The 144,179-nt window shown below is 38.3% G+C and overlaps 5 protein-coding genes and 1 long non-coding RNA gene across 7 annotated transcripts in view; 4 read left to right on the top strand and 2 right to left on the bottom strand.

Annotated features, from left to right (window-relative positions):
• The first annotated feature begins 10,817 nt into the window (after positions 1-10,817).
• On the top strand, positions 10,818-14,038 carry LOC135260368 (uncharacterized). 2 transcript variants are annotated; one of them, XR_010331553.1, is made up of 3 exons: positions 10,818-11,047; positions 13,058-13,228; positions 13,553-14,038. It is a non-coding gene; the product is annotated as an uncharacterized LOC135260368 (long non-coding RNA). The 2 variants fall into 2 exon arrangements; XR_010331552.1 differs by having other exon boundaries at positions 13,058-13,224.
• Positions 14,039-27,428: 13,390 nt separating this feature from the next.
• On the top strand, positions 27,429-30,842 carry bet1 (Bet1 golgi vesicular membrane trafficking protein). The gene is made up of 4 exons (XM_064348272.1): positions 27,429-27,619; positions 28,211-28,320; positions 28,423-28,479; positions 29,612-30,842. Exons 1-4 carry the CDS (start codon positions 27,601-27,603, stop codon positions 29,765-29,767), a joined length of 342 nt encoding a protein of 113 aa, XP_064204342.1. The 5' UTR covers positions 27,429-27,600; the 3' UTR covers positions 29,768-30,842.
• zgc:85777 (uncharacterized protein LOC405871 homolog) lies at positions 30,402-57,047 on the bottom strand. Its single transcript, XM_064348271.1, has 9 exons — positions 56,808-57,047; positions 47,696-47,816; positions 39,690-39,819; positions 39,356-39,462; positions 37,515-37,682; positions 36,103-36,276; positions 35,085-35,246; positions 32,900-33,050; positions 30,402-31,791 (listed from the first exon to the last, which is right to left on the bottom strand). Exons 1-9 carry the CDS (start codon positions 57,000-57,002, stop codon positions 31,701-31,703), a joined length of 1,299 nt encoding a protein of 432 aa, XP_064204341.1. The 5' UTR covers positions 57,003-57,047; the 3' UTR covers positions 30,402-31,700.
• A 1,993-nt stretch (positions 57,048-59,040) lies between these two features.
• On the bottom strand, positions 59,041-61,168 carry gngt1 (guanine nucleotide binding protein (G protein), gamma transducing activity polypeptide 1). Its single transcript, XM_064348275.1, has 3 exons — positions 61,067-61,168; positions 60,160-60,258; positions 59,041-59,377 (listed from the first exon to the last, which is right to left on the bottom strand). The coding sequence occupies exons 2-3, from the start codon at positions 60,253-60,255 to the stop codon at positions 59,252-59,254; spliced, it is 222 nt and encodes a 73-aa protein (XP_064204345.1). The 5' UTR covers positions 60,256-60,258; positions 61,067-61,168; the 3' UTR covers positions 59,041-59,251.
• A 2,469-nt stretch (positions 61,169-63,637) lies between these two features.
• On the top strand, positions 63,638-66,247 carry tfpi2 (tissue factor pathway inhibitor 2). Its single transcript, XM_064348273.1, has 5 exons — positions 63,638-63,822; positions 64,090-64,260; positions 64,802-64,981; positions 65,192-65,365; positions 65,635-66,247. Exons 1-5 carry the CDS (start codon positions 63,756-63,758, stop codon positions 65,724-65,726), a joined length of 684 nt encoding a protein of 227 aa, XP_064204343.1. The 5' UTR covers positions 63,638-63,755; the 3' UTR covers positions 65,727-66,247.
• A 16,170-nt stretch (positions 66,248-82,417) lies between these two features.
• Positions 82,418-144,179, top strand: part of calcr (calcitonin receptor) — a 74,768-nt gene continuing 13,006 nt past the window's right edge. The window contains exons 1-10 of the mRNA XM_064348276.1: positions 82,418-82,929; positions 117,703-117,768; positions 121,684-121,846; positions 122,280-122,387; positions 124,231-124,334; positions 124,645-124,804; positions 127,350-127,460; positions 127,730-127,842; positions 129,448-129,539; positions 133,020-133,146. Of these exons, the coding sequence (XP_064204346.1) occupies positions 82,900-82,929; positions 117,703-117,768; positions 121,684-121,846; positions 122,280-122,387; positions 124,231-124,334; positions 124,645-124,804; positions 127,350-127,460; positions 127,730-127,842; positions 129,448-129,539; positions 133,020-133,146 (1,074 nt within the window). The 5' untranslated portion in view covers positions 82,418-82,899. The remainder of the gene's footprint in view (positions 82,930-117,702; positions 117,769-121,683; positions 121,847-122,279; positions 122,388-124,230; positions 124,335-124,644; positions 124,805-127,349; positions 127,461-127,729; positions 127,843-129,447; positions 129,540-133,019; positions 133,147-144,179) is intronic.

Consider the following 144,179-nt stretch of genomic DNA (forward strand, 5'->3'; position numbering starts at 1 on the left):
TTGACAGTGTCATGAAGCTTGTGGAGGCACTCACTGATTACATTGGCTTTCTCTTGCCCACTCAAGCCATCAATCAGGAAGTATGCCACAAGAATTTTCCAAGAGCCATCGATAGCTACAACCATAAGAACCAGGGCATCCTTTGCCATTGGAAAAGTTTTTTATAAATATAAACGTATAGAAAACGACTTCAATTCTTCAGAGACCATCGCAGATTTTCTCCTGTCTCTTACCCCGGTCAGGATTTCCTTTGACACTCCACTAAAAGATTACTCCAGCATATCAGCACAGGTTGTGGAAAAAAACATCTCCCTAAGGTCTTTTAGAAGTGAAGACAAATTTGTTTCCCGTATCTGGTTCTGTTCTTCTCCATTTTCAATTTCTTCTTGCAGTGATTATCACATATGGGGCAGTATTTATGCCCCAGCGTCCTTGGAGTACCCTTTGCACCATAATGATGGCCCATTTCTTTATCAACCCTAACTACATCTTGAATGACATGAGAGACCTCTGAGGTATCCTCTTGTACATGATTCAACCCCACAGTACCCTCCTTTTCAAGCTGTTCTAAGCAAACAACATGATTTGGAGCGCAGACGTAATCATGTGCAGCTGCATTTACCTCAGTGGTGCAACTCACAGTTTCTGTGATGGTTTCTTCACATGGCCACAAAGGGAGAAGGTGGTGGGCACAACCTGTTTTGGTAAGGCACAATTTATTGCCTCTGAGGTTAAAGCAGTCCTCTTCAAAGTGATGGGTACACAAGTAAGAATGGTGAGTTGGCTCCCAGTTCTGCCGCCTGACATTCACAGTCCATTGCTTCAGCCTCACCACATCGTCCATGAGGAAGCTGTAAGGAAAATGCTGTTCGTTTTCCTTTGCAAAACGTAAGCAGGGAACAACTATAGAACACTGGTACACATCAAATACTTTCAATGGCTATATTTAAAAATATATTGTTATCCAGTATTTAATGCTTAACTGAAGTGGTAGAAGTCCAAAGTGAAATATTCATAATCTTTACCATTCATATTAAACAAGTAAAAGCATATCTTAATTTACAGCACTAATGCAAATCAGTGATGTGATATTGGTGCCAGTGTGTAATTATATATTTAAAAAATTACAACAAAAGAATTGCTACATTATAAATTAATTGTATTAGTTTAACAGTTTAGCAGCAGTCTTACAACTGATGCATAAAAATGGGGCAAAGCAAGGTCATACATCACTTATAGCAACCGCTGTCAAATTAGTCTGGTTGCAAGTAGGTACATGAACTACACAATGAAAATTTTTGTTTAATGAACTAGGACTACTTCAAACAAAAGTTGCGCAAGACATATTTTGAGGCTTATTTGCCCTACATTTGCCTATAGTATTTGGCAGTAATTTATTTCTGTGAGTGGCCTAGGTATTTCAGCCCAATTTGGATTTAGTCATACTGTATGCATCCCCTTTCATATGAATATTACATTCATAATTATCACAGCAATAGTTTAACTGAACATGGTAAACATACAGTACTTAAGATAGCAACTTTGTGAGTAGCAGTGGCTAATTAGATGCCTATTAACATATAATACAGTGCATCAGCGAGCCCATTTTACTGTAGGCTATGTCTACAGTATAATACTACAGCTTGACACTCTGTGCTTGATTTACCTGAAAAAGAACACTGGAGTTCCAGACTGAACGATTGTAAGCATCACAAACTGGAATTTTGTCTACGTATCTTACAAATCGATTGACACTGAACAAAGCCAATGTAACTCTGACTACAGTTGGCTGATGCAATTAGTAGCCAATCAGGGGTTTCAATAACATCAGAATAAGCCATAAGCTCTTTCAAAGTGGTCAACATAATAGATTGATACTAAGAAAGAAAATTGCACTCTTCTTTGATGGAAAGTTTTTTTTAATGCTTTTATTAATAGGCTATAGTATATCCATAGGAGGTTAAAAATGTGTACCTAGCTTTTCAAGTCTTGGCTAGCCTCCGTTAGGGTGTTATTCGATGTCTTATAAGTCTATTAGAGATGGGCTCCATGTCGGCAGAACAAGTTAATAAAAATGCATTAATTAATTCAACACCAGTGATCTCTGAACATGTTGTAATTATGACAGCAAACAACACAAAAGCAATATGTTAATGGTCTGTTTCTTTCTGCAGATTTGCTCATGTGTTATCGAAGATGATGCAGGTGTATTCTGTGCCATACTTATAGTAACTGACTGCATGCAGTATTTTCCTTAGACATATTAGTTATCTCAGAATTATTCCACCATTTTCAACATTATTATCATTTTTGTTTTGTATTATTATTTGAAATATAATGAATCTGTCCCAAATGTGTAGCTTGTCCAAAAGTTTTTTAACTGAAGACTCATTCATAATAAAAATCTATGAAATAATATTACTGTCCAAATGTTAGTTTTATGGCAATTAAAAAAGCCTTAGTAAACAGCCCTGAAAGCCCAGCATTCCTCATTCAACACACATTTGCTCATTAGAGTGCAAAGATATGACATCAGAGCCTTATTTTGGGAAATAAAAACATCTATGACTTTATCTGTGTGATAGGAAAAAAAATCTGACCGCAGGAAAAATATGCATTTTTTAAATTATTTAAAAATATGTACCATTGATTGAATCTCAATATATGGGTGGAAATATTTTTAATTTTCTGTCAAACTTGAATGGAGTTCAATTGGAACATTTCATATATGATGGCAAACCTGAGAGCTGGAGAACTGGCCCCTTGACTCAGAAGGCAGGCAGCGTGTGTGCATATGTTCGGAGGGAGGGGCTTTTGAGAGAGAGCTGAGGGGAGGGGGTGGGAGGTGGTGGAATGTTTTATTCAAAATCTAGATCTCTCTTGCTTGTTTTTCCAAACTTACATACTGCACCTTTAAAGCAACTTAGAATCCCAGCTGGCCTTAGCTGGAATTTTCAGCGAGTATGTGGTGCGACTTGGGGTACAGTAAAAAAAGAAATAAGTGGGTTTATGCGATTAGAGGTCAAACACCCTGGTAAAATAATAAGGTGTGTAGTCAAGGGTATACACACGTATATGCCTAAACTTATCATTATAAGCCAGTATATGCAAACACCCTGGTAGAATAAGTAACATGACATAACATAATGATGAGAACAGGCCATTCAGCCCAACGATGCTCACCATTTTCCTGACTCAATTGTACCTAGTGCTCTGATTACCTACAGACTGAATAGTATCAAACACCTTATCAAGCCTGGTCTTGAAAAGTGAGTATACCCTCAACTACACCCCTGGTTAGCAAGTTAAACTTTGCTGTTTGCCCATTACATAAGCATATCAAGGTTTCTGGGATTCCATAAATACATTTTCTGGTAACGGATATATTTATGCCTAAAAAGAATTGCAAGTGCATTCCGCATCAGCGCAGGGCATCAACATATTCACTTAGAGATAATCAGTAACACCATTGCCATCTTCTAGAAAATATGGGTAGTTTTAACTGTCACGCTAGTCTCCTGACAGGTAAGCTGATATTACATGTGTAGCCTTCAATTCACTTATAACAGGCTAAATGACAATATTGCTACTCTGTTTTTCTGAGCTCAGTTGGTGATGGGTAGTTCAGTTGACTAATTGAGCTTCTGGTGCTATGTCTTATAGAGAGCTCTTCTCATTCTTTGTTTCCATGGAAATGCTTGTGGAGTGCTGATGTGCGCCCATGCACTGCCCTTTAAGGCCCTTCACACAGGGTATATGGGAAACACCGTGGAGCGGGGAGGCGACTCTGCAAGCAATTTTCGTCCCCCGTGTTAAAGCCTTTTATGTTAGGTTTGCTCCCACTCATGTAACTTAGTATTAAAATTAAATTTGTTATTGGGTCAAAATAGTTTCATAGTATGTTTTCCATCTACTTCACTTGATTCTACACTGTAGCTGTATGGTCGTAGCAAAATCATAGCAAAGCTATCTTCATTCAGTTGAGTGCTGGTGATGAGATAGGAGCCAACATGGCCTAATAATACAGGGTAACATACTACGTGGACCCTTGCTAAATTTAATAAACCAAGCTGCTTCACTATCTCAGTGTTGATAACCAAGATATTCAATATAAAATGAGTGTTCATACATACATGTTGATTATCTGTTTATTTTTTGAATATTGAATATGCTGCCTCAGGGTTGCGTGAAACCAATCTATACTATTTTTATTTAAAGTGGACATATCGTGAAATTCACATATTTCAGTGTTTTACATGAGTTTACTTTGTAGACTCTTATGGCAATGTAATCTGAGATTTGTGAATTTGAATTTTAGCAATTTCCCTCAAAATTGTGCAGTGGGTAGCACTGTCGCCTCACAGAAAGAAGGTCCTGGGTTTGAATCCCAGCCTAGGCCTTTCTATGGAGTTTTCTATGGATGTTCTCCCCGTGCCCTCATGGGTTTCCTTCGTGTACTTCAGTTTCCGCCCACAGTTCAGGTAGGCTAATTGGAGACTCTAAATTGGCCATAGGCATGAGTGGGTGAGTGAATGGTGCAGTGAGTGAATAGTGTCTATTCCCTGCGATAGATTGGCGGCCTGTCCAGGGTGCATTCTTGCCTCCTGCCGAATGCATGCTGGGATAGGCTCCAGCACCCCCCGCGACCCTGACCAGGAATAAGCGGGCATAGATAAAGGATGCATGCATGGAAAACTAATGGGGCTACTTGGCCCATGAAATAAATAATGGCAGCACCCATGATATCCATCCATTTCAGATTCCTTTAACTCCAAATATAGCTCCTCTCTCTGGCTCAGACTTTTCATGCATTCATCATCTACCACTAGGTGGACCCAGATGATGCTAATTCTGTATTTTGCTGGCTGTCCACTTTGTTGGTAGCCCAACTTACACCTGAAGTCTCAATTTGATATATATATATAATTTATGACCTGCATCTCCTTCATGCTTCATATCAAGACATTGCTGATGTCAGTTTAATGCTGTGGTTAAGCAAATCTGGATATTACTTCACCACACAAAAGCAGTAAAAGTAATACACATTTTGAGTAATTGTTTTACAGCAACATTATATTTCTTCATTTTCAATTATAAACTATGAGTCATCAAAATCCTGAAAGCTTTGTTGATTGGGGCCTTGTGTACATGCCGAACAGAGAAAGTAAAGTGATAGCGTATGTAGCCAGGTGGTGAATGGAATACATTTCCCAGAAGAGAGGATTCAATTTAAATTATACCAATTTCAGTAAAAAGAGTTTGAAAAAACTGTTCTTGAGTTAAAACTGGTGAAATGTGTTGATATCTGGCAAAAAAGGTTGAAAAATAGTTGAAAAGAATTAATGTTTTTCATTTTTGGATGAAAAATGTTTCAAGAGCAATGTAAATATTATTATTTCAAATAAAATGTACATTTTATGGTAATTTTTTGTGAAGGTGAATTTGTCTTATCCATGTATTTAGGTGAATGCCATGTGACATGCTGCAGAAGTAAAGTTTCTATCTTGTGTTAAGTGTCATTCTTATACTTACAACAGTACAGTAGGTATGTCTAATGTGGCCCTAGTCTGTGGCTCTTAACTCCAGTTCTCTGAGCTCAGATGAGTTTTTCCATCCACACTAGGTAGTTCACTGTGTGATGTGATGGCTAGAATGAAAAAAGTAGTGCTCCAGTTCCTGAATTCTGGGGTTGGGAAACACCGACCTATGTGACACAAAATTCAACTGGCATGTGGTATGACACAACATTAAAGACTAAATATTAATTTATTATGAGGTTAGTAAGTAAGTCTGATTTAGCTTACACATAGTCAACATTTCTGAGAATACACACTTTTTTTCCCCATTTATTAATTACACATTCAAAATTTTCTCCACAAGGCCACTGGCAAAGTAAATGACCAGCCCAAAACACTCAGATTCCAGAGGGTCAATAGTTTCCCTCAAATGTGCTAGGTGCTGGTCATCCATTTAGCACTGGCACACGCACTCCCTCTCATGGCTGAAAGTCAGCAGCACTGGCCTCGCAGTCAATGGAGGAATGTTGAGGTCCTGAGGGAAAACATCAATAGAACATCATGAACAGAACATTCTCAATTTACTCCAGCAAATGAAAGTGGTGGTGGCTTCAGCAATCAGGAATATCAGTCTTTAAAGGATGTTCATGTCAAGTATGAAATAAAAGCAGTTACTTGTCAGTACTCATGAGGCTTGGTGTTGCCACCAGATGGTACACTAACCACAACCACAATCACTAAGGTTCAATTTTAACGAACATTACGTGAAATTACAAGAGGAATTACATTACATAAAGATTTTCTGGTGCTTCCACAAGTAACTGCATCTGCCCTAACTCCCGAAACTGGTTTGGAGTCAAATTTGGCTCTATTCTGAGTGGATGATTGTCTCACCCTTGACAGAACATGTCAAGGTGTGCCTATATAATTTCAGTTAATCAAAAAGTTATATCTTTGTGAAATTACCATTTGATTAACTGAGGACTAAAGGTGAGCTATATCCCTCCATAAAAAAGCAGGAGCTGGAATGTGCTAAATAATTTCCAATTTCCTGTACCTGTCAATTTCCTTCTGAGGGTCAATGGTTTGAAAAAATAATTTTTCCCCACTTTGTGTGAAGATTATACAGCAACCCCTTCTCACTTTCCCTTACTTTTTTGGTTCCTCTTTCTCCCCTCCAGAATTACATCAGTGAGGATGTTTTTCCCTGTTCATAGTCGTAATTCAGGTTGTTTTAGACACATTAACTTTGATGCAGTTGCCAAGGTTCTGATGGGAACCAGAAAAATAGAACACACTACTCCTGTTTTGAGGTTCCTCCACTGGTTGCCAGTTTAAAACAAATTCATTTTTTTCAAGGTTCTATTGTTGGTTTATAAATCCATCCATGGCCGAGCACCTGAATACACATGTGACCTGCTGCCAAAATGTATTCCAGGCAGGGCCTTCCACTGAACCACTGAATCCCACCTGCTACTTTTTTCCTAAAATTAAGACTACAGCTTATGGATAAAGCCATTCCCCACAGCAAATAAGTACTGCCGATTTAGGTCGCCTTTGACTAAGTACTTTAACTCATGTGGAACCTAGTGTGCGCCCAGGGCTGCATTAGCTGACCGCATGAAACTGTGGCAAAACAAACTTTTCAATGAAGAAAAGGCACATCTTCAGAGGACCTGTCAATACAGCAGGGCAAAAGGTAAAGGACCCCAGCCTGCGTTTATCCCTGCTGGAAGATCTCAACAACTGAATTCTCCCGAACGATCCAGCAGCGACCACCGGAGGCAACAACACACATGGAAGGACCTCTGAAGTAAGACTGACTAAACAACCCAGGCAGTAGCTACTGTTCAGATTAGTCTTAACTAAAATTAATGAATGAAGTGGTATCTACAAAAAGTGCTGTAATTTATTCATGGTGTAACTGAACTGTATAAAAGTTTCCTTGAATAAAACCTGAGGACTTTAACCACATGTGAATTGATTGCAAATCTGAAATTATGGAATATAACCAAATCAAGAAAAAAAGTATTTGTCCCAAACATTATGGAGCTTGCTGTATTTATTGCATTTCTGGATGTGTGCTCTGTTTGTGCATATGCTTCCTCCCTGCCAGAACAAATGTTAAATTTGTTTTAGCTTTTTAATCACTTGTAAATCTTTATTGAGTTATTTTCTGATGAAATGTGCTAGAAATAAAGTTTTTACAATTAAAGCTTATTATAATATTTCCCTATAATTTTTTTAAACATGCATTTATTTATATCACCGCACCTGTAGTCTCGGGAGAAAAACAAAGTGCGAAGAGACCAGAGACACAGGTTGGTAACTAACTAGTTCTACACAGCTAACAGCTGTCAGGTGAGGCAAACTCGCTAGTTAGCTGATGTACCCAGCTAACAACCTGCAGTTCACAATATCCTTATTGTTGCTCTTTCATAAAAATAATGGATTTGTGTTGATCATATAAGAACGGTCATTTTAATGTATTAATCTTTTATTGCCCTCTTCAGACATCTATCTGCCCCTCTGGCCTCTTCCTGCTGCCAAGACTAAAGCAGTCCCCTCTGTACAGGAGTACATTCCATTGTGTGACTTCCCCTAAGTGGTGTGGAGCACTTCCATTGCATCAACTGGTTTTGCAGCGGTTCTGCTTTTTGCATTGTTTATTGATTTGGAGGGTGTTTCCTTTTTGTTTATGCTCTTGCCTGTGAAGCGTGATCGTCCATTTGCATTGTTTTTTTATTTGAATTGTGCGTCCCTTTATGCTTGTGCTTTTGTTTTTGAAGCATGATTGTCCATTTGCATCATTTTTAGAGTTGGAGCACTTTTCCCTTTCTGTTTGTGCTTTTGTTTTTCAAGCATGGTTGTCCATTTTTATTGTTTCTTTTTCTGGAGTGCACTTACCTGCATGATTGTGCTTTCGTTTTTGAAGCACGATCGGCCTTGCGGGCCCCCATACGGCATGTAAAAGCCGTAACTTGGAGGATGGCATACCTGCCATCCCAATAAACAAGTACTGCAGCACATGTAGCATCCTGTGGCACCAAGCAAGATGCAGATTAATGACAGGAAGTTCATTTAAAAAAGGAAAAACTGCACACTATTCTCTCACACAATTTATCTCACACAAATTTAGCTAAAAAGGCTTTAGCTGGGAAACAACCGTATCTAAGTTAGATGTTAGATAAGGTCCCATTTTTTCAGGAAGGATAAAATGATTCCTCTGATTCTGCTCACTGTTTCCTGCAGTGAAGTTTCCCCACTCCTGAGACTGAAACAGAAGGCAGGCAACACTCACATTCACTGCACCTTGATCGCCTCTTACTCGGTGATAGCTGCCGCCTAAATCACTGAAGTCTGAAGTCATTCAACCAAAATCCTAATTTTGTTTGTCCCACCCGCAAAGTCCCTAGACACACTATAAACTCAAATTTGAAAACAAATCCATTCATTATTTTTTGGCTTTGGTTAACTGGTTACCCAAATTACCCACAGCAACATAAAAAAATAATAATAAAAAAAAAAATATATATATATATATATATATTATTTATTTATTTATTTATTTATTTTTTAAATTCCAGTTGAGTTTTTTTTTGTTCATTTTTAGCAGCGTAACAGAAATGAATAAGCGAGTGTTACTTGGACCAATCTGCTGGTGAGTACTCATTTACTTGAGTAAACAGTATCACCTCTAATTATGATTGTTCAAACTTCATCAGTTCCATCATTTTGTGCTAGAACAGATTTTAACACAATGCAGGGTTGGCTCATTACCATTTGCTACTCTTAATTCTCCACAAATGGCATTTTCAATGGCCAAGTGTGCAAACTTTGCATTTAGGATTTCACTGATTTCAGTTGTAAGTCTGTTGATCAATTAATGAATGCAAAATGCCCTTTCAAGAGATTATTTCCCTGGCACAGTAGAGAAAAAAGGAAGCATTAGTTATCAGAGAAGTAATTAATTTATTTCTCAATTTATTCATTTAGACATTTAAAGTATCTCATTAAAAACTAACAGCTGCACTTCAGGAATAGCAATTTATGTTGCAACTAAAACCAACATACACTTTTAATTATGACACGATTACCATCTTATTTTGTTGTTGTAACTAGTAGTTTGGCTCTCCTGAGCTCAGCATTGACACTATAACTTTAAATGCCTCCAAGGAGCTGAATAAGAACTTTTTTATAACTGGCTTGCTGCACACCCACTACGATGGAATATTTCAGTCTGGGATACAGCTAAAGAAACCATATTTTCACTTCAGATTTCAAAGGTTACTTGTACAGTGCATATCATTTTCTTAAATCCAAACAAATCTCTATATTTTACATTATTTCTCTATACATAATTTTATTTTTGTCCAGAAAAAGCAACCATTAAAAATGGGTGCATTTAAAATTCAGTGGCACGAGCGCTAGACTAGAGATTTAATTCATTTCAATCAAAATTCCTTCATGGGAATTGAAGCTGTACTCTGGAATAATGAATAATGCATTTGGATTTGTTAGCTGAAGCCTGCCCAGACTCAGAGAAGTTATTCTAGCTTGAAGAATTACCTGGCTTATTAGGATGGACTGAATTCCAGACTTAAACTGGCTTAAAATCATTAGAGCTGCACACAAGTGAAACATTTAAAGTGAGTGTGTGATGTCAGGATGGAAAAAAAAAACATTTAAAATGCAAAGAAAGAAATGAAAGAAATGTAAAGTACAAGAAATGAAAAGAGCCAGACAAAGGAGAATAGTTACTTTTTGAGAAAAATATATTATAAAATAATCTACATTTTTTAATTCCTAAGAATTATATTACTGACTCAGTTTTTTTCCTTTGCAGAATCATTTGTATGCTGAACACTGCTTTAGCTTTGAGTAATGTCCAAGTTGTAATAAACAGTGGTTTCTTATGCAATGTTATGTTGCCAAAATTGATTTTTAAAAGCTATGGAACAGGGGTGTCAACCTCCAGTCTTGGAGGGCTGCAGTGTCTGCAGGTGTTTTTGGTTTCCTTTTGATCAGCAGCCAATTAAGGCTTGGAGTACAAGGCCTGTGGACTCTTTAGCCAATCAATGATTTTAATTAATTACTCATGCTGAAACACACCAACAACCAGCCGACAGTGCGGCCCACCAGGACTGAGTTTGACACCCCTGCTATAGAACAACGTTCCTGGGTGATATACCCAGCTGATACTTGCCCTTAGTGGGGGGGCCGGGCCACACCTAATGGTTAAGAAGGCACACACACCTGGTTTGTGTGAATAAATCCGCCCAAGTCTTAAAAGTGTGCTTCTTCCCACAGCAGGTGGCCGAGAGCTGGATCTACAGGAGTCTGAGACAACGAGAGGGAGTAGGGAGAAAAGGCATACAGAGCTGAAAGGCTAACGCCTGAAAATATTTATGTTGTTTGATTTATTTCGCTTTGTTATTTTAGCTCATTGCTTTTACCCAGATCGCCGGAAATCCGGAATTATCAAATTTCCCTGTGTCCAGCTGTTCTGTCCCTCTCAGGGATGTCATGTGGTGAGTGACCAGATCAAATCAGATCCTCAATATGAGTGAGGAACCCCAGCCAATGCTCAATGCTCCAGTTTTTTTCTGCTGTTATTTTCCTGTGCTATGTGAAGAGTGCTGTCCTTGTGCACAATAATGCAATAATGGCATGGCGCAGATCAGAGAAAAACAGCGGCTAGTTTTAACACCTTTCAGAAACTAGCACAAGCAGTAGGTCTGCTTATAATGGAGAATATTTCCAACATGGAACAGGGCTAGAATTACTACTGGGCTTTTCATATTTAGAGAGAAAAATAAGGACTGAGCAGCAGGTAAAAAGTACTATTCAGAAAATATTACAATTTTCACAAAGTGTTCAAAATGAAGGACAACATTGTACTTAAATGGCACGTAAGCTATACAAATGATTTTAATAATGACAAAAGCAGACTTATTTCTTTTAGACCCATAATAGAAAGATAATTTGCAGCAATGTGAGGCACTGAAAAGGAAAATTGAGACATTATTATTAGTCCACTAAATCCCCATAATGCACCTTGCACACACTTCTCCCTCTAACTTATATGCATAGAATTTAGCTACCCAGTACCTACTGTATGGATGATGAATTATTGTTTCACAATAGCAGTCACTTTTATTCAGGCAGCTCTACACAGCCATAAATACAGACAGCTATGAACAGAGTGCTATCAGAAAAAAAATTGACCGGGTGTGGTCAAATATTGGAATTGTTATTGCTTTGTATCGGGAAAATCATGTTCTCAGATAAAATATATTAACTGGTTGGTCAGTGAATACTGTGCTTTCACATCTGTTTAGTGTCCATGTGTAATAAAGAAAGTTCACCCTTCCTTTCCCCACTAGAAAACTACAACACATTACTATAAAATGTGATCATAAAAACTGCTCAAGGCAAGTACAGTGCCTGAGTCAATCCAGCCTGACCATATTAAAAGTCAAAAGCATTTCCTCCCCCTTCGAAGGGGAACTTGTCCCCCTTCAAAAGGTACGTTTATTTTCTACTGCAGCATTTTTGTAGCCTTAGAGAGCATCCCATCCCATCCCAACTGCTATCACAGTCCCATGAAGAAGAGTATGCTTTTCCTTGGCCTGGTTGCAATTAATCTGTCCTCATTTTTCATTTTGCAATTAAATGCAAGTGTTATTTTTTACTGATTTATTTTTTTACAAACACAGATTATAAGTCCATCAGTCACCAGTACTGACGTGCTGAAATTTATTTGAGAAGAAAACTGTTTTCTTATAAGTCAGATAAGGGTAAATGCTGATTTAATGCAGCTCTTGTCTCAGTTTAGAAAATGAAACTGTAGGATGATCTGTCTCTGCAGTGCTAAGTTTCAGCTAGTCCACTTGCTATAAGCATTCCTGACAGTGAAGCAAACTGTAAAGGCTTAATGAATGCTTCAAAAGTTAAGTCATGCATTTCACCTTCCTTTCGACTGATTTTTAGATAAATAGACTTAAAATGTAGCCATGGGCCACATTTATCTTTTTTAGTTCAAAGCAGTCATGAGTGGGAGAGCGGCGCCATCCTCCCATTAAAAATAGTAACACTGAATACCTTTCTCCCCTGGGTCTTTCCTTTTTTTCTTCTCTCCCTCCCTCATCTGTGAGTGACTCATTCATGGGAGATTAGTGCATTTCCCAGAGAAAGTAATTAAATGTGGAAGACCCAGCAGCTCTGACCACAAAACCTGAGCTGAGAGAGATCAATGAAATGCAGCTAATGAATTTCTCCATTCTAACAGCTCTCTCGATTCTTAAAATGCTCAGGATTGCTGGCAGCGTTTCTCTGGGACCTGAAGCTGCTGAAACAATGGCAAAGACTCTAACAGACATGTTAACTCAGTCAACAAATGTGCATCCTTACTATATAAAACAGGTCGAAATGTGTTTTTTCTGCAGGAGGGAAAGTATAAATAAACAATGGTCATGTTAGAGGCCATTAGTTTCCCTATTCCTCATTGACTCATGCCTATGGTTCTCTTTGGTCCACAGGATTCCATCCAGCCAACCAAACAGTGTAAAGGAATTTTAGAAAGAATTTCTAGAAACTTTTATAAGAACATTCTGGTGAATGAAGATTGAAGCGGGTAACACAACTTCTGCCTTCTTTCTCTATCTCCAATGGATCGCCTGCCTTGTAACGACAAGTCTCCCTACAGGCAGGTATACTGCACAGCATACTACAGTACATAAATGCACTGCATATGTTAGAGTTACACGCTGTCCTGTCCACCTGTCCACCACTGTAATGCTCTGCTTGAGTACACTCCCACATGCCATTTTGCAGCTAATTCCCCTACTGCAACCTCTGGGAAGGGGCAAATAATCAATGAGTAGACATGCACAGATATACATCAAACAAATCACAAGATGAAGTGGGATGGAATCTTGGGCAATGGAACTTCGCTTATTCTGGGATAGTTCACACGTACCCCAAAATCGGTCCGGTCCCTTAAACACCTGATAGCCCATGTTCTTTCTTTCTAGCTGGGAAGATGGGTTTGTTTGTATTATCAGTGCTCCTGAAGCCTTCAATCAATTCCAAATGACCAACTCCAGATGTTGTTGTACAACCCCAGACTTGCACTGATCCTCAATCATCCTTGACTGATGATTGTAAAAATGGAGAGATAAGATCCATAGCATTGAGTTGTCTTCGCACAGTGGAAAGACTGAGAGAAACACCTGTGGATTCCATTAGATCCGAAGCAAGAGTGAGACTTGTTTTTTTTTTCTATCTCACAAAGATGCAATCCATTAGTACCATCTTTGTGATAGTGATAGTTTTGATGGTCTACCAGCCCTTGCATGGTTGTTAGGAGTACAATTTTCTCTGTCTCTTGCAATAATCTTTTGAAATCTGTTTTTTGAGTGCCTGTTTTCTCTCTTACAGTGCTATGAAAAAGTATTTCCTGATTTCCGCTATTATTGCATATTTGTCAAACTGAATGGTTTCAGATCTTTAGACAAAATGTAACAAAAATGTTTTTTTTAATTATAATTTATTTCTTGAAAAAAGTTATCAAACCCCCATATATCACCCATGTGAAAAAGTTATTTTAAAAGAAAGGGTTGGATTTGACTTTTGCACAGTAAAGGTCCAGTACTGTACATCAAATGTAAACATGCACAAATCAATACAATGCAAAAATGCTAAGCAAACAAACCAGGAAGTGCCCACGGCCACGATGGCCTGCACGTATCGTGGACAGTCACTATGAAATGAGTTCCTTGAGTTGTGGCTGTTAGTACTGGTCAGCTTCAGATGACTGGAACCAGGCTACAACCACTGCCCAGTTGGGTGCTGTGTATTGGGGGATTGAGGTGAACAACCTATTTTGTGGTAGATGAAAAGAAATTAGATGAAAAAGCACTATATAAATGCAATTACTTTTATGTATGTGTTTATTGTTGTTATTATTATTATTTGCTAATGTTCTTTGAAAATTTGTGTTTGAATGGGTTCACGAAATCAACGGACGCTTATAGGCTTTGTTTGCATTTTTTAAAAATCTAAATTTTATATTATGCCACATCCAGGTGCATCTTTTCATATAAAATGAAAGAAATCTGCTTTGAGATGAAAAGGGCCTTCCCTTGATCATCATAAAAATAGGGTCATATGGGCCTGAACTCTTTTTGTTTCTGCCGTTTAGAAGATTCAGTGTGGGAGGAAATGTGCTCTTTTCATCTAGAATTCATTTAAAGATATCCGATTCCCCAGGACTGGAACATATATAACGTTTTTATGTGGGTTCTTTCCTGGTCACTGGGCTTCTTGGATTACCATTGTAGATCCAGAGAACCAAACAATACCTTATGTTTCACTGTTGGACACCAACCACAGTCCCGTTCTCCAGCTATTAGATATGTGATAGGTAATATCAGTGATACTCACCCGGGAAGCAGTTTGCTGTACACAGAGTAAGCCCCCTGGCTTTACACGGAGTTAGCACGCTATATATACCTTTAATTCTGAAATTCATCTACCTGCTAACATAAAAAAGTACGCATTGCAATGTCTAACAATGTCAGACAACACTAACTCCATGCGGTATCTGTGCTACAATTGCTGTTAACTGATTTTCTCTGTGTGCCTTGGGAAGAAATCCTGCAGGCACCCCTGCCAGAGAGTATCCTGCTCTCCTATTTCCTGGTAGTCTTTAGCAGCCATGGAGCTGAAACAGCTTTGTGAGATTTGATCTGATCAGATTCATGAAGACGGCTGTAGCTCACAGAGGTAAATCAATGCATTAAACAGGCTGTTCCTCTGATGCAGGCACACTCCTGCATGCAAATTCCTTTGTGAGAAATGAGGATAAGTGAGTGAATTGGCCGACAAGGTGTTTCAGTCTATCAAAGTGCCCTTCGTGAGTGCAGAATGGGTCCTATAGCAGATACTTCCAAGTTTCTAGAACTAGCACTTATTAAGCAGCCATGAGGCAATTGTGTTTTCAGCAACTGTTATCTTCATCCCGCCGAGTGCTGCATGGGTTCAATTCAGTCTGGGCTCCTTAGTTTACCCCCATTTCAGCATTATTGGTCCTCCAACAATCTGTCAGGCTGCATCCCACAGGCCACAGGCTAGCAGGTGTCATCAGTGGAAATTAGCACTCCCCTAAATGGTGCTGTCTTTCTGTTGTACTGCGTGAAATGCAGTCACTGGCCCACAGACGAGTGCATAAGATGAATGCGCCCACGTAAGATGCAGGGCTCCATACATGGGTGTATGCGGCACAGTGCTGGCTATTTAAATATTGATGAAAAACTATGATAATGAAGAACAGAGCTCAGTGTCAGAAGTGCATCAGGAAGCAGCATTCAAATTAGGAGCATGCCTCAAGCTGGATGATTCATCCAACCAAACTCATATGAATTTAGAAGTCAGTTTGGTGTTCACACTTTGTGACTATAGACACACTGTGCAATGGCCAAATAGATCCAATTGTCCTACAATTGTCAGTTTGGAATATGGATTCAGAAAAAAGCCATAATCCGTTTTGAGCACAAGGGAAGAGGAAAAATACACGACTGGTTTGCAGACAGGGACAGTATGGATTGTAATTTTGAAGTCATAGATAAAGAAATTAGAAATCAGAAAAAAAGGGTCCGGTGCTGAAGAACAATTAATGACAAAAATATCTATGATCTAAATATAATAATTAATTAATGGTTGCTGTCAATGCCAGCATACACATATACACAAAGACGAATATCTGTTAACTGCACAACAATGCCAGCATCTATTGTGCTGCTATTATTTATGTATTTTGTCCACCGATAAAGCTACTTAAACATAGTTATATAGAATTACATTTTAATCTAGGCCGACTTGATGCACCTGCTTGTGATGTTGGCAAGCTTTTTCTTTTGATGACTGCCTGTGAAATATATATATAGAATATTGAAAACCATTTGTTGGGACAATGTCCTACATTGTTAAACAGTATATTCAGTAATGTACATTATTTCTACATGAAAGTGTCTATTCTGTATTAGCTAGAGTTTGAAAATGAAAGGCTACTTTTAAAGTCTTTTGTGACAAATAAAGTGTTTTTCAATGGTATCTGCGTATTGGTTTCAATTCTGGATTCAATTCGTATAATAGCCTTGGACTTTGAACACCAAGACAACCCATTCCCTCTAAGCTGATGAAGTATAAATCTAAGCAAAGTATATATTTATCACAAGTACCCTAAGTGAACAATGTACATGGAATGCATAGAGCAGATTTCTGTCAGGAAACTCTTGCTGCACCAACCAATGTTCGGCCTCAGCATTAACAAACTCACGCATTTCCATAATCAACCAATCACATACAAACATTTTCTCATACCCATCCAATCACGTGAGCACACAAACAATGGGACGCCAATTTAAAAAACAGTCAGATACCTCCAGTGCTGCTTATTGGCTGTGCTGCTTTTTACTACTGCACAGAATTGCACTGACCCTCCACCACTCCAGGTGACACCTGTTGTTTAGATCTGCTTCTAGATACTGGGGGGGGGGTTCTGGTATTACCGTTTAGTAGGGAGAGTATCATGCGCCCTGTTTGATAGGTGAGTGCATGCTGGTGTGAGGGAGTGGGAGTTTTGGGAGACCAACCGCAACTGAACAGGGGGTTCTTTAAGCTATTAACCAGAGGTAAAATAGCCACAAAGTCTCAAGGGAAAGGAAAACAATACTCCTTAGGGAGAGTATCCCAAAGAAAAGCTCTACACAACCCACGTACTGGGTAAAAAAAAAAAACTAAAGCTTAAGGAGTATGAAAATAAAACAAAACTGCCGGAGCAGAAAACGGGGCAACTCAAAGAAAACAGACCTCGAACCGAGGCTGAAAAAGTAACACCCTAAAGAAAGAATACTGAGCTTAGATTGTGGCACTACTTGTTGCCAACAATCTAAAAAAGCTAAAGACTGTTGTGCTAATTTTATAGCCACAACAATCCAATATCGCAACTCAATCTTTTACCTTTTACCTTTTACCTTTTACCTTTTACCTTTTACCTTTTACCTTTTACCTTTTACCTTTTACCTTTTACCTTTTACCTTTTACCTTTTACCTTTTACCTTTTACCTCGCTTGACAGAATACCGGCTCTCGTGCAACATAAGTGACACTGAAGCAAAGCTTATCAGCTTGCTTGGGGTTTAAATAGAACGCCAACAGGTGCAAATTGTAAAAAGAAAATTTGCACGTGTATAATTCAATCAACTCAATGGCCGTAATAACTGAAGAAAAGGCGCATGAAAAAACCAATGGCCGTAATAACTGAAGAAAAGGCGCAGGAAGGAAAAGAAATGGTGGCATCAGCCAAAACCATGACAGCTGGTGCATGCACTATAATACCTGAAGCAGACTATTCGGCTTCAAACCAAAAAATTAACTACTTAACTACAAAACCAACTGTGGTTAAAATAATGTGTTGATTATTTACAGTATAGATGTGAGGGTTACTATAAATTACAAGGCAGCAATTAACCTAAGATGTCACGGTGATCTTGAAAATTGTTCAGGTTGCCGTCAGCCCTGTAAAACCCAGTGACAAAATCTCAGTGTGCACATGCATACATGACTGAAACAAATAAAAGCAACATGGTGCTAAAGCTAAAAGCCAAATGATATTGGATTACAACCTTGTCTACGACCATATTGTTATGTCTATGTATTTTTCGTGACCTCTTGTTTTGTTATAATAACCTCCAAATATCTCAAAGCTGCCAACAAACAGCGTGATACAGAAAATAAGCACTGCGCTTGTAATTAATAGTGTTTGTTTGAGTTGGGCTTTGTAATTTGCCAACCTTTATTATCTGGTCTGCCACAGTTTGAGCTCCTGATAATCATCGTGAAGTCAAGGTGATTGTGCGGTCATGTACTGTCTGTTTCTCATCAATATACTCACTTTGTCTGCTGCTCCATCTTCCACGGTGATTGCCATTTGCTGGAGGAGGCATCGGAGTACAGAGTTTCTACCTGGGATCAATTACAGTTGTGTTTTCTTTCCTTATGTGCATCAAAGGCACATCAGACAGCACATTTCAATAAGATTTCTGAGCCATGCAATCTATACAGGGAAATACATTGAGAGACATAAAAGGGATCATTTCTGTATGTATATTATGGTCTATGTCATAATATGAGTTGTGGTTTCTGGTTTTGTGTTATCCCTTTGATACATATAACAGTTTTCCATGTATTGCATGACATGAACTAGAGAGAGAGAAAGGGGTTCGCCTCCATTTATCCAAGCCTAGCTTTGTATAAACTCCTTAGATTCTGCTATACATTCTTATTGCTATTTATATTGCTATGCTGGTGATACCCACCTGCAAACAAAATAATCTGAACATGTAACACTGCCTGCTGCAATCTCAAATCAAACCCTCCTAGCCCTTGAGATGGCTGTCCATATTTTAAATCTTTAAAACCCATCAAACACATATAGGTTTATTAGCTCATTCTATAACAGCTGTATTCTTGATACTGCTAGTGTCTGTACCTCGGGCTGCCAAGAGCTTTGAGGTGACACAAGACAAGGTGCTGTCCTTCATTAATATCGGTTAGCTTCAGTGATGTGAGCTGTGAATTTGTTCTCTTCAACTTCTTAAGGATCTGTCCATTCCTTACTTCCTGCGGGAGCCAGCTCTATTTCAAGGCTCTTGTGCCGTCCTACTTGAACTATTGTACTTGATTATCACTCGATGGCTGTGCAGAGAAGTTGAGCAGAATCCTGCGGCTTATCTACAGCCATAAAAATATTCCCACACTTATCTCCCTGAGTTGGCTCTCAGTTATAGTTCACATGAAATTCAAAACTTTATCAGTGGCTAACCAGGCTTCTACAGGGACATGTTCCTTTTTTAAAATATATTTTCACAACCCTGATAGCCCTGTCTTTGATTATCTAGCAGTTCCTTCCTTAGGGATTCACAGCCCAGCCATGGGTTTTCTGTTCCTCCCCTTCTTGCTTACCAGTGGTGGAACAAATTGCGTACATCTGTCAGTACCACAGAGTATTGCACACTGAAGTAGATGAAAATGTCTCAGTAGACCACAACGCATTTTAAGAAACGTGGATCGATAGTTGAAAATGCAGGGTCATTTCAGTAAAAGGAAAAGAGTCAATTATTAAAAATGATGAACTATTAAATGAGTGAACTGGTAATTATATTTATTAGTACATATCATTTAAATTGACAGCTTAGTCTTAGTAGCCTAGGAGGCTTGATTCCATCTTCCTTGTAAAAGTGGTTGCTAATAAAGTGCTCTGGCTCTGGTTTTTTTTTTTTTTTTTTTTGCACTGATGTGGTTCTTCCTGAAAATAACCTCATGGGTGGGTTTACAGGCTTTTTTGTGAAGAGTGTGATAAGCTGCAGCTTTCAAATTCTTCTTTCATCAGCCCTCAGTCTGTTCATTTTCCCTCTGTCTTCAAGTTACATGCATGTTCAGCTGTTGGAGAAGAAAAAAAACCCAGAAAAGAAATGGCACGCAAATGAGTAAATTAAAAAAAAGGATTAAAAGTAAGTTGGCAACGAAGCGATGAATCACTCATTTCTATTGCCTCCCACCCCTCACAGATATGATTAAGAGCACACTGCCATTACAGTCTCTCTAGAGAGGTGTGCCCAGATTTAAAAATAAAATTTAATTTTTACTTTTTTTTATTTCACTCTTTATCAATTTATGTTGCACCAGAAACTTGGGTACATCAGCTCAAATTCTGCAGTAGTTATTTTAGTGTATGCTAAGAAATAGCAAGATAGTGCGAACCAGCGTCTGAAATTCAGATGGCTTTAGCACTGTACAAAGAAATGTGTGATTTCCCACACCTTTGTGCAAATAAAAATAGTTGTTGTGCCTTCCCAAATGATTCTTGCATATTTTATTTTTGAAAAATACACAGTATGCTGGCAGGAAATATATCGGGATGGTACCCTTGTATGAGATCCAAACATTTGCAGTGTCACACAACAGTCTAAAAAGGTAATACAACAGCCAAACATATTTCTTGTTATTTGTATGATTGTGATAGCACAAAAATGTTGTGAGAGTTACAACTGATGTAGTACAAGTTTTATGGAGACTTCTGATTGCTAAAATGCAATCAAAAGTCTCTTCTCTAGAACACTGAGAATCAGTTCTTTTTTTTTTTTTTTACTAAAGAATGCTAAAATAATAATTGTACTAGTTATTATTTTGTGTTAAACATATAATGCTAATACTATAAGTAATTATGAAAAATATACAAGAAGGGAGAAAACTTGTTACACATTTCATGTTTGAATTTTGGATACTGTACACTGTATGGAAAAGTTTAAATCCAAATAAAAGGAGTTATCTTACCAATGATAGCTTAGTTTAGCTCGATCTTCAGAATTTTTTATAAGAAGTTACAGACCCCGCAGTGCAGTGCATTTGTCAGGCAGGTTACTAGTGAACTTCAAGCTGGGGGTTATTTCAGGTGACCACCATTAAGATGATATAAAAATATCTTTTTATCTGTTTTATATTATTTAAAATATATTATCTAAACATACAATAAATAGTTGTATGTTTTATTTGGAATGTTATTTGGAACACGTGTTGTTCAGTTTGTAAGTGCTAATAGAGGAATTAGAGAGGTATTCTTTAAAAAGCAACGCTACACAGGTTTATTATCCATCCATCCATCCATTATCTATACCCGCTTATCCTGGGCAGGGGAGTGCTGGAGCCTATCCCAGAGTGCATTGGGCAAGAGGCAGGAATGCACCCTGGATAGGCCGCCAATCTAATGCAGGGAGGTTTATTATTCTTTATCTTATCTGCATGGCCCATCATACTGACTCGGTACAATACATCTGTAGAATCAAAGGAAAGCAAGGAACATGATTAATGAACGCCCAGTTGAGAGTACAAAAACAGAACTGTGCACCATCCATATAAAAATTATTTCTTCTTGAAAAGATTTTCTGTGCAAACTGGATGGCTACTGGCAATTACCATACTAATGAAACCTTTATAGAAAGCAAGGAAATGAATCGATTACTGTTATGGGATACTTCAAAATTCCCGGTGAATTTGATGTCAAGTTCACCAGTACATCCTTTCTATAATTTCCACTTTGATAATTCAATAATTCGATTCGATTTAATTCGATTGTGTGTTATGTTGGAACCCCCAATTTCCTCGGTCAGCCTAATATGAAAGTGGTGTAGAAAATAAAATATTTAGAATTTCTAAAGGGTCTATTTATTCAGTTTTTAAAAAAAGATTTTTTGCTGTTACATCTAAATGTAAATATAAAGATGGGAGACAAATTAAAGGAAAACCCATCATGAAGTGTCTTAGTAAGGTGTTGGGTCTCCATGAACTGCCAGAAGAGCTTCAATGCACCTTGGCATACATTCTACAAGTCTGTGGAATGCTACTGGAGGGATGGAACACCATTCTTCCAAAAGATACTCCCTCATTTGGTATTTTGATGATGGTGGTGGAGAATGCTGTCTAACACGTCCATCCAAAATCTCCCATAGGTTTTCAACTGGGTTGAGATCTGGTGACTGTAAAGGCCATAGCATATGATTCACATTCATTTTCATACTCATCAAACCATTCAGTGACCCCTCGTGCCCTGTGGATGGGGGCATTGTCATCCTGGAAGAGACCACTCCCATCAGGATAGAAATATTTCATCATAGGATAAAGGCAATCACTCAGAATAACTTTGTAATGATTTGCAGTGACCCTTCCCTCTAAGGGAACAAAGTGGACCCAAACCATGCCAGGAAAACGTCCCCCACAGCATAACAGAACCACTGGACCCCCTCGGTGTAGGGGTCATGCATTCAGGGCTTTACCGTTCTCTTTGTGTACGCCACACATGCACTAGCCCACTTGTCAAGAATATGGTGAAGGATGACTCATCTGACCATATCACTTTTTTCCACATCTATGTAGTTCAGTGCTTTTTGTTTTTGCACCACTGAACTCTCAAATGCACTTGGTAATGAGGGATTTATGCAAGGCAACCCTACTAAAGTATGATATCCCTCTCTGTGTAGTTTTCGACAGAGATCAAATGAGCTGGCTCAGAATTTTTATACATGTCACAGAGCATGATAGGATGTTCATTGGTTAATTGTATAAAGCAGTGCACCTGTATGGAATCATCTGCATGTGTTTCTCCACTCATTTACACAGGTTTTTCCTGTCACTTGTCTAAATGTATGATTATATGACAGTTTTTTTGTGTGAAGAGCTTTTTGATATACAAGCTTTTTTATCTAGCTTATATATTATTATTATTATTATTATTATTATTATTATTATTATTATTAGCATCATATTCAATGCTGAAAATATCTGCCAGGTAAAGTTCTGATCTAGCTTTATAATAATAATAATAATAATAATAATAATATTATTATTTTTATTATTATTATTATTATTAGCATCGCAAAAAAATCATCATATTCAATGCTGAAAATATCTTCCAGGTAAAGTTCTTCACCTCTTTCAAAGATTTTTAGAGTTCAAAGCATTCCTGTAACATTACAGTATAATACTGATTCACAGTTGGCTTGCATTGCACCTTTTATCCCCTAAAAACCTCTCGGAACTTAAACTAATGAATAAACACATCTGATTTAAAAAAATTACTAACAAACGTGGAACTCAATAAAATAGACCAACAAAACACATTCCATTACTTCCCAAGTTTTTATCTTGTTTTTTTAGCTTTATCAACTCCAAATTGGATTGCTCAATCATATTCATAGGCCCATTCCATCAATCCACCAGTCTAGTAGGCAATTTCTCTGTTGACTGCACCCTGAAACCTGGATCTGAGACACGAGACAGCCTTTCTAACTGGATGATACTACATTCTGTTGCTGTCAGCCACAGTTAGGACTGGCACAGTCACTAGGAGTCAGAACTAGACCACGGGAAGCATCACTGCACAAAAAACCAGTAACTCAAAAGAAGTAAGCACCCAGCGCCCCTAATTCTCCATATCTTAATTCGGGACATTACTATTCCTCAAGAAATCAAGATGATTCCTGTCCCACCACCATGCCGTTGCACACAGCCTTGGCAAACACCACACTCATGCTAAATATCTCTGTTCAACAGATCTGTCATCAATGTCCATTCCACATGATGTGCCCTGAACCATCTCCAATTGTATAATCAAACTGCTGGCCTCCCAAACTTTTTAAACATCTACAGCTTGTGTTTTACTGATCTTCTCCCATCTATTTTTGTGCCCATTTTTTAAACCCTGTGCAATCACTTTTTTTGGATTCAAAGCATTTTTATCAAAATGTATGTAATTTTTGTATGCCATTTAATGGAGACGAGGAGATCTAACTTGGCATGTGTTTTGACACTGCAAGTTCACCTCTGATTGGCAGCCAACTGATCAAGACACCCTGCTGATGAAAATATAAATCATTCTGCTACTTGTTGTAAGCAGCATTATCTCCAAAAGACCAAAACTGAATCATACTGCCCACTACAGAACTACCGATTAAAAAGAATCTTCATAATTTAACCCTCCTATTATGTTTGGGGTCAATTTGACCCAATTCAATGTTTACTGTCTCTAAAAATATGGTTACCATACTTTTTTCAGCTAGATATTTCATGACTCTTCCTAACTTTATGGGGAAAACATGGCAAACATTAAATTAACTGAAAAAAATATTTTCAATGTCCTGTACACATGTTGTACGCATCGGTGTTGTTGGGGTCATTTTGACCCCAAGCTCTATTGTTATATAAAACCATCATTTTGATCTTGTTTTTGTTGTGTTGTCTGAGGGCACTCTCACATTAATTTGTTTGTGTGTGTGTGTGTGTGAGAGAGAGAGAGAGAGAGAGAGAGAGAGAGAGAGCATGTGTGTGTGTGTGTGTGTGTGTGTGAGGAGAAAACATAGTTCCCACGAGATCTCTGATCATTCTCGCAACATGGGGGCGGGGGCAAACTTATAATAAGGGCTGCACACACAGCCCTCTAAACCATTTCTCTTTGCATTTATGCCTCAACTAAAGATTTTAAAAATGACCACCAGACAGAGGCGTATATTTTCTGCCACTGAGGTTCTGTCACAGATCTTGGAGGGTGAAAGTGATTTAGATGAGGATATGTCTGAGACTGAGGATAATGTTGAGGAGGACCCTGATTATGCGGCATCCTCCTCTGGTGATGAGAATGAAGCCTTTGAGATAGCACATTCAGACCCTCCTGTTGTTTCTCAACCACCAATAAACCGTCCCGTCATCTCTCAACCACCAAGAAACCCCCCTGTCATCTCTCAACCACCAATAAACCGTTTTGTCATCTCTCAATCACCAATAAACCTTCCTGTCATCTCTCAACCCCCAAGAAACCCCCCTGTCATCTCTCAACCACCAATAACTGACATGTTCACTTCCAAAAATGGAAAACGACTATGGTCCAGATCCACAGTTGAAAGACAGGGTAGACTTAGCGCTGCTAATGTCATCTAAATGGTTCCAGGCCCCACCAGATATGCTAGCAGTCATGTACAAGACATAAAGTCTGCATTTGAACTCTTCATAACACCATCAATGCAAAAAGTATATTCTTGAGATGACAAACTTAGAGGGGAGGCATGTGTATGGTGACAATTGGAAAGAGCTGGATGTGACCCACTAGCAATCCTATATTGGGTTGCTTATTTTGGCAGGAGTGTACAAGTCAAAAGGTGAAGCAACAGCAAGCCTTTGGAATGCTGACATTGATAGGGCAATTTTTCCAGCCACAATGTCTCTGGAGACATTTCATGTTTCCTCCCACATTATATGCTTTGATGACAGGGAAACAAGGCAGGGTCGACAGGAGTGTAACAAACTTGCACCTATCTCGTCTGAATGAAGATTTGATACCCACGGGTACCTAGTTGAGCTGTTATGTTCATTTTTTATCAAAACTCAATTCTGGTGACTAATTTATTTTTATTGGTACTTCTTCATTATTGAATAACTGTCATGTGTTACTTATTTATGTTCTGAAGTGTTTTCTGAACCTAAACATTTGAAATGTTTGACATTTTTTATATTTTTTCCTGGGGTCAAATTGACCCCAAACATAAAATGTTACTATGCTTGATAACAAAAGTTGTGTTTCTTTCCAAATGTTATTTTTCTTTTTTAATGAGCACTTAATTCCAACATAAAGCCCTGCAAACACCAAAACATACTTGTTTTCCATTTTAGGTCAATGAATGAGATTGTACAGTCATTTGCATATTTCGCAATAGTCATATAAAATCAATACTTGATGTATAAGGGGAGGATGGGGGGAGTCATGTTTTATTTACTGGGCTATTAAGATGGTCAGTAGAAAGGCCTAAAGTAGCTGAGAGAGAAACTTGGGTAACACTTTCAGTTATAATTATTTTCTGCAGGTTTATATTGCTGGGGTCAAATTGACCCCAAACATAAAAGTTGTTAGTTATAATAGGAGGGTTAAACAGAAAGATAATGAAGAGGCAGTCTTAACATCATAGTAGTTGCATATATTATAATTACATTACATTACAGGCATTTAGCAGACGCTCTTATCCAGAGCGACTTACACAACTATTTTACATAGCATTTTACATTGTATCCATTTATACAGCTGGATATATACTGAAGCAATGCAGGTTAAGTACCTTGCTCAAGGGTACAACGGCAGTGTCCTTACCCGGGAATCGAACCTGCGACCTTTCGGTTACAAGTCTAGTTCCTTACCCACTGTGCTACACTCCGTCCTATAATGTCACAAACACACACACACACATGCACCCACACACCATTTGTACAGTACATGCCAAAAGCATTAGCCCACCTGTGGTTATTTTGAAAAAACTTTAAGCAGAGTAGAATGAATATATGCACAGTTTTTTTTTTAAACCACGGGTAGCCTAATACCATTGGTCTGTAGAGTAAGTAAAACAGGCGCTCCCTCTCTCTACACGTCCCTCTCATCCCGTAACCTCCTACTTTGCAAAATGATTGAATAGACTTCCAATAATTAAGTCAATTGTAATGAAAGCCAAAGGAGGCTATTTCAAGGAAAGTTGTGTCTAAGATTATTTTTAAGTAAAAGTCATTTTTAAGTCATCTTTTTGTTGTATTGTAGGTAGAAATTGAAAAAAAAAAAAAAAAAAGTTGTACTTCGGTTACTCAATAAATGTCCATGTAGGCTATTAACTGAATTCTTCATCTAAAGTTTCTTAAAATCTCTGGTGGCCTAATACTTTTGGCCTATACTGCATACAAGTGAAATTTATGTTTGAAGATTTCACTGTAGGATTCTACCAGTTTGTAAACTGTGTGAGTCACTGTGACGCTGAAAAGTAAGAACATTCCCCAAGGCAAATTGGTGTCATCCCTACGCTTTAGGGAAATACAAACATTAGCGCAGTAAAAACAATTCAGAATGAACGCACAAAACTCCAAAAGAAAAAAAAAATGAAACTAAAAACTTCAAACAGATACTTCACAAAAATGTACACGTAGCGAATTCACTTTCACTTCTGCTTATGCACCGACCAACTCCCATAGATTCGTAATTGAATTGTGAAACATTCGGCAAACCGCTCGGGTTAACGCAAATCGGCAAGGTGAAGGCTTGCGAAGATTTCTGGGTATTGTAGTTTCCGTTTCGTACATAGCTTGTATAACATATGGAGTTCTATAATAAAAAACGCATTTACTCTTATGTTTACACGCCGTTACGCTGTATACGCTAAACACGCTTTTGGTAACGGTTCTGCATTCAACTAGTCACCCGAGTTCGTTCCTCCCCCCCAAACTGGAAATGTTAGTCGAACTACTCTACCCAGATGCCAAAGCAGCAAAGTAGGCGTCCCGATTTCCGTATGATGTCGTGGCGTTGCGCAAAGGCTTTAGCTACGTTAACATAACAAGGGAAGGCAGACGCTACATGTAGAACATTTTGCTTAAATTCCATCACATATTACAAACGCAAACCTTACCATCACATATATTACCTGCATTTTCAAGAGATCAAAATGAGGCGCGCTGGGTTAGGTAAGAGAAATGGCTCAGCCCATGTAGCTGCCATCCTGTAAGAGCTAGCTAGCTAGCAAATTAGACACCAGAATGGACGGCTAACCTTAGCGGTTTTGCAAAAATGAATGCAGGAGCTTTTTAATTTTGCTAGCTAACTGTTGATCGGCTTCAGAATTGTCCTACCTGTGTTGTTTTTCTATTATTCATTTTGGGTTATTGCCAGTTTTAATGTAGAATCCCCACTAGTTGTGTTTCACTGTGTGTGTTGTGTGTAACGTTAGTTAGTGTTCGAAGTTGAGGGAGCCAACTAGGATTTCTGCTTCAAGTAGTCTGCACGAAGTTATCACAAATATACAAATGCCAAAAATGGTTTCAGATCAGTCCAACGTTTGTAAATTATTGTTATTACCATTTGAGATAAGTTGTGAAGGACATCTTGACAAAGATGTCAAGATGTCATTTTACCATGCAAAAACTGAATGAATGTAAATAGGTAAGAATGGAATTTCAAATAGGAAAATTCATAAAAACCTGTTTAAACGCCTGGTTAGACCATTATATAACGCAGTGACCATTTAAAGTGTTTGTTTACTTCCTGGTCATCAATAGGTGAAGGGGGACAAACAGGAAATTATGTGGCAAGTGGATACAGTGTTTATGAGGAAGAAAACGAACATTTACAAGAGGGTTTAAGAGCCAAAGTCAGTGCTTTGAAACATGTAAGTATGTGATACTGGAAGTGTAGAATTCAGCTAATTATTTCTAAAGGAAAATATGTAAATTGAAGCAATTCAAAACTAATTCCATACCCTTTTTTTCAGCTATCAATTGATATTGGAACTGAAGTTAAACACCATAATAATATGTTGCAAGATATGGTAAGATTTTTCTTTGACAGTTAAAAATATCTTTGTCTTAGAAGGCTTTTCATGTATTTAATTTATATATATATATATATATATATATATATATATATATAATTGTAACCCAGTTTAAAAAAATCATATCACATAACTGATTAAATTGAAAATCACAAATGAATCCAACTCAAACCCCAAAATGCAAATTACAACTGAATATTTTTTTTGCTTTTTCACTTTTTCCATGTATAGTTTTGAAATGTACATCCAGCTATTCACTAAAAAGATACTCAGTTTGTGGGAACTGTATGCAGGTTTCTATTTATTATTCCTCATTGATACCTTGGTCCATGGCATTACCTGGACCTGGGCATGTTCTGATGTTTTTTTTTTTATTTTTTAGAAGTAATGTATACATTTACAATTCCCAAACTACTTCCCTGTAAAGCTAATGTGAAAAAACATGCGTAGAAAAAGTGTCATTTATGTAAGTTAATGATGTTTGCTGTTTTATGTTGATCTAAACTTTTAAGTCCTACTCTCTTTTAACTTTAGACACAATTTTACGGGGTCATTTCCAAAAATTGTTTGGATGCATGCTGCCACAGTCCAATGCATAGCTGGGAAGTTGTACAACAGGGCTATAACAATACACTGGGAGGGTGGGGTTTCTGGTGGGCATGGTATCCCTACCTCCCTTGATTACAAATCCTGTGCATGCATTACATAGAACGAACATACTAGTGTATTTTGTTTACTGGTCTGTAGATAGGGTGAGCAGACGTCCTGTTTTTCCTGGGACAGCCCCATAATTTCATCCCCTTTTTACATGCCCCCCTTCATAGAAAATCTTAATTTGTCCCGTATTGCAGTCGTAACAAATTTCAATGAGTTTCCTGACTAACTGCCGTTATTGTTGAATCTCATCGCATTACGTACAAGATCTTTCAGGTAATCTGGTCACCCTATCTGCAGATGACGGGACATTGAACAAAAAAAAGTGAGAGTGCCTAAAGATGTGGTGCTCTTCTTGGCATTTTATTTTTAGTTGAACATAACTGATAAAATGGGTTTATAAATAAATTATATTAATTGGTGGCTGAACTGGACTCCCCCTCCATGAGAGTTCTCCTGGTTTGTTTCAACACAGGACACAGATTTTGAGTCTACTGGTGGTCTTTTGGGGGCCACTATGGGTAGAGTGAAGCTGTTGGCCAGGGGCAGCCAAACCCGGATCTTCTGCTACCTGTTTCTGTTTGCGCTTTTTGTATTCTTTGTCCTCTATTGGGTAATTAAACTTAGGTGATGGCGATACCAAAAGACACATCTCTCCAACGTGTGCCATGCTTTTTCTGGACCGCATACTCAGGATGAAAAGAGCGCCGCTTTTTGTATTAATGTGAATCCTTACATGTCGCCCCACATTAATTGAAGACTGTGCAGTACAGTTGTTGATGCACTATAGCAAACTGGGGAGGAAAAAACACTGCCATGGATCATCACCATTCCCAATCACAGATTTGTCAGTGTAAAAGGGTCTGATGTGGTATTTTCTCGATCCTGTTGGAGTGGGTAAAACGACATTGCTTCTCATTCATAGAAAGGTTTTCATGTAGTAGTTCTGCAAGATGTTGTCTCTGCATGTAAATTATTTCAGTACTTCAAGTTGCGTGAAGACGAAACCGTTATCAACTAATTTTTGATAATTCAAGGAATAGTGAATAAAAGAGCAGCAGGAGTGCCTGAAGAATAGTTGATATTCTTAGGTCTACCTGTTCAGAGTAACTGTATTGATACTGTTTGACTAGGATTAAATTATTCCACAGGAAAGCTGCATTGTTTTTTCTATCTATATATAGGCCAATCTATTTTTGTGAAGGTGCAATGGAAAACATCAAAGACTGTTGCATATTGGGAAGAAACTTGTAAAACACTGCATCTTGTAATTAATACCAACATTACTTTTATTAACAGCTGACATTTGGGTCAATGTATCATTGTTGAAGCAAAATAAGTCTATTAGACTGTACAGTTCTCATCTCTGTCACCCCCAAAATGATACTTTTTCATCCAAGAATAAGGACATTTATGTTATTTTGTTGTTCACCAGGGGTGTTTAACTGAATATTAACATGTACAGTAAGATAAATTGAGCTTTTCAAAATTGCCTGGATTGCAACCAGTCATTCATCTGAAAGGAACTGGAGCACTGATCATGACACGTTTCTGGCTCGTGAATTTTGACCCAGAAACATTTTCACATTGACACAGCAGTTCTTGCACATCAAGCTAGATGTCCAGTATAATGTACTTCTTTGCTGTTAAAGATCTCTAAATTACCTGTACAGAATAACACAAATAAAATGCATTTTGGTGTATCACATTTGTGTCGTCTTGAATTGAGGGATTTAATAAGAACTCACTTTCACACGCTGTGCTTTATTTTCTATACACAAATGAATTGCAACCGTCATCTACTACTGAAACCCACTGACTGTTTAATATACAGTTGAAGCCAAAAGTTTACATACACCTAGGCTATGTTTAGAAGTATTGTGAGACGCTTGTGGAAGGCTACCCCATGCGTTTGATTCAAGCTAAGCAATTATAAGGCAATGCCACCAAATACTAAAAATAAGTGTTTGTAAACTTTTGACCCACTTAAAATCTGATATAGTGCATAAAAGCTGAAATAAATCTGTCTCTTAGCAATTATTGTGAAATGACCTCTTATGGAAATAAAGTAGATACCCTAATTGGCTTAACACGGGAAATGTGTGGAGTTGTGAATATTTGAGTTTGAATGTCCTTAGCCTAGGTGTATGTAAACTTTTGGCCTCAACTGTAGTAGATTCAGGCTTGATTTTTATTTTTTGCATTTTTCTTCAAGACTTTGAATTTCCTCTACATCAGTGGTAACCAACCCTGTTCCTGGTGATCTGCCATCCTGTAGGATTTCCTTTCAACCCTAATTATGCACCGCAGACTACTAATTCGCAGCTAAACAAGATCTCTAGCTGTTGAGCGAGGTGTGCTTTGTTAAGGTTGGAGTGAAAACCTACAGGACAGTTGATCTCCAGGAACAGGGTTTGTTACCACTGCCCTACATCAACCTGATTACAAAATATACATTTAAATATTTCAAATATCATTTTACATGTTAGCTTTGCAGAAAACCAGTATCAATGAAAAAGAAGTGCACTTATTGTTACAGTTCTGAGTCGTAATGTGATACGACATCATTTCCTGGGCAAGGTGTCCATGTACTTGCATATAATGGACAGCATGACTTCATCAGCTCCAGCGCCAATTGACATCAGTCTGGCATCCCTGAATTGTGGACAATGAAATTATTTTGGTCCAATGATAGTGACATTTCACAATTCCACAAATTCTCAGTTGAACGTCTTTACACCTTCCAGAGTTGAGCTGTATTTAACATAATTGGAACCAATTTATCATCTAAAGTGGCACACTGGGTCATTTTATGAACACTTTCTTGTTTAATGTTTTAATTTTCCTCAGTATGATACAGCAGGATAGCGAGTAGAGTAGAATTAAAATGAAAATGTTCAATGAATGAGAACCCCTGAGTACTTAAGTTACAACAAGCATTCTGTGGGAAAGAAAACATGAACAGTATGGAACCAACAGAACCCTTCAATATCGAAACACATATCCCCACCCATATCTTAGAAATCAAAATTTACAATATAATAGTAGACGAGTGAATCTCAGGATTGGTAATGACCAAATAAATAAAAAAAAACTCCATGTATCCTGGTTGAATAAACATGGTCCATGGTCCATCTGGTGCTGTTTCTTAATGTGCCACATCACTAGGTGTCACCACTGTGCAACCTGCATACTGCCAGATGCATGATTTGATTACAGGGAAGGAAGCTGCAAAACAGACTCTGGTCTGTAAGCACTGATCCTGGATCAGCTTTAGATGTATTCATATAGTGACTGGGGTAACGATTAGGGTTGGATATGCTATATGATTGTGAATTTGTTACTGGACAAATAAGCAAAGATCTCATGTTACATATGTAATATGATGGGCCCTTGGCTCCCGCACTGGAGCACAATTGCTTTGTTTTTATCCATTTTTGCCTACATTTTCTAAATGTGTAATCAGCCAGCTGGTGATTTTTATTCACTGCTAAGCACACCTGCTGAGCTGCACAGCTATTGCCCCAGAGGCCTGCGTTTCTTAAGGGGTTGGGGCGGGCAGACCTCAGCCACCTACACTGTCAAGGACCCACCACTGGGCACCAAGGCAGGTAATATTGTCTTACCCCTGAGCAGCGCTATGGCAGTCACACCCAGCCACAGGTGGAGCTGGAAGGATTTGGTTCGGGACCGCGTGGAATGCATCGACTGCTATCGATAACTTTTAGCCTTGTGCATCCCTTCCTTGGGGCGCTGGACTCACCTGTAAAACCGACTGACCAGAACTTCACTGGTGTAACCCATCCCACCCCAGTACTGCAGGCAGCTGTCCCCAACCTCCCGAGCCAGGCGTCCCCCTTTCAGCTTGGCCATGGAAGCCAGCTTGGTCACATCGTTACCTTTAATATACAGAGCTGAGAGGGGGGGGGGATAAGAGAAAGACAACATCACTTACATTTACTCTGTAAACCAGCTGAACGGGTGAGTCATCAAATGATCTGAAATTTAAATGCTTCCAGGTTTGAATCCAATGTGTACAATTCCACTATACCACTGAACAAAGCCCTCGACCTGAATCTAGGACATAGTCAGTTGTTTCAAATGGATACTACATAAGCTATTGATAAAGGTGTCTGGGGAAACTAACTGCATAAAGTGCTCTGAGAAAGTATTTTCTGCCTTCCTGATTTCTCTATTGTTACATTTTTGTCACACTGAGTAGTTTCAGATCTTTAGACAAATGGAGACCGAGTAAACACAAAAAACATTTTATTTTATTTTAAAAAATGATCAGACTCCCATATGTGAAAAAGTAATTGCCCCCTTAGTTAACTCAATTAACAAAATTTAATTGATAATTAGATTCAACTGATCGAACACAGCCATGCTTGATGTGGCAGGAAAGCAACACTGTTGTACCACTCCATCTCTGGTGAAGTCAGGTTTTGGACAGATAGGCAGCGTTTTTAAAAATCCTTTTAAAACACGATTCCTTCATCTTTAGGAACAGTTTCCTGTTGGGAGATGGTGACACTTTAAATGTAAACATGTCTCAACAGTAAAAACTTCAGAACACAGTTTCAGTATTTCAAGTTATTTAATTTCATACCCAAGAGCCAACCATCCCCAGAGTCACCATCCCTCAACAGGCAACTGTTTCTAAAGTATAAGGAGGCACGTTTAAAAGGATTTTAAAAGATTCTCTTTCGCAAACTTAGGGGAGAGTCGCCATAAATGTAACACTTGATAAATGTAACACAGTCAGTAACTTAATGTACAATGCGGCTGCCACATTGTAGGCATCACATTTGCAAAAAAGCTGGAAGATCCCGAAGCGACATAGTTCAGGAGGTAAGAGCGGTTGTCTGGCAGTCGGAGGGTTGCTGGTTCGATCCTCGCCCTGGGCGTGTCTAAGTGTCCCTGAGCAAGACACCTAACCCCTAACTGCTCTGGTGAATGAGAGGCATCAATTGTAAAGCACTTTGGATAAAAGTGCTATATAAATGCAGTCCATTAACCATTTTACCATTACCGTAGCCTTTTGGGATGTTCTCTGACCAGTTGAGTGAAAAGTGGAACTTTTTGGACGACACAGGTCTCATTATATCTGGCGTAAAGCAAACACAGCATTTCACAATAAGAACATCATCCCAACAGCCAAAAGTGGTGGTGGTAGTGTGAGGGTGTGGAGATGCTGTGCAGCTTCGGGACCTGGACAATTTCTTATTACTGAAGGAACCATGTACCAGAAAACGCTTAAGGAAAATTACAAATGATGCATGCAAAATGATCCAAAACATAAAAGTAAGTCCACATCTGAATGGCTGAAAATAAACAAAATTAAAGTTGCCTAGTCAAAGTCCTGACTTGAACCCAACAGACATGGCAGGTCCTGAACTGACCTGTTAATTCTCAAAAACCGACAAATTTGTCTGAATTAAAGCAGTTCTGCCGAGAAGAGTGGGCTAAATTTCTTCACAGCTATGTGATATCAAATTATAGGAAGTATTTGGTCACAGCTGTTAAATTTATGGGGGGAATTCCTTTTTCACATAGGTGTTTCATAACTTTTTTCATTCCATACTCCTACTAATGATAATAATTTTGTGTTTACTCAGGTTCCCTCTGACTAATATTACATTTTGTCTAAAGATCACAAACCATTCAGTGTGACAAACATGCAATAATAGAGGAAATCAGGAAGAGGGCAAATACTTTTACGCAGCACATTAACGAGACCACAGAATATATCGTAGATGTCAGGAAAACAGTTTTTGGTTTTTGTATCACGTGGAAATCCCCCATCCAACAGCAAATACAGTATTTCCAGACAGAAGATTTTTAAACCAATGCTATGCTCTCTTTCACACGGCCAGAACGCACAAGGATAACTCATAGGAAAATTCTGGGAATGGTGAAACGTTCGGAGACGGACTTGGCCAGGTCACCTGTGGCGCGGTAGAGGAGGGAGCGCAGTAGCTCCAGCTCCGTCTCCAACTCTGCCAGGCGGAAGTGGACGGACTGGTGGTAGAGAACTGGCTGCTTGAAGATCTTGCGTTGTCTGGTGTATTGGATGGTGTCCCGGATAACATTATCCATCATAGTCAATACTTAAAAAAACAAAAAAAACAATGGCATACAGACATTCTAAATGAACAATAATTAAAATAATATTCAACTAAACTCAAACGATTTGTATGTTGGCATTAGGGAACAGGGAGAGGTGCAAAAAAAAGTATGAAAAAGTAAGTAAGTTCAGTACATGAAAAATATATAAATAAATAAATATAAATATATATATATATATATCCATCCCCATAATTACTATGGTATATGAGTCTGTAATTGGTGAGTAAACTCGGCAGAATAGAAACAATTGGAAAATAACACTAAAAAGAAAGAGCCCCCATACATAAAAGAACACTGACATATCTCAGGTACACTGCCGGGTCAAAAAAAAGTTGGCGTTTGGATTTTTTTGGACAGTGCCCACTGTACAAGCCTCTGGAGGCAGTGTTATGGGGTTGCTTCAATTGGTTCACGGATCCCAGGCTCAAGCAAGTTCTCGGCTAATAAAATGCAAGGTATCAGCATGAATACAATCCTGAACATGGTGGATCTGAAGACCAGTGGTATAGTGATAGATATTAGATGTTTTACTTTTTTTGAGCTATGGCAGTAAGTCATAAATCAATACTTATACCTGAGATGAGGGAACCTTGTTCTCATAGTAGACTGTTATCAAAGCCAATCGAAATTTTTCAAGTAAAAAATACTCGTCATCCAGTGTGTCTGAACCGGTAGCAAAATGTCTGTTACTCACAAAATCTCAGAAATCATACTGCTACTCACAGGAACCCTGTTCAGCTTCCATTTAAGTATGACAATATTAATGTTTCCCCATAGACGCAAAGCAAACAATGGTTCTTCCAAAGGGTTTTGAGGGGGCACTTTGTCGGAACTCACTGTTGGCCACTCCCCAAAGCCTCTCTTCTTGGAACTGGAGCATCTGGTACGTGAAGCCCATGCCTTCCTGCCCGATGATGTTTTTGCAGGGCACCCGCACGTCATCGAAGAAAACCTCGACGGTGTCTGATGACCACATTCCAATTTTATTGATTTTCCGTGCGATGTGAATCCCTATGGAGGAGAATAATGCATTGGCCTGCTTTCAGAATCACATCATTTGTGAAATCATAATTAGAAAAAATAAAGCTCAAAAGGGTAAGCACCATATATTATTAAAAAAATGAAATACACCAGCCAAATGGAAGTTGTTTTATGATTCACAATGTTAAAAAACTAAATTGTATTGAAACAAAGCCCTAAAATATCAAATCTTATTGAAACTAAAATATCAAATCACTTGCTCGTTTTGCCCCACCTCCCTTTTTAAACAATCTTTGGAGTGATAACCTACATCATATTTTGTGATGTGATAGAATGAGGAAGTGAGATCCTGTTAAATTAGCTATAACTAGCCCTTTTTCCATCTAAAAATTAGCCTATACTTTATGTGCATAAGAAAGATATGGCAACAACACTAATGGAAAACAAGTTAAACTGATTCGTTCACTAAAGCTGGATTAGAGTAGATCCTAAGGTAGGAGCTAAGCAGCTTGCTAGTGCCATCCACATGCATCCATTAATAGAGCCAAAACTGTTAGCAGGCAGCCCATATTGTCTAATATCGTTGTACTAGATGCACAGGGACGCTCACAATTGCTATTGGTCTTCTCATATGAATTTGGGCAAGACAGCTAAATAGCAAATTTCTCAGAAAGTGCTCTGGTTGTTGGCTTTGGGAAGAATCCTCAGACTCCAAACACCTCTGGTTCAAACCTGAACAGCTGTATTGCGGCATCAGAATCAGCATGTCTTCAAGGTCATCTGAGTGACTGATAATGCGCTTTGATTCAGAATAAAATATTTCAATGCTGTCCATTTCTATCACCTTTGCAACCAAATTCTGTCAATTTCTTTCATCTTTTCAGACTAAAAGTAATATAGCAGAGCTGTTTGTCTTCCATGTATTATGTCACGCGTCACAAGTAATTTTCCAGGGTAACTACAGGTGTTTCCATCAGGAGTGATCAAATTTGAAGCCATACTAACAATTTCAGTTAATTTAATGAAAAACCTCTAAACTAAAATGAATTGGTCTAATATCTTTGGGGAAGCCATTATGTGGTGCTTACCCTGTAATGAGGATTTTCATTGAATACAAAAACAAGACAATGAAAAATGAAAATTACCCTGTGTAATAAGCATATTGTTTAGTTACGTTATTACAACACTGTAGCACAGGACAGCCATAGCCTATTTACAGAACAGACATTGCTATGCATGATTATTTCCTGTCCAATTTACAGTCTCACCAGGTAGGTTCATTGGCAGGCATATGAGGCTTTTGTTCTTGTGAGGCGGCCCGTCGCTGGTGTTGGCCAGAAGACACATCCAGTCTGCCTGTCCCCCGCTTGTGGTCCACATCTTCCCACCATTGATGACAAACTCATCACCTTTCCGCACTGCTTTAGTCATGATGCCTGCAAGAAAGCCAATTTATGTTACCCATTACTGGATTAGGAAGTGATAAATATGGAATGCATAGTCTATTTAAGGGGCAACCTACTGTAATTAAGCCACAGCGGGAAAATGTGAATGTTAGCCACACCCTGCACATTTCTAAACAATGGATTTCCTTTTCAGCAACATAGTTGCTAGGTGTGGAGTAAACTAATCCTATAATTTGGAACTACAGTATGTGACTAATCCATAACAGCCTTTTAATAATTTAACTTCCAAAACCCATTATTACAGATAATCACTGTTGGCCTTTTCCTCACGGGGTTGTAGGAACTAAAAGAGGGCAGGAACTATAAACAGTGTGGACTACATGGTTCCTGAAGTGTGTTTGCGTTTGCTCTTCCACCGCACCTCGAAAATCGTGAAGATGAGGCAAAGTAGGTGGTGGTGACAAACAAAAAGCGGCAGTCACGGTAAATCGGTTATGTTTGGTTAAGGGTATCTGTGTGCGTGTGATGCCTCCAAACAAGGCATCTAGACATGTTACCTACTGTGAAATATGTGGAATATTTTTATTTATCTGTGTTTATACTGGCTCTTTCTTAATTTTTAACAGTTTAAAATAAAACTTACCTGTATGAGCACAACGCTCAGATTATGTGATATGATGAAACAGCCTACACGCCAGAGAGGTGACACATTTTATAAGTGGCTGATGATGGAAATTATATATATATTTTTTTAAAAAAGCCTAATCATAGTCATCTGAACTTCTTTAATTATACATTTTTATTAAAAACAAATAATTGCTTGCTTATTCTCTACCTGCTGCTAAATGTTCTTCTGTTGCGGATATTTAAAAATGGCGCTTTGTCTGCTCGGCAAGTCTTGCGAACATTGCATTTGACCATACAGCAACGTTCAGGACTGCACCCACCACCTCAATAGCTTGCGGACCACCAAAAAGTACTACGTCATGAGTAGGGACTAAAAAAGGGATAGGAACATGTCCCAGGAAGTGGGAAAACCCAGCGGCGTCAGTAGGGGGGTGTGGGGGGTGCACCGGGTGACACCATCAGAGGGGAGTGACACTGAAATGACTGGCAAGAAATAATTTGTGCAGTGTTTTGTGTAGCGACGGGTTGAAACAGCTAATTTCTCCGATGCAGTTTACTGGCGGTTGATTTAACTAGCGGTATTAATGTGATGAGAAGTGCTTTGACGTTTGAATGCATAACCCCAGTCGACAAGATCCAACAGTACCCCCCAGCCTTCCCCTTCCCAGGTCAACAACATCCAACAGCACCCACCCCCCCCCCCCAGTTAACAACATCGGGTGACACATGGTCGACTGCACTGAGTTCCGGAAAAGTTCCCCCTGGTGAAAAATAATCTTGTCTTTACTAAAGGGAGGCTCCTGGAGTTGCGAATAAATTTTAAATTGTCTGTAGAAAATGCTCTGCACAATACAGGAAATAAAATGATAACATAGACAATCACATTTTACCACTTATTTTTTTGGCATATGGCCCACAAGTCTATAGATCCTTTTAGTGACAAGTTACATTTTTCAAAGAAAGCATTCATATATAAGGCAGAATATATAAATTCTTCACATTCAAAATCATCCACTGTTTTTCTTATGCTTTTTTTCCCTCATCATTTTTAAAACCAGGCCATTTACAAAACTTACTTGCAACGTCAGATCCTGCTCCAACTTCACTTACACCAAGACAGCACACTTTGTCTCCCAATATTGTGGGAACCAGAAACTCCTTCTTCAACTCAGGGGAGCCAAACCTATAATTTCACATGAACACCATATTATACTCACCAACCCATTGAAAACAGGTGAAAACTTATCCAAGAATTCTAAAATGTATCGAGTTACAGTAATTAGTGTACAGACGTCAGTTCTATTACACAATTAACCATCAACAGCTTGATTGAAGAATGATTCCATGGTAATGCACTTTAAACAGTTCCACTCGCCCTATCCCAATCCCCACACACCCAGTGTACAGTACCTGGCCAGCGCAGGTGTAGCCATGTCAGTCTGCACCCCTACGGCCATTGGGACCCCACCACAGCGAATGTTGCCAAGCTCTTCTGACACAGCAACACTGTAACTGAAGTCCAGGCCCAAGCCACCATACTCTGACAAAGACACAGAGAAGGCACTTAGACGGGCATGTTCGCACACGTTTTCAATCAGTTGAAATTGTAATAGAAAAGAATACATTTTGCTAACATTTTAGTCACCATTCAGTACAAATAATGCTTGTTTATTTTTATGGAAACTGAAAAACAATCATCAGCTATCAGAGAATATTCCCTGCCTTGACTTGTCTTCTAAACCTCTGACAAGAAACATTCTCTGCTTTCATCTCAACGGGAGGGTTGGGCGTGGGGAAGAAGCAACCATTTGAGCGGGTTATATTTTCACATGTTATATGACCCCTTGCTGTCATGTGTTTTTCTCCATTTCATCTGTTCTAGAATACCCTGGCATGTGGGAGCAACCTTCAGCAGAGACAGGACACAAAAAGGCCAGCAAGGCTGCATATCAGATGGCGGCTTCATGCACATTGGCAAGACCAATTATCCGTCTCCCTTCGGTCGAAATAAACAATAAAAAAAAAAAAATTAAATAAGAGTCTCACTGCCGTTCAATGGAGGTGGTCCTGGCCTGGCCTTTAGGGGTGAATAAGAAATGCTGTTCAAGTCAGACTAAAGATATTGTCTCAGCTAACAAAATGTTTGCACAATATTACTGCCATGTAGTGGCAATGTTATAACGTTCAAAAAACATTCCAGTAACATTGTCTGAACATTTTGTGATAGCTGGTGCATACTCAGCCATTGCTAGTACAGCCATTAATTCCTCAAAAGCCCACAATTCCTCTGAATCATCAGCGATTGCTCCTACTGATGCGATTTCCCAATCATAGCAGGTGAGTGAAAGAGAGAAAATGGAAGCATATACTGCAGAGTACTATAAAGCAGCCTGCGTGTTCGAACCCCACCCGAGAAGTCTCCCCATTTTAGGTAACTGTCAGAAATGTGGCAGCATACTAAATAAGACTGTCATTGACCTCTTCGAAACAAGGACATTGTTGTCAACACAGGAGATGTGCTCGAGAGCGTGCCATTTTGGCAAGTGGTGACATTCAATTCTGAGAGACTGAAGACTTCGGCTGTTACAGCGAGTGGCGCATGCTGTCCTTAAAAGAACCGTCAAGTAAGTGCAATCGAGAACTTGTCTTGAAAGCAACTTGCATGAAATATGATGTTTAATATCACACAGTCTAAAACATCCACAAAGCTTTGGCAATGGTTTCATATTGTTTCATCGTACATAATTGTAAATGTCTGCAAGAAAACCGGAGAAAATATATTCTAGATTTTACTTATAGAATAGTATTTCTTACATTATTATTATTATTATTAGCAATGGCACCACAACAAAAAACTACCACTGAGCCAAGCTATGTTTTTTCCGACAGTTGATCATGCCAATGCATTTGGCAAAATGATACTAACACAACAGTTATGTATTAACACGTTTAAGACTCTGTAGTATCTATTACAATATGTTATTTGTTGTTCTATTGAAGATCAATACTCTCATCAAAGGGTTATATAGATGGTTCCAAAACTAAAACACCTCTGTGAACTACATTTCAACAAAAATAATATTTTCAACGTACAAAATGTTACTCGTGCATACAAATCACTGTCTTATAAGTCATTCATTTTCTTAGTGACAACGATGAACTACTTTTTATCTAGGCTACTGTAGCTACCTTGCAAATATCTCCTTTTTAAATTAATGTTAGCTAGTCCTATAGATCATCTACCAACATACAAACAATTAGTAGGTGTATCATATGTACAATAACCCATTAAAAATCAATTTCAAAATATGACAATTTATTTGAATCTTATGGTTCATACATTTACATGCATTCTTATTAGTTGCAAAAAGAAATGATCCCATCAAAAAGACGTTTTCAACGTACAAAAATGCCAAGTTACTCACGGACACAAAGCACTGTCTAAGTCATTAATTGAAATGTGAAAAATCTAGGCCTGCTGTTAAAAGTACTGATATCAAAATAAGGCCAAGTTACAATAAACAAGAGTGGCTCTTAACTCTTAAACAAGCTCTATTCCGAAGCAATGCTACCCAATGTTTCCTAAATTATTTAATGTAACTTGGCCTTGTGTTTTTTCATCTTACCATCTGAAGCAACTGTGGTCATTCAAACTTTGTGTCACATGAAATGTTATAAACACTTATGTGCTTACTTAAATGGCCACGGACAGTGAAAACAGTGACATATCTTGTCTGTATGCTTGATCATTTTTATCACTGCATGTAACGCTGTTGCAAAATGACTCAAATAGTACAGTGCTGTAAAAAAACGTATATGCCAACTTCCTGATTTTTCTCTATTACTGCATATTTGTCGCACGGAATGGTTTCAGATATTTATACAAAATGTAATATCAGACAAAGAGAAATGGAGTAAACACAAAACACATTTTTAAATTATTTCATTTAATGAATTAAAGAAGTTATCAAACACCCACATCACCCATGTGAATAATAATTTGAAAATGTGTTTCGAGTTTACTTTTTCACATGGGTGATATGGGTACTTGATAACTTTTTTCATTACATAAATGAAATCATTTTTAAAATGTGTCTTGTTTTTTCTCAGTTTCCTTTTGTCTAATATTATATCTGAAATCTGAAACTTCAGTTTGACAAATATGCAATAATAAAGCAAATCACAAAGGGAGAAATGTTTCAACTATTCCAACAATGGGACATACCCTTTCAAGTTGTTCATTTAAACATGTTCCTTTTTACCTTGGTAAAGAACAAATACACATTTGCTGAAACAAGTTGAATATTTTGTCCCAGTTCTAAATGTTTTTTGGATCTTAATCACACTGCTAATGAAATAGTAGATAACAGAATGTTAAATGAGATTTATTTTTAAATTTATACAACTATTTTTACACTTATACATGCAAGCAACAATTGCACTTCAATTTCACTGCATTTTTACTTCGATTTCAACCTTTGGAGATAATTAAGTGGACAAAAGGAACTGACTGTGGAAAGCATAGCATTAAGCAAGGCACTAATGGAAAAATGTCATAAAAACTGAAAAGATGTACGGAAATTCTTGACATGAAGGACACCATTACGGTAAGACTCGATACCCCAAACTCCCCTCCACATCACGACATTCATGAACCAATCTTTTTTTGAAAGAGTATTAATAGAGAAGAATCTTAGCGTTAATGGCTTTTGAAACTACATTATAAACTTGGACGCCATGACTACAAAAGGGACCTCCTGACCTGCCTTCAGCTTTTTTTGTATTCATTTGTCAAAGTGAGCACCCCATCATAAAGAAAGTAAAAAGAGCTATTCAGATATCTTCTTGCGTGGCATACAGAAGTCACAAAAAATAAATAAATTATGGAGAAACAGATCAAATCGTTGTATTGAAAAATGGCTGTTTACTAGGCACCAATCTGTGGATCCCAACCAGCTGGTGAAAATGATTCCAAAAAAGTTCCTCAAGGTTGAGCATAAAATGAAGTGCACATGACTGATACGGGGGATTTAAAGGCTGTCAGAGAACAGAGCGTGGCATGTGGCTTCCTGCCCACCTATCTTCACCTTTCACCCAGTGGAGTTCATCTGTGGAACGCTCAGGATGGCCGTGAGACGGGGTCAGGCGAGCAGCTGAAGCAAACACGGAAAGCCGACGGCCAGAGCTGAGGAAGCAGAGCCGCGGCTGCAGCTGCAGATACCGAGCGGCGGCGGGAGCGGCGGGAGCGGAGGGCCACGGGACAGAGGGGAAGCACATGTGCATTCTTCACGCCTTGTGAAAACAGCTGGGAGAAGAACTTTGGGGGCGGAGAGGAGAACGGAGACGTTCGCTGATACACCGAGCGGCGTCTCACGATCGTAGCTACACCAATTCGGTACAAAATTCCAAAACAGGATTTATACACATACGCAGACACACACACCCAACAATACTATATACTTTGAAAGTTATACACCACTTGCATACTCTTATTTATTTCTGTGTCCAATGTCTAGTCAGAAATTAGAATTAATAATAAATAACTTTCAAAAATATACATACATAAAATATATATTTTCAACAGTAGTATATAAATAAAATATGTTCCATATTCTAAATACTTTTTTCACATGGAAATAGACCTCTAAAAACCCTTAATATAGCTATATACAGTATAGGTGACAAATAATGACAAAAAAAGATGACAAAAAGTAAAAATTCTAATCAGTACCTTTACTAAATGTCTAAATGGCTTTAAAATAGACTAGACAGTGGCAAAAAAAACTAAATATAACAAACTGCTGCAGCAAAAGGGTGGGGTCACAGAGAGTTTTCTAATCAGGTTCAGATGTTCGAAACCTGTAATGGATTCATGGGTACTGAGTCACTAACGGATAAAACATTCCCATGCACAGGAGATGGACCAGGGTTTTAAAAACGGGTTGAAACACACTGTGACACACCCAAGAACAGGTGCTGAACCATAACTAAACTACCTCTTAATAGCTGTAGCATGTTTGAGGAAGAAGGCCATCATAAGGAAAAAAATTAAACCCATTTCTGTACCATAGATCAGAAAAGATATTGTACAAATTATCCTCCATATGACTGCATCTGTTCAGCATTCTCAAGATCTGCAGAATCAAGAACATCAACACTCGATATGCTGAGCATGAACCAGCGCAGTAAGAACTAGATCAATATATTACACCAATGAACGCGATTTCCTTGCGTTGGCAAAAATTTTAACAAGCACTTCAACGAAAAACATGCCAAGCTGCCAGATGCCAGTGTCAGCCATGAGGGGAAGACAAGTCATGATCCTTACTGAAATAAGACCATTTACTGCCAGTTCTCCAAATGATGTAATAAGATATTTGAGCGGCGAGGTCAATGTAATTACGTCTGACTTTGACAAGCAATGAATGGAAGCTTCCCCTTCGTGTTTGCCAATACCTACAAACCAACAGAGTATTTCAAATGTACCTCAGTAATCACTGTGCCATTTCCTTTGACTTATTTGGTGGTGACGTCCATTGTCCTTGCCAGAAACCGATGACGTCCTACGTGTTGAAATTCAAGCGCAAAAGTACAAAATGATCTGAGGTGGTTTTCCAGAAGGTACGGCACAAGCACATAATTCATCATTCTCCTGATATGTCTCGTAGCAGGACTACCAGTTTCATCCATCCCACGCTGGCATTCGGCCTGACTGGATAGCTCAGGCCCTATCTGCAAAGCTCTGGATGCAGCCGGATGTATGAGAGTGGTCCTAGATAACCACTGCCCAACACATCAGCTCTCTTTAAATACCAATCCTTCTCAAAACTGTGAAAGAACATTTCATCATCAACTATCAAACCCTGTTCACGTTATGCATCCAAAGTTAAACACCACAAGGTAGGCAGATGATTTATTTTGCATCGATACCAATCTGACAATAACGGATTCATTCGGCCAAATGGTTCAATTCTCCATTTCTACAAAAATGTGAGAACAGCGATCTTGGATTAAGTTTGTTCCTGGCAAAAGTGGCCAGGCCCAATTCCTTTGTCAGCATTAGTAGAGGGGTTGAATTCTCTGCTGTTTTACAGGATGCAGACTGCTCAGTGCAGCAAGAATAAATCAGAAGTTTTGCTTTCCTATGTGTTCTCTGAGATTGATCGGCCATAAAAATATCATTTTATGCTTCAGTCTGAGCTGGCACTGAACTCTACTTCTATAAACAGCTGCAAGCGAAACACTTCAATGATCTATTGTCTTCATAATATTTTTTATATAATAAACCATTTCTTTTTAGGATGAAGCCATTTCACTCCATGTTTTTCATATATTATAATGAAGTCTCAATCAGTTGTCCACTGGTAAAAATATTCCTCAATACAAGTGTCTACTGCACCTCCTCATTATCCCATAAATATGTGAATGCCAATTAGATCCATTGAGCAGAAAATTGATTTATTTCATGAATCTCCTGAATCCCAGAAGAAAAGGCAGCACTGATGTGTCTCACAGCAATATAAAAATTAATTTCCCCCTCTGTATATGAAAATCAAAGAAGGTCATATCTTTGGGCTCCTACTGATATTCAAACTACTTGAAATAGCAATAATGTAACTTGAATAAAACAAGAAATTTTCCCTAAAAGACTGAAAACACTCAGTGGAGTCTTGAAAGAGATAGGTAATGACAGCTGACATAAGACAGACATATCTCTTCATTTTTTCTCCACGTTCTTGCTTCTTGTAAGTGAAAAATGGAAACCACATTTGAGTTCCTTTGGAAAGTGCAAGCTGTTGTTATTATAAAAGCTTCACGCAGAACAGCTTCCAAATTCCCCATTATTTATACTTTTTTTGAATCCAGCCCTACGTTAGCCCTTTAATCCCTTCAGTTAAACAAAAAGCATTACTTTTGTTGGTAGGAATGAAATAGTGTTTATCATTTCTCTTCTCCTGGGCCCAGTGTGCATGAAGCCTACAACAACATCGCACCAAAGCAACAATTCTCTGGCAAGATTAGCACGGGCCGATGTCCAACGGCAGGGTTTCTTCCAAAAATAATTCTGACAGTGTTTTAAAACAGCACACGGTCCAACCGTGTCTTACCAACACTCGCTGCACAAATCAGCCGCTATCCAACACAGAACAGGTGACATTAAACAATCTGTATCCAGGACAGCCTGTGTTCCTCCCTTTAATCCTCCGTGCAAATCTATCCCTCTCACAGTCAGCACTTTTTCCTAATGCACAGCTTGCTCCCATCTGACCTGCGGAGTGAAGAGCCAGTTCTTTCACCCATAGCATGACTGTGTTCATGTTGTCCTGCTTTTAAATTCCAAAAGAAAAAAAAAAAAAAAACCTATGCAAATTTGAAAATGTAATCCAAGAGCCTCGGTATCAGCCTCGTCTTTTCTCCAGCACGACGCGAGCGTCGGTGCGGCGGCATTGAGAACAGGGCTCTGCAGATGATTCGAGAGATGCTACGGGCAGCACAAAGGGAAATCCCGGCCTTAAGAGAATGTGCTCGTGCACATTTTAGTACGCAGGGATATGGTTGAAGCTGTTCACATTTTAAGTTCCTCACCGAATTGCATATTTATCACCTTACAATTGCATGACAAAATTGAAATACCCTATTGTTCCTCTATATTAATTACTGTTAATATAGAGTATTTTAATTCAATTAAATATCCTGAAATACAACACAATATACTAGAACACAGCCCATATTACATTAAAATGGGTTTTGGCTACCCTTTAGTCTACCTCTAGTAGACTACCACTTTAGTCGACAATTTTCACATTTCTTATGTTCTGTAAATAACTATACAGATTGTTTTCCCCGTTTGAAAAACTCCCTATCCTCCAAGACCTGCCGTAAGGTAACTCCATGGTTCATAAATCTAATGGTCAGCCAGGTCTTATAGAAGGAATAACCCTTCTTGAATACAGGCGGTTCAGTTCAATTGAGGGGATATTTCTGTAGCAGGCTGATTTCAGAGAGCAAGAGGCCTGCAATGGGAGACTATATGGTTCTGGATAAAACCCATTTTCAAGTCCATTTTTGTAAATAAAAATAAAAGTCCTACTTTTTTTCAATAGTAAGTGATAGATGTGTCTGTACTAAGGCAATACATAATCATCAATTACATTTTTGTATAAATGTCCTACATTTCTTCAACAGCAAGCAATTGCTGTGCTTGTACTAAAGGCTATACTTTTACAAGGTAACACAAGCTTTGATGTTATTCTTTGTCACTTGAAGGGCTTTTCAAGTAATATGACAATTTTTTTTAAAAAGGAAGAGAATATTCATAACAATTAGACTCACTATATTCAGATTAAAAGTTTAAACAATTGTGTGGTTGTAATTTCTAATAATAGGATGAGAGAATGGCGGAGAATGATAGATACCTATTGGCTTGGTGACCCCCAGGAACCCCGCGTTTCCAAGGATCTTAAAAATCTTGTGGGCTGGAAACTGTCCTGCTTCTTCCCATTGGTCAACATATGGATTTATCTCTTGCTCGATTATCTGCAACAAAGAAGACACCAAAACCAGAGACTTCCATGAGATAGCATGTTCATGATATTGGCTGTTGGACCATTCTGTCGGCAGTATACAGTCTCAGAGACAGTAATGGTGCTCTCATTCTTATCACCCTACCATCTTATCTCATCCAGCCAGTCTACTTGGACATTTGCAGGCACATCTTGAGTACTATACAGTCCTGGGAGTTGCCAGCCACTCTAAAGGCACCAGTACACTCAAAAACAAACCGTTTTTGTTGGAAACGACCAATTTTGAACAAGAGACGAACAAAATGATGCACTTCAGTTTGTACGGTGCGGTGTGCGCAAGCAGTTAGCAGAACTCCCGTCCCATTTGTTAGCCAAATAAGGATAAATTGTTTGGACAGAAAGGTAGCCTAATAAAAGATGGGGAAACTAGTAGGCTAAGGCTAGGTAGGCAGGTCACTACCTTGTTACTAGTTTACCAATATTTTATATGCAGTTTCCTCATCTTTCATTTGGCTATTTTTATGCCCAAATAATTTATCCTTAGTTTGGCTAAAAAATGAGGTCAAACTCTCCTCAATTAAGTTCTTCTATTGTGGCAAACCTACTGGATAGGACACCACTTCCTAAGACCTCCTGTATCCCTTCTAGACACGACTGTGGTAGCATCTTTGTTGTAACTGGAATACTTTTGAGATGAATGCTTTTGAACAAAGAGTTGCTAAACTCGTGCAAGGATATCGTAAACTTTAACACTGATCACACAGATTTTAAAGACAACGAAATGTGCTCAAATTCCAGACCCAAAATTTCCATGAAATTGGTTGTCAATGATCTTGAAGTTTGTGCAATCCTCAATGGCGTGGAGTGACATAAAACGAAGTACAAAGCACATAATACGAACACAGAGTTTGCATTGCATATAGCCTACTGACAGTGGTGTTCGACAAGAAGTTTGCTGGTGGTTCTTCTCATTTGAAGCATACTGCCTACTGAAAGCTGGCAACATATTCTGCAAAAGAAAATGTGGGAATGTGTGGACTTCCCGAGTCACTTAGTCATGACCACAGTCTGGGGAACTTCCCTTCTCCAGAGAAGATTTTCATTGGAATAAATAAAAAAAGTGAGTAGAGATCCATGTGGATACGCAAGGATACTGAGAGGGACACTGTTACAACATGGCAGACCCTTCAGTTTAAAAAAATGAACAAAGATAAAGAAACATCTCCTTCACACTCCAGTCAAATGTGTCCTTCGAGGACAACAATATAGATTTTTTCCTTTAAAGCCTGACTGCTTGCCCCAGCTCAGCATTAGACTACTCGTTTGAGAGCTACAACCTTGACATTGTAATATCCCATGTGCTTACGAAAAATGATCAACGCTAGATACTTTGATTGTTAATCGTACCACATTCATTGCTTTCTTTTACATACCCCCCTTTCAGATTCCTATGGCTTGTTGTTTTACTCAGCCAGAATTGGCATCACCAGATTTGTAATGGCAATTTAAATCATTAACATATCAATCACTGGCAACATCTCACAGTGCAAATGGATCAACTAATATCTGACCAACCTGCAGCCCCAGAGGTACAAGCCCCGACACATAACTAAAAATCAGTGTAAATAACTTTACGCCATATGATTCACACCAACTCAAAGAGTGCAAAGAGCCAGCAATCACACTACTGCTGAAGCCCTCCCTCCCAAGGCAAGGCTATTGCTAATTATGCTCATCCCGTGTGTCACAAGCCACATCACATACAATTTATAAGATGAGTGATTCTGGGCTCTGTAACAGCACCAGACAGATGCTACGAGCATGGCTCGTTGTCTTGTTCATGTAGAGGAGACTGGCATAAGACAAGCCATTTTTCTAACTATTACAGTGGTGAGTGTGCCTTTTGACAATGTCCTTGTGGTATTCCTTGTGCATTTGTTATGTTTCTAACACATTTATCACTGAAGGCCAAAGACCAATGCAGATTACAAAATGATACATGCTGGCTTGAACTGCAAAAGGCAACTTGATATGCAAAATGTTCAGATCAGAGGGTTAATTTTTTTATTGTATATGTTTTAGACAGAGCAGTTCACTTTTGTCTATTCTGGAATATAAAGACTGATTTAATTTGTCTTGCAGCAATTTTCTCCACAAAGAAATTTTAATTATTATACTGATAATCTTTAGATTTCACAGTCAATTCAATCATCAATAGATAATCAGATCAGATTCCAAATATGTTACACATTACATTGCATTACAATAACTTGGCATATGCTCTTATCCAGAGTGATTAACAAAAGTTAACACTAGCCGTGACTAGCCTCAGCTAACAGACCACAGCACTACATTGTTAACACTGCTTTTGCAATCAAACGTTCAAAGTGAAACCATTTGATTATGGTATGCTAGTCTACATTTCCATGTTCCAAAGATTCAGTAAGTCAGGGAATGATGCCTCAGGCCGCCGAGTTGGATCATTTAAGGACCGCACTTGAGTCCTGTCCCGGTTTATTTAGCAAAATTGTGTTTGCTGGTCTTCAGGAAACAATGATCCAATGCAATTTGCTGACATTACAATAGAACAGCAATGATGGCTAGTTCGATCTACTATAAGTCGCTATTCATAACAGTGACATACATGGGATTGTTCTCCCCCTCACTGGCTACAACTACAAGCCTATTACACGGTACAGACTGCATCCATTGCTGCCAGTACCCAGGTGTAGATATCCAAACCTATCTCAGTAGGTTAAAACATGCAGCTTCATCTGGTAAAATTTGGAGACAACATAAATAATGAATAATTATTTCATGATTATTAATAGTAATAAATAATTAATTAGGTGACCCAAAATAAAATAAATATTTTTAATCGTTAAGCTTGATTGACGTGAATGTGCAATGAAGCCTAATCGATCATCATTAACGTCTCTACTCTATACATATCTGAAATCATCCTTCTGCTTTGGTCAGCAGTCACATTTCAGTGAAAAATTGAGCCAGGTCCGGTGGCAGCCATGCATGCCCAAGCCATAATACTACTTACACCGTGTTTCACAAATGAGGGGGTATGCTTTGGATCATGAGCCACACTTTTCCCTTTCCATCACTTCGGTACAGTTTAATACTCATCTGTCTATACGACTTTGCTCCAAAAGTATAGTTTTCTTGAATGCTCTTTTTAGCAAACTCTACCGTGGCCTTTCTGTTCTTGAGTCTTACCAGTGGTTAGCATCTTGTGGTGAATTATCAGAATATATTCTGGTGCAGTCTTCTCTTTATGGTAGTTTTTGCCACATCTACACCTACATCCTGGTGAGTGTTCTTGATCTATTCAGCAGTTGAAAATGCGTTTTGGTTCACAGTTGAAAGTATTCCTCAGTCATCCAATACTGTGGTCTTCCATGGACTGCTAGGTTGTTTGCTATTGAGCTCAGTGCGTACTTGCCTCTAAACAATGTATCAAACAGCTGATTTTAACATACCCAGTGTTTTGACATTACAATGTTTTGGCCATGCCTCTCGTCAATTAATTCAGATTTTTCAGCCTCACACACTTATTTGGTCCTCAAGTTCACAGACAACAGCAATTGACTCACAATGCAAATTCCACACCTGGAATCAACTCTAGCCCTTTTGTTAGCTTTCTTGTGCATGCAACTAATAGTGAAAAGACACACAGCTGGCCAAGAAACAGTTTGGCATCCAATAGTCCAATTACTTTCAGTCCTCTAAAATGGGGGCACTTCATATAAAAAGAGGTGTAATTCCTACTGATCACGTATGATATAAATACCATCACATTAAAGCTGACAGTCTGCACTCTAACCTCATATTCATGGTTTCATTTAAAATGGAATGTGCTGGAGTAGAGACAAAATAACAAAAATTGTGTCACTACCCCAACGCTTTTACAATGGTGCTATTTGTTTTCTACATTCCTTTATCAAGAATTCCAATGATTCTGGACTTGACTGTAGACAAATACTTTGCAGATGCAGACCTGGACCACAGTCACATTTTTTGGAAATATCCAAAAACTTAAGATATTTTTATATTACTTTAAAAAAAATATTACTTTTCCAATCAATGACTAAAAGGCCAAGAGTACATCTATGGTGGGAGGCAGGCTGTAGATTGATAAACATTCCTGAGAGAGGCCTTCATCTAATGCTAGCTACCCATTGAAAAAAAACAGTAGGAAACCGCAATGCCAATGAATGTGACATAAGTTAAATTGTTGCACAAAGTTACATTGAGACCTAAGGTTGTCCTAAGGTTAGAAGACTGGTCTGGTAACATTTACTATGGTATTAATTTTATTAATAAACAACATTATGCCGTGCAATAACTCCACATTTAATAAGAATTTCTTTGGAACACCACACAAGTAATTGTAAATAATTATCTGCATTTCAAACAAAGTTTTGGGATATCTACTGCGCCAAATAAACAACTTAAATTATTTTAACGTGACAATCACAGCTAACACAATGCTTAAACTGGGCGGAGCTTACGTAATTTATTTCACTTCCACTAGATTTCATTTAAGTAGTTACAGACAAAATGTTTCATGCACTGATACTTTTCATGACTGTCAGAAGCAATAGCCCTTTTAAAAAAGGGTACAAATTCACTCTTAATGGCTGTAGAGGCATTCATCTCGTGCACTGTGAGGTTTTGAAGAGCGGATGAGAAAATTAAAAGCAATCATTAGCACAATGTAAGCTACTAAGCACATCCTGTAACTTTAGTCAGTTGCAACCATTCACTCTTCTATATTTGAAACGTAACCTACAGCAGTGTGTCCAGACAACAATTACTGGCATTGGTATGTGTCTATGCTGTTGAAAACTTTTTCAAAAACACTCATTGGACGTGTGAGCAAGAGAAGCCATTAACATTGCAAAACAAAGTTAATGCAACAATATCCATGTGTGAAAGCAGCTCGAAAAAGCACATAGAAACTCAAAGCTTTTCTCCCTGAAGTCAAACACATTTTGCAGCAGATTAGAATGCCTTTCTTTCAAAAAAAAAAGTGATGGATAAGTACTAAGAAAACTATTGTTTTGACCCAAAGGGTAAAAAGAATACAAAATGTAATGACTGACCAGTATGACTGACCGGTAGACACAGCGGACTTCTAAACACAAGGGACATGAGTCAGAGTTCGTATTAACCATGCAGACGTATTAAGCCCGACTATACATGCCTCGATTCCAAGGTTCATTTGGGGAACAAAGGAAGGAAGGCTCCATTTAAATTTGGGAGGGGAAATGGAGAAATCAGGTGGGACTATAAATCCTTGAAACCTCATTGTGAAGAATTCAATGCTTCACGTGTGAACAATTTGACTTTTCAAGCCAAAATTCTGATGTGGCATACCAGCAGGGCACAATCAAACTGAGGAACACTGAGCTGCCACAGCAGGAGTCTCTCAGTAGAATAATTTCTATTCATTCATCAGTTTACAGTATACTACCGGCAGATCATAACACTTTCAATGACTTATTTATAGCCCTTCTTGTGGACACTTTTCTAAGCCACAAAAGGTCAGGCCCCCAAGTGGCTCAGACAGTAAAAGCTACAAACACAGGCTGAGGCATATAACTCATTCCAAATGAGAGGGAAATGGGGGGCTATTGTTCAAAATAAGAATCCATGTAGATAAGTATTCATTTGGAAATTCAATTAAAATGAGTATTAAACTGCAGAACAGTTTACAGCCAACAGTTCAGCTTGCAACCATCTAAAACCTGACCATGGTCATGTTTGTTGAGGAAACGGGTGACACGGACATGATTTTCTACGGTCAGCATTAGTTTCGGTTTTTCAGATTTCCTTGTAATTTATTTTCTTAGGCTATATGAAATCAAATCCCACAGCCCCTTCAGTACTACTACTTGTTTTTCACTTCCCATTTATAGTTTTTTGTGCAATGGCTATTATAACCTACTAAATCCTGCTTTAACATGCTTTTTATGACCGGAACAAACATATTTTACCCTGTTCAAGTTTCAGCCCCTGAAGGATGCTTCAAGACAGAGGGCCTAACTCTGGAAAACATTGGTCTAATGCCAGGCTGTGTGTCAGAGATTATTTTCTAGAACAACGATTCAAGAACTGCCCTGATTGCCTGGTATGCATTGTAACTTATTTTCAATTAATTCATAAATGTTTTCACAATAATAAATATTTTCACATATATCCCTTTGTGCATGTTCTATGCGAATGTTTGGCCACCCCTGGTCAAAGGGTGTGAAACAATGGATCTCCAAGTTGACAGAAGTTGCTATTTGCATTTTACAGAGTCAAGAGAATAACGTAAACTTGCAGTTTGGGTACCCTGACAGTAAGTATTTAGTAACACTTATCTCTTGACAGATCTAGAAGCTCTCGATTTACCAGTTTATCTTCGTCCCTACACTCACCTATGGTCAGGAGCTATGGGTAGTGACCGAAAGAGTGAGATCGCAAATATAAGCGGCTGAAATGGGGTTCCTCCGTAGGGTGGCAGGGCTTACTCTCCTTGACAGGGTGTGGAGCTCAGTTGTCTAAGAAGACCTCAAAGTACAACCGCTGCTCTTTCACACTGAGAGGAGTCAGTTGAGGTGGTTTGGGCACCTGGGCACCTCCCTCTAGAGGTGTCTGGGCACGGCCACCGGAAGGAGACCCAGGGGCAGACCTAGGACTTGCTGGAGAGATTATATCCTTATAGCCTGGAATCGCCTTGAGTTGGTGGAAGTCCCTGGGGAGAGGGATGTCACTGCGACCCTTACTTAGATTAAGAGGTTAGAAAATGGATGGATGGATGGATGAGCAGCCTGACCCCTGGCGACCCCCCATCATTTAAAAAAAAAAATGTTGACCCCTTGATATTTGACAGTGATCTCTTAAAAATAGTAGGGGGCCAGTTGGGCCCCCACTAAATTAATGAATGAGTCAAACAGCATATTTCAATAATTTTTTGTTCCAAGTTCAGTGTTAGGTTGGTGTTTAAATAATTAAGTTAGTTCAATTATTTGAATTGTCTTAATTCGATGGGTAAACAGTGCTTTTCTACAAACTCGGTGTGGTAGTGTTCTTAGTTGTAGTTTTAAAAAGGCACCTACTCAACACAGTTCGCACAGAATATACAATAACTATATACTAGAATATCCAATAAATAAAATGACCATAATCAATTGCACCTACAGACACACAAGTTACTTGTCAGTTTGGAAAAAGACCAAAGTAAACACAGACATGAATGATAGAGCTGGACCGAGAGATATATGCAGACCTACTGTGCAACTGTAACCAATAACACACATAGGCTATATCCCATAACAGCACTTCCAACAGACTGGTAGTTTTTACTCGTCAGAATGATACATCTGCCTTGAAATTGGTCTAATGATTTAGTCAACATTGCATTCACATATATTTTTAAAAACCAAAGTGATAATAATTTATGCAAGTGATTTGCTGTAACAGCCTATGCAGTCACATCGAAGACCGAAATCCATAATAAAAACTTTTGAAAATTTAACTCAAAAATCAAAGATTGACTAATTGATTTGTTTAATGTTTGAACAAAAATCCTGGCTATAAGAATAAAAACAGGCTCAAAATTGCACAGATTTATTCTATACTGGCACTATACAAAAATAGGCAACTTGCCAAGCGCAAGCATGTATCACAACTAATCACCCAGGTGGGTGCTACACATTGGTGGTGGGTGAGGTGAGTTCCCGATCATCACTGTAAAGCACTTTGAGTGTTCAGAAAAGTGCTATATGAATGCAATGATTCATTCATTCATTCATAATATAACAAAAATGCTAATAGCCATTAGGTTTATAGCAGACAGACACATTCGATAAGGAAATGGAATACTATGATAATGACTAAAGAATGCAAAAAGGCCATTCCACTTAGGACTTTGTTCTTTACTATAAAATAAAGACACTGATACTCAAGACTCTGTGACTTTAAAGAGGATTACATTTATGCACCACTGCAACGCAACTAGACCACCTACCATAGTGTCCTTGGCTGATTAGGTGTCTAATTTGCATAAATGCAGCGCCGTAATTGCTTTGCCGTTTCGAAACAAAAATTGAAAAAATATTGAGGATCTTAAGTTTTGTTTAACACAATCCGGCATTTCCCTGTAAAAATGGAACTGCATTCGTTTTCTTGTTTTGTATTTAGTGGCTAAATTTTCATAAATGTGCAAACTGATTTTTTACGCTGAAATACTGCATAAAGTGGCCTTTTATGAAATTGTCATGCCTTTTTTACATTTTTTCGATCCCGCTATAATTTCGCGTAGAAAGGAATACGTTCTGCGGTAGTATACATTTAGAACAGCAGGGACAATAATTATCCTCCCTGCGTGCGGTACTTTGAAGCAATAATGTAGGAAGTACATCAGTCACGTGACAATGGAGGCGTCCATGTCGGCTTCAAAACACTACTTGTCTACGAGCATCAACTTCGACCTGGGTTCACCTGTATATTTTGTATAACGTTATACATTATGAAATATATAATCTGCCTCCACAATCAGTCAGTCATAATACTGAAATAAACAGGCGTGGATCTGTACAACGCCAGCTCTTCCGCGAGGAGCGGCAAGACTGTGAAACAGATAACTTGCTATAGGTCTAATGTTAGACTAATATGCTTATAACATTTTCCCTTGCATGCAACAGTGAATAACAAATGTTAGACATACTGGCAATGGTGCTGGAAAACGTGTCACGTTGTACAGAAATAACTGCTCCCGGTGTCATTGCAAATCTGCCAAGCATTACTGCTGCACCGCGATCCTGACCTATCACCTACATTAACCCTGTGTTTGTTAATGTTAAATGACACATCCATAGTACTATTGCTATTTAACACGCGCTTTGGTTTCGCCATCATCTTTATGTGCGCTGAAAAGTCACACATCTGAAATAAACTCGTTATAATAATTCTAGCTAACCATGTTATCTTCAAAACTTCGTACCTTATTGAGGGATTCCTTCAATGCGAAATGTTCAGGCGTATAAATCGGGTGATCTGTCGTCGAGTCGGCACTAGCACTTGCTTTAGATTTAGAAGAAACATTTTCTGATATCTTCCTGCTGATACACACGAATGATGACGGGTAAAAATGACGGCAAGTTAAGTTAAGAAGCCGAACTCTTTTGCAAAAAGCCATTGTGACCGTCTGATTCTGATGTGTTTTTGCGCATGCGTCAAAGTTGTATATAAAACGAATAGTTCCCGTTCAGTTTTCTAATTGGTCAAACGACCTTTGTTAAAGTAGCCAGCCTACAGCACAACACAGACTCACCCCAGCTGGCCCAGCTGTGGACACTGGTCCTCCTTGTAGTTCTCCTTGAAGGGCATGAAGTTTTTACATTTTCTTAATAATTATTTACTACTTATTAATGTTCTTAATAAATAATCATGGACATTAATAGGTGTACCACTGCCATTGGTATTTTTGTATGCACATTTGTTTATGCACATTGCTGACCCCTGGTCAAGTCACTGCACACGTGTTCACCTTGCTTTATAAAACATCATTGCACTTTAACAAATTATTGAACTGACGACCTTAGCCAGCTATATAGCCTATTGCCTGTCTTAGCTAGCAATCTAGCTATAACATCAATCAAAATCACATTGTTTAAAGTGACTTTTGATCTGTTCTATGAACACCAGACAGCTGATGTGAGTGAATAACCTTGTATCTATATTAAAGATGATTTGTAAAGGAGCAGGCACTGTCAGGGGATGCAGTAAGGTGAGTCACTGCCTGCGTAGCTCCCTGGTGTAAGTGGTCAGATACAGGAGCCGTAAGAAAATCATGTCTGTGAATGGACATGAAAGATTCACTAAGGAACAACAGTAGGCCAAACTTAGGAAAAGGAACAGTTCACTTTCTGGTGCTTTTTTTTTTTTGGTAATATTGTTTCAGTTTTAATGTATATTTTCAGTTATCCCAGACAGTTTTTGTGTGTAAAGAAGGATATGTTAGATACTTATAGAATTTTCAGATTACGTGCAGGGTTTATCATGGCTCGTACAGAGCTATTTGCAACTTTGTGGTTTAAAGCAAGGAAATACATTTGAAGTAACTCCAAAATGACTTGTTATGCCTCCAGAGGTTGTCTAATACCTGATTATTAAAAATACTCTTAATTATAAAGGGCATTGCTTCTATGAGCATAATGTTGCTATACAAGCTGCTAAGAGTCTTGTTTATTTATCTATATTATTTATGTCCAGAGATTGATAGTAATAACGAATTGTTTATTAAAATCACAATTGAATTAAAGTTTGTCATTTACATGTACTTATAGGTAGTAACTATTTCATGAAAAGTGGCTATATTTTGCTCCCTGCGATGGATTGGTGACCTGTCCAGGGTGTAATCCTGCCCCTTTTCCCAATGCATGCTGGGATAGACTCCAGCCCCCCTGTGAACCTAACAGGGAACAGCAGTTTTACATTATGGATGGATTATATACTGTGAATGTAGTCAGAATAACAGGGGCTGTAAGCACTGCTGCTTGTCACCTTTAAACATGAATTATATTCACAATAGACCACAGCTACTTGTGCCTTATTGCTTAATTAAAATTGCTGTTCCAATGGTCCCAATACCAAAGGGCAGAAGCAAACACAATTGGAGTCCAGTAATTAAATGTTACTTTCCTGTAAAATAAGATGTCAACTACTGCCCAGTGTAGCAGATGTTCCAGGCATTTTATGGGTAGCTCATGTACTGATCAGGGATATTTGATAGGGTACAAAGTAGTCTCTGCTTTTGGACCTCCACAACAATTGGTCTTCCTGTAAATGGACTTGCTGGAAAACAGTATTTCAAAGATCCCATATTCCCTCAGCATGTATGCTGTTTGTAAGGTTAGGGTTAGGGTAAGGTAACTTTTATCTGTGTTATTGCAAGTTTATTTTTTCAGGCACAATTACATATAATAATATATAATAATGCTTATTAATCTATAGAAATATTGACGTAATTTGAATTAGTTCTCTTTGCAGGCATATATATTTTATATATATATATATATATATATATATATATATATATAATCAACACTGTTGTTTTGTTGTAAACAACAACATTTAATCAAAGTATTTTGTCCAGTAATGGAACAGATGGTGCAGAGACAACAGCCTCACAGGAGTGACGCACTTGCTCCATCAATCAAATCTCTTGACAATCATCGCACTAAATTTCTGATTTATTGTGTGACATCACAGAGGAAGCACAATGCCATTTGAAAAAGGGGGATCTGTTACAAGGTGGGAAAAGCAATTTTCCATCCATCCTTTCAATCAACAGACTGCATTTCGGCTGGGATTCAATACTAGCTGTTGTCCAAGGGTTCTACAATTGCCCGTACTGAGGAAAAGAAGACGAATCCTCGGTCCACGTTAGCAAATGACACATCCACCTTTCTCTTTGAATGGGTTTTTCTCCTCTGGAATGCCTTTGACGAGAGGATCCTCATCTGCTCCACTCTGAATGTAATCTCTCATCTCTTCACAGCATTTAGATACCTGTAATTAAAAATGCAATATTTGATATCAAGTGTACGTACCTGTCCAGCTTTGTTGAGTTTGTCTCATTTAGATTATTAAGCTAAACCTGCTGACCTATTTATACGTATGAGTAAGCCAGCTATAATCAATTCAACTCTAGCCCCCAGGTTAATCAGTTCTTTCAACAATCCTCTTTGTATTGCACGCAAATAATCAGGTTGAGGTTGAGTGAGAACACCTTTTCATTTTAACACATGCAGATGCAACATTGATTTGTTGAGATAGTCACTGTTACAATTAAATTGCAGTATTAAGTAAAATACTTCTTGTGATAAGTATTTTAATCCACTTATTGCAGAGCTGTCAAATTCACTGTTGCTGATGGTGACCTTGTTTCTACCCCCACTCACCAAATGTACATGTGAATCATTGTTAATGGATGCTGCATTAATTTACTTTGATTATAAGATGAATGGTTTGCCATTAAAACAATACACAACAGAAAGGCATCCATAATAGAAATATGAGACTGTTTAAAGGTGATAAAACTCCCTTCAGCCAATTATCAAGCCAAATTTCTCACCAGTATGGAAAGTGCACTGCGCCAAACCTATTTTCGACTTCCACATAGGATTGTAACTGTTCCAAAAATGTTACAGCTTGTTTTGAATTCTTTTTTAAATTGGTAAGGCAAACCCAAGGCAGACTAAAATACAAAACATGATTTGAAGCATTTGTGTGAGTGTGCCTGCATGTGTGTAAGTGTACTGCATGTATGAATGGTTAAACTGAGGACTTACCAACGCTCTCTCAAGCTTCACTTCAATTTTCAGCTGATCTACTTCCATTTTTGCTTTGTCTTTGTCCGTCAAGTCATCTACATTAATAACCGGCATTGTCTGCAGAAATGTAAACAGATAAACACTAGCTTTAGAATTCCCTGTAATGCAAAGTAAAATAAATGAAAATAATGACAAGATATTAGTGACACCGTAAGCTTGGAACTTTATCCCAGAGCCAGAGAAACACAGAAGTCATCAGATACCACGTTTAAAAACTCAAGGTGTTCTGTACAAATGGTTAATGTAATAAACTGGAATACTAGCTACGTCCTAGTCAGACTATTGGCCAGAGCAATACATGACAGTCCACGACAACTACTGCAACTACTGATTTAGAAACATTACACTGAATTAAAAGGAGTTTATTAAGATATAAATCAAAAGATTAGTCCAATATTACAGATATACCTGTATATCCCAAAGATATTGCCAGTTAGATTTGCAACTAGTAATGTTGATGAATATATTTTTAAATGTCTGTGCATTCTATGATATATATCAAATGATTCTATAGCAACAATGTATAATTTCCTAATTAGATTTTTAAAAAACATTTCATATATATTTTTAAAATATATTTTGGAAATATATATCAAAACATTTTGTTAGAGTTTAACATATTTTACAGACATTGTTTCAGGAGGTCTCCATTTGAATAATTATTGATAATTGTGATGAACCCATATTATTCCAGTATACAATTGCCTTGTTCAATAAAATAAAAGGTTTTCACATTTATTTGATGTTTTTGGAAGCCATGTACTGTAATCTATTAATACAGATACAAGTAATTGCATTCATTAGAAGTCTTTAAAAAGTACTAATTCCCTATCATATTTCAATATTGAAAAATTAAATAACCTACCGCTACTTATGGTGAACAGTCTTCAACTCGTGAAAACTTCCAGAGAATCCCACTCTCCTCCTTCAATCTGGTTTATAAAGTAATCTGTAAACATTGTAATCTCTTAATCTGATTAGATCATTGTCTTTTTATGAAGTCCCCCACAGCATGACATTAAAAAAATAAGACAGATATACAACAACAATAATAATAAAGATAACTGATGCTTTTAAACTATTCTCTTTAAAATTAAGACAAATATTTCCTTTTACAGGTATCTTAAATACTTAATTTACGTTTTGGTGATTATGTAGGTCAAGAGGACAGTTATTATAATACAGGTTTCCATGTGTAATCTGTATTAGCCCAAACCTGTCATGTTGAATAACGTGCCATGTCTTGAACTATGTGTCAGCCACATTGCTTTCGGAAACATTCAATGACAGTATCCAAAAAAAAAAAAAAAATACGACAAAGGTTGCTATGGGGACTACAACATAATTCAGAACGTATTCAACTGCAACACTTGACATACAAAGTGTGCATTTCTTCTCAACAATATCTCATAGGCTTGCACTGCTTCACAGTATTAAAGATGTATAGTATTGTCAATATAGAAGCAGTTTGGCTGTATTTGAATTCATTTCAGTTTTTTTTATTTATTCATTTTTTTAGTTAAACATTTTTTAAATGAGATCTAATTCACACAACCACACATGTACTTCAAGTACTGACTTGATGTTGACTGAAATCGAAATGCAGCATGATTCACGCAGAGACCTGGATGGGTGAGAGCTTATTAGAAAGAAAATGTGACAGGCAGATGGAATCTGCTTAGTGACACATATTTGAGTGTTCACTCTAATCCTCATTCACAAATTTTTGGTTAAAAATTGAATTTGTTATTTTTAAATAAATAATTATATAAATTTTAAAACTTGGATATGTGTATGAGAGAGAGCGAGAGCAGTTAAAATTGTAATCATCTGTATGTACACATACACACACACACACACAGGCATGCACACACTCAGGCACACACACACACACACACAACCGCTGGCCGTATGTTGTGGGTTTATACAGTGCTCGTTCTAGATGCAGTGAAGCACCTCATCCTGATTTTCTGAAATCTAAACCTGTCTGTTCCATCGCCTAGAAGGTAAGGGCCTCAGTTGGCAATTCTCAGCATCATGGCACAAAGGCGACTCCTCTGGTTGATTGGGTGCCAGCAGCAGCAGTTGTGTAAGATGGGCAGCTCTCTGACAACAATGGCCGTGCAGCTCTGCCGGTGATCTGAAGAAGGAAAAGAAGCAGCGACTGGCTGTGAGCGTTTCTGAGGACAGCGTGCCAGCCTGGGCCATCCTGGATTGATGGTGGTGCAGCCTTAATAAGTGTGATTGAGTTTGAGATTAAAAAGTAGCTCTAAAACATGGCTGTGAAGCTTTTAAATTAATATCTAATCAAGGGTGTGTCAGAGCAGATATAGAAATTACACAATGAGCCCTGATGCTGCACAGATGCCGATATTCATTTCCTTGTGGGCCATGATGTATAGAGGAATGAGTATTGACCTCACAACCATGACTATTGTTGATGTCATCATATGCTATGCATGAATGTTTAATACTTGGCCACTACCCAAAATGCCTATAGATAATGTAACAATACCCAGAGGAAAGGGAATCTCCAAAATCTCTTCTTATTTGTGAGGGTTATTTCTTTTGGGAAATAACCCTCACAAATCTCTCATGTGGCTCAGTCTGATCAAACTTTTGCAAATAATATTAATAAGTCTCTGATCAAGTCTACTAAAGTATCTCTATTCACTCAAAGATTAGATAAGTTACCTCCTTGAAGGTCTGAAATGCATCTCAGTCTAACCACCACTCAGAAAACAAATATCCTCTGTCTCAAACATGTTTTACTTAGGCTATCACATACATGTTGTGATGATTATTTAGAAACAACTTTGCCTGTCACTGTTTGCCACCTAAGTAAAACGAAACAATCTTAGCTAAACTTAAATGTTAAATAAGCCTATTTGCCTTTAAATGTCAATATTGATTGTTGTATTTTCCATAATAATTAAATAATAATGGCAACATTCGTGATACGTTAAAGCAATTAAAATTATGCAGCGGTGAGATCTCCTTTACAGGTAGTATTAAATCTCTATTTTATCTCAATTTCTCTAAAAACTCCCTTTTTATTCTTTATTCCTCCGAAGTTCTTTTAGGTGAAATAACACCCTCTTAGTTCCTTCAGTGATACCGAAATGAAATTTACAATTTTTCTCACCATAAACGGTTCGCTGGAAATTGGTATATTTACGCATTAGGCCTTTTCCGGTATTAATTTAATTCCAGAGAATGTCCTTCCACCAAAGTTAAAAACGGGAAACTCTTGGAGCACTGGGAATTATCCATAGCTGGTTGACAATATTCAATGACGTATTTTTCACTTGCGTAAAACATTTGGACGGTTTTGCCAAGTCTGTAAATCTCTGCTGTAGTAATTATATCACTAAGTTAACACCGCAATGAAGTATGGAAATGACTCAACGTAACCGCCCATCGGTTCCCCCACCGGAAAGGTCTCCAAGGGTATAAAAGGAGGCATGTAGAGTAACTTGAGAATATCTTTTAAAGTTGTGCAAAGTCTTTTTTAATGGTTTGAATCTTTAACTTATCTCCAGACCAACAAGACGATGGAATACTATTTTTTGCCGTATTGTTTCCTATTTCTTGCGCACGTTTCCGCATTGCCACCAAGAGGTACAGTAAATGCAATTTTTCCTGTAAAGCTTTGTCGTTTGTGTTCAACGACCGTGTTAGATCATGCCAGATTCTTCATGGAGGAAAACAAGCCAGACAAAGCTTCTGCTATCAAGCTTTCCACGTACAAGTTTTGTTAATTTAACTCATCCGCATATTAAACGATAAGCTTTGTTCCCAAACATTAACCTTTGTTTGGAATATATGTTCTTTGTTTGACACAAGTAGACGAAATCTATATTAATGATTACTTCTCTCTCACTTTAGAAGCGTGTCTCCTACAAGTGGATGAAGGACCTTGTCGTGCTGACTTACAGCGTTACTACTACAACACAATCACACAACAATGCGAAGAATTTAGTTATGGTGGGTGCTTAGGAAACGGCAACAATTTCATGACTTTTCAAGACTGCAAGAAAACATGCTGGAAGATACCAAGTAAGTACTAATATAGCTGAGAACATTTCTGAAGACATGTTTGTGCAATACGCACATAAAACATGCTACAAACGTAAATCTCATTCAACATTCAACACCAGAATTGTGCCGTTTAAGCGTATATGCCTACACAACAACTATTTTGTAAAAACGATGGCTGAAATTATTGTTGCCATACGTAGCAACAACTAAATTTAGTCCGCATGTCACATTTAGTGTTTTACTTATGCTAGTGTATATAGACAGTTTATTTTAGTATGTCACACATGCCATACTTACTATTCTACCATGAGAGAAGGATGTTAAAGTTTCCTCTCAGAATAATCATTGTTATATTATTTTTCCTGTAGTGTGTTTTCTGAGTGCATGTCTAACAGGCTCTGTGATTTGATGCTTTGCAATCCAGTAGTAAACACTTTTCAGATAAATAGGCTATTGTGGTCCAAACTAAGCTTGGGCAAAATGAAGAGGATCACATTAAAAAGAGAGAGTGAGAAAGAGAGATCTGGTCCATTGACATCTTTTTGTTTTAATTTTTCAGAAATTCCCAAGATCTGCAGGTTCGGGAAGGACCCGGGCCCTTGTCGGGCACTTTTTAAGAGATACTTCTTCAACATGACCTCCATGCGGTGTGAGGAATTCCATTATGGCGGCTGCAAAGGCAACAACAACCGATTCACTGATCCAGTTGCCTGCATGGAGTACTGTGAACCTCATAAAAGTATGGTTCATCTTAATAAATGTTGGTGCCATCCCTGTGTGACATGTAATGCATTTATTGAATCAAATTTAAAATTCTGCAAGAGTCATGTGGCACAGCATTGGTCCTTTCTCCCAGTGTATTTATTATCATCATTGTTCCCACTAAGTAATGTTTTAGGGGAAAAAATGTGAGTAATTCAAATTAAATTTTTTTTATTTTTCCCCATAGCAATCCCTGCCCTCTGCCTAGGGCCACTGGATAAGGGGTCTTGCGCTGCATCCATACCACGGTATTACTATAATGCGGCCTCCAAGTCCTGTGAGGAGTTTCTGTATACAGGATGTGGAGGGAGCGGCAACAACTTTATCACGAGGGGAACTTGCACAGATGTGTGTGTGAAAGGTACGGGAACAGATCTTGTGGCTCGGTGGTCGTTTTGTCCTGTTGTAACATTTTGTTGTCTGCAGACCGTTTGAAACATCAATTTAATTAACTGGGAAATATCACATTTAAACTTTGTCTATAAATGCATCAAGTTGTGACAACATTATGATGGCATTAAAATTAATGACAGAAGTGTCTTAAGAATGAATGACTGAAAGGCAATTTGATTAAGTTCCAGTAGGTTCTTTCCCCCTTGCTAATTTGATTATATTGTTGTTCCATTGCAGGAAGGAAGGCACTGAAATACAATTCAAGCTCAGTAAAGATGCGAATACCAGTCAGAAGAAAATTATTTGGGGCCAGTGGGTTAAGGGGTTAATTGTTTTTATTTTATTTTATGTCCCTGAATTTATACTGACCAAATGCTTACAGCATGGATTTTAACACGTTTATATACACCATAAGTGTTAGTTATTTTGGCATTGTAATGCAATTTCCTGTAGTTATTTTTAAAACAAAATACCTAAGCACTACTTGCACTATATTTGACTGCAACACAAAATGTTGGACGTATGTGTTGGACTTTTGTTTGAGCTTTATAATGGTAAAACATTATGACTTGTTTGATACTTTATCAAATGTGATCATTTATAATATTTGCTTACAGCATATTTGTATTTTATTTGTGTGTTGTGTATCTTCTGACAGTGTGTTATTCCACACACATTTATAAAGCACAAGCACAACATTAATATTTAATGTACATAACTTGTTTATTTTCAAAATCCATGTAGATAAAATTTATTTTTCCACATTGCATACAGTGCTATATGGTAATGTATTCAAAAATAATTCTGCAAGTGCATACTTTGGATTCCTTATTAAAGCCAGTTATTTTTATTCTCTTGTTTGAAGATTGTTGATTATTTCAAATCAGTAATTTTTTTACACTTGTGTTTAAAGATAGTTTTAAAAAATTTAAAGAGAAATCCTTTTTGGTTGTACAATACTTTGTGATCCTGAAAAGTAAAAACAACTGCGTATTGTCAGTATATCAGTTACGCTGATATAAAACGTAGGGATCTTGCTCTGTCTCGTTTGGATCCATCCCTCATAAAGCAGGAAGTAAAATTAATATGAGATTAGTTTTCTCCTCTCTGGTGCGTGGTCCTGCACCCATTCCGCAGCCTGAGGCATTGTGTACTCATGAGCCATAGCTGGCACACAGAGAGATCACGCCCTCCTGTGCCCCAGTTGCGGGGGTGACCTTTTTCCGTTACTTGATTCAGAGCTGTTGGGGTCAGAGAAGGTTCCAGGCACGATATAATTCTGTCATCCCATTCTCCAGGGCCGCCTCACCATAAAACTCCCCTTTGTGAGAGCCAAGGATCCCACTCCAGATTTTCACATATAGTGCTAAACAGGAATGATGTATTGAGACAGACATTCCCTGTCTCTGTTATTTATTTTAAAAATGTCTTTTCAGTTTTCATTTCTGTATGTTTTATGGGCAACAAGTCTGTTTTGTGCACAGCAGACGAAAGTAATTTACAGTGTGGGCTGTTTAAGAATCAGTAACGGTTTCGAGTCGTTCTGTCTGTGTTGCATATTTTGCTGAATAACAGTTAGTGCACTTCCTGTTTTACTTTGATCTGCTTTACGTTCATTTTGTAATGTAGTTTAAAGATGTGAAATCAAGAATGTTACATGTCTCAAATCTCTTTGACTAAATCTCATCAATTTAAATCAAATTTCACCCTCAAGAGTCTATGCCTGAGCTATTCTCAATACAGGAGTCCACAGTGCTCGCATTTTAGGAGCATTTGCTCATAAAAACTGATGTGTTTTCTGTACGACTAGAAAAATAATATAGGAGCACATCTACCAATTGGGGTGGATTAGTGTACTCTTAAATTTTTCAACTTAAAAGCACATGTGTTCCTTGGAAAAACTGTTAACATAGAAGCCTGCAGTATCCAATATGCAGGTGTATTTTTGCCCGAAGCTTGCATGCCCTCTTTCCCTAACAAAATACAACAGTGCCGGAGAGCCATTTGCCTGACCCTTCTGGAAGATGCTCTCCTGTGGGTGACTGCCTGGTTTCAGGAAACATATCTTTTCAGACCTACCATCCAAAGAGCTGCCAGAGTTTATTCAACCAAATCTTGGGAGGCCAGACCACAGTGATAAAGACTCAAGACGTAATATGCATGCAAGTGGGGGGGGGGGGGGGGCAGAGTAATTTAGGATTTTTGAACAGGATTCATTTAACATTTTTTATCAACTTCCCATCACTTATATCCATGTCATTCTAATATTTGATATGTTTACAATCTGTGAGCCCGATACTATTCCAGATACATCCAGAGACCCTGCAATGTCTCGACTGATTTATCACATCAAAGTCCAAGAGAGCTTCCGTGGGAGTCTTCCCCATGCACTATTGTCAGAAATCAGCACTCTGTCCCAGATCTCTTGCAGCTACTGCAGTTGTCTGGAATCCATGGTTTGTAGTTTAGTAATGCAGTTTTGGAATGAGTATTTTTTCCAGATATGTAAAGAAAGGCTTAACACATTTAAACTACAAACTGAGAAATGTGGGGTGTTGAAAAATGCTTTTAAAAGTTACATTTTAGCATGACAGATATAGGGTAAATGTAACATGACAAATATAAATTTAAGCTGTCCTGATTAAATATGAATTATTGATCACTGTAATCCAGTTACAATGTGCTTTTCCCTGTCTTTGTCCTTGTTTTCTGTTCACTTCACCGGGACTCACCATATTAATAAAAAAAGACTCACTTGATTGAATTTGTTATTCACATATAAATGGAAAATATCTTGCTGGTAGACTGAATAGGTCCCATAATTATTGATCTTGGGGAGGCATCTCGTAGCGTCCTTCAAGTTCATAAAATGTCCTGTTAGCCAATTTTACTTGAAATTTGTGTTGAGTATTTATCACCCAGTGGGTAAAATACATTAAAATCCCATCAACGTCAAGAATGTTAGTCCACTGTATATGAGCATGGCAAATTAGGTCCCAAAAAAGATGGGCACAGATGTTGTCAATAACTTTGCAGCCTGAGAGTATCAGATGCAGCCTGTTTTTTACAGACTCATAATAAAGCTGTAATTGTTTTTCAGAAATATTTATGTGGCCAATGAAAAGTAACGTCTGTTCTTTCCCTCTGAGCTGTAACCAGGCCTGCTATAATGGAAATATGGTCATATGACCTTTTACAAGAGGAAACATGAAATAACCTCCAGGAACAAGGAAATCAATGTTGAAAAAGTACCTAGCTCGCAAGTTTAGCGGTACTGGCACAGGAAGTTTAAGTTTTTATATAAACTATATTAACTGGCCAACTGACAACTGGTCAACTGAAGGATACAGCAAAGCCTTCTGAATTTTAATTTATCGCTGTTGACAGTACTTGGAGACAGAATTTAAAAGATATCCCTTTTTAGGAGAAAATTTTAGTTCAATTAGATTATCGTCCTTTGATGTTAGTCATTCTATGGTATGTTCAGTAATATGCAGTGCATTAGTTCAACTGCATAAATCAAGTCTGAAATATTTTCTACTAAAGTGTGCATATGAGCAATATTAAGTTCCAGAACCCAGGCAGAAACTAGTGTTGATTTATTTAAGGCTAGAAATAATATTTGTCCAGGAATACCATGAGGAGTGTAACATTTATTGGTCACATTAATACATCAGTTTCATAAATAATTTTGGGAATTTGGAGATTAGGGCTCAATATTTCACTAATTAATGCGACCATAGTTTGGTTCATGAAGCCTGTGCACAAAACTGTAGCTATACGTTTCAAGCAAATGTGTTCCAGAGTAAGACTTATCAGGGAAAGCCACGTATTTGCTTCATTTTCCTTACAAATGGTAGCATTCAAACATACAAGCACACACTGAGTTAAATGCTTGGTGTTTTTAACATAATGTTCAAAAGCTAAATTATTCCATAGCTCACTCTTTTTTATATTTTGTTTTCTGTATAATGAAGAATTTCGTTGTCACAGCATGCTACCTCCCAATAAATAAATAAATATTTGTTTGTTTCAAGGGCATGCTTGATGTATTCTTATTTTGCTATTGATTTAAACAACAGATAATCATTCTCATCATGCAAGATTTGCACTTCATCAATGAGATGTCAACAAACAGTAAATAATCTGATTCATTTTCTTTTTTCTCACGCTCTGTATGCTCAGAATATTAGATGCTATCTGAGATGACTGCATGAAAGGCATAATCTCTTTAATTAAACAGATGCGGTACCTAATTCATACAAACATTTTTTTTCCAAGGGCACCGTTAGTCAATCTGTTATTTACACTCATTGAACTGAAAGTTGTTTTTTTTATTATCATTTCAGTCAACAGTTTTAATTAATCAAGCCTTCACTACATGAATGAGAATGACAAAGGAAAACACCAATACATATATAGTACCTGTGTTGCGGAATTGTGCAGAGAGGTTGAAAAATGAAAGTTTTCTTGCCAACTAGAACATCGCCAGGCTATGTCCGGGTGAAGCCTAAGATAAATTGTGGCTAATCTGAGCTAAAATAGCCTATTTACATCAGAATATAGCTCAGAATATTGCTCCACCCCTGTAGATGTCTTGATTATTAAGCCCACTGGGCATCAGAGAGGTAACACATGCCAACGTGTCCAAGTTCTGCTTTGAGACTTAGGTAAGGGTTCTTTAGCCCTTTCATCTTGAAATTTTAATCTAATCAAAAACACTAAAGAAATGCTTCATCAAAAAAGGACACCATCTTGTTGAAAGACTTACAAAGACCATTTCTCCGTATTGTCACCTTCAGTTCAAAAGCTAATTGTGATGCGTGCAAGGTTGGCTGTGTGGCAGCATTCACTCTGCAGAGGGCATTGAAACAGTGCACAGAGATAGCTCTGTTCTGAAAAATTCCATTTGTGTCAAAGACCATCGTCAGGCTGAAAAGTATTCATAGGACCGAATGAAACTGACATGTGTATAATGAAACATTGATTGGAATAGTATCAGAAATTAGAATCTAATATTATTTGAAGTATTTTTTTTCTTATTTCATTATTGAACTTACCCTTACATATGGGCAAAATGTCGAAGCAGTGGGCAGCCTGGGGGCTCTTCCTCTTCACTAGTGATTACATTTTGCAGTCTGTTTCTCAGCTAAATGTAAAAAGTAATGACATTTTTTGCTGTCATGTGGTGGCACCAAACAAGCAATGAATTAAATTAAATGCTCAGCCACGGGGTATCTGGATCAGCCTCATGTGTCCTCATGAAAAAGCTGGTGCATGGGCCCAGCATCTCCCCTTTGTCTACCAGGCTTGGCCTTTCAAAAGATGCCAACACTGCCCTCTCCTGCCCATAGAGACTTCACCATAATTTTGTTCCTTCTATTTTTGCACCTTCAAAGCATGCGCACACTTCCCATGTTCTCAGCAGGGAGACACTCTCTATTTTTCACACTGCAGGCCATTGTTCTATTGGAGAGACCTTGCACTGCTGTAGAAGAAGCATCTCTCATTGATGACTGGTAACCTGTGAGTCCCTGACTATGGGAATAAGTATCCAAGGAAGAAATTATCCAAGGAATTCTGGCCAGCCTAAGCCCAGGAGGACAGTCTGGCGGCACAAGGCCAACTGTACCCTGCAGATGTGCATTCCTAGTCATTGCTGGATAATGAACTAGCCCAGACAATGGAGGCTGCTGTGCATGTTTAGGCTACCTGGTCTGGTATTGAATCTGGACAGAGGCAGTGCTGACTGTAGCCAGCCAACACAAAACTGGCGAATCGGGGATCGCCCAGAGAAGCGAAGATTTCCTTCAGCCAGGTTACCAGCGTTTCATCACACACCAGCAACAAATCAAATCTGCCTTTGTTACTGTGCATGTAGTGATTTCCTCTGCCTGTGCGTCCCCAGCTCGTGAGCCACGTTGTGATAAGCTCCCTGTGGAGGTCAGAACAGCTGAGACTGTGACCCATTTCAAACGACGACTGAAGACCCACCTCTTCAGGCTGCACCTCTCCCCATCCCTCCCTTCCCCCCTGTAAATGACTAAACTTAGGGTTGTAACTAGGCAGCTGTTTCATAGGTGACTTAGGCGCATCAACTGTCTTAACGACTACTTGTATTTTTATTTTTATTTTTCCATAGATTGCGTTGTTGCCGTTCTCGTTGTTAGTGTTAATCAGTTTAACCATCAGGGTCCAAGTTGAACTATGCGGTTGTTCCCTGTACTTGGACCGGTACTTCTCTCTAGGGGTTTCGTCATACTTGTTCCTGGTTATGGTTATACACTTTGTTGTACGTCGCTCTGGATAAGAGCGTCTGCCAAATGCCTGTAATGTAATGTAATGTAATAAGCAGTGGCAGCTGATACCACTTGCTGCTTCGAAGGACGGCACATGACTGCCGGTGCCCTCCAAATTGGATAAAGCAGAAAAATAAGTAAATAGCCCAGGCTTGAATCTGTAAATACGACCCAGCTTGATTTCATGTCATCAAACCTTATTGAGCAAGCCACTCGGGAGCCCAGACTGAAGTATGTGACTAACCGCCCTGGCAGCACCACCACCCCATCCCCCCCTTCATTAATCCACAGTTCAACGCTTCCCTCCCCAGCTTTCCCTAAGATGTTTCTCCTCAATGCCTTGCACTCACTGATCATTTAAGGCCCATCCGTACCACTTTCTTTTCTGCCTCACAAACGTCCTCTCACTGCTTCTTCACTGTTGGTTTCCTGACCAGAAGCGCCACTAGGGGGGTGAGGACCACACCGGGTGACACCATCAGAGGGGGGTGATACCGAAATGACAGGCAACAAAAAATTTTGTGCAGTGTTTTGTGTGGCGACGGGTTGAAACAGCTAATTTCTCCGATGCAGTTTACTGCCAGATGATTTAATTAACGGTATTAATATGACGAGAAGCGCTTCGTCGTTTGAATGCATAACCCCGGTCGACAACATCCAACAGCACCCCCACCCCCCCGTCGACAACATCGGGTGACACCAACGGTCGACCGCACCGAGTGTCACCAACCCTAGTGACGCTACTGTTCCTGACAACAGCTCCATGATGCTTTCCTGCAGCGATGTCCTGCGCAGGACGGCTACGCTACGCACCTGTGCGTCCGCCACCCCCTCCCTCCTTAGCACGGCAGCTGATGTAAGCTGCTGTAATTCTGCTGCTGAAAGAGATGCGTACGTATTTCGCCGTGCCTTCTTCCTCATCACTCTTCACCACTTTTCTCTGTAGCGCAGTCCGAAGATACACGTTTGTGCGCGTGAAATCGATTGCTAAATATTGTAGCGCTTTAAACCGCCACCATAGTAATTTAGACTTTCACATGCTCCATTGGTTCAGCAGGAGGAGAACATTCTACAAGTGTGGCCAAATGGCGATTAGAATTCTTCCCTGACTGCAGAAATTTAGGGGGTCGATGTGTTATTGATTTATTGCATTGGATGAGGGATGCTAAGTTGAAAGGCAATTTTTCCTATATAAGCTTCACCACCTGTAACGGCTGTGTGCTATGCATTTGTCATTTCTGTCGCTTATTTGCTTTGCAGATGCCTCTGGAGGTGCTTTTGTTTTCCACCAAAAGATTTAATGGCTCATGGGAATAACTGTATTGTCTCGCCTAGTATTCCAATGCATGACTCCAGGATCAGAAGCCCAAAATACTGAGCTCCAGAAAAAACCCTTAACTCAAAGACATGCATGGATGTCACTTTTTTTTTTTGTCTTGCACTGTCACTAAAAAATGCTTTTTTCACATTATTGCGTATCCTCTCATCAAATCCTCACAATGGCAAAACTTAACTTCAATGGCATTGTTTTTAAGTAATCATACAATTCAGTCCATGTTTTAATTCTTTACATTTACACTCAAATATCCAATCCCCTTTACATAATATGTTTTTCTGTTCATCCACAGGGAAATAAATATGATTAAAGCCATAACTTTCTTTTATTTATTTATTTTTGTTGCACGTTGCTTCCAGTTTGCTGCCGTAAAGGTTAATAGCTTCATATGAAAAATAATTCAGCTATACTCAGCAGCTTTCACAGATATGCGCATTGGCACAATTGAATTTGCTCCTTAATAAAGTGATTTTCCATATTAGATTTTCATATAGAGGCTGCAAAACAGCCACATGTGTGCAGACACACATGCACACACGCACACGCACACGCACACGCACACGCACACACCCTCAAGACCAAAGTGAACTACTCTCTAAATGAGCATGGTGTGTATTATGTACGAATGAAATGTTTTCAAATAGAACATTATTCTTCCATTTTCTTTCCCATAAAGAGATCCCTGCTCATGGTTTATGTATTAGCCTTGCAATTACCATTTGATATGTGAATAAAATAAGTTATAAATAATAATGACATTTTTCAGGTTCTCTGGAAATTCAGGTAGCGAAAGTATCGTTGGCAATGTAAATAAAATAAATACATGGCACAAGCAAACAAGCATGTTCCCCGACAGGTACAATGACATTCAAAACAATTGTTAAAGATTTTCATTCTTTTTATTTTTCTTTTCTCCCAATTTGTAATGCACAATTGCCTTCACAAGTCTGTCTCATCGCTACGATGTCACCCATCAATCTGTGAGATGACCACGCACTCTTTCTGAAATACAAGCGTCTGGCCTACGTTCCCTTGGCCCCTCTGCCGTCCACCAGCTAAGCTGCACACTTACAGTGGAGCAGCAGCAGCAGCTACAGTTCAGCGCGGTCAGATCAGGCAGACTGCCTACAGTGTTGCAAAAAAAATCTCACCAGTAGTCGCTATCAGCTCTCTGAAATGTCGCTGAAAGTCGCTAGATTGCGCTAGGGTGCTACCATGTTAGCGGCGGGGGGGGGGGGGAGGGTGCTACCACGTTAACGTTAGTCGACAGATAAGACTTTTAGTCACTAGGGAAGTCAAAAAGTCTCTAAATCTAGTGACAAATCTCGCTAGTCTCTAAATCTCGTTAAATTGGCAACACTGAGTGCCTAACTGACCAGAGGGGTCACCTACGTGTGACGAGAGTAAGGAGGACTTCTGTTAAATGAATGTAATGAAACCCTTCCTCCCTGGTTGACACTACGGCAAATTATGTGCCGCAGTTTTTACTGCACTGTCTGGATTAGACAGTTCTACTTTTTAAAAAGTACCTATTTTAGGATGACAAAACTCAAAACTCAAATATTTGAATGTTGCAATCCATTTCTCTTAAAATTGTGTGGAGCACCCGACTTCAATCAAATGGCGAGAACTGTTGGGCTGAATGGTTTGTTCTCGTCATTATGTTATGTTATTTTATGTTATGTTAATATATTAAATATTAAATTGATGTATATTGTCTCATTTTGTGCTGGCCAGAATAATTTATTCTCGCCTTTTCTATTTTTCATAAATATGCGCCTTTCTCCATCTGAGGCAATCACGCATAAAATTTATTGAACTTTGAGGGCCATCAAGGAGAATTAGGACAGCAACACTCCGTTGTCCGTGTATTCTGTAAAGCCAGAGGCCTTCGGCTTTACGGAGGCTTGTTTTCCTTCCACCCACATTGGGTGTCATAGATGTCATCGCCACCCACTGGCTTAGCTTCCTCACCTGATCCCCACTCCACAGTTCAGGTGCCGGCATATTGTTCATTTGCAGCTGAATGTGTGCTTGATGGTCGTGACTTTGTGATCTGTGCCACACTTTATAAGTGCAATGCCATGGGCAATAAATTAACATTTAGAGAGAACAGAATGGTCATCAGTTTTTGAGGTTCAGTGGTTTGTAGAACATGATTATGTCCTTGTTTTCTGTCCTGGTGTATGAGAAGTAGCGCCAGCGATGTTCTAACAAATTAAACCACACAAACCCATATTGACCTGGGCTCTACAGATATGGCACGTATAAATAGCCTGTGTTTTTTGTGATGGAAAGTGATGGCATTTACACAGAACATAACATTCTGGAACATAGAACATTGAATTATGAAAATTGGGATACTCAACTCTGTATTTCTGAAGGAAAGCATTGTGATGTTTTGGCGAGTTTGCAATCCAAATGAATGACCCTTTTGTCAATCTTACGGTAATGAAAAAACACACATGTACATTATGTCAGATTATGATGTACTTAGTAACACTATGGTGAGGATACGTTCCTCTCTCCTTGATTGTGTTGATAGTTAGTGAAAGGATGTGCTCCATTTCCCACAAGGGCATACTGACCTATTGTCATAAGGCTTTCATAACAGCAATCCAAAACACAATTTAGACAATCTGTTATGTGTTCTGTTTTGCTAGCTTTCCTTTCAAGCAATTTCACAGATAATTATACAATGCCTTAGTTACAGAGGCTAAGGGTTTCGTTTTTAGATCTACTGATTTGTCAGATACTAAATGGAAATACTAAACAGCAAATTGTTTTCTTTTCCACTGATATCTATCTGCTTAGAAATGAAGAGATTTAAAAAATGTCAAATAGTCTTTAAACCTTACAAAAAAACAAGCTAACATGTAGCTACAAGACATTGGGCCTTATTCACAAAACTTTTCTTAAATTATTCTTACTTGTTCTTAAAAATGTTCCTATGAAAAAAAAAACAATATGACATTCATGACGCATGTGCAGACCTTTGTTGTGCTCATCCCAGTGTATGAGATGATGAATGCTGATTGTAAATTTTGTGTGCGATCCTGTTCGTGTGATCTGCATAAGGAAACAGCCATGAACAAATACAGATAAGAAAAAATGATGAATGCCGAAATGTTCTTGGAAACATTTTTACTTCCGGTTTATGATCATAGACATTTTTCATGAATGAGGTCCATTGTCTGTTTCCCCGTTTTTATGATGCAGTTTTGCTGCAGTGCTGGAGATACGAGGCCACAACTGAAATCAATGCAGACCCTGTATGTTATCTCCTTCCTTTTTGCTTTTTCATTTTCAGTTTGACTGGCAGTGTTCCAGCCGTGTCTCCATGGTCCGCCAAGATCTCTCTGGGCTCCGCACAGCTGATGACGTTGTTGGTTTTTGCAACCTCTCAATAAAAAACACGGTTGACCACTAACTTGGCGGTTATGAAAACAAACAGGCTGCAGGAGCATGTGCCCAGGTCCAAAATAACCATTAGCATTTATCATGTGGTCACAGGTCAAACGTGAGTGCAATAATAAGACTGTAATGCATTCACAGAACATTTATCAGGCTGCATCTTTAAGGGCTTACACTTGGCTGCAACTCTATGCATGAATGTTTAAAATGTACTCCTTTCAATCATCGCAGGGTGAAATGGAAGCATAAAAACAGTGCTGACAGGCAAAAGGAAACACACCTCTTCGTAGCAACATTTCTGGGAGGCCAAGATTCAGCCGTAGACCTGCAATTCCTTAAGGACGTCATCAGGCCAGGCATCGCAGATCAAAAGCAGAGCAGCAAACCAAAGCCGACAGAGAGAGAGAGAGCTGGACTGACACCAGGGCAACCACAGCGGAGCACATCTCACTACGTGTCACTTCCTGCTCCTTCCTGCCACACACAAATGGGTCAAGCGATTATTAGCCAGGCCAGACTCTGAAAAAGCAAGCAATCAATTACCTGAAAATCTGAAATAACCCTCCTGCCCTCGTGACGGATTAGCTCTGACTGGCCATATAAAAGGGGAGGGGGGTGGGGAGGAGTGCTGTCTGGTGATGAGGTGGCATATCCAACTATAGCTCTACCTATTGGTACATGCAATGATAGGCTGGTGCGTAACTGGCTAAAAGCTACTCAGGAAGGTGTGGGATTTTAGTTGCCTGTGCATTCCTCTAAATTGTTTTTTCTTTTACTATACTCATATGTACACATGGGTATTCCTCTACCTGTGTGTACATGTCAATGTCCGTTAAACACTTTGTGCTGACTCAGTCAGAAAAAAGTGCTATATAAATCTGAATGACGTAGGCTTGACTCGATTGTACACTAGTGACTCCTCTAGGTTGATCAGTACCCCAGCTGCAATGGTTGCATAACAAATAGTACTGGGCATATGTTAATTTGGAGAGGAAAGTAAAAATAAGGCCCCTATCCACCATCAAAGACTTCTGGAAATGATGCATCCCAAGTGACTCTTGCTAAAATTGCAAGCCCAGAGCATAGAAACACCTCATAACTGAGCCACAGCAATTTATTTTAGATTAATTAATTAATTTAATTTAGCCTTTATTTAACTAGGAAGTCTCATTGAGATCCGGTATCTCTTTTTCAAGAAAGACCTGACCAAGATAACAGCGGACGCATTGTCAATATAAACAATATGATACATTTAACATATGACACATACTGTTTAAATTTGTTTTTGTTTTGTTTTTTAAATCACAAATGAAATTTTGGTACTGTATTTTCATCACTCAAAGCATTTACATGTTTCTGTTACAATGCTTTGTTATGGTGCTTTTAAAATCAGCCATAGATATGAAACAGTCTAATTTGAGCTCCTTTCGCAATTTGTTCCAGTTTGTCCAAGAGCTGAGAAAGCCCTAGGAACAATGAAAAGCAAGCAATTAGATTATCGTGGGTGATAGGACCCAGGCCTCTCACAAAAGAAAGCACTGAGATAAACAGGGAGTTTGCCTAAAACAGCTTCATAAGTAAAAACATACCAATGTCCAACCCACCAATTTATACAAAGTACAATTATGAGTGAGAGACTTTGCACCTGTAATAAAACGCAAAGATGCTTGATACACAGAATCGTGATGATACCCTGAATTAGATGCCCCTTTGCGATGACCTAGACTTAATAGGAAGGACTGCTATAAATTTCAGACATCCAACACTCCTGGCATTATCAAAAAGCCTTATGTCACTCGACTTCTTTTGTCGTTGTTGTTATTTAAACGTTAGCATCTCTTTGTCAAACAGATGCCACGACATGTCAAATGTCCCAGAGGAAGAGAGCCCATCCGTGGTGCAGGGGCAGTGGTGTTATTACGTTAGCGAACAGCAGCTGGCACCCGCCATAAGTTTCAATCTGTTTTTAAAAAAGAGTAAAACCCTCACTTTGCTGTTTCATGTTTAAACATGAAGACATTGAGAGGTATTCCTGTGGGCATTTGTGCGTATCGCCAGGGACACAGTGCTTGCGTGTTGCGTGCTGTGTGTTTAACCTTTATCGTAGGTGCGACTGCCCTTTTGAAATGAGGTTTTTTTTGGAGGTACAGTCTGGTTTTACCTACTCAGGACAAGAGCCAGTGATGCGTGGGCTATTTTTCCATCCAATAGGCATCATTGAACAAGAGGGTACATGTTACACTAAAGCTGTCCAAAACAACCTGTGTAAAAGTCAAATCTCTTTCTTATTCCAAAAAGAGCATAAAGCTGTGTGTGTGGGTGGGTGTGTGTGAATGCATAATTTAATTCTTTACCTACTTTTTCTCCCTCTCTCTCTCTCTCTCTCTCTCTCTCTCACACACACACACACACAAACACACACACACACATACACAATTACCAAAAATTAAAGACCAGTTAACTACCACATTTGGTTATTTTGTTATTAAGTGAAAATTGATACTTTCACAAATTATGTAGGGATAGGACATTTGCTGCATTTTTCCTAGCTGAATTAAAAATCAAAATCATCCTCCTTGGTTTTTAACCTTCCACGAAAGGTGACAAACTGAGAGATAACGAGCTCTTCCTGTATTTAAGGACACTAATGTGTCATCAATATGCAGTTTCACACCTCCAACTGTTGTGCAAGTGAGATGAGACTATGTCAGAACAGAGGAGTAGGCTCCTGGAGGTTTAGTTGAGGTTTGAGGAGATTAATTCTGTGGGAACTGAAAGAGAACTGTCGCTCTGACACTCGGGAATAGAAGTCATTGAAGTAGTCACTAAACATCAACAGCGAAAAGCTATGACCAAAAGAGAAATGTGAATTGTGTCATTATCTTAGCAAACCAGAGTCACAGCTTCTGGTGCCGTTTGCATACAATGGGAACCATCGAGGTGTCATATAATTTCATAGCTTGAGGGGAAAGTACATGTCGCCAAATGACCACACAGACTTGGTCATAGGCCCTTGCAGCTGGCCATTGCATTATACAGTCCAGCAGTTGGTCAGCACAGCCATTGTCTCTGATGGTGCACTTCATGCCCTTCGTGGGGCGACATAGCTCAGGAGGTAAGAGCGGTTGGCTGGCAGTCGGAGGGTTGCCGGTTCGATCCCCCAGCATGGGTGTGTCGAAGTGTCCCTGAGCAAGACACCTAACCCCTAATTGCTCGAGGTACCTTGCATGGCAGCCTTTCACTGTTGGTGTGTGAGTGTGTGTGTGTGAATGGGTGAATGAGAGGCATCAATTGTAAAGCGCTATATAAATGCAGTCAATATAAATGCAGTCGATTTACGATGCCCAGTTACCACAGCCAGACCAAAAGCAGACCACTGATGCCCGATTTACCAGAGTAGGCTTGGCTGACGCTCTGTGGTTAATGCTCCCATTCTTTTGATGGGAATTGTCTTAGGATCTTTCATGACCACAATGAGTCTATAACCCCGCCTCACATTTTATCCAGATAGCATCTCCTGCAGCACAGTGTCCCTATCACTTCATTGGGCAATGGTTTCTATTGGTCCAGTGGTGTGCCTTCTACTGGTTGACCAACAAAGACCTGGTTTTCCAGTGAGTTCAAACAGTCAATTCCAGCTTCACGAGATGAGACCTATCTCACACAAGGGACAAAGTTTTGTAGGTGACTAGGACTTGCCATAGCTTTTGAGGCAATTTAATCTCTTCACACACTGTGATAGAAAACAGTTACAGTGACAGCAGCTTGATCTCCTAATTTACTAACCTAATCAACAAACCTTTGTAGGGAAGAGAACTCTGAAGGAGGTCCCATGGAATCAGCACACTTTTTACTGTAGGACATTATGAAGGCTTGTGGCAGCTGTTCCACCCAGGTCAAGCACCCAGCAGTGGGCTAACTGGAGACTCACGACAGACAAAATGAGTCTAAAGACTTCAAATAAAACAGACAATCAAGGTGTAGGTAACTGAAACTAGTAGTGTTGGAACAAAATGTACATATTTTAAAAATAAATCTATTTCTAATAATTCCTCTGAGACAAAGCAATTATAATTGCCTCATCCAAACAAGATGAAATCTGATTAAAACTAACTCACATTGAAAGATATATAAGTAGGAAAGTCTTTGCACCATCCGTAAAACAGAAAATAGAACAATTTACAAAAATTTACAAAATTTATTTTTAAAATCCTTTTTAAAACATCTAACCATACTTGACATACACAATCACTTTCAACAAACAAATCACCTATCGAAAGGTTTGTAAACTGAAACGAAGGATCTGCCAAATTAGACTAATTAAGCATCCTTACTCATTTAACATCCATTAAAGAATTTGACAACTTCAATATACATTGTTGCAGGCAGTGAATTCAGAGCCAATAGCTAAGACATTTTTATTGATCTATGAAGGTTCAATCCCCTGTGGCTCTTCAAGTGATCACAGAACCACTGTATGCCAAGAATTCTGCCACACGACAGGTTTATGAACAGCTAAATCCCCCAGCACCTGGGGGAGTTAACAATACCTCACCCTTATGGCTTAAACCACCATCCTAGGACTACTGAGCTTCCCCACAACCTGTACACAGCAGCTGTTCATTCTGGCTTTACCAGCATCCAAGTGCACTTTAGCTGTTCACTCTCACCAGGCTATAGAGTAGACCTGTACAGAAGATCTCCCTTCAGTTTGCTCCCACAAGTAACACAAGTCAGCGGAAACATCTGGAATAGCCCCATTGCAGGTCCTCAGCTCCATTTCTTTGGCTGCAAAGTTCACCGACTCAGTCAGACAGACCATTCTCCACTGTCACTGTGCACACCTTTACCCTGCATGTGGTACACCTTACTGGATTCACACCACTCCTCTCTGCCTGGTATTTTCCAAAAATAACAGGGAGTAATACTCCCCAAGTTGAAAGGGGTATGAAGCCCAATTCTAAAACCAAATATTACAGTGCTGGACGGTGCTCTGCCCGTGATAACAGCAAAGGGAGCAGTTCACCAAAATAGTATATTTAAATAAAATATTTTAAAATGAAAAAGATTCATTTTTAAAGTATCTAGAATCAGCAAGGTCCTTATCCATGATTTTGGTATCCGGATCAGCCATAATAGATAAAGGCTCATCTTAAAAAGTATTATTCAGTACCGATAAATAATTTTACCTGATGCAATCAGATTTAACAGCTAACACCACTACAGAACTACAAAAACTAACCAACCACAACGAAAGAAACTAATTGAATACATGATATCATAACTTTAACCCACTGGATATACCAAATCCTTATATACTGAGGCCATGCAAGCATATTTCACACATAAATATAGACCCAAAATCCATATTTGGGATTCTGATGGAGAGCAGTATAATTCAGCAGTGAACAGTGAACTAAGCAAAACAAATATATACCATATAATGGGTTTTCATAGTAGTTTCCAGAGCTCTGTCTAAATACCCCTTGACCTAAAGTCTCTCCGCACAATTAATGTAATTTATGGTTGCAATAAAATCAGATTAATTAAGCAGTCCCAATTGCTCGCAGTAAACATGCGCGATACTAAAATGCTCATGGAATATCAATATCAAGGACCCTGCGAACCATAGCTGTATAAATATGCACATATTTAAACGCATTACTGGAATATGTGCAGAACAAACTGCTGAAATGGTGAAATGCAAATAATTGCTAAATCTGTGCTTAATTGCACAGATGAGGGTGTTTATGATGATGATGACGGAGATGTGGATGATGAAGACGTTAGCGCTGTTGGACAGGGTGCACAGTAGCTCTGTATACGTGGCAATTAATGCAAATATTTTAATATATTTCCGTTTGTATTACCTCATCATAAACAGGCATACGTAAAGGCACATGGACATGTGACGCCTGCTTTGCTGCCCCTTGAAACATCAAATCGTTCAGTGCCGGCTTTCTGCCAGACCGCGAGCGCGGTGACATGTAGTGTACGCGGTGTGTCTTTAAGAGTAATGAAGCCCTTCGGGCAGTTGCTCGCCAAGGAAGAGCTCTTCGGCTTGCCCGTCTACATTGTATTCGTAATGTGAGGTGGTTAGATGCACTCGGATTACCCATTGGTGAACTGTGACAGCGGTTAACATCAATTGCCGGGCTTTATTGTCAAAAAGGCTATAGTAACCAACCAGTCATAAAAAGTAGGCTACATAGGCACAATAACTATAAAAATTACAGCGGTCTCACTTAATTAATTTTATTTCATTTTTGTTCTAACTGGATCTTTTTCAAGTGGAACAAAATCCCGTTTAGAGAATGCTCCATTGATAGCAAAGGGTAGGCTATTAAAAGGGATTTCGGACGATGGAATTCAATTTTAAAAGAAACTCACCGTGGTTTACATTGTAGGTGTCCTTCTCAAACTATTCCAGTAGCGGAATCATCACTTAAGTGTATGACGATTTTTGCCAATTCAATCACCGAGGTAAGTTTATTTCATTTTGTTACCATTTGATTCATATAGAAACATTTTATAAGGAATAGGCTATAGTGCATCGGTTTCTCATATTTATAATATAGCTAAGCTATTGCGTAGGCTAACGGTGCGTGGGCTCCCGGATTTAACTAGTTTAAAATACAGATTTATCTGTATCAAGATATCGGACGTAGGCTAGCCTACTTCCATAAAATTGATTTCTTCTGTAACAATACCACCGTAGTTTACAAATAATGCGGACCTCCGCTGTGCAGACCAAATTTCAATTGAACCGTGAATATTCAGTCTGGTGACTGGCTATGAAATAACGTTGTTATGTGCAGAAATTGCGCATAAATGGGAAAACATTTTCAAAGTAATTAATTGCTCAGGTCATAATTTTTGTATTTCTATAAACAAACAATGCCGTACCGTGGTTTATTGACTTTCACTTGATTGCGTAGGCTATTTGTCGAGTTTAACCTCTAAAGGCAGTCATTCATAAACCCGTTTCCCGTGTTAAATAGTTAAGCCTGTAAAACTGATAGTTTTCACGTGGCAGGTACATTTTGCATACAATATAGCAAGAATGTCTATCCCTTCTATTAGTCCACAATCTATAATTTTAGTTTATTCTACACTTTTCACGAATTAAACGAAATACTAAACTTATATGTAGGCTATTTAATCCAAATGGCACTTTTAAAATAGCCTACCCTGTGTTGCAAGGGTATAGTTGAAATGTATTTCTGAAATTCTTACGGAAATGCAAGCTTTTGTGATGTTTCCTCAAATTGGCAAAATGACCAGGGAACAGTAGGTACTATCGCATGTGAATGCACAGATGAGACAGAGTCCACATTGCAGCCGTATGATACCCGTGTTACTCCACAACACCTCTCTATAAATAGGCTACTTCGTAGCAAATTGATAGCAGACATGACCACACTTTTTTTTGTCGGAGAGGATTATTTTTTTCCGACATGCTCCTCATTTCTGAGTGAGGATGTTTATAATTCTTGTTTTCTGCTGTCATTAGTGATCAGTAGAATTTCAAGCATTTTTTCTTCTTTGGTGGAAGACCCAGCACTTCTAAAGGAAATATGACATCAAACTTATTTTATGATTATGACCAAAGAAAGCCATTGTGTTACAGTCAGAGGGGACTCATTTGTATTAAATGTCCAATATCGCAAAAAATAAGTTGACAGCTTCTTGCTTGTGTTTTCTATAAAAGTGTGAAAAATAATGCTGTGAATGGATAAAAACAGTTTATATAGCAACAACCAAGACAGGGAGCCCTTTTTTTGTGAAATGCAATATCTGCTTTATATGCTGTCTGGGGCAATTTTTTCATCAGAGGTTGTTACATATCAGCTAGTCCCTTTTCCACAGATATTGAAAACCCAAACACATTATGCAGGCATATCCTTACATGCTTCTCTCATTTAGAGGATTTAAACGTGACTCTAAGTCACAACTCCTGCTGTCAAACTGCATTGTGAGCTATGAATAGCTTGATGGTACTGCAGGCAGGACTGAAGAAAGCAGCATCGCACAGAAGCAGACCGAGTATCAACAATACGTTTCAATGTCTAATAGACTGATGCTACCCCAGTAGATGATTTACTTGTTTATTACATGATTACTGGAAATGTAAGGCAATTGACTCCTTTGTTTTGACCGAAGGGCTGTGCGTTTGGGGCATACAGTTACGAAGGAAGAGACCACAGATTTTGGGCAGGTGTGGTTTTGCACGGAATATATCTTGTTGCTCTTTGCCGCATGTGGTTAGGAATAATTTGTCGAGACCTGTCCATGTTGTCAGCTACAAACTCCAAATATGCAAAACAGATGGGAGCGTTGAGACATGGAGATACTGTATTAAACATAGAACAGACATGCCCCCACAGCTCACTGAACAGTATCTTATTTCCCATTGTATCTCTAGGAATAGGACATTCAAGAACAGAAATTGCCTGCTTTTTAAATGCTCCCAGACTTCTGCAGTCCTACGTAGCCCCCTTTGCAGCAACGTTAAATTAATTAGTAGCACATGCATTATACCCCATTGTGAAGGTACTTTCCCATAGTGCTGTTTTGGCGACCACTGCACTTAATTCATTTGTGCAGGTGATTTGGCCGGTTCTGATCTCATTAAAGCTATATATGTGATGGATTTAGGAAAGTAAATAAGGCAGTCGGCTGCTCTGTTTGTTTTGCGATATGGATTGCCTCCTCATGCAAATCTTACGCACGAGATTGTATCGGTGTGCCCATATTTTCTCTCCGTCTGTCTGAGAATCCCCTTGGCTGCCGAGAACGTTTTGAAGCGTGTGCACAGCATTTCAAAGGCATAATGTCAACAGTGGAAAAAATACATTTGTAATACTCATTATTATCAGTAAGTTGTTTTCCATGGAAAGCCACTAGCATCAAAGTAAGTCATATTACATCTGTAGATGTGAATATTCCCATGGGCATATGTGGATTGAGGCTGGGTTCACGCTGCTGTCACATAGTGTCTTCCCGTAATGTCTAAAAAAGCAATTTAAAATTACATTCAGGGTTCTTTCTTCTGTGCTTGATCACATGATGCTATGAAATTCATATTATTTAGTAAAACTAATACAACAGAGAATTTCTGTGCTATTTTATAACAATGAAATGTCTCTCAAATATTCTTTGAAACATTAAGAGTCTTCTTATTCTTCTCAGTAGGCAACCATGCCCACCTCATTGTGCAAACCAACCGCAGCTGAAATGCTTATGTTCATGTCTTTTATGTCAAACATCTTGTATCAGTAGGTGGAGCTATAATTGTGTGAATGAAAATGATTTTCGATGGCTCACATCGGATGCATGCAGCAGAGTAAACACGTTGCCATGGAGTGAGGAGTAACAGTATCAATGCGGGAGGCATGATCTCTGTATTTATTTTTATTCAGAATGCAACTTTTATCTTCTGTAATCATGAAACCGTCTGGAGGACAGTGTTACCTAAAGTGATAGATGGATGAATGAACGTAGTTAAGAAATTCATTGGATTCTTTGATACATATTTGAAAATATTCTTTGTGTTCCTTTAATTATACTTTCTGAAGGTAAACACTCCACTGAACTTTGGCTTCAGGTTCAAATTCAAAACTGGCCTCAATATTGAGTTTGCCACTTAATTCATGACTTTTTCATGGTTGCTTTCAGGGATTTTATTTATTTATGTATGTATTTGTTTTTTTGGTCTTTGGGCACTTTTGTGTTGGTCCACTATCTTGCAGAGGCCATTTTTGGAATGTTATCATGGCTATATTTGAGGAAAGATTGAGCTCATGCAAGTTCAGCTTTGGATATTTTGGATAATTTATTGCTGCTCTATTCTTAGAATTTGAATGCGGAATCACTTCCTGATTGGAGCGATTGGTGCCGGGTGCCGATGAAGCACTTGCACGGGCGATGCTTTATGCATGCGCCGCTGATCATTTTCTGCGCAGTGCTGTTTTAATGAAAGGAGGGATGGAAACGCTTCATGGGATTGCTGTTTGCGAAATCACCCCACTTCTCAGATATCTGCACAATGGATGCCAATGAGTCCAGAGCTACTGTGTGTGGCTGAGAAAATGTTACAATGTTACTGCAAAGTGGAGGCAGCTGCTTTTATACTAAAAGGGCATGCAATTTCAGTGTTAGATGGGAGACCTACATGATGATAGACTAAAGCTAATGGAGGATCTTTAGGATTTTCATTCTCTGTTTCAGACAAAGCTTGTACTGTGCAGTGTGCGAGCACATGGCAGAGACTCATATTTGTCGCATAGATTTTCCCCTTGGTCTACACTGTACGGTATTTGATTTAGCTGAAAGCGCTGTTCGCATTTTAAGGACAATGCGGTTAAGATTTCCTTCCAGCCTCCTATTTAATTTGATTTCTGTCCGATATCCTGTTTTGCCTTGAATTCAGATAGAAAATATGAGTGGTTCTCTGCACAGTTAATTTTACATTTCTGTAGTCGTCTGTCCACCTGTACTCTATATTTTGGCTTCTGGCCTCTAATTCAGTCCAGTCACAAAGCGTTTCTCTTCTTTTTATACCATCTAACTTACTTATTCTAGAATTCCTACTTTCCTATTTTTATGCAACATCTTGCCTTCAACAGCCACTAAATGCGAAAAAAAAAAATGTTTATTGGTATGAAAAAAATTTGCAACTTGCCTTGATTTGCTGGCCAGCATAAAGGATAAACCATACAACGTAAGACTTCAGAAGGAAAGGTATAACCTGTATATATACATTTTGGCTGAATCAGCTTATTCTTATTGCTGGTTCAGCGGTGAGATCACTGTGAGATCACTCTTGCCTTCTCAGACGGGAGTTATACACCACTATACTGCTGTACTTGCTTATGTCAATATATAACGTGTTAACGATATTTCCCCTCTGAGTGCATTGGCCTGGGCTCTCTCAGCTGTTTCCTAGGTCAGGACAAAGCAAACATGCCCACTGATGGATCACTTTACAGTGCTGCTCATGAGGAAAATGACAGCCTCTTGACTACTTCTGTTCTCATGGGGACTCTTTGCCAAAGCAATTATTTCTCATTGACTGATCTCGGTGACTTACGGATGAAGTATAAATAAATAAAAGGAGGCATTGTGGTTTGTGTAAAGGTGATTCAGGTCAACATTTTGTACCTGAACAGGATGGGGCAAGCCTTTTGGCAAGTCTTCTCTGTCGATATTTATGCTGGAAAGCCTTTTGAAGCTGGGCTGGACGTGACCTGTTTGTGGTACTTAACTCAGTTATGTGATATGGTGCACACCCCTTTCTGACTTCACTTCCAATGTGTGACTTGGCTTTTTGGGGGTTCCACGGTGCTGCATTTGCATTAACTTTCAGTAAACGGCTTACTTTACATGAGCTCTGGGCAGGCTAGGTAAGGAAAGTCGGAATAATTACGATCGCGCGTGATACTTGCCCTAAAATTCTAACTCGTAAAACTGTTCCACTTCTGCTGTGGGGAAGTGTTAGTGCAGAGACAGCCTTTCGGAAATCAGAGACTGTTTCGTTGGAGTGGGTGTGAGTGTCCCTTACGGGGCTTCAGTTCAGGATGGTTCTGTTCCCAGCATGCTTTCCATGCGCGTACATCTCCCGTGCCTCCGGCGCTGTGTGTTTGCTCTGCTATGTCCGATTAGCCGCAGAGTCTGCGTTTTGCTTCCCGGTGCTGGCCTCCCTGTTCCGCTCCTCGCTCGCACTGGGTCTGCGCTCTGTTAGCAGCAGCTCGAAACCCCTAATACCTCATGCTCAGTTTAAAGCCAGCAGGACATTGCAAAGTCCATAGGCTCCTTAATTCTTTCAGGCTTATATCCAAAATCACATTAATAGCTGGCCCTGTGACTTTCTATATCAGATATGTTTTTGTTATTGTTTTTGAAGAATACTAGATAGCATATAGGAATAATTAATGCTAATTTAATGCTAGCTGTTTTTTTGTTTAAGATATTTTATAAATTATTCAGGCCCTTTATAGACCTGAATTTTGCATTTATGGGCATTAATGCATTCATTATACTTCCCTGGGAAAATTGCATTACATCCCATCTTGTTGGGTCTTATTCTTTCATTACAGCTTGTGCTCAATGAAGTTTTATGGTGTTGCTAATTTAATTTGCAGGTTGTTTGTGGGTTGTTTTAAGCTCAACTTGGGAAAAAAAATACAAGGTTTTTAAATCCCCACTATGGATGGTAGCATGGGGGCCAGGAGAATTTTCTTGAATATGCCTGCCTGGACAAATAATGATGTTGGCCCAGTCCTTTCTGCTGTGTGATTCAGGGAGTCAGTGGTGCACTGTATGAACCTGATCTGTGAGGGCATCTGTTTGCTGCAGTCAGAGCAAATGAGTGACTGGTAGATGACTTCCCTCTGCTGTGACCGAACACATTCATGAAAAGGAATGTAAACGTGCTTCTGCACAAACACCAAATGTATTGTCAAGAGGATGAGTTTTGATTTAAAGTTGCATTAATGGTATCACTATCTGTGGAATTACAATTGCTTATGCTTGTTTCATGGCAATATTCACTAGTAATTGGATTCATACAACTCAACCTTCAAACATAAATATGATTTGTACTGTACTGTACCTCGTCAAGATATTAAAATATGCAGTTTGGGGAGGAACAATTTAAAACATGGTACTGTAAGAAATGTTTACAGTGTAAGCACAATAAGTACTTATGCATGAGTTTGTATGTTTTCCTTCAGTGTTAATGCTCTTCACAAAACTGTATTTCAGTTAAATTAAAATGAAACAATTTCAGTAAAATGTTATAGCTTTAGTCCCACACAATCCTTTGGAGAGTTAAGAGAAGGTATGTTTGGCTATCTGAACTGAGTGTTCACTAAGAAAAAAATTGTAATAACAGTGTTACTATGCGATATGTTCATCTTTTCTGATTGAAGACACACTGCAGGCAGAACTTTGAGTAAGCAAATGCATGTCATGTTGATAGCCTTTTTTACATTTACAGATGGTTTACGACAACATGTATCAGCATACAGATGCAAAGGAATGAACTGTTTTCAGGGCTGGGGATCAAGACTTTTCCCGGTTCTTCAAGTGGTGGAAAAGCTTTTCAGCCAATTATGCCGCAACCAACCTTTTTCCAAATCATGACATGGCATGAGAAATATAGCTCTTCCAGTTGTTGGGGTTAAAGCTAAAGTACTGTGAAATTACTTCAGTGAAAGAAAACTGCACACACACACACACACACACACACACACACACACACGCACATGCACACAAAATAAAGGATACACAATTTGAATCATTAGAGATAATCTTATGTTTTAAGTTTATGTTAGTAAATTACTTGAAGCTTGCAGTCATTATAGATGACGATTCTAGTTTTATAACCATGTTAAATCCAAATTTTATCTTGGCAGCTATGTCATGGCCTCATGGGGAACACACACTATGTATACTTCATTGCCCAAGGCCATACGCTACAACAAAAACATAACTTGATATGTGGTATGTTTGTAGCAATAAAAACACAGATATTTTATACCTCATATCTTGGCCAAAAAATAGAAAAGTTGCATTTCGAAAAGGACACATGCTGCAACAAGGCACGCAATTGATAACATGTGATTAATAGCCTCATTTTGGGTTAGTGATGACTGGACACAAATCTGATCGTGCACAATTTCGTTTCCTAGGTAGATAAATTCAGTGCGCAGTGCACAGTCAAATTTTAAGATCCAGTTAGTTGCAGTTCACAAAAACACAAAGGATATAACATAACATAACATAAAGATGAGAACAGGCCTTTCAGCCCAACAATGCTTGCCATATATACTATTGCAGTTAAAGCATAGTTAGATATTTACAATCATCAGAATAAGCTTTTACATGGATACCTGTTTACATGGATTCTTGCGGAAAACAATTCAAAGTTGTTCATGGTTCACACCATTGTATTGGATGTAATTTTCCCAAAGTGTTTGCAACAGTTTGGTTCAAAAGCAAAATGGTTGCATGATTGTACATAAGTTTACATAAAGTACATAAGCCAAAGGGCTGTTTTAAATAATAAATGTCTTTTGAGCTTTTTGATTGGGTCAGCGCACTGGAAACTGTGTCACTGTGCTTTATGGTATCAGATGCACGGATGGCCCGGCCACTCTCCTAGCTTCATGCACACCAAGGGATTTTTGAGTAGGGCTGGAATTCAGTCAACAATTGTCCTTAACTTTGACTAATAATTAGATACAAAAAGTGTTATTTTTTCCTCACAAATACAGTTTGACAAGACCACCCATCAGTAAAACTATCTAGCCAGACTCAGCTTTTCAAGAAAACATGTAATACTTGTATTTACGTGTAAGTCAGTCAAAGTTGCAAATGTTGATTGAATACAGGCCTAGGTCTCAAAATGGAAAATTCCTGTGGGTGTGTTCACACCTTGTACCCCATGCTCGCCCAACTGAATAGGAAACAGTACATTTTGTTCTTTCAGAACGTTTCTTTTTTTTGTTGCCTTTTTTTCTTCATCCGAGTTAACGTTATCCTCTGTCTGATCTCACAAGTGTAGGCTTTCAGTACAGCAGCACTTAACTGTCAAAATTGGTGCCATGTACACTGAGTGGTGATACTACTACAATTAAGGTAATAGAGTGTAATGGTAGTAGTCACCTAGGTGAACACTTTATGTAATAAGTTGGCTACATTAGCACAAAAAACCACAAATGCAGCCAGCTTTTGATGAGCAGTAGCATTTTCATTTTCCATCTGTTTCACGTGGGCTGTCTAGTTCCAGAAAATAACATTTCCTCCCAATGAAATGGCCACTTAAAAGTTCCTAGTACTCTAAGGATGTTATTTTAGGTAACAGAATTCCCCATAGTGCTTTTATAACGCATTTTAAATGAGAAGATACTGCAATACTGCTGTTGTTGTTAGTTTTACTTCTGCTACTACTGATAATAATAATAATAATAATAATAAAACCTGCTAATACCATAGAGTGCTCCTGCAATGCTGCCTCTTTACAGTCTGGAATAACAATAATCCAACTGGATATTTACAACCTTGAACATTGCACATAAAATAAAATTAATTTCTCTCACACACGGGAATGTGATTATGAATGAACACATGTTCCAAAGAGTAACAAAAGCAGAAAGCCGTGCAACCCTGTCTTTGCTGGGTAATTTGAAGCACAGGGAACAAGGAAAATGAACCAGAACCTGGCAGTGCAGATTACTGTAAAGGCTCTAAAAGCATTTGGGTGGGCTCATTGATAGATTTGTTAATGGAAGGCCAATTTGAGCCTCTGTGATTTTAACACGTTATTCCTGCCCTCAGCTTGGTTGCTATGATGTCTCCTGCAGTTACTATGCCCCAGGCTTTTTGAAAAGCTTGAGCTGAATATACACTGTAAATAGCATCTTGCACTCGGGGGAACTTAACATATTAACTAGTAACACAGTACAAGTGAGGTTTGAAGTGAGTTATATCTTGTGTTATATGGTGAACATTCTAATTCTTCTGAGCCATTCTTTGTCAATGAAGAAAAAAGAGACAAAGCATTCCTTTTTGAGATAATTTCCTTTACATTTCATTGACAGAAATGTATAGTTTATAAGTTTCTCACCCAACATGGAGCTGAGCATCCTCTGCAGCTGCAACTGCATTCATGAGCCGATCTTTGCCGAAACATGTGGTGTCGCCTGCTGCTTCTTTTCACACTACAGACTACAGCTAAGCTCACACAGAGCAGTGTTGGGGGAAGATGTTTCATATGTGGCTTTAACACGCAGTCCATGGACGCCTTATTGAGCAGCAGAGGTTGCTTGGTAACAACGAATGTGAACCCCTATCCAGCTGAACCACCCCATACCCTGGACGACGCAAGTGCCAGTCGCCTAATGGAGCTACAGATCACAGTTGGCACTGGCGCGGTCTGATTTCGATCCAAGGCCGCAAGGCTCATCCATATACCACAACATGGTGCCTTAACCGAATTAGCCATCCAGCAGTGCTGCCTTAAATATTTTTGTGAAATAAACATCAATCAACCTCACAGAAGGGGAGGAATTAAATCAAACTTACAACCGAAATAAAAGCTGAAATGTCAGAGTAACTTCTGTAGAACTTCTAAATCTATCGCACTGTATTCTCTAGCTATTACAGTTATATATGAAGCACAATTTTTAAATAAAGAATATTAAGTCATGATTGCTAATTCAACTAACTAGCCTACCCTGAAGTTGACTTTGTTTTGAATTAATATATTTTTTCACACACACACAAAAACAGAGTGCCTTCAAGATGTTTCCAGTACATGTAGGTTTGCTACATTTAAATTAAACATGGAGAGGTTTTTGGATGGTGCTTTGAACGACCACACACTTGCTCAACTGATGTTTTTTTTTCTTTCTTTTATGGTACAAGGGGAGATCGTGTTGGGAGTCTGCCTATTTCACAAAACAGATGAATTGAGGAAGCGCAGCTATCGAACAGTTATCTATCACCCTGATGATGAATGCTAGAGGCCAGTTTTCTGCTGTAGTGCATGAAACAGATGAAGTAATGAGAAAAATAGTATCTGCAGTGTCCAGTTTGGCAGACAAGGTGGAAACACTGCTTTTACAATGCACTGAATGTGAAGACTCAACTCCTAAGAATCCTCTTGGCCACAAAACATTATTTAGTGACTGAAGGTTGTTAGAATTAATCTTTGCCCTTGCTCCTAGACCATATCACACATCTAATCCATGTGGGAGATATAAAAAATATACATTAAAAATGAATTTTATACTTTCCCCCCACTGCTTAGCCAAAAGATGCGGGGGTTCGCCTGTTGCAGAAATTCAGGCCTATTTACTTACATATATAAAACCTTTCATTGTATGGCTTTAACAGGGTACAGCATGACCCTTTTTTCTACATAACAGGCTTATCTCACAGCCTGTAAACCTTGGGGAGCCTGACATCAGTGTGAACATCTGCAGCTATTGGCTGGCAGTCAGATATTCAATTTTCCCATGATTCTCTCTTGTAAGGAGAGGTGAAGTACACAGAAGGATTTACATCTTCATTTGGGCCAAGCTTTTTTTTTTTTTTTACTTTGTGGGTCTTACAAAAGAGGAGAGTATGGACAAGGTGAAGTCAGGAGGGCAAAAACACGAGGCCTCTCTTGCATTTGCAATGTCAGAAATTCATACCTTGTTAAAATGGATAATCCAGGCCTTTCCTGTACATTTGTACTCTGCAGTAGTATGACTCATACCTGGGTTGCACAACAACTGTCTTTGGAATGCATTATAATTAAAGGTAGGATTTCCGTTTCCACAATTGAATTCACAATTAGGTCTAATCACACTGGGTGAACATTAGGGTCCCGCAATATTTTTTTCAGTATAAAATATGTTGATGGAAAATATCAAAATAATGAAATATATTTAATATGTTAAGGGAAATGATGACATGTGATCATATGTGAAGGATTATGTGAAAAATGTTTAATTTTCTGAATCCAGCAGTTTTAACAGCTAACCACACTCATTTTGCACTCTGAATACTGAACATAAGTGCATCAACAGTTAAAACCCTCACTTATCCAAGATGTAATAATACATTTCAGTGTTCATTATTATCAAAGATATCAATAATTAATTCAATTGCTAAATTTGTTGTTAGGTAGAGCAATCTGTCGGATCAACCTGTACAACTCACAACCAGATTAAATATTAAAAAATTTATGAAATTATGACAATACAATATTCACAAATATTTTGTCTAATCTAAAAACAAGGTTCAACTAAATTAAAAAAAAGAAAAGACGATGTTACAGACAAGGGCAAATTACTGTCAAAAATGAAATTAATGAAAGAAAATACGAAACCACGGCCTGTTCTCCCGAACAGTATTGAGGAAAGCAAGATCAAAGTCCAAAAACTAAGACAGTTGAATATTCCAAAAAGCCAGGGATGAAAATGTAAAAATGTCAGGTGAGCTATAAGACAGAAACATCAGATCTTGCGTGCACCAAACACCACTCAACACCAGGCCCCGATGCAAGGTTCAGATTCCTCAGATGGCAACAGCAGATATCCACCCCAGAATGCCCACCTGAACAACTGGCTGATGTTAAGCACCCAATAACTGCTTTCTCCCTCCCGACTCTGACTAACTAGCTAAAGAAAAGTCTGCATTATTTAAGTGGGAGGGGAATGGCTGAGAGAAAGGGAGGCACATGGCTGTGCTGATATTTTGAAGTGTGCGGGTGTGCGAGCATTGGGACTGTCTTGTCTGAGAACAAGCAAATGTATGTATTAAAGTGGCCTTATGTTGTTGGATGCAGGGCTAAGCACTATGGTATTATTATCAAATGATTCTTAGGTTTTGAGCCTTTTATAAATAAGGGCTCAAGAAAACATGACTATGACTATGTTAGGAGATAATCAGCTATCAAAGAAAGAAACATGGAAGTTTACTGCAGCTCCTGACAACAAGAGGTGATTTTTTTTGTAGAAAAATAATTGTTCAATATTGCCAGTTGCGATCGCCACCTTTCTATGTAACAAAACCAAATCGTACCACATTTTTTTCCTCTTGAATTTGGAATTGGTTTTAAAAATGGAGATTCAACTATCAGGCCTCGACAGCCATAACCTATATAGACGTTAAGATTTTCACTCAATGATTTCAATTAAATTTCTATTATTGCTTTCAAACTTAAGAGGAATTGGGATCTAGGCAGCCACGCAGGGTCTCTGACCCCCAATAGGGTGTCCTGTCTTCAAGTAATAAAGCAATAAAACTTACTTTAAAAGGAAAGAGGTCTCCAGGACACTCCATACATGCATAGACCTGAAATGTGTCTTAATTGCCACAAAGATGATCCTTTCATGTCCGTGGAGCGGAGAGTGCAGAGAAGGGGCAGAGGAAGAAACCAGATACATTCCTATGGTCATACAAATAATAATGTCTGTTTCTCAGAGATGATAATCTACAGACTAGATATCCGACAATAGCAATAAACTTCATTATTCTTTTATGACTATACTCCTCCTCTCACTTGAGTTACCAAAAAAAAAGTATAGCAACATAACATTAAATTTAACATTAAATCTGACATTTGATAATACAGCATAACTATGTTGTATTATCAAATGTCATAACATATATATTATAAATGTTAATATATATGTTTGACTATATATTAACAATTGATAATACTGGGGGAATCCTGACATGAGAAGAGAGGTTAAGTACAGACTTAAGCACATTTTATGCACTTCACTCAAAATCATATCCTGATTCAGATTTGTGTGCAATTTCAGTCTGACACAGCCTCTAAATATTGACTAAATATTTGAATATTGAATATGTAAGGAATAAACCACGACGGGCTTTCCCGTACTGAAGTACATTATTTTCCAATAACGGGACAGCCTGGACAGGTTTATTTCACTTATACAACGGGTTACCAACAATGACTATATATATTTACTTTAATATTTATTGGTTTTTATCGACTTAATCAGCTGAAAGTGAAATATTCTTCCGTGGCCGTTTGGGCATATTATTTTACCGTTGTCAACAAAACTCTGGTTGGTAGTTCTGTTTGGACCGTTGCTGTTCAAAAACTGTGGTTGGTAGTTCTATTTACACCGTTGTTAAGCAAAAACCTCTGGTCGTTAATTCTATGAAAACGATGATTCCGTCAAGAAAAAATAGTTCCTTCTCGTTTTATACCATACAATTAACACCAATTTTGGTAATTTTTGTCATTACATTATTTAATAAAACTGCATGAAACCATAACTCAATCAAATTAATCTCCCTAGCTCTGTCGTTTTTTAAAATGGTGCGGCCCCGCAGTTAAGGAAGCGCATTGCATTCACAAAAGAAAAAAAAAAATAGACACCTTATCTCGTAATTACAAGAAAAGATCTTGTAATTACGAGGTCTTTTCTTGTAATTACGAGATCCTGATCTCGTAATTACGAGATCTTTTCTCGTAATTATGAGATCTTTTCTTGTAATTACGAGATGGAAACACATAATTACGAGATAAGGTGTCAATTTTTTTTTCTATTGTGAATGCAATGCGCTTCTGTACGCAGTGACCAAGACCCTCTGTTTTTCCAAGACCCTCTGAAACCGGGTTTGAATGCCAGCTAGCTTTATGAAAGGTTTGCCGTCAATTATCACCTGGCCAATATTAAAATTCATCTGGGTTTAGGTCAAAATGGTCTCATGGCATACTTTTTATCCCGGCTAGCTAACTACTGAATTATATTAAAAACAGCGGTTACTATAAACGCAGTCATTAACAAAGACACAGAAGAAAATGCATCCCGTAGCCATAAGAATGCGGAACGCCTATTCTACTGTCCAAATCAGGGACGATTCAGTATTTTGTGGGACGGTTGGTGACCCTAAATGAAGCCAGTAACTAGAACCATAATTCAACATTGCCATCAGTTGTGAAATTGGACATTGAAAAGGGGAGGGGACGTGACAACAATTCAAAATCGAAAGAATAATGTTGCTGTTGTAACTGCTTTAGAATGCTTGATTTTGTAGCGCATTGATTTTAGAACTGTTAAATGCCAAGGTGTCCCTTTACTGAGAATTAATGCCCCCCCCCTTGAACCAATCAGAATTGAGTATTCAGCCAAGCCATTGTATAATGATGGAACATACCCTCTGAATATCCTCTGAGACACACCCTCCCACATAGCTGGGAGGTAGGCCTATACCTTGTTTTTAGGTACCCGGTACAGATTCACTGGTATGTGGTTTTGCAGTACTGGCCTTGAAAATCAAAAATTGCATGTTGCAGTGCGATGAACAATTGCAAACTTAAGGTGAATTGTTGATTTTGAATGAAACACCCAAAATTTCTTTTAAAAAATGTATGTGACATTGCAAACAAGAAGTAGGGAGAAACACAGTAGATTATGATTTAAGAAAAAATGAGACAAAAGAAAGCCGATATGCCTTATGGCAGTGATTGTTATTATGCTTAAAAAATGTGATAATCGCTATATTATTGGTCAATATGATTTATCGACAGAAGTAGGGGCGACAGTGGGTAGCACTGTTGCCTCACAGCAAGAAGGTGATTGGTTCGAATCTCGGTTTGGGGCCTTTCTGTGTGGAGTTCTCCACATGTCCACGTGGGTTTCCTCCGGGTACTCCCACAGTCCAAAGACAGGCAGGTAGGCCGATTGGAGACTCCAAATTGCCCGTAGGTATGAGTGTGTGAGTGAATGGTGTGTGTGCCCTGTGATAGATTGACGGCCTGTCCAGGGTGCATTCCTGCCTCTTGACCAATGAATGCTGGGATAGGCTCCAGCACCTCCCACGACCCTGCTTAGGATAAACTGTTATAGATAATGGATGGGTGGATGATTTATCACCAGAAGTATTTCTTGATTCAATAGTGGAATTAGCATTTGGTTGCTGTTGCTGTTGTCTCTCATCATGAGGACCAAAAAAGTGTTAGTGCCAGTAAAGCAGGCCATCAGGCCATTATGAGGCTTAAAAGTCTAAATAAATTGATGAGAGACTTAGCCATTGGGTATAACCATTTGGTATGTCAACATCAACTGTCTGGTGCATTGTTAAGAAGCAAGAACATGCTGGTGAGCGAGGTACTAGCAAACAACCTGGTTGACCACAGAAGACTACTGTAGCGGATGATTAAGACTTCTATAAATTATGAAGAAAAAGCCCTTCTCACCTGTTGAATAAACGAACATGATGCTCGATAAACATCTTATCAGATCCAACAAAATGCCTTAAAATTCATTGGACAGTGCTTCACCATCCAGCTGGACAATGAGTCCAAACATACTGGTAAAGCAACCAAGGAGTTTTTCAGGGCCAAAACGTGGAAGGTTCTTGACTGACTAATTGAATCACCCGGGCTGAATCCAATTTAACATGCATTTCACTTTCTGAGGACAAGACTGATGCCAGAAAGCCTCCAAAAATAAAATAAACAGGAAATGAACATGGCTGCCGTACAGGCCTGGCAATGTATCACCAGGGAAGCTACGGCCATCTGGTGATGTCTATGGGTCACAAACTTCAGGCAGTCATCGAATGCAAAATTTTTGTAATAAAATACTAAAAATGACAACTTTGAGATTATGTTAATTTTTCGACTTACTTTTGGTCCCCTAAAATGGGGGGGTTGCATAAAAATGGCTGTAGTTCCAACACCCAATATAGATGTAAATGTAAAAACCCTCCATTTTAAACTGACAGTCACTTTAACCTTTCTTTCATTCCAAAGAGTACAAAGCCAAAATAACAAAAATGTGTCACTGTCCAAATACTTATGGACTGCACTGTTAGCTGCCGAGAAAACAAGAATGGCAGAGAAAAATCTGCCAAAATCAGCTTTGACTACAACGGCGTATAATGAAATAAAAAAAGAACAAGAAAATAAAGACTAGCTATCAAAGAAAAGATTATGACCGAAAAGGAGCGTTTGAGTCAACATCGGTGAAAATCAGTTTGGCTATTCTGCAAGAACTCAGGGACTCGAAGGGCTTCAACAGTGGTGCTGAGCTTGCAGTATTTCTGCTGGGTGGGTAATTATGTAGCTTGTTTATTTATGCTGGAATTTGTTATCACCTAGACTGTGTAGCCAGCGTAGCTAGAAAATGTTAGCTAATCAGCTGCTGTATTTAGCTATGCTGTACGTTTGGTATTATCTTGTGGCTTATCTGTAGCTAGTTAGCTATGTTTATAGCTTCATATGCCATTCAAGAGGAAACAAAACCCCACACACTCCAGTTCTAGACGCATTTGGTAATGTTCATTTGACCAACATTTTGCCCGTAACTTTGTCTGGGTTTTTACAAGCAAAAACGCTGGTGTCTGCATTTATTGATTGTCATTAACCCATGGCTGTAAATACAAACTATAGTTATGTTCATTGTTTATGTTCAATATGATGACGTTATGACGTTTATTTTCCACCTGTGAATGAGAGCTTCACTTTGCCTACTTTACTTTTCAACGCTTGTCCTCTCTACAGTATTCAGATGACAGGCAGCGCACATGCATGTGTTTGGAGTGCGGAGCTTTCAAGGAAGAGCTAAGGGGATGGGGTGGAAGGTTTAAAAAAAAAAAAAAATGTAGCAAGCATGCTCTCACTCATTTTTCCAAACTTACATAGTGCACCCGTAAATTAGTGACGTGAGGATTGAAAGGGCAAATGTGAAGATAGACTGTTTCTTTGGCAGTAGTCTTTGGAGTACACTTTACAATTTATTCCTGATACTCCCTGAAGACAGAGAGCATACAGGCATGATATGAAAAACATGAGTCTTTAAACTATCAACAGGCTGGTTGCTGGCTAGAAATCAAATGCTTGTCAGTTGTTTAGTTAGCAAGCAATCTAGCTATGTGCAAAAAATGGATTACCATACATACTGTAGGCCTATCACACACCACAAGTCTAGTGGTTACAGTACAGTGGGGCACAGATAGTGTTAGCGAGGGAGGATGGACCTCTGAAGCAGGAAGAGGTTTTCATTGAGTTAATCATAAGTTCATTGTCTTTTACCAGGGTTTTTAATTGAAGCTATGTTGTGAAATTATATTCATGATGTATTCAATAATTTTATATATCAATTTTATTACAATTGTCATAGTATCAATATCGATATGAGATTCATATTTTTTTTTTAAATCAATATATCTGTCACACACCAGTGTGACACCCCTGGGAGGGAGATGCGGCAGTGCCAGGTAACATCGTTGTCTGTCGCATGGAGAGAAAGAGAGAGAGAAAAAGAGAGTGCACCCCAACAAACATGAAATAAAGTAAATGTCATCTTTACCCTTCCCCCTCATGGGTTCCAGGCAAAAACAATAAACTAAAATAACAAGCTAAAATAGAAAAAGAAAGTAAAACAGAGTGACAACTATTTAAATTAGCTACTCTGTAGCTGGATTGCTTTCCAGCAGACCAGCTCCTCTGACTTTTCAGTGGCGGATTACTTTTATCCGTCTCTATCCGTCTCTATCCGTCTCTGTAACTCAAAAACAAAGAAACTCGCACTCGGTGTTAGCTCCTGGTCTCTGCCCCAGTTCCCGATCTCGGCCCGAACTGTGGAGAGCAGCACACCTTTAAGCACCTGGACTGATTAGCTAATGCAACCTAGGTGCGTGTGCTCTCTCCACCAGCCGGCGCAGCCGAGACCAATCCGCTTCTATGGCGGACCGAATGCCACAATATCAAAATATCACTGGATTCTAGTGACCATATTATGAAGATATTCATTATTTCATAAAATGATGAAAGAAATAGTTTGGATGTGGATACTCATGATTTATGTCATAGTTTTCCCTGTATGAATAAATAGTGCAATATTCTGAGAATATTTAAAAACTGTTCAATAAGCAGATGTATGGATTCAGCAAAAATCCAGTTTGCTAACTGGATTTTTCCCCCTTTGGCTTAATAATGGTTTCTCACCTGGTGGTTTGCTACCATCATAACAACATCATTTAAAGAGACTGGGGCAGAGTCAAAAGCATACACCAGCGACACCATTAGGAATCCCAGGGCCCGGGACTGGCCTTGACATTTGGGCCCTCTGCAGAACCAAGTCAGGGGAGTGTGCAGTTTGGCAGAATAGACAGAATAGTACAGCAAAGGAAATAATGAGGCAGAAACATTACAGTTTTCCCCAGAATACTATATTTAACCATTTTTATTTAATAATAAATTTATTTAATGAAGCCTACCATCATTGGGCCCCTGGGCCAAACTAACATGCATGGAGGCTCTTTACGCTGTGCTGGACGCTGAGGTCTATAGAAAAAGCTGGAGCTCATTGGAGGAGAAGCTCTCTCTCACTGGTGATATCTGATTCTGTGGGTAGTCCGTGGGTGCTTAGTTTGACATTGGGAATGACAAATGTGGTGGTAACCCAGGGAACCCCGGGTGATTTAATCCCACCCTGTCCCAGGTGGAATGAGATCCATTGTAGTCATTTTTGCCGTCGACTCCTGGTTACTCAACTAATGACATCAAATCTGCCAGTACTTCCACAGCTTGTGCTTGTGGGTAACCTTTTTTTTAATTGGACTCCTCAGGAAACAAACAAAATGTTTAATTTGGTAGTCTAATTAATGATGGCTATTAGTTGGCTGACATTGGTTTGAAAATCTGTGCTGCCCAAAGAATCTGCATCCTGAAGATACATAGCAATATGCACAGCAACATAAAACCTTGTGACAAACATTTATTAATAATATATGGCCATTTTTGGAAGAAATGTCTTTATTGCATCATAATTCAAAGTAAAACAAAGTTCAGATGTATAAAAGAAATCTCAGTTATATTCATTCTTCATTTATGTCTTCGTATTTTCTGTTATGTTTGGAAATGCTGCTTCCAGAATGGAACTGAATCAGGTTTTTTCCTGAATCCAATCATTAATCAAGTCAAAAAAGAATAATTGTCTCGGCTTGAATGTTTAACTGCTATACTGTAGCAGTGACAGAGAGAAAATACATCAATCCTGATACAATACAAAGCACAGTTATACTTACAAATAACTGACACTAGGCTATAGATACATACCTGGTTTTATTCCATCAAAGAGAAAAAAAACTGCTGGGAAGCAAGTTGGTACATTACTTTATGTAGTTAGCTACAGCTTAGTAGCTTAGTAGCAGCTAAGTAAATCCAGCGCCGAATGTCAGAGTATGGCTAAATGTCCATTGTCATTGCTGATGGCTGCAGAATCACATTGGCAGCAGGATCAGACAAATGCATTGCTGTTTGTAACCAGTGAAGTTTAGTATTGCTGTTTAAGTTACATTTATTGCCTGTGCCTGAATAATGTGCATTGTATGTTCAACAATATCTTGACCTTTTTCTTACTACAGTTAGCATTTTGCTGTGCATTTGTCACTAGTTATAGAAAGGTCACATTCAATAGCATGTGTCAGACACAGATGCTTTAGTGATGTGTACCTCCTAGCATCCTCGGTGCCAGGAGATACCAAATTTCTTTCCTGGAATTCCCCTCTTTTACTTTTCAAATATTTCTATGCAGTACATTTGTGTCTGCAGCTTCCTCTTCATACAATAAGACCATAACATTCCACTGGAAAATACAGCAAGAAGGGAATCCATGTGGGATTCAGGTTCATTTCATCGCAGGGTACATATTTGGCCAAACCCAAATGCCATTAAATAGCAAAGGCATTCGGCCAAATCTGAAACCAAATCCTGGATTAGGTAAATCCCTAATTGTAATATCTGAAAAGGTTAGATTTTCTGTGTCATATGTCACGTTTTCTGTGATGGCAAGAGAGGCTTGTCTGTGTAAAATGCGTTGGACCATGAAATCCAGTGAATGATGTCGGCCTGTTATGTGTCTTTTCTACATACCTCTCAGCGTGTATCCTAAATTTGCCCCCGGCAGTTACAGATTTTTAGTACATCTGCCGTGTGCTCTGGGAATGCTTTTGCTAAACTGTTAAATTTAATGTTTGAGAAAATCTATCCATTAACCCTTAATTTATTCTTCATGGCGCGTTCAGTTTTAAACAAAAAATATGTCATTCAAGGTTCCACACTCCTGAAGCACGTATGCTGGTTTTTTAAGATCATTAAAACTCATTTTAACAGAATGCACGTTCGGCTCATTGGTATTTTCCTTGTCCGTTTCAGGCAGCTGTTCAGTGTAAGTGACCAGGTGTCCACACAATACATTTTAAGTGCATCATAGGACATGCTTCTCTTTATTTTAGAGCTGAATTGATTTGAAAATCATTTTTGCACTGCAAAAGAATCACACCTGTTTTTTAGGTCACAGTTAAGGATGAATGTTGAGGCAAACGAGGGGCAGGCAAAATAAGATAAATTGGTGTGAAAATAATGCGGGGCTGCCAACTCTCCTGATTTTGCGCCTGAGACACCCACGTTCAGGAAGAATGCTAAAAGCCACCTTTTTATCAGTATTCCCCCGCTCCTGTCATTCATGAAATGAGATCTGACCCGGACCGCACGCACTGTTAGATAATTAGCGATGCGTTGGCCAATGGTGTCTAGATGAATCTCGTGAAACATGGCCAAATCTTGCATTTGGCTCGCAAGGTGCTGCTTATTTATCGCTGTCAGTGGCTGGGCATAAGGAAAGTGGAATTGCATGTGTTAGCAGAGGATTAAGCCATCGCGCACCACTTCGATTCTTGTGCTGACAGAAATTTGGTGATTGCTTCACAGTGAAACAGCAATGTGATTACCCGCGCCATTTTGGATCCCTCTTCATTTGTTCATTGATGATGATAATGTAATTGTGGCAGTATTGGAATATACAGGGGTGTGGCTATCTTGCTATGTTCGGGCACCAGGTGGCAAATAACCCCCAAGGTAGGGCATGGAAAAGGAAATTTCAGGGTTTTCATGGCTGTTAAACTCAGGATAGGGTCATTTCTGACCCTGAGGACAACGCAAAGGTAAAACATTAATTTTGCGGTATGCCTAATGTTACCTTTGCATTGTCTTTTTTAGGGGACATCATATTGATTATGTAATCCAGCCATGTTTATGTGTGTGTGTGACTATGTGTACTCATGCGTGTTTTTTTGTGTGTCTATGTCATTCAGTGTGTGCATGTGCGTGTACGTGGACACGCATCCATGCCTGCGTGTGCGTGTATGTACATGTGAATGTAAAAGTAGGTGAGACAGAGACCCATGGTGAAGTGGGTGGGCATTGAGACGTGGCTGTGTTTGAAGCAGCGCTACACTAACTGATGTGGAGAATCCAGCAGAAAATCAACATGAGAACATTCAGTTTCCCTGGTATTATGCCATTGTCTTTCTCTTGTCCAGGTCCGATTTATGGTTCTCATAATGCCGTCGCTGTAGCACCAGTAGCGCCCAGCTCTCAGTTTGATAGCTGGCAGTTTTATGCACACTGCTACTGTTCACGTGAAATGGCATTAGAGCCAATGTTTTTCTGGTGACATGTAAGAAATATACTAACGAGATTAGAATGGCTTTAGTATTCATTCGTAATCGTGTTTTAAAACACACTAACATAAATCTGGGAGCAAATTTCATACGGCTTAATCTCATTTAGAAAGAAGACTTTATGTCCTGAATATGTTTCATTCCATAAAGACTTTCTGGGAAGAGAAAATGAGTGCTAAAAAACTGTAATGTTTGTCATGATGGTCATTCTGTATGTTATTACTGCTAGGGTAGGACTGTAGAAGGCAACCATCCACCCTGCGACTTGCTAGACTTCCCAGCTATCATCATTGAGGCCTACGATCCTGTTTTCATCTGGGTTCCGCTCTGTGAATTCCGCTTTGTATTTATTCAGACTCATTGCGCTCGATAGGGCTACTGTATATCCCTGCAGTGCTCAAGCCATTCCTCCCTGTGTATGTTTTCATACTTACAAAATATTACCGTAGTTTCTGCCTACTTGTCCCTGTCAACTTAAAGGTCTTAGAGGTCCCACCCAGCAGCATGTAGTCCCCCTGGTGGACTTCCAATTCCCTTATTTTAAAATCTCGGTTAAACCCTCCTTAACATTGGCTTGGAAATATATGCAAGTTGTACTTAGTTCCATGTTAAATAAAATAAAATAACTGCACTAGGTATCTTGAACAAGTTCAAACACACATTTTTTCCTGAACTTACTTATTTCCTGAAATTATATCAACAACAGATGTTGATATAATCCAGATCCCTTTCACTTTGGGATCTTGGTCCCTGGTGTCAAGGGGATAACAGGTCCCCCAAGAAACAACCCCCCCCCCCCCTCCCGACTGATAACAATCCACCCCTGATGACCAGTAGCATTCATCATTCTTCAGGAACCACAATATCTATCAGGAGTTTTCCAGGATGATTTTTCTGACAAGCTCTGCAAAACCATTTTAATATTTAGTTTTAATCCCAATAATTTGTTTTGCAGCATGAGCATCTCAGAGAGAGAAAAAAAAGCCCTTCCCTGCTTTAAGAATTTTTTATTCATAATATATATTTCCTCTCTGACGACTGAATAGAAAGCGCTGGAAACAGTAACTGTGTCACTCCAGATCTGGCTGCCGTTGTCTCCATTTGGAGGGGGAAAATGCTCTATATGTAATGCCTGAACAGATGGGATGGAGGAATAAAGAAAAAGAATAGACTCACAGTGTGAATAGAGGGCCTTAGGCAGAAAGGGCAGCGTTTTTCCAACAGTAAACAGGTTTAAACGTGGCCAAAAAGTTTGCACAACAACAAAACCAATGATCCAAAAAATAGAAGAAAAAAAAACATTTTCCATGAAGTAATGTTGAAATGTCGAAACAGGATTCATGCATATTTGCATAGATCCCCGCTTAGAGGATCTTTATTGTGTCTCCAGTTTTAAAGCTAAAATTATTACCACCACTCAATATGAATGTTGCTTTATAAAAACAAAACCAAAGATGACTCCTGTGAACTTTATTTACAGACTGTAAATCAATTATCTGTGAATTAAAAGCTGTAGGTAACTGTGGCATGTGTGAGCACATGGAAAGCTTTTTCGTCTCCCTGATCAGCAGTTTTGCTGTGGAAAATGTACTGGTTAATGGGTTGGTGATGTAATTAAGACAGCAATAAATCCAGAAATGGAGGGGAATGGCACTGTGTGACTCAAAAAATGCCGCCCAGCAAACCTATTCATGCGCAAATAGTGAAACTCTAAAAAACAAACAAAATACATGTTAATTTATATATGCGTACTGTGCAATTTGTAGTCAACAGCGAGGGAGATTACTGAAAGGGTACAGTATAGTTCAAGTGCTTGATATTATATTTTGTGTATGTGTTTGACTGGCCTAGCTCAGGACGTAAGAGCGGTTGGCTGGCAGTTGGAGGGTTGCCGGTTCAATCCCCTGCCCTGGGAGTGTCGAAGTGTCCCTGAGCAAGACACCTAACCCCTAATTGCTCCCAACAAGCTGATTGGTACCTTGCATGGCAGCATTTCACTGTTGGTGTGTGAGTGTGTGAGTGTGTGTGTGAATGGGTGAATGAGAGGCATCAATTGTAAAGTGCTTTGGATAAAAGAGCTATATAAATGCAGTCCATTTACCATTTACCGGCCCAATTTTCACAGGAAGAGAAAGGAATAGATCACAAGAATAAATACACCTCAAGAAACTCCATAGAAGCTTGTCCAACAACAATATGTTTCCAGAAGATTACAGATGAACATATTGATTATATAGCATTTATGCAGTTATATGCATAAATATCCATATTTTATCCCAGCATTCCTCGTGTCTGTATGTGGGAAACAGTTTTAATTTAAAATATTTAATTACACGCGTGCAACCTTTCAAGGCATAATATCACTGTATAAGTTTTGGAGTTACTTGTGCATTTTGTGCATTGTTTTGGCTTTACTCCATGAACCCTTGAAGCCCTAATACAAGGTATTGCAAAACTGGCAGGTCATCAAAAACTTCGGTATCTAAAATATCCTTCATCGCACACAAAAAAATGTCTGGGCTGAAACACATGCTAAAAATTAATATATTAACAAAACCTCCAGAAAGTGAACTATCCCTTTAAGTGCTGGAATACTTTTTATGTCAGAATGTACAATAATTTACACAAATTACTGGAGAACATGGGTACACATAATATTCATAATATTCATAAACGGAGAATGTAGTTAAATGAAACAATAAAAATGCCCAGCTGGAGCTCTTTTGTTGTGCAATCAAGATTTCATCCATCAAGGATCATTAAGCCCTACCAATCAAGGTTGCTTATTTTATTCCATGCTTTTGTCTTCTGAATATGCGCGTTGAGTTGGCGCCGATTGCTGCATTGGCATATTATATTTCATATCATATTTCACATCCCTACTTTAAGCAGTCACATTTTGCTCAACCCATTTTTTCCATTTTTATGTGTGCCTTGAAATGTTTTTATCATTTTTATTTGATATTTAAAAAAACATCACATATTTCTGCTCTCTGAACTTGACATACATACATGGTTACGAACCACAAGGGCCTCGTAAGTGAGTTATGGTCGTATTGGTTGTAAATGGTCTTTGGAGGTCAGCGCAGTCTCGTGCTGTCTTTGTTCATGGAGAGTGAATGAATGCTTGGCGGCGTCGCCGCACAGCTTGAAAACACCACCAAACGCTCTCAGGCCGTCTAAAGTCAGCCGCTCACGCTGGGACTGGAGCCTCGGCATGGAAAAGACACTGATCAAGTGCTTGCTGAGCCCGGCCATGTGGTTCAAATTGAAGAGGCGCATTGGAACACCTGACATGGGGCTCTGACACGATTTCAGTGCATTTTGTGGGAAAGACCTTATTTTGTCAAGTGTCCTCCTTCAGGTTCCCTGGGGTTCAGCTCGGTGTTATTGCTCTTAAAGCTTAAACCACCTGTCAGAAAAAGAAAACACACATCAAACGCGACCAAGCTGACATCTTTGTACTCCTATGTTAAGGTTTTGCTGAAGATTTTGCTGTCCAATATACATTTTTCCAAGAATATAGAGCTGTATGTGCCCTGGTGTAGACAAATTCCAGGTTTAATAGCCTGCTAGAATTCTGATGGTTTACAGGGGAATTTGGATAGATAGACATTGTGGGGTTGCAACCATAAAAGTACTGTTTTGTTATTTGCTGTTATTATTTCCACTAGCAGTTTATAATTTCATTTGACAGAGTATCGGTCTGAATTAATTTCAAGCACCAATGGTACACAGTAGGGTTTCACATTTCTTTTTATTGAACGGTCTGAGACTGAACAAATGGTCACAGTAGTTTGACCCATTCCCTTCATCCCTCAATACAGATATTAGACATGTAAAGTTTATATCTGACATGAACAACAGAATTTAAAAAATAAATTTGTAAAATTAAATAAACAAATGAATAAAATCTGTGCCTTTGGGACATATTTACCATCCTGCTGCAGAGGTCTTTATCCTGGAGACCCCATAATTAAAACTCACTTAGGCTTCTTGGAAGTAGTGACAGTTTACAGTTCATGCATTCTGCATATATTATCAATAATATTTGCATAAAATGCATAAATACAGCAACCAGTGTAAGGCAACAGGCAAGGTGATGTTTTTTTTTCTCTTAAGATGGAAATACTGTTTTTATGATCAATAATTGACCAGCAAGTGTGCTAATTCATTAGCTCAGCCCATTGCATTAATATGTATTATAATAAGAATAATATAATAAGTATTTGCCTGCTATGGTAAGTTAAACACACTTGAAATCATTTTCTCAGTTAATGGATTTTTTTAGGTTAACTGTTATTCAGCCGCAAGGTATGTGTTTCCTGACTTTCAGAATGTAGAACGTGTGATGGGGTTCTCCCCACCAAAGGCACTTGATTGAAGTTTCTGCACTTATTTTATTTGCTGATTCAAATAAGATTATATCTTTTATATTTAAAATGCTACACCTGACTTTGGATCTGAGCTGAAGTGGCTCCGCAGGATAAAAAGCCCCATACTTTTTGAGTCACAAAGCAGAGTTATAAAAAGAGCTATCATCCCTGGAGTGGTTACACGCCGTTCGCTTTCCGAAAACAGGCCAGCCTCGTAAAACCGAGGCTCTTTTGAGGAAGATGTCGATGGCCGTGCGTGTAAAAAAAAGAAATTGAGCTTTTATGTTTCAGCTGGCTTTTGATTACACTCGGGTTTTTTTTTTTCTTCTTCCTTTCACGTTTGACATCCACGTGCTCTTTGTCTCCTTCGACATTGGATATATGTTGCCTGCGACTCGCGGAACAGCTGCGACACATGTGGATTCACCGCTCGGGCGTCTCATCCCAGGGAGACAGATTAGTTGCAAATATGACCTGTCACAATAAAGGGGGGCCATTTGGACCGGACTTATAAGACCATGAATCACTCGCCGGGTCGGTGTTGGGCAGAGGAGCTAATGTAGAGTGCGGGGTCCTTCTCAAGTCTGTCCCACATCTGCTGGGAATGCAGTGGAATGGAAAGAGCATTAATAAGAGTGTCTGGCTGAGGGGGCGGGTCGGGTTTAACTCAAGCAATCCACTGATTGAACTCGCAGGTGAGTTAGGGATGCAATTCTGTGCAGGCTGTGGCAACGGAAATGAGTCTGAGCGGGGAAATCCAAAGCAGGGAAACCCTTATTTTCTGGTTATCTGGTGGTAGTTATCGTGGCGGGTCATGAATCTCCAACATGTTTTTAACAAGGATTGCATCACCAGTCGTATTGGATTTCATTGCACTGAACTGCACAACAATAAAATGTTCTCTTAGTTATTTTAGATCTGTAGTGAAACAATTCACATGTTGTTAAAGTGCAGATGCTCTACTTTTATCAAAGGTTATTTTTTAAATACTTTTTGGTTCCACCATGTTGAAATTACAGCATTCTTTACACATAGCCCCCCATTTAAAGGCATCATAATGTTTGGGAAATATTAATGTTATGTAAATGAAAGTATTCATGTTTCATACTTTATTGCATATCCTATGTATACAATGACTGCTTGAAGTCTGGGACCCATAGACACCACCAGGTGCTGAGTATCTTCTCTGGTGATGCTCTGCCAGGCCTGTATTGCAGCAGTCTTCAGCTCTTGCTTGTTTTGGGGGCTAGTTTCTTTACGGTATCTCTTCAGCGTATGAAACACACGTTCAATCGGATTCAAATCTGGTGAATGTCTAGGCCAGTCAAGAATTTTCCCGTTTTCGGCTTTAAAAAACTCTTAAGTTGATTTAGTACAATGTTTGGGGTCGTTGTCTTGCTGTAGGATGAAGTGCCGTCCAATGAGTTTGGAGGAATTTGCTTGAACTTGAGCAGATGAGATGCTTCTGTACACAAAATTCATTCTGCTGCTGCTATCAGCAGTTACTATATCAGTTAGCATGTACCTGTGGCAGCAATAATGCCCAAACCAACTCCCCCCACCACCCTGTTTTACAGATGAGGGAGGGTGCTTTGGATCTTTGGTAGTTCTTTTTTTTCCAGAACTCTGCAGACTCTTTTAGATACTTCTTAGTAAACTGTAACCTTGTCATCCTGTTTTTGCGGCTAAGTGGTTTTCATCTTGAGGCGCAGCCTCTGTAGTTCTGTTTGTGCCATCACTGACACATCCACGCCTGCATCCTTAAAGAGTGTTTCTGATCTGTCAGATAGGTGTTTGGGGATTTTTTTGTTTTGGTGAAAATTCTGCAGGCATCAACTGTGGAGATCTTTCTTAGCCTACCAGGCGCTTTGTGATTTCTGAGCTCACCAGTGCTGTCTTTCTTCTCAATGCTGTTCCAAACAGTCGATTTTGGTAAGCCTAAGGTTTGGAATTGATACTGTCTTATACCTGCACTAAGAAAGCACTGCTGTCTAACCAGAATCGCTTGTGAACCCATTTGTCCCAAACATTATGGTGCCCTGAAATGGGCAAAAAGTGCTGTGCTTTCTACATGGTGAAATACCAATGTATATAAAATACCCTTTAATAAAAGCTGAGAATCTGCACTTTAACAACATGTGAATTGATTACAAATATAAAATTGTGGAGTACAGAGCCAAATCAAGAAAAAATGTGTCTTTGTCCCAAATGTTATGGAGCTCACTGTTTAACTGTTTACGAGAGAGAGAGAAAGAGAGAGAGAGAGAGGGAGAGCTAATATAACATTTTGCCAGATTGCAGCAATGGTTTTTTCCCATAATATCATAACCCTCCATACTGCAGAAAAATAGGCAACCTGTGAAACTCATTTACATTCATGTAGCAGAGATCAACTATGTCTCTCAACCGGGGAGGTCTGTGGTGACATTTGTGGAGAGGTATCTGTCAGCACATGATTTGTGCTGAGAGATGTATTTGGCTACAGAGAGAGGAGCCAAATGACCAACAGGGGTAATTGACAGGCTTGCCCAGGGTGCTTTCACATAGAGACCTCTGGAGTGCTTTCAAATAATTGCATTGTCTTTCAAGAGCATGGTCCAGGTCGTGGATGGCATACATTTGGAATGGCTCCAGCAGGATTCCAAAGGGGGATACTATAGAGCTACACATAACCAGGGAGTTCTTCCCATCTCATTAACATGTAAAATAGATCCTTTATTATATTGACGCACACTCAAAAAAAAAAAAAAAATGTTAAAAGCGGTACTGTTCATATTATTTAATTTATTTAATTTTTCATGTTTTATGCACTCAAAAAAAAAAAAAAGTCGTACAGTTCATGTGATGTTTATTTTTTTTCTGTTTATATTAAGTCTTAATATTTGGATTTGGATAAACATTTCCATCAATTCCTATGCGTGGATTGAATGGGTAAAGCTCTTAGCTGTTGGGTCTAGGTCCTTCATGACATCATGAAGGGCCTGGTGTAATGAAGATGAATGTTTTAGGTTTTAGTCTCATTGCATATCTCCTCCCATAGTTTGAGGAAAATAAAAGTATTCTGTCCCACTAAACCAGCCTCTTTTAATCTGAGTGAAACATTCCTGAAACACTCCTTTGCCATAGAAAATCGTTGTCTGCGTTATCAAAATAGATGGCTTGTAAAATTAAGTTCAGGTACTTCACAGGGACAACCATTTCTTGTTTTTTTTCCCATTTATCTACACTTACAACGGTATGGGAATTAGCATATTATTACTAACACTCATAAAGTCTAACAGTGGAGATTGTAAGAACGATACATCTTCTAATTTATCTACAGTAGCATTAAACAACTAATAATTATTTTGTTAAATTTAACAATAAACTTATTAATCATACTAGATGGTAGTAGTCTTTCATACTATTATTAGGATAATAAAGAAAGAAAAGCTGAGACATTAACATTAATCGTCTGATTTTTAAATTGAAACTATATAACGGTCTCATCACAAAGTGTATTTTAATCAACTTGGCAACAATTAAACAACATAATGTTCATATCAAGTGTCTTTTCTAACCTTAGGCTATATATTAAAATAGGCTATATATTAATGTTAACTGCAAGAAGGAGCCATCTGCCTATGAAAAGTGCAGAAAATTCACCTTGATGATTTAAAGCATGAACGGGGAAATATTGAAAAGTTGGGTGTAGACTATTGCTAATTGTGCAGTTTAGGTTGCGTGTGAGTGAATGGTGTGTGCCCTGTGACGGATTGGCAACTTCGAATTTGCTAATGGACAGTTGATGCATGCAATACTAAGTATTTGTAACAGGGGTGTGGATATGACGATCTTTGATCTATCGTGAATGATTAAAATCTATCCACGATCTGCCTTCATGGAGAGATCGGAAGTCTTGTGGTTCCGAGTTACTGTACATTCTGTCAGAACAGTTGCGCTGACAAAGCATTCTAACACTATCCCATCGCTAAAAAACGTCAACACACCAATGAACCAATAGCATCATACATGGCAGGCAGTACCTTTAAAATGCAATACTGGATTCGATACCGGTTTACTTGATTGGAATTCTTTTCTAATTCCCCTCTAACTTGTAAACGTACCACAGCATGGCTGACGCTAGCTATGTTTACATGGAGCCTCATATTCCATGTCTATTCGGATTTTACAACACAATCATAATAAAATTGTCTCATGTCACCACCTCAATCAGAACAGACTATCCCATTCAGATTCAAATTTAATTCGGTTTGAAAGGGGTGGAGTAAACCTTTTGATGATCAAATCAATAGGAGAATATTACTGATGCAAATGTTGAAACTGTCTGCAGAAGCGCATTCTTCATGAATCTCTCTCTCTCACTTCGCTGAGCACCGTGATGCCATTCCATATATTAATTTAGACAAAAAAATGCATTTATGCATGATTTATGGTTTAGTCATAGCCTATTTCAGAGTCTCGTTTCGCTATTAATTTCTCGCTATTCAAGTCTCGCTATTAATTTCATTCTCAAGTAAAAGCCGCATTATTTGAAACTGGTTTACTGATTAGAAACCCTGATTTTTGACTGTTAATGTTTTGCAGAATTGCACTTGACTGCTGGTTACATTTTGAAATGGGTGGTCTTATTATCCGTTATTCTTTCACTTGTATTTTAAATACTTGAATATTACAGCCAATGTTTGTTTTCTTTTAGATCTATATTTTCTTATAATGGTATAAATAGAGTATTGTATAGTTTTGTTGTACTGTTCAGAAAAACAGTTGCAAAAAGTCTTAGAAAAGCGAACTGAAAAAAAACACTGTGATTTATAGCATGAATTATGTGATCTATATATCCTGAAAAAATTGTTATATAATATCTTGGCTGTGTCACCAACCCCATTTTAACAATTGAAAGTTACATTTAGTCAGTCTGATGAAGTCACACACAATTAATCAGTTGAAGCCACATATACTTAATAATATTGCATGCAACCGCTGTCCATAATTCTATTAAAAGATATGAGGAATAATAAATAAAATAAGCCTAATTTATGCTCATATGTGTTATTACTAATCATCTATGAACATGACATATTATGAACATTAAAATCTATAGTACTGTATAATTTACAAACCATTTGGTTTTGCATAGTACTGTACCAATTTAGTCAATTCAGTTCCAGCAATAAAGACAAACCTGTAAATTACTAAAAGTTTGCTTTCCTGATTTGTGCTTGTCTAATGATTTTTCAAATAAGGTATACCTAATATATGAACAGTAGTGAATTACTCTTTCTATGAACTGGCACTTACACAAAGCATTTTCACAAAACATGCCTTGCATATTGAATTGTGATAAAAACCATTACAAAGATTACTGTAGCAGAACTTGGCCTTGCGTGTGTACATTTTTATCTGGATTATTCTGGTCTATGCATTTCCGGAGACACTGGAAACATTGCCAGTGACTGGTTTCTTTTTGGAGACCCTGACATTATTGGCAGCAATAATGTGAATGGCTCACCAGGCAATTAACACCAAGCACTCACAATTAACACTGAGCATTTTACTGTGTACCATATCTTATATATTCTACCCTTCGTAAAATCTTGACAATGGCTAATATTTATTTTATTGCTTTGAAGTGGCTCTGCATTATAAATTCTGCAGTGAGTGCTCTTTGCTGTCATGTTCGTAAAACATCCTGTTTTCTTCATCTTTATAGGCAATGACATAAAAATAAAACATACTTTAATGGCAGGTTGCTTCATCTTTCAGTTACACAGCAGCCAGTCAGTGCCGTGGTCTCTCCAATCAAGATAAGAACTTTGGTTTCTCCAGATTTGGATTTTCAATAGGTGTGTCCCCTCTCCTTACATTGTCAGTTTAGGAGAGGAAGCTTTGATACTTTACCCTCTGCAGTCCACCTGCTCAGCTGCAACAATGTTTGGGAAGAGCCAGTGTTAGGGTTTCATGGGGTGCAAAGATGCACCACTTGACACGCGGTAAGCTGCAAACTGTGTGATGTACTATTGCACTGTGTTTAATGTATTTATAGCACTATCAATGTTTTCAATGGAAATTACAGCAAGAGCAAAGGGCCCCCTCTAGACCGTTCCTGATCATAAGAAGTTTGTAATTAAGGACGTCTTTCTGAGTGAGCACTCATTGCTGTTGACAGCCAGAGATGGAAGTTCTTCTTCAGCACATAGCAGTCCTCCTCTATGATATATCGTATAGCGTGCTGGCCTCTACAAAAACATTGTTCTCAGATTTTTCCCGGTGGAAAGGGGAATTAGTCTTAAACAGGTATGATACAAAAGTGTATTTTTCTACCAAATGCTTCTTTAGCAGCAGTGAACTAAATTTAGGTTCTATAAGCGTAGTTGTTAGTAGCATGATCACATTTCTCTAGCAGAACCATGGCGTGCATTTAACACATCTCAAAAATGAGGTGAGTAGCTGTACGAGCATCCCACCATGATAGCAGTTTCTTCCCAGAGCTCACATCACATATGAGATGAGAGTGAGGGATAGGAATATATTCAGCCAATTAATCTAGGAAACGGTGGTACGGTGAAATTTAGGGATTGGGAATTTGGCCAGAGCTGTGGGAAGCCCTCTACTGTGCTTTGGGATATTTAATAACCACAGTGAGTCAAGACCTGGGTTTGGTGACGGACCACACCACCTGTGGCATAATGTCACAGCACTTCAGTATTCTGCTCCTCACTAGCTCATTACCACTTCCATTAAATATTAACCAAGCCTGTCTCCGCTTAGCATATAAGGCAGAACAGATAGATACAGATCTTAAGATTCTATACATGTATTCCATTTATCTTGATGACATATTTTTCATAGTGGATTTGTCTAGATTCCACCATTATCTCGACAAATCCATTTATAAAGATCGCGGTCTGGGATGCAGTCAGGATAATTCCTTTGTTCTTTGGTCTGGCTGCAGCTTTATATCCCCATTTGCTGTAACTGCTTGCAATTTGTGTGTTGGTTCCGCAAATGGAGAGTGTAAATGTGGATGAACGATCAATTGTCTTTACCCAAAAATTGTCAGAATTATAGGGGGTAGCCGAGCCAAAAGAGCTCTACCAGGAACCAATAAACAGATAGAGACAGAAAATGAGTGGCAGGTGGGAGGTAGACTGTGATATAAATAGCCAGTGGTGAAAAAGACTATGTTCTGGACCAAAAAAGCACCCAGCCCAATCCGCTGCAGATGGTTCCCAGATGTCTGGGTGCTCAGGCTTTCCAGGATGTTTTGGAGCATTCCTTACCTGTTCCTGGTCCTGATGTGTGTATACTGTGATCCAGGCTCCCTCTGTGTGGTGGACATGGCAGTCATCTCTCTGATGACCAGCTGGATTTTCCCATACCACTAGCAGCTTTCAAAGAATTCAGGCTGGCACAGAAACCGTGAGACAACATTTACTGGGTGGTTCAGCCAGACCTGCTCCATATATGGATTTGTTGAGACTGGCAGCATAGACAAACGTGTCTCACTAGGTTGTGTCATAGTCCAGTCGCTCGCTGAGGAACCTCTGATGTTGACCGTGCCTGATGTTTGGCTGTTGTTGAGGTGAGGAGACTCTGAGGTGGTTGTGGCTCAAATACCCTCACTCTAAAACAGTCGTTAAACACCATCAGGACAGAAGCTATTTCAGTTCAAATGACCCATACTTGACAGAAGCTGAACTGTCCTTCATTGAGTTTTTGAGTTTCATTGAGTTTTTGTTTGGTTTTATATTGACCCCTGGAAAAGTAGTTTCTGTACAGCAGCTAATGGGGATATACAAACAAATAAACAAACTGAAAAAGACTGAAATCAGTTGAAATGTCTTTTCCTCTTTGGAAGAAAATTTTTCTTCTTTGTGTGGCCCTTGTTATTAGGCCCATTGTGTTTGAACCATCATCTCCATTTGAGGCTGACTGACATTTAGCATGTGACTTCCTTGTCTCTTACTGTGCCCTTGCTACCTATAATCTCGAGCTTTTAATGGGACTTATGTCCTTAGACCAAACTGTATCCTACAGTGGCCAGAGGCAGGAACTCATAAGAATGTAAATTCAGTTTCATAAAAATTTTAATTATTTGAAAGAAACCCCAATGGCTATCCGTGGCTGCTAGTTCTAAACATTTCCTACGTTAAAGTTCATGCAAGATGAATTTCAGAGAGGATTTCTTTCAGCTAGTGCCGCAAATTTGATACTTATTGTGGTCATTGTTCCCCTTGACAAATTTTGGGTAACCAACTCTTTTTTTTTTTTGGTCCGGCCTGTGGTGAGAATAAATTCACCGGCACAATGTGAGATCCTTTTACTGTCAAGCATTAAACTTATTGAGTATTTGAAATTCAAGCGACGGAGCTTCAGTTTCAGAGGTGAAGGGACCAATGGTCCCCTGGCTTTCTTTTGTGTTTAGTCATGTGTTCTGTCGCTTGTTGAGACTGTGGTGCTATGTGAATGTAAACTGGCAAAAAGCAATTTGAGTTTCACAGAGGAACAAACAGCTTCTAAAAGTCAAATTTCAAGGCTAAAGAGATATGTGGGAATTGTAATTCATTTTACCATGGAATGTAGTTTGATCTCAGAATGATAAATTATGATGCCCCCCACTGTACAATAATACAGACAAACAAACCTGCTGTGTGTCCCCAGCAGAAATTATCTTATGTTCATTTGGAATCTGGTGTCTAAGCTGTATTATGGGTTGTGCTTTATGATCCATATGCTGTATTTCTGAAAGGGATTGAAAATAATAAGCTCTTATAAAAAATATAACTTTTTATGTATTCTATTTCACCTTGAGCACAAATAACATTTTTATAGGTCTTAAAAGCACAGTGACTCTGTTTTCTTTTTTCAGATTACCTCAGGATCAGTCAAAATGGAATTAAAAAATGTGCCCTGGTTTCTGATATCATTAATGCTGGTAAGTCTACTGCGTTAAATGGTATTTTGTTTATTGTATTTTGTAATCTAATATCTTGGTTTTGTGTGGTGTGCATAATGCACATTAACAATAGTACAGTGTGGAAATGAGCTGTATCTGTTATAATTTAATAAACCTCAAAGATGCTGTGTTACAGTATACGCAACTCTATCAGAGAGACGCACTCAACTGTGTCTTGGCTTTGCCAGAAAGCTGCTAAAGTCCAATTTCAGAGACTGGCTACCCCCCCTCAGGGAGGAGCTCACAGGTCGCCAGACAAGGAACTCAAACAAACTAGCCATCCCAAGATGTCGAACTGAGAGATACAGGAGATCACCAATCCCCTATATGTGCAGACTCCTAAACGGTCAAACGACATTTTATTCTGCATGGTCAAAACACGTTGAGGGAAAAAAAAGATGTATATGATGTCGTTCACTAAGCCGTTAATGAGTTCAGTTTGGCAATTAAAAGCATGGTTGAGCTGGAAAAAGGCTGAAGGTCTCTCAGCCATAAGATGGGTGGATGATGCAGGTTTAGTTCAAGTCAGTAGCTCACAGCCACAAAGTTTGAAATGAACTTCCAGCCAGAATTCTGCACACTAGCAGGAGGTCCCGTTTTTTTAGCAGCAGACTACTGAACAGAACAGAAATATCTAACATGCCAGTGGCTATTGCAAGCATTCCATGCTTTTTAGAAGTAGCCTATTATATTTTCAATACAACTAAATTCAATTTAATAATGTATTTGAGTGCTAGTTGGCTAATGAATTAGTTTATGCATTGAGAAATTCATTAAATTAATGATTCCTCAACTAAAATGATTAAATTATCGTGGCACTTGCCTATGTTCTACAAATACGTCTGAACAATGGAAAAACTGAGAAAGCCTTTTTTTGTCAGCTGTCAGTCCAAGCTCCAAACCAACAGAAAAGGGTCCAAATGAAAGGGTCTAAGCACATCAAGCTTCACAAACACGTTCCCATGATACTGTCTTGCGTATGTTAGAAAAAGAATGCATAACAATAGCTTGAATTTAATTAACAGGAGTTTAGTTTTCAGCCTTAAGTCTGGTGTAAATGCTAAATGTTTTTGTGATGAAAAGAGAAATGCTTGTATTTATTGTCATGTCAAAGCTGTCAAATGTGGCAAGGGCAAATGCTGATTGAATTGATACGAGTGTGTATAGTGTGATGTGATGTGTGACCATGTTGTGTTTATTCTCACTGCATAAACAAAGCTGAAAAGCTTTTAATGTCATACAATACTCTTTTTTGCTTGTTGTTAATAATAGAAAATTGTATTAAATGCAATTTAATTAAAATGTTACATATGCAATTGTCGAACAAGGAATTTGTAGGAATTTATTCAACGTGCTTACTAGTCAGGTGTATAAAAATGTATTTTACTGAGATTCTTTTTTAACAAAAGGATGACATTTCAAATTGATCAAGAGTCAACTAAAAAAGAAAAATAACCCAAATGGAATCCTTTTTTTTAACACTGGATGATTTTTACCTGTAGGCTGAAATGCGTGGTGGCCTAGTGGTCGTATGTATGACGTCATTTACTTCAATGCTTGGAGTGACATCATATGTACGGCTGCTAAACTGCTACATGAGACATCGGTATTCCGTAAAGTTCTTGGAGTCAAAATTGTGAAATTAACAGAGGAAAGACTGCTGTTGCCATCAGGAAAATAAAAAGTGCACACTGATCTAGTGATTGTGTATATGTGTATATATATATATATATATATATATATATATATATATATATATATGTATATGTATATGAAAGCCAAGGCACTGGTCCTTATTCACACAATCTGAAGTGTGAGTACTGATCTACAGTCAGCTTCAGTCTTTTCATTTGAATAAGGTCAGAAAGACAAGTGTTCCTGGTCACTGACCCCAGATCAGCACTCATACTGCGAAGCTTTGTGAATATGGGCCAGTGCTTATGAAAAGGACCTTCAGGGGATTCTCTCTGGAGCTATTGTATTGATGCTAATGTTGATATTAATGTGAAATGAAAAGTTAGGGGGTAAAAAATGCTATTTGCTCACCCAGTGTAATTTGAATCTTCATTTCCTCCACATGAGTTTGAAAAGGGCAGTATCTTTGTCGGCTTTGGGAAGATTTTAAAGCAGCTCCATCAATAGCAAAATACTTGATATTTTTAAAAAGAGCTTCTTCAAAGCAGTACACCTTTATGAGTAAAAAGTGCAATATTACTCATTTATATTTTGAAGGCACATTGACTGAATTCATTTATTAATCTAGTTATTGTGAATCATTTTTGTATTAAATAATGACAGATGTGTTCATATACTTTCATTGTTACCTTTTGGTGCTATTTATCAAGCATCACATAACTGTGAATGAGACTTAAGTCATTTAAGTGGAGGTAATGCAAGTCATTACTGTGCACAGCTTTAATACAGAGCACATTAACTTGGTTAAGGCCGTGGAAATCTAGTTTTTGAAAACCCACAGAGCAGGTGAAGGGTTTTTGATGAAAATGATAACATCCAGCAAGAATGTACTCTAAATGGACACTCAGAGGGTTTGTCTGTGAGCCATAGGATGAAAGAAATACTGGCAAATTTACGAGCCAGTTAAGCCGGTGCCATAAATAATGTGGGTCCTGCAATATTGTGTGTGCGTGTGCTGCAGCTAGCTTCTCTCCTCAGAAAAAAAGTTTCCTTGGACTTATCACTCTAAAAAGGATTTACATTGTTATGTTGATCTGAGTGGCTTGTTCTACTGCCAGAAATAGATTTTCTGTGTTTAAATTCTGCCGTTAAATGTGCACACAGCTGTGCAGCCATGAGCAAGAGAGTTAGAGTGCCCGATTGAAGAAATGAGTGAAAATTGAAAGCTCAAAAGCTGAAATGGATGATATACCGAATAATGTGCTGAAATGCAAAATATGCACACAAAAAAATTTGTGCCTGAGACACTTTTTTCTTAAAATTCAAATGACAATGAACAAAATAGAATGTGTTTCTGGTTCACCTATTGAAAATAATTGCATGCACTGTATATAAAAATAAACATAGGAAATCAGTAACATGGCATGAAATTTAAGTAAAGAACATAATTTACCACCTAAGAGAATTACTGCAAATTCTTTTTGTAACAGATGTGAAGGTATTCTGAAACATGTCATCAGTATTGTGATTATTAGTACAATATATCCTCTTTTGATTGTTTTACACCTTTGAAATATGTTTGTACTCTAATTAAGTGCACTTATATAGCTTCTGGAAGTGCTAAATTCTATAACTTGACACTTAATCTAAACAGTTATTCAATAATTAATAAATAAATGCTCAAGTTGGTTGCATGCTATTCCCAGAGCATTGACTATGCTTTACTCTTGCTCATTGTGTTATTTCCCTTTCTGTATCTATGTGCCTTTTAATTTCTTATGATTTACACTTATGTGTCCTGCCTTCATGGCCTTTCTGGTTACACTGGATAAGAGTGTCTGGTAAATAAATAAATAAGAATTCTAATAATGAGGCTGGGTTTTTGATTGCACATGCTAATCAAAGCAATGAAACACTGCTTTGAATGAAACCCAATGAATGAAAATAAGAACTTGTATAGTATTCATTTCAAATTGTCAGTATTTGTTCTGTTTCTTTCTTTGGTTCTATTTGGTTTGGCCCTTGTGTGCTACTAAAATGTATCCCTGACTTACATTTGATAGCATTACAAAATTAAACAAAGGCTTTGTGTCTCATAAAACACTGAGAAATTAGTTAATAACGTTTTTAACAAAACATATAGCATCATGTGAAGGTCATTATACATTACTTTTGCGGGTTTAGCAGGGTCCAGTACACATAATGAGGCTATGATTAGACATCTTTTTTGTGGAAAATAAAGTGACTTTACTTTTACAGGGCGGATATACTCATGGGGCATCAGACACTAAAACGGAAGCCAGCGTAGAACCCTTTCTCAACCCTTTACTGACTCAGATGGAGGGAGACAGACAAAACTTGCCAGACGGTCTGAATAAATGCATTGAAAAAATCAACAGAGCTCAGCCCTACAACAGAACAGGTAAATGACTGATGGTTGAGATAAATTATTTGCTTAATTTAATTTTAAATATGTTCATAATGAACCCAAGTAAAATGTAACAGAATTTATTGTCAAAATATGGTTGCAGAAGAGGGCATTTTTATCATTTCATACATGAGATTCACAAAAAAAGTCTGTCAAAGCCAGATATAAGTAACAGACTCTTTATCGGTTAAGACATGTTCAGGCATGTAACATGTAAAGAATTATACTTTAATCCTGTGCATGGGTGACGGGAGTTGTAGATAGAGCTTAATTTTGGGGCGTGGGGGAGAATGGCTAGGGGTGGCTTGATATTGATTAGATGATGGTTGATTTTTATTAAGACACTTATTAAATTTAGTGCTGGATATATTGATATGTATTTAACATGGAAAACGTATAACCATGGTTACTTTTACATTTGGTAAAGGTCCATACTGTAATTGGACATGGGATGGATGGTTCTGTTGGGACGACACCCCAGCAGGGACCTTCGCTAGTCAGAACTGCCCTGACTATGCCGGATTTGACCCTACTGGTGAGATATCTTAAAAAATGGGTGCATCATTGGGTACATCAGTAAGATTTGCCAATTTATGAGAGTCCTGTCAATTAGTGTGGGAAAACAGTACAATAATCTGCACCAGAATAATTTACAGATTCTAAAGCAAAGTGGTTAAATCATGAACCATTTTCTATTTTTAACTGAAAACTATAGCTTAATGAAAAAAGGTGATTGGTGAAGCTGGTCAGATTTATTTAGAGGTCCAAACAATTTGTTAACTTCCAGAGAAATATTAGCAGCATAATGTTTGGGACAAATGGCTTCTCGGGTGTTTCTGATTAGACAAGTGTGTTCAAATGCTGCCGTAGTGCAAGTTTACGAGAGCTTTCTGTATCTAGTCTTTATTCCAGGCTTTGGAGTCTGTTATTGGCATCTGTCGATATGAGGACCAGAGCTGTGCCAATGAAAGTCAAGGAATTCCATTATGAGAAAGAATACAAATGCTGTCAGAAACAAAGGCCAATCTTAGGCTTACAAAAATCAACTGTTTGCAACATCATTAAGAAGAAAATAGCACTGGTGAGCTCAAGACCTGGTAGACTAAGATAGACAGTTAATGACTGAAACATTTGTGCCATAATGGGAAAAAAAACCCAACAAAAACCGGTACAACAGATCAGAAACACTCTTCTGGAGGTAGGCATGGATGCCTCAGTGACTACTATCTGTAGATTTCAAGCACAGAACCACAGAGGCAAACCACTAGTTAGCCACAGAAAACATGATGGCCAGGTTACAGCTTGCTAAGAAGTACCTAAAAGAGTTCTGGAAAAAGGTCTTGTGGACAGATGAGACCAACATTCACTTTTATCAGAGTGATAGCAAAAACAAAGTACAGAGGCTAAAAGGAACTGCCCAAGATCAAAAGCAACCCCCTCATCTATGAAACATGGTGGTGGGGGTGTTATGGTTTATGCATGTATGGCTGCCACCGGTACTGGCTCACTTGTCATCATTGATGCTGTAACTGCTGATAGCAGCAGCAGAATTAATATTGAAAGCGTACAGAAACATCTTATCTGCTCTAAACTTCAAGCAAATGGCTCCAGACTCATTGGCTGGTGCTTAATCCTACAGCAAGACAATGATCCAAAACATACTGCTAAAGCAACAAAGGAGGTTTTCAAAGGCAAAAACTGGAATATTCTGGACTGGCCAAGTCAGTCACTGGCAAAGCATCACCAGAGAAGATACACAACACACGGTGATGTCTATGGGATACAGACTATGGGTTTCGGATGAAAGCTGAGAATGGGCACTTTAATACTTATGAATTGTTTGATTACAAACGTATAATTGTGGAGTGCAGAGCCAAATCAAGAAAAATATGTCTTTGTACCAAACATTATGGAGCTCACTATATACATATGCTGTGCGTGTGTGTGTGGTATGAGAGAGAAGAGACAGAGAAAACGCCATCTCTTCTCTTTCACACCACAGACTATCACACACACACACACAGACACACACAGAACTATATAAGAACCATAAGAAGAATTTATTGAAAGAATGCCCAGAGCCACTGTTTTGAATGCTGTCCACTTCTGAGTCAGCTGTCCAAGGAGATTTGTTCTTAATTATCTTCAATGATATGATGTATCACACTGTCTTTTTTGTGTTATTTTCCATATTTCCAACATCGAATAGAAAAACATCTATAAAATGTTGTATGAAAACACAATCCAGAAAAATCCTAAAACCATATGAGGAATCTTGAAATGAAATACATGTGCAGTGTGGTGAAGCTGCTTTTTACAGGAATGCTTGCCAGTGTTACTATCATGAGTCTTAATAAGTTGAATACATTTCTTTACAGAAAAAGTGACTAAATATTGTGACGAAGCAGGCAATTGGCTTCAACATTCTGCCTTTAATGTAACCTGGTCCAACTGTATTGTCATCTCCAAGGATAAATTAAAGGTAACTGAATTAGTCATTGTTATTGATGCACTAAGTGGCCATTCTTGAGGCACACGGTGCATGCACGTTTTGTGCATCATTGCTGAGAACCTAATTTGTGTTTGTTTATGTGTGTAAATGGGTGACTACCATCCATAACCTTCAAAAACATATTTAATACTGTGTCACTTTTGCACATAGACATGAATAATTTTTGCAAACTACACTAAATAACATTTTGTGGTAACTTACATATTCCTTTGCCTATATCAAGCTGAATAAATGAGAAATGTTGCGTAGCAGCTGAATATTTCCCTGATTTCCCCCACAGACAGTGACTCACAGTTCTTCTGAAGCCATCGCTGAACCCACAGTTGAAGCACTCGTCAGTCCTGTTGTCACACAGAAGGCCGAGGAAAGGAAAAAGATTATTGACGGTCAATATAAATGCTTTGAAAAAATGAACAGAGATCAGCCTTACAACAAAACAGGTAAACTAGTGTTTGTGTTCTTCTCAGTTGCACCACAGGCCATTCAAGTAAATAGCATTTTATAGCAGGTAGATTATTGGGATTAAACATTTGTGAGTGAGAGATTATCATAATGAAATCTCAATATGGTCACAAATCAAATGTCGTTTTCTGCCTGTTGTAGCTATGGGATCTGCGACCAAAACGATCTAAACATAGTGAATTTACTGAGCTGCAATTCCCGTTTTATTAGAATAACATTTCCTATGAAATCCCTCTCGTGAAAGTTATTGATCTTGTTATTGTGTCCTTAAATTAAATGTCTGCAAACTGTCTGTATGGGTGGCAATAATATCAATTAATTTATTTTACTGTGTGAATGAAAATGGAGTGAATTGTAAACGTGTCGCAGTTCAGTGGAATCAAAGGCCGAATAAAGATTGCATGAAGCTCAAGCACCACTTCAGCTTCAGCACTGCTTCCAGCCAAATGCGAATATCTCTCTGCTCACACGGAGGTGGAAGCACTCAGTCACAGCAGTGGGCCAACAGCGTTTGTTCAGTTCTTGAATTAAACTTTGTTCCCAGAAATTGGATAAATGTTTGTCTCTAGCAGTTGTGTTGTTTTAATGAAATTGTGCAAACCTGGAAGGTCACAGCTGGGAGTGAGTGACTTGTAGACAGCACTCACCCACGCCGGTGGCCTCGCAGGTCTTTCAGTTTTATTGAAGCCTTACAATTGGGCTTCCGGGGACAACCGTGTCTTACAGTACATGCCCCCACCCTTGGTTTTTCCCCACCTTCGGGAGCGTACGTCCTGCTGGCCACCTGCAGCTAAGCTTTTCTCAAAATGAATGAAAGTACTGCCTTTACACGTCATCCGTGTTAACAATTTAATGCTTTCCCTGTTTACAAACATACATGACTCAGTGTAGACTACATTCACAGGGACCTTGCATTCACCTCAATAAAAAGAAGTTTGTTGAGATGTGTTGCGCAGTCCATTGCGTGTTTGACTCTTGAGATATTCCCCCCCCCCCCCGGTGTTGGCAGTAGTTTGATCCCTCCCGTGGCACCTCCTGAGCTGTCGTTCCCTTCACTGTCTGTTACCCTCAATGCTTTCTCCCTGTCAGAATAATGCAAAAACACAAAAGGAGGGCAGGCCTGCCTGCTCTCCTTTAAAAAACAGATCTCCATTGCTTACATTTCTCTAACCCTTTGGTGCATATGGACACCCTAGCATGTCCATTCTCCTCTTAACGTTTCCGAGTATGAACACATGGGTTTGTGTTAAATATCCATAAGCGAACATTCCGAACGATAACGTGATATTTGCTATTTATGCTAACTGGTGAGTCAGCTTAATAAACATTGTAATGGCTAAAACCTTCTTCTCTGTACAGGGTCTCTTTATGGGTTGTGTGAAAGAGATTTACTCTGTCTTTCGTTCTCAGCTGAAAAATGCAGTCCAATTTTTCAAGATCTCAGCCTGAGTGATTTCTTATATTTAAATCAGCAACACATCACACAGTTGATATAATCAATTCAGGGAAACAGCTGCAGACTGAGCACAGTCCGTCTTAATTTAAGTTTATCTATGTGACAAAAATGGTTAAAAAAAAATTTGTTTGTGCTTTGTGAATGAAACGGTCACGGTTAACAGGTTAGCTTCCCATCTGCTACAAAAACGAATGCTATCTTTAATCACATGAGAAAGAAAATCTCTCTCACTAAGTACCAACTAACAGAACCTCCACAGCAAAAGGTTACTATTTAAGCATTTCGCTAAAGGCTCCATGCATTATCTTTACGTGGGTTGTAGATAAACCTGTTATATGGCTCTGGCTCATAAAGTCACAATGCTGGCCTAGGGTTACAGAGCCGAAAGCCCTGGATTCAATCAACATGCAGTCACAGCTTTGACCCACAGTTCAACTGAAGAGCTGAATAGTTCGTTTGAATCGAGGGATCACTGGAAATAAAATAACGTTTATTTGGAAACGTAGATTTACGGGAAAATGTCTTTGCGGCAGCAATGATACTGCTGGAAGGGTTAAAAAAAACAAAACCTCCCTAGGCTGGTGAATTTGCTGTTCATGCTTCATAAATCCTACCAGCTTACTGATTACAGTTTGGTTCCATAGATTAGTTTTCTGTTTGTTTTTACAAATCTCTATAACTTCCTGTACGAATGTGCACTTTGGGAAATCAGAGAGAAACTGCAAGAAATCTGAGAGACTTATTTCTTGCACTGCATCTGAAATTTGTATTTAAATAGTGACTCGCAATAACGTGCTTGTGTCTTTTTGTTTCCACAGTGTGTGTGTGTGTGTGTGTGTGTGTGTGTGTGTCAGAGGTACAATGCACTTTTGAATGAGGAACAGTCATTCACTCACACTGTAACTCTTCTTTCATAGCATTAAAGGTATGATGATATAATGGGATGTAGTTACATAAGTTTCTGATTGTGTGTCATACAGCATATGCGATCGATACAGTATATATGGTATTGTGATGTTTGCTTATGACTATAATGTTTGATTTTGGTTATTTTTGCGTTCCTTAAGGTCCATACTGTAATCGGACCTGGGACGGATGGCTATGTTGGGACGACACGCCAGCAGGGACGTACGCGTACCAGAACTGCCCCAATTATTTTGCTGATTTTGACTCCACGGGTGAGGGTTGCCATCTACTTTCAATGACCCCTGGATGTTTATTTAGCGAAGTATTTAATGCATCAGCTGCTATAACGCATTTCTGCTGAGCTAATTTCAGTCTGATTGCAGTCATTCAGATTGAGTTTCAAATTTCAGCAACTGTTACTTTTACATGAATTTAAATGAATGAAAACTGTTGTGTATTTTTTTTTTTAAAGTAATTTTTGCTTACATGTGCTGGATAACTGGATCTGAATCGGGCTCATCTTGAATTTTTTTTGTTTCAGAAAAAGCCACTAAATATTGTGATGAATCAGGTAATTGGTTCCGACACCCTGAGACTAACAGAACATGGTCCAACTACACACTCTGTACTGCCTACACGCCAGACAAATTAAAGGTAAGGCATTTCAGAATGACTCTTGCCCAAAACCACATATTCATTTCTTATGGAACATATTTTCTAGCTTATTTTCCAACTTATTTGAAGAACCATCCATCAATTGCAACATCCAAAATAGCACTCTTGTGCTCCACAATGGGTGTCGGTAGTCCCTGTTTCACTCCGCAGTCCACCAGCTGAGCCGCGCAGTCGTACTTACGCAGCCGGGTGCAAGATGACTGCAGGTGCGTACTCCACCACAGGGGTCACTGTTGCAAAATAAAGAGGAGAGAATCCACTCTGCCTGAGTGCTGCTGCGGGTAATTATGCACCCGTCCTGCAAGGCTGGCCAAAGTCAGCGCAGGAGTGAATTCTGGGATGCAGGAGGCATGCACTGAGAGCAAGTGACTTAGCTGGGTATCACCACCCAACGGCCCCATACATTTTCCCTTTATGACATGTTCTCTGTATCTGTGGGTCACGTGGCTATAAATATATATATATATATTAAAGGATACTGATGAAATAGGGTGACACACGGTTGGCGATTGCAGCGCCTAGGTTCTGGGATGGTTCACTTGGTTAGAGACGTCCGTGGACTGCATGCTAAAGCCACATATGAACGGTCTTCCTCTTCACTCTGCGTGAGCTGTCTGCAGTGTGACAAGAAGCAGATGGCGACACAACATGTTTCAGAGGAGAACTGTGGATGTCTACCCTCTCCCAAATTGGTAGTGGGGTTCGCTCATGAATGCAGTTGCGGTTGAATACGATTGTGGGGATCCTGTGTGGGGATCCCTGGATCAGAAAAGGTTGGAAACCCCTGTTATATGAACATTTAAATTAGGAATAGCATATTCAGACATGATGCTTAATTCAATGCGTTTGGTTCCCTGAGCCCCTTGGGAAGGTCATTTTGTTATTGTATGATTATCTCATGTTGAGTTGATCTCAGTTACCCTAAATTTGTTGCAGATGTTGAAATGGAAATTTTCATTAAACTGTAAAATAGCTGATTATGTGTTTATGAGTAATACAATGGACAGGCGCATGGCTGTGGCCCAACTTGAGAAAGCATAGGCACATTTTTTCATTAAAATGCAAATGCAATCTGCACATTGTGGCACATCATTTATAGTTACATGACATGCAGATACAGAGCACATGTCATAAACTGAAAATGTATGGGGCCGTTGGGTGGTGATACCCAGCTAAGTCACTTGCCTCAGGGCATAACCTCCTGCATCCCAGAATTCACTCCTGCGCTGACTTTGGCCAGCAGCCTTGCAGGGCTGGTGCATAATTCAGGCAGAGCGGATACACTCCTCCTTATTTTGCAACAGTGACCCCTGTGGTGGAGAACGCACCTACAGTCTGCTTGCACCCGGCTGCGTAAATTCGACTGCACGGCTCAGCTGGTGGACTGCGGAGTGAAACAGGGACTGGCTACACCCATTGTGGAAGACATGCGTGCTATTTTGGCAGTGTTCTGAATGACAGAGGATGTTGCAGTGATGGGATGGGTCTTTAAATAAGTTATAAAAGTCATTACATGTTTTGTATGTTACAAAAATGTCAGAAAAATTGAATGTATTCTAAATAAAGGTAATGTGTGTGTTACAGATGGCATACATACTCTACTATATGGCCATTGTGGGCCATGCTTTGTCCATTGCATCCCTGCTGATTTCTCTGGCGATATTCTTTTACTTCAGGTAACTGAGGATTTTTACCTTTTTGTATCCAAAATGTTGCTTAAGTGTTATGGAAAATGGTATGATAAAAAAGTACCAGACAATATTGCAAATCTGACACTCTCATTCCAGAAGAAAACCAATAAACTAAGCAAGAAACAGAATATTGTGCAATAGTGTAGTTTTAAACATGGTAGCATTTTTTTTTTATTACTTATTGTTTTGTATATTTGTAGCCATACTGTTGGCATATACTGTATGTCAGTTGAATGCACAGTACTTTGAACTTGAAATGCATATGAATGTTTGGAAAAATAATTGGCCTGTTGTGTTATGTATGAATGTCACAAAATTATGGAAATAATTCCAAATTTTGATTAGTACTTGCACTGTGCCTTACTCATTTTCTGCTTGTCAAGATTCCTTATTAAATTTGTATGTGCAATTTGATTTAAATTGACATTTTGATTGCAAATGTGTGCCTGAGTTCACATCATTGATTGGATGATGATATTACATTGTTACGCTCAGTGTATGTTTGTATACCGGCTTTAATATCCTAAATTACCAATACACTGTACAGAGAACTACTTTATGATTATTAATTGGGCTCTTTGAGAAAAGGTTTGAATCTTAAGCAAGCTGCCTCGTGGTGAGTACATGTTGTTTGAAGAACAGTAGACATATATAGGACTGTAGCAGTCAAAAATCTGTGCTGATACACCTTGATGGAGAGCAGGCAGGTGTTAGTGTCAGGGCTGATCAATTTAATTTTGTGTCTTTTGAGGCTTTCAGCAAAAGCAAACATTTCATTTAAAATCTACTTTTTTGATTGATTGTATATAATTTGATTTGACAAAAAATATGAAGTAGAATCAAGCTTTAAAGAACATTTATCCTCATTTTCAAATATTCTGTATGCAAAATATTTCATATTTAATAGAAATGTCAGGCAGGCAACCTAAAAGCTGTCTGTAAGATTGGATTAATTTAGATAAATGGCCTAAATCAATATAGCTGCAATTCACATTGTCCTTCATTTTAAATAATAGCAATTAACTATTAACAGAGCATGTGTGGATCAAAAAGTTCAAAGTAATGGCTGCTTGTATTTCATGTCAATAAATGATTACAATCTTTGAGGATTAAATCTGGTCCAAATGCAATTTTGATTGGCGTACCATTAATAGTTAGGTACAGATATTACAGATATAGGATTACAATTTTTAATTTACTATAAATAGTGGCCGATGTGAAAAACAAAAATGCATCTTATACTATTATAAATGAGTAGATATAATATCTGCCCTCTGTGTTCTAAGCCTGTTCTATTCAATTTCCCTTTAATCACTATTGTAGGCTGTCTACAAATAGGAAGTGCTTTCATGTGTACTCTTTTTGCACTTTAACAAGGCACGTCATTAAATTCAGCTAGCAGGACTGAACTGAAAATTACCATGAATATATTGCTATCAGTAATGCAAGTTCGGCACATCAAAATTGCGCTTTATCAAATTTGTGTTAAATATGAAAAAAGAAATTTGAAAATAACTCAGGGCAAAACCTTGTAAGGATGTTACAAACTAAATATCAGTAATCTTGGAAATGAGCATAACAAGATAGGACAAAAAAAGTCATATTACAATAATGAATATTTTTAAATAAAAGCTGAGAATGTGCACTTAAACCATATGTGCATTGTCTGATTACAATTCATAAATAGTGGAGTACAGAACCAAATCAATAAGATTTGCAGCTTTTATTAAAGGGTATTTTCACCATGTAGAAATGACAGCGCTTTTTATACATAGACCCCTCCCCCATTTCAGGGTGCCATAATTTTTGTGGGGGTGGGGTGGGGGGGGGGGTTACGTATAAAAATGACATTTATTTCTGCATGGGAAACCATGTAATAAAATACCCTTAAATAAAAGAAGATGATCTGCTCTTTAACCACATATGAATCATTTGATTAAAAAGTATGTAAGTATGGACACTATACTATTTCTTGGCTTTAATTACTATACATAATTAAAGCCAAGAAATGACCATATTTCAAAGAGCATATTTTATTATCACAGTGAGGTATTTATATCCTGATCTCTTTAAATGTCAAAGACTCAATGTTGCGTTATTGCTTCCAGATGTGAAGTTTACAGTGGTATTTGGACCTGTAATATCCTTTTATTTATGGTAGCTAGGAGTATCAGGTAAAAATATTCTAGACAGAAATTTTCCAGTGTTATCCCAGTCATCTTGCTTAGATATTTTGTCTATTCTCAAAGTCTGGGTATGTTTGTTTGAGAGAATCTCGGAAAGACAGCATGCAAGGGTTGTTCAAAACTTCACACAAATGCTTTACTTATTTATGAGAAGATTTCAGAACATTCGGTGCTTGTGATTTGCACCAGTAAGATTGTCCTTGCATTCTCACATTTTAAATTTCAGGCCTACTTTAATGTTATTTAAGTTTTACCCTGCAGATGGAATCCAACCATTACATACGAAATTACATTCAAAGTCAGAGAGATTACAGTATTCAAACCTTATAGATTGTAGTTTATTCCAGACAAATTAATATGTCAAAAAAACAAAAAAAATGCAGTTCCACAAGTCTTGTCAATATGTGTTACAGTTGTCCTCACTGTCATACAAGATTACTTTTTCAGCATTTACATGTAAATAGTCATATTCCCCACTGCTTAGTAAATCTAGTCCTTAGATTAGTTGCTAGATTAGTAACCTGCACATGGTCTGAACAGAGAGGCAAACTAATTGGGATTTAGAGCTTAAGTGTAATTATACATTTACAGTTCCAAAAGTTTCTATTAGTATGAGGTGAACCACTTTTTAACCATGTAACAACACAGCAAACTGATTCTTCCATATCCCACAGCCTTTAAACTAAGTTTAGGAAGATGTTGTGCTTATACTTTGCAAATACTTTTGCTGTGTAAATTATTTGTGTTGTTCCATGGTACTTAATAAAGAAAATGCACATGGATATCCACAAATGTCTCTCGGATTAAATGATGGATTCATTATCAAATCAATGATGACAAATTACATTTGAAAATTATTTAAGCTGATATAAGTTTAAAGTATTGTTTTAGAATTCTTTATGCTACTGTGTTATGTTTAGAATATGTACAATAAAAAAATTAAGTATATTGTAGTATATTTTCTACTTTTTTCTATCTTTATTTTGTATGACTAACAGCTTGATTACTTTCCCAGATCAAATAGTGCAGTAATTTAATTAAGTTTAATTATGGCTGATGATAGTTTACCAAAATAGAACTTATTCGTTATTATTCGGGTAAATGGTCGCAATGAGCTTAACAATCAAGTTTCCGAGTGCGTTTGTCATCTTCAAAGCCAGAGCTTGTATCAAAATATTCCATTTTAAAACATACACAGATACGTATGATATTACCATGTGTTATTTGCTGTAGGGGCTACAGTGGTCTCACCCTGTTCTGAATTGTCTCTGTGTTCCAGGAGCCTTAGTTGTCAAAGGATTACACTGCACAAGAATTTGTTTTGCTCCTATGTACTGAACTCCGCTTTTACCATTGTGAACCTCATTGCCGTTGTGAACAACCCTAAAGTTGTGGAAAAAAACCCTGTAAGTATAATTTCAAAGTTTTTTTTTTTATCTTCAAAAGTCTTTTTTGTCATGTTTACATGAAAACCAAATTGTAATCTGATATGCTTTAGTGTAACATTATTGTCATCTTGTCATATTTATATAGTTATGGTATATTTGTGTTATAGTTATATTTCTGGTAAGTGCAAGTTAACATTCGTAATATATAAATATAGACCATTTTAAACAATGAAATGCGAAAAAAAATACAATTTATTAAATTAGTATTTGTAACACTTTTCTTCAGAGGATTGTTGTTTTAAGGGCAGTTTCTTCAGGAAAACTCAAGTTTTCCAAACATGTTTTTCTCTTGTAACAATAGCATCATTCATGAAGGAATAAGAAGAAAAAGCAATTCATTTTCACATTATAGATTCTCTGAAGACTTCTAATTTTTAAGTCTCAATGCACACCAGCACCAATATTCTGGCAGCACAAGCTGTACCTGAACTTTCCTCAAGCTCAATGTCAGTGTGAGCTTTACTCAGCCTGCAGCTGAAATACATTATCCCATGGATTAGCCGCCAGGAAATGATGATATTGTGATGTTAATGTCTTAAAACAAAGTACTGACTAAAAGTGATGATACTGTCATGTTCATATATTAAAAATTACCGACTACTTGAAATCAGGTTTGATCATATTGACATTGAAATATCCAGGATTTGGTGGGAAGTTTTAATAGATAAAAAAAAAGATCATTCTGTGATGAGCTTTAACAAAGTGTGATATTCAGAGGAAACCTGGCTTTGCAAACCAGAAATCCTTTGAGCCGTTTTTACGATGTTGCAATTTTAACCGAATAAGCGATGATTATGAAAACTGTTGCTGTTTCTTCCTTGGATTAGTATTTCACATTGATAACATGAAATGAAAACAGCTGAAATCCTACTGCTATTATTAATAAACTATCCACAGACACAGTGGCGGGCAGTTGTTTGCCTGTCATTTAAATTTTTCAGACATATGCTCACTTCTCCCTACAGCCCTACATTGTCATATGAGAAATGTGCCTATGGTAGAAATCAATACTAAGCAGTGGCAACAATATTATTTTTGACATACTTCATCGTGTCAGGTCATTAATCATATTGTTACTTGCTGATTTTGTCACCTGAGAGCACAGCTTTGTCATGTCTGAATGAAAGTAGCTCCTAGCAGAATGTCTTCACCATTGATTATGCTGGCAAAACATATGTCACCAGAACCAGGAATAGTGAAAGCATTTAGTATTCATGCACATTAGCCTTAGCAACCTATGGTTTAGAAATTAATTAAGAGGATCAAAGCTATTGATTAACTCTTTTGAGGCTTTCTTATTGGGATGTCAGCTATGCCTCCCACCAAGTTACGACTTGGTGGAGCATGCCCTATATACCTATACAGCACCAAGAGTTTGCACTTTTCAGGTATTTCCTACAGCAATAACCACAATGATCACAGACTCTCAGCTCTTATGAACATTAACATCTGTACCTTCTGACCTCATGCAAACACACAACAACAATAAAGCCCCAAGCTTGGAATATTATATTTTGTGTTTTTCTCCATTGCATCATCACAAATGCCCCCATTGGACATTTAGCTACATCTTCTGCCAATTCTGCCCATAACAACATCTGATAAAAGTAGCCTGATCAAAGTAGCCAGTTGCAAGATACTCAGACAAAAATGGAAATATAAGGAAGTGCACTTGTGATGCTTTTTCAGCCAATAGAACACTTTGTGGTCACTATCTCTGTTTTGTGTAGAAGCTAGCTTGCTTGCTATCTAATAATTGAAAAAAATTACTATTGCTTTTGCAGTTTCTTTGCGGGAAACGATTCTGAAATGCATTTTCTATTGAAAATGTTTTTTTTGTTTTGTTTTTTGTTTTTTTTTTATATTTAGTTATAAAAGGAACAATCTAAAATGGATGTAGAGGTCCTTCACTCAGGGCAGGAGGTGGGAGAGTGGGCATATCAAATAGAGATCACAAACATTGCATCATGATAGTCCCTGCCAGCTGTGTACTACTGTATACTATGGCATGGATTTAATTAACATTTTGTGTTAAACTGACTCACAGTTAAATGTTAGGATATTGTTTTTTTTTTTCTTTGTCTTGAGTGATGACACAAATTTCTTTAAAAACCGGATAGTGTAAAAACTTTGAATCCAGGCCGTCCACGTGGGTTTTGTCCAGGTACTTTGGTTTCCTCCCACAGTCCAAAGACATGCAGGTAGGCTAATTGGAGACTCTAAATTGCCCATATGTATGAGTGTATGAGTGAATGGTGTGTGTGCCGTGCGATAGATTGGCGGCCTGTCCTGGGTGTAATCCTGCCTCTTGCTCAATGCACACTGGGATAGGCACCCGTACCCCCCACGACCCTGACCAGAATAAGTCGCTTATAGATAATGGATAGACGGGTGGATGAATCCAGGCCTAAATGATACCTTTGAAGAGAGATAAGCTTTAATTAGGAATGGAAAATAAATCCTCTTTCAAATGTTTTGACAGTCCTTTGTGCGATAAGTATTGTTCAATCTAGTAGATTACAAATCATTCAATCATCAAATTATACCTGTTGATATTCACTGACGCAATGTCTGATTCACGAACATACTGAGAAAAAAAAGGTTAAAAAATAAAGAATTCTTAAGGCGTGCATTTCCCAATATGACAGAGGCTAACAATAAATGAAGAAACTCGTGAACATTTGCAGCTTTGTTTGAGGGAAGTTATGCAAGTTCCAAGCATTCTCTCTAAAAAGCTCATTAGAAGCGACTTACAAACTTAACTGTCTTGGCAATTCCAAGGAAGGCTAGTCAAATTATAATTAGCTTCACTGTGATTTCTTGTTTTAAAGAAGACTTTGCAAGAACAACAATTAAAACTGGCTGCATTCCACTAGAAATATTTAGACAATGTCATTTAATTGAAATGATTAGATAGTAGATTAGATAATGAATGTAAATCAGTCAAGAATGCAGAACACTGCAGTCATATTAAACAACATCATGCAATTGACAGAAAAACGGTTTTTAAAAAAAGGCATTTTACCATGCAATGGAAAGGAACTGACACGAGAGTACGGTTTTCACTCATAAATTGCAAAAGCAGTAGCGACTGGGGACACGAGGTGCTTGGATGCACAGGATAATCAGCTCTGTGTTTCTGCATCAGTTATTCTACCCCAGGTGTGTGTGTGTGTGCACACTTATGTCTGTGTGCAGGCGTGTATGCGTGTGTGCTTCCTCATTCATGTGTGATGCTAGTGCAACATTAAAATATCCCCTTTTTCCAATTTCCATTCCATCATTGCATGTGTAGATATGCAGGTTTGTTTACTCACCACTAGTCTCATGTTTTCTGTAATTATTTAGATTTTCAGGCCCTTCCATATGATATGACTAATGGGGAACATCCCATGGATCTAAATGCAGATGTCACTTTAGTCACTGTTCCTATTGAAACACTAGCCAGTTGTGCAGTCTGTGACTGAAGCTCCTGCCATTCCTGCACCAATAATGAACCCTCTTTCAAAGTCTCTTAGATTTTTTCCTCTTGCCATCTTGATCCAAAATCAATGTCAACTGGGCCTGCTGAGCATTTTCATACATGCCACAGAGCATTAAAGGATGTTAATTGTTTAATCATGCAGTACACCTGCATGGAAGTATCTGCATTTGTTATGTTTCTCCACTCATTTATTCAGTTTTTCATATATATATATATATATATATATATATATATATATATATATATATATATATATATATATCAATGTTCATTCCATAAATATCAATGTTCATTCCATATATATATATATATATATCAATGTTCATTCCGTAAATATCTATGTTCATTCCATATATATATATATATATCAATGTTCATTCAATATATATCAATGTTCATTCAATATATATCAGTGTTCATTCCATAAATATCAATGTTCATTCAATATAATCAATGTTCATTCCATAAATATCAATGTTCATTCCATATATATCAAAGATCGATATATAATTCCTGTTTGGCTTTCCATAATATATATATATATATATATATATATATATATATATATGAGGGGCCAAACAGGAAAATATATATATATATATATATATATATATATATATATATATATATCAATGTTCATTCCGTAAATATCTATTTTCATTCCATATATATATATATTAATCAATGTTCATTCAAATATATCAATGTTCATTCAATATATATCAGTGTTCATTCCATAAATATCAATGTTCATTCAATATAATCAATGTTCATTCCATAAATATCAATGTTCATTCCATATATATCAAAGATCGATATATAATTCCTATTTGGCTTTCCATAATATATATATATATATATATATATATATATATATATATATATATGAGGGGCCAAACAGGAAAAAAAAAAAAAAAAAAAAAAAAAAAAAAAATTATATATATATATATATATATATATATATATATACATACAGTGCCTTCGGAAAGTATTCAGACCCCTTCACTTTTTCCACATTTTGTTACGTTATAAAATGGATTAAATTCATTTTTATTCTCATCAATCTACACACAATACCCCATAATGACAGAAGATTGATTTCTGAAAGAATACCACTTTCATAACTTTATCTGGCTGAGATTTGAAATGCAGCCACTGAATATAACTTTAGAGCCTAAGATGTACATTATTTGAATCCTGATGTCTATAACAGTGTAGACATAAATCTGTCTCCATGGAATGTTATTTTATCACATTTATTGTTTGCCTTCCTTTTAAAGGAAATCATTTAAATATTTCCATGACTATACCATTTTTGAGTCAGTTTTGTAAGAATGGATGTAAGAATGAATTATACTGTAGCATCCCGAAAAATTTGAATAAACTGACTTCCTTTAAAAGTGGCAAGACACAAGTCAGCAGCACTATTAAAATTAGAAAGTGCTCACACGGGGAAATTGCAAGAAAATACCAGCAACAAAAGAGAGGAGCTGCGGTCTGGGTCCAATTGTGCTCTCTGGCTTGTCTCTGGCCACAGTACGTTCTCAGTGATGAAAGGTCTCTCGTAGCCAATTCATCTATTGCATTCAATAAAGCATATTTCCTCTGATACGCCATTTCTCTTTTTCCAGAGCACATCATTTTCATTACGTTCATAATTAATCAATTACATCTGGCTGCTGTTTTAATGCAGTGCCCTGACCTAAGGTACGGCAGCATGGTTAAGTTCAACAATATATCATTTCCCAACGATTAATGGGAATTAAAGTTCTTTTTATTTATCCAAACAAAGCCAAATATCTGAAAGTGCCTCCCATAAAATCCAGAAGATAATAACTTTGTTTTTAAATTCAGTAATTTGTTGCAGCCATTGGCGTGTTCCTAGTGTCTTCTAGTTGGAGTGCATATAAATTTTCAGTGCTGCATAGTTTAAAAAAAAAAAACTTTGGTTCCTGTAAAAGTTTACTGCACATGTCTTCTCAAAGTGACCAAGAGGGAGACATCTACTTTTAACCCTCACTTTATGAGGCCTTTATGGCATATCAATACAGCCATTTTTGTTGTTGTTCTTAATAACAGGCACATTAGTTTCATTATGCACATTTTGAACTTTTGTTTTTTGCTTACTTATTGTACTTTTGGGTAAATTATTGCTGGTCTCTTTTGAGGAGTGCTGTAACTCCAAGTCACATGATTTAAGCTTTAGGCTTTGCACTGAGAACATGATTTACTGGATCAGTAGTTCTGGGGTGAAGATACCTTCTTTCCAGCAAGTTGTATGCTTGCAGTGCCAAGTTTCAAGAAAAAAGAAAGATTAGTTTTGGGGATTTCCAGGCTTCTGTCAAGGTAGGATGAGGCTGGAGACATTTTACAGAATCTGCATCGAACCACAACAAATGTCAGAATTTTATGCCATGAAAGATATAAACTACAGGGGCATGTCTTTTTCTGCCTACTTTTTGACAAAAATTATGTAACCCTTAATGTAAACTGAACCAAGATTTATTATTAACGCAATGGCTGAATTACCTCCCTTCTTACTGTACATGTACGTACTAACAAGAGATCTAGTACAGTTGACAGATCCTCAGATGTTAAATTTTTTTTTTTTTTAAAAGCCTCAGGCTTGCAGTGAAAGATAGATTTATAAGTGATGGGATACTTTGAAATAAAAAGATATCCAGAAAATAAAGGTACTGTAATTTATTAATTTCTGTAATAATGTACAAATAAGAAAGGTTGAGATAATACACTGAAGTAATAAAATAACTTCCAAATTTATGATTTGGAACCAAATTTTTATCTCTTTTCCTTTGCGAAAAATTAATTAATCACATGTGTAATTGTGATACAGAATAGTGTAGGTTTACATATGTGCATATGTGGATGGGATCACAGATTTTTCTGTCATATTTGTACACCTCTTACCTTAGCAATCACGGCTGAAAAATAAAATTTAAGAAAAAAATGAAAAAGAGATGGGAAATAGTCAGTGGAATGCTGGGATATCACACACCCCATCGCCAGGCTCAAGATAACTATTTCATTGTATATGGACTCGGTGGCAAATAGATATGCATTTGTCAGCACATGATACCTGGGAACAATAAGACATTTCAACTTCCATCCCGCACCTTCACAATTTTCCATCTTCCTCCAGCAACATGCCATTTCTTTTCAGCTACAATTACTGCATATTTTACCTTGCTATTGGTAACTATGGCCAGGGGTCCACCAATATTACATCTCCATGGTGGACCCTACATTTACAGGTCTGCAAACCTTTGTACAATAGATTGTGTGTTACAAATACACACACTGCACAAGATGTCATTTCATGCTGGAGAAATGAATTATTGTTTTTGGGAACTGATGGAGTGAAAATTTGAATTGCACATCCATTCAAATTCGCATAATGCCAGGGATATGTATAGTGTGACAGGGTGAATAATATCCCGTCAGACTGTCTGAGGTGTGATGGCCTTGGTTGACAGTTACGTTGCAGGCTATTCTTGACCAACTTGAAAATATAAAAAGACTTTGCAGCAGATTTTAATGCTAGTGGTCATCACAGTGGTGAAGTGGTTAGCACATTTGCTTCACAAGAAGGATTCGAGTCTCAGCCAGGCGGATCCTCCCTGTGTGGAGTTTGTAGGTTCTCTCCGTGTCCGCATTGGTTTCCTCTGGGTACCCCAGTTTCCTCACACACTGAAAAACAGGTTAGGTATACTCCTGCCATTGCCCTTGACCAAGGCACTGGCCTCAGAACGGGAGTTGGTCCCCAGGCTAGCACTTCACTGTGGCTTCCCACTGCTCCTAAGTAACTAGGATGGGTCAAATCCAAAGGACAAATTAACCCACAGGGTTCAATAAAGTGCATCTTATCTATCAGGTCTGCAAAGCTTAACATTACAAAAGCAGGAGACTGAATGGCACAGGCCATTGCACAGTTGACTCAACCTATATATACGAATCCTCCTCCTGCAACTGGGAATTTGATTCCTTGCCATGACACTTCTCTATTTTGTGATCCCATGTCCATCTGTAACACTCTATCCTTTTTAAAAGCACTGAATCGCATGCTTAATACATGGAACAGTACATCCTAAAATGAAACTGTACATAATTTAAGGCATAATAATCTGAATTCAGAATCTTACCTCAGACAGGATTAAAAAGTTTCAGGCAAGCAGGCCAATCGGCTCATCCAGCTCATTGTCCCATGTACTGCTTAGAAAGTATCCAGCACTGCGTCAAGTGTGGTCTTGAACACCCCAGGGCTCCCTACTTTCACTGCAGGTCCTTGTAATCCATTCCATGCATTAGCGAGGCTCTTTGAAAGATTTTTTTTCTACCCCCCTTTGCCTGGTTGATAGGACTGAACTTTAAAACATGAAGGAAGAAGGAAGTGATAAAGTTCTGTTAACATCAGGGATCGCAGAAAGAAACATTGCCACAGCCAGTGGTTAATGCATAGCGTCTTCTGCCTTGGAGACTGATTCCCTGATAGCTACTGAGAAAAAAATGCAGTATACATAAATCATACAGTGGTAACACCAAATTAGATTGCTGTTACTCTCACCCAATGCACATACCTGTATAGAGGCCTGGCCTACATTTTAGACAGAAATGCAATCTGTTACAAATGGGAACTAATTCTGAAACGCAAATTCAAGATTGAGAATAAAAATAATTTCCCTGAACAGTAAAGAAAGGATCAGGATGAAATATTTTACATAAATGTAAGAGAGGCAAGATGGACTGCGTAAGTCAATGTGCCAATGGGAATCTAAGTGGAGCAGTTGGGATTCAATAATACTATAATTGAAAATAACAAAGACTGGTATTAAATCAAACCCTTACAGATACAATATTCTCACTTTTTTGTACTTTGGAGTGTTCTAAGTAACTATGTTAGCCTGTTGTAATTGTCACATGTCAGAAAAGAAACTTTGGTGCTTTCTGGTGAAGGCTGTGACAAATTTGAAAGGCTTTACACTAGATATGAATTCTGTTTGGAAACATTTACTGTTCATTTTATGTCCCTTTGCACCATGACATGATTGTCTATTGTCCTGCACTACTGTTGCAGTACTGTGGATTAAGGTGGAAAAAAAACATGGTTTAAGAACAATGTCTGCTTTCACAGTGTCTGCTTTCACAGCTCAATGTTTTATCTCCCCCATGACCAATTGGAAACAGACACAGCAAAACCGTTAGAAGTTACCCATTTAATGATGTGATCAGTCACAGCCCAGATGAGGTAGGCTGAATGCCTAATGAAACATCAGTGATTTAGCTCATACTTCAATTCATAGCTATTTACTAGGTACACTAGTTGTCCATGATGACAAAATGATTTTATCAGAGGAATCAACAAAGCAGCAGAATCAACACGTATGATTTATCAAACAAACAAACACTTTGAAATGCCTGGACATGCTTTCAGTGAGAACTGTAGGATTTATTTTAGGTAAAAACAAAATGAATCAAAAAGCATTTTAGAATTGCGAGAACATTCATTAAGTACTGGGAGTAAACAATCTTCTACATTCTATATTAAAACATTGAAATGAGCTACACTGGGTTTTCATTATTATTATTCATCCTCCCTCTATCCTAAGCTAATCTGTGCCCTTGCTTCTTTGCTGGCAACAACAGCCGAAGTCTAGCTGCTGATAAGAAGGTAGAACCCCCCAGCCATTAAAATATTGAATTCAGTTCTTGAAGCAGTGACCCTGAACCTTTTGAGAGAGTAGATGCACTAGAAATACATGCCTTGATATGGAAACCTCAGTAGATGGTATGTGTGCATTGTGCTGTACTTCACCTCCTTCATACTCAACCTCACCCGCTAACCTCTGTTTTTATATTTTTATATCTGTTTTTATACAGTTTTTATTTTTACACCTTGGTTTTAGATAGATAAATAATTCTGTTTCAGAAAGATTAAGCCTAAATACAGGTACACAATATGGGCGGCTGTATTTTTTTTCTTTCTTTAATGGTCTCCAACTGCACCATTATCAGATGGCGCAGACTTTAAAGCAGAGCTGGGCAATATGGCCCAAAAATGATATCAGTATTTTGGATATTATTGATGGTTTTGATTTGATTTTCTAATGCAAGTTACAGGAGAATTAAACGGAAGGTCTACTGTGACTGTATAAAAATAAGGATCAATCAGAATAATTATCAATTTCACTATTTTTATTGGGAGTATGAACACAGAATGGTGTGAAATATTGAATAGCATTTTAAAAATTGGATAGTAAGCAAAAAACACTATGCAAAGGGTAGACTAAGATACAAAATATTCAGCAGCAAGGCCTTGCAGCTTCCATATGATTGACAAAAACACATCACATGATCACACAGAAGCTGTACAACCTTGCGGCTGACTTGTCAATACCCAATAGATAATAGTGGTGATGGTTTTTTACCTGGAAGCATCTCACATATGCTGTGTCCCGCATTTTCTCATCCGCTATTCCCTACCTGGCGTTGCATAAATATCTTAATTTATCATTATCAGTACATGTCTGTCCTAAAATGTATCTAAATAAACAGTAGTGAATGTGTTGTCATTTTTGTTGTCTTTCTTTGTGTATCTGCTCAAACCATTGCACAAAGATTGCACAAAACTTGCCATTGATCTGTTAACTGTTACCAGTCATGTGTTCATCCCATCTCATCTCATTTCAATTTAATGGAGTGCATGAGCAGAGGCTAATCATTGCATTGTGGTATAGTGTACATGCTTTGAACACTACATTTCCATTGCACTCTGGGATTCTTTTTTTCGGGCACAATATAGCACATAAATTTTACATTTGGAATCCGGACGGTAAAATGGCGGAAAGTGAATACAGTGCACTATATAGTCAACAGGGAGGGATTTCAGACAGTTATGGCCTCTAACGTTTGGATGTTTACTACCACACCAGGTATAATTAAAGAAAAAAAAACAATCTCAATCGTTTGGTTTGAATCCAAAATTATTCCAGAAGCTGCAGTGACATTAGGCTTCGAAATGAGCTCCATGTTGTTTGTTTTTTGTCTTCTGACTTACCCCAAAACAGGAAGCGGACGCAGGTCAAGCCTAGTTTATGGTTAGGCATAATTTTGAGGACTGACAGAGGATGTATGGAAGAAAATAAGGTTCAAAAAGATATGAATTTAAGAACGCAATGAATTTATCAGATTTTAATATTTTAACGGTGAAATTAATATATTTGAGTTTATTCACATTGAAATCTATAATTTCGAATTCACATTTCAAAAATTTAGCTTCCCAAAATGCTAACGTTAAAACACTAGGCTTCCAAAAATTCAGATTCCATTTTTCCAATGCCTCAAATTTAGTTTTTAAGAATTCCATTTTTACTAATTCCGTTTGTAGAAATTCAGTTTCAAAATGAGTACAGGTTATCTGGGTTACTCAGGAAAAGGGGTAGAATGTGGCTGCAGTCGATTCTACTGATTATCATCAATCATCATCAATCTC

This window comes from Anguilla rostrata, chromosome 8, assembly GCF_018555375.3.
Source record: "Anguilla rostrata isolate EN2019 chromosome 8, ASM1855537v3, whole genome shotgun sequence".
Taxonomy (NCBI): Eukaryota; Metazoa; Chordata; class Actinopteri; order Anguilliformes; family Anguillidae; genus Anguilla; species Anguilla rostrata.

What these genes read in the sequence shown, in the direction of transcription:
- bet1 (XM_064348272.1), top strand. An exon ending in AAGTCAGTGCTTTGAAACAT is followed by an intron (nt 28,321 to 28,422) that starts GTAAGTATGTGA and finishes CCTTTTTTTCAG; the next exon opens with CTATCAATTGATATTGGAAC. An exon ending in ATAATATGTTGCAAGATATG is followed by an intron (nt 28,480 to 29,611) that starts GTAAGATTTTTC and finishes GTTTCAACACAG; the next exon opens with GACACAGATTTTGAGTCTAC.
- zgc:85777 (XM_064348271.1), bottom strand. Translation starts at nt 57,002, where the DNA reads ATGGCTTTTTGCAAAAGAGTTCGGCTTCTTAACTTAACTTGCCGTCAT. An exon ending in GCTACACCTGCGCTGGCCAG is followed by an intron (nt 39,463 to 39,689) that starts GTACTGTACACT and finishes GTGAAATTATAG; the next exon opens with GTTTGGCTCCCCTGAGTTGA. An exon ending in CCTGCCAATGAACCTACCTG is followed by an intron (nt 36,277 to 37,514) that starts GTGAGACTGTAA and finishes TCTCCTCCATAG; the next exon opens with GGATTCACATCGCACGGAAA.
- gngt1 (XM_064348275.1), bottom strand. Translation starts at nt 60,255, where the DNA reads ATGCCGGTTATTAATGTAGATGACTTGACGGACAAAGACAAAGCAAAA. An exon ending in TGAAGCTTGAGAGAGCGTTG is followed by an intron (nt 59,378 to 60,159) that starts GTAAGTCCTCAG and finishes TTTTAATTACAG; the next exon opens with GTATCTAAATGCTGTGAAGA.
- tfpi2 (XM_064348273.1), top strand. Translation starts at nt 63,756, where the DNA reads ATGGAATACTATTTTTTGCCGTATTGTTTCCTATTTCTTGCGCACGTT. An exon ending in AACATGCTGGAAGATACCAA is followed by an intron (nt 64,261 to 64,801) that starts GTAAGTACTAAT and finishes TTAATTTTTCAG; the next exon opens with AAATTCCCAAGATCTGCAGG. An exon ending in GTACTGTGAACCTCATAAAA is followed by an intron (nt 64,982 to 65,191) that starts GTATGGTTCATC and finishes TTTTCCCCATAG; the next exon opens with CAATCCCTGCCCTCTGCCTA.